We start from the raw sequence: 144,179 nt of genomic DNA, 5'->3' as shown, positions 1-144,179 counted from the left end.
GTGTCTTGTTCTGAACCTCACAATTCAAGAAAAATGTAAGCAGACTGGGGAGGGTACAGAGGAGCCATGAAGATTATCAGAGAGCTGCAGAACCTGCTCTGTGAGGGAAGATTGAATGAGTTAGGGTTTTTTTTCCTGGAGAAGGCTTAGGGAGAGCTCATCACTGTGTTTAAAGGGTGGCTCTTCACAAAGAGCCATGTAGAGGGCAGTTTCCTCAGAAAGAAAAAGAGAACCCTGGAGAAATGCCTCGGGAAACGCTGTTCTCAGTGCCATAAGCAAAAGGCTTATTCACATGCTCTCTATGCAAATTATCACCAGAAAGTTCTTGGTTCTCTCTGTTATCATAGGTTGATTTTTAGTGCAGGAATTTTAATATTCTTAATTGTTGTCCCCCATTGGACCCTTCCCTCAGACCACACCTTAACTCCCCCACCCACACCGGGGTGTGTAAGTACCTCTGTCTGACCCTAGACCCTGCCTCTGGCATTCTGCCTTTTGCCCCTTGTACTGCCTTGATTCAGTTCACTCCAATAGAGTGGACACCTTATTGTTTATTATTTTGGTATTATTAAATTTACTTTTTGGACAACGGGATCGAAGCTGTCTCTCTCTCCATCAAGTTGCCATTCAGGCTGGGTCCCAAGGAAACTCGAAGGAGTCTGATTGTCTGGGCTCAGACTCCAGGGAGTTTCAGAGCCACATGGAGAACACGAGGGGCAACACGAACAAGTGGCACTGGCAGAGGTTTCACATCAACATAAAAAAGACATCTTTTACACAAAGAGCAATCATTCAGTGAAACAGCCTCCCCAGGGGTGGAATGGGGTGGAATCCCCATTACTGGAGGTTTTTCAGACATCATTGACTGGACAGCAGGGTGCTGTACATCAGGGTGCTAGACATCAGGGTGCTAGATAATCTCATTTAGGCTCCCTATTGTGTGAAAGGTTGTACAAAATGATCTTTCAAGGTCCCTTCCAACCTGGCCTGTACTATGATTTTACTTTATTCAAATTATCATTTACATCTTAATTTTAGGGTAGAGGGATACAATCCTAAGCCTGTGTGCAGCTCAGTTATATTTAGGCTTTATTGTGTATTGGGTGAATACTGGGCTCTTAGAACAGGATAAGCACAGTAGCCAGTGAAGCTGTGAATGCTTGTGATGCCAGTCTCTGGAGAGCTTGGGAGCTCAGAGAAGCACATACACTGTCACTCCACAGGCAAGAAGCCCAGACATGTTCAAGGAAAGGGGCATTCAGCTCAGGCTCCCATGGAGTCTGTGACAGACAGAATGCAAGAGTTCCTGTCCTGCACCTTTTCTCACAAGACTCTTCCTGTCCACACTCTTCCTTGAAGAACACCCATCAGAAGGCAGAGACTGTGGTTTTCTCAAGTGTGCCTAAGCTGAAATATGCTTTCCTTTTCAGTACTGCTGTTTGTGATGCAGAAGACACTTCATCTTGGAAAAGAGGTGAATGAGGGGAAATATCACAGATGTCTATTCAGTCACAAGTGGCATGGGAGGGATCACTAAGGAATGATTGCCTAAACCCGTTATAAAGGGCAGCTGGTAAGAAGTAGATTCCCACTGACACATGAAAGTATTTTTCATAAGATGTGTTCAAGTTATGCAGTGCCTTGCCACAGAAAATTAGAGGCTTAAAGTTTGCATGGTTTCAAGGAGAGATTGAAAAAATTAGTGAAATTAGAAATTCATTGTCTGTATGCTGTTAAAAACAAAATATTTTTCTTGGGGCAGGAACTCCCTAATAAATTGTCAGAGCGTTGGAATGTCATTTGGGGAAGCACCAAGAAGATGTTTTGTCAGTTTTTATTCTACGCCAGAGAACAACATTCAGCCACTGTTGGAGGCATCATGCTGGCTGAGACAGACTTTTAGACCATCCCAAAACAGCCCTACTTGTGTTCTTCAGAGCTGAAAGAGAGGTCAGGGTGGAAAGGGGGAGCCAGGAATTCTAGAAGTGTTCTCTTCATCTTTTCTGAAAACCTGCCTGTCGAAGTGGGTGCCAGTTCACAAAGTGAAAAATTTCCTGTGCTTCTCCAAGACAGCCTGAAAGTATCTACCCTGAAGAGTCAAATCAGTAGCATCTTCGGCCCCAGAGGAATTAACATAGCAACAAGATCATTCTGTATCAACCAGAAGTCAAAACTGCAACAAGAAACTTTTGCAATCCCTTACTGAGTTCTTGGAAGGAGATTAGACTTTAAAAAGAACCCATACCATGCCAGAACTGCTGCCTGGCTATCCCAGAGTATTGCTGTGAATACCCTCAGGAGCAATTAACCCTATCAGTAATGGCATGAGTAGGGTTGCTCCTGGTTGTAATATCTGCATGCTGGGCAGTGAGCCATGTGCAAGGTCAGGCAAACTCTACAGCAGAATGATTTGGCTGCAAACCTGCAGTGCTGCAAAGTAAGTGATATTGAAAAACCATGAAAACACAAAGTGTTTGGTGGCATGAGACTGACATTCTGCAGGACTTCTTGGGCTATCAGCACAGGATCTGTGAGCAGTTTAGTCAGTTCAGCTCACTGTTTTGAAAAGGCAGAAAATGAGCCACAAAGGGTAATAAGGTTTTCTTAAGGTAATGAGAAAGATTTTTTAAAAAACTTGTTGATGGTTTATTTTTCTTCCCTACTATCCCTGACTGCTGAGCCATTTCTGGTTCACCTTTCACTGCTGACCAATTCTTTCCTCCAGTTAACACTGTGAAACCCTCATGTATTTTTTTTTCTCGTCCTTGCTTTCTTTAAATCTCAGTGACTAATATATTGTCTTTTTCCTTCCTTCCAGCTCTCAGCTCTGGGTTGTTTTTAATTGGACCCTTGTTAACAACTTCGTTGTTTCCTTGTATCCATACACAAAGCACAGCTGCATTGCTCTCCCTCTCAACCACAGGAGAAGAAATCAGCAAACAAAGTCCCCCCGAGGGAGCCCAGCCAGTCTCTTCTATAACAAGCTATAGCAACTTTTACAAAATGACTGCCTCTGTGTGCAGACAGTTGAGCTCTCTGAGACAAATCTGGGGCTTGGAGTGCATAGACATAATAATTACCAGAAATATATCACAAGCCCCTTTCCTGGCATTAGTTAGGCTGTTCCTAAATCACAAGGTGCAGTCTCTCTCTCACTCCTGACTCTCTGGGTACAAAAACTTTTGCTTTCTGTCATTCTCTCTCAGAACACTGCAATTTTTCTCCCTTAAATTGTAAATGATAACACCTGCTGGGGCTCTTATTTGTTCATTCCCGTATCTCTGGCTGCTCCCTGTGTGAGATATTACGCCCACACAGAGGTATGAAATATACAGTAGCTGTTTGTGAAACTTCTATATGAAAGATGCAGTGAATATAAATAATGGTATTGTTCCAACGTTCTTCATCTTGTATCTGACAGAACATGTTCAAGAAACTCTAGGAACACTATAAAGCTGATGGAGAAGTCATTCACGTTGTATCAGTGTAGCTGAAATCAAATGAGCAGGACTGATCTGGACATCCTATTTTCCTTTCACCACCAGAATGTATTTATTCTTCAAGTCATACCATATTCATATTTACTTTAATGATTCATAAACATCCCAGGATCCAGAAGCTTCTAATTAACTCATCTATTTAGTGTCATTAACAGATGCCCAGGGAGTGATTTATTGTACAGTACAGGATCACACTAACATATAAATCCAGCCAATTGAACCGGCAGGCAGTCTAGGTAAATATCTTCTGCTGCTTAGATGAGACTCCATCCTAAATTCAGCATTAATGCCTGGCAGACTGTGGCTGATGTATTATTGTTTTCTTCCTCTATTACTCTGCACATACATACTCTGTAGCATACATTGCATTGTACAACATTGGTTATTTCCCTGTCTTAAAAAAAAAATTAAAAATCAAAAAAATAAAAGGTAGTGAGCTGCTGCATTGGATTTAGGGTATATTTTTATACTGTCTGAGAAAAGAGGAAATCAATAGCCCCAAAGAAGTTTTTGAGCAAGCTCCTTTTAATTTACCTCTGGCTTCTGAAACCAGTCCATCTAACACCCTAGAGTAAAACAATCTTAAACTTTATGAGAAAAGTTATGTTGGAAACTGTCTATAGCAGAGTTATGGCCACAGCTCCAGACTTTTTATTGATAAATAAGGCAGTGGCTTTTTGGGCAGTACATGGAGTGAACACCTGCGACAGCAAAACTGGCTCTGTGGGTACTCCCACAGTGGTGTTTCTCACAGGCCTAGGGATGCTTCTAGAGATTCACACTGCTGAATTCCCAGAGGGACTTGCCAAGGTTCACAGCCTGGGCCAGCTACACCTCACCGAGGCTGGCCGGCAGCCGAGCGGGGTGAGCTGCGCTCGGTGTCACCGGCTGCTCCCAGCTTACTGATTCAGCGCTGTGAACACAGCCAGTCAGCTTTGGCCTGCAGGACTTGCTTCACTTGGGAACTGGGTGTGCTTCTCTTTCAAGTCTCAAAGCGGTAAAACACACGGTCTGATTGCCTCTTGCTTGTTGCCTGGGCGGGAGCTCTCTCCCAAAGCTCACAAATTACCTACCACGCAGGAGGAGAGCTGGAGCTATGCGGCAGATAAATTTTACGGTTTTTCCTCACTCCCTTCGTATTCCACTTCTTCCCAATGGCAGCACCACGAGTCAGTTCGTCTTCAAATGCTAAGCGAACATAGATAAATGCTGTTTTAAATTCCTGAAGGTGGGAGTCATTAGAAGACTGTTAAAATACTTTTTTTTTACAGAAATTATGTTTGTGTCTGTTCAGTCTTTAAAAAAAGGTGTATTTAAACTCTGTTTCAATGACACTGAAAGCGACTACTGTATATAATTAGGATGTTTTCTGCTCTATTTTTAAAAACAGTATTTTTAGTAAAGTTACTAGGGTTTAATGTTCTTTTGACTCAGAATAAGATTTTCATGGCCAACCAACTCTGCCTGCTCCAAGCTTTACTTACAGCAGTGATGTCTGTGGGTGGGTTTCTGGAAGGGGAAGAAATATAAGCAATATTTATGGAGGAATGAGAAGCAAAACTATATTAATATGGGACTGTGCCCAAAGAAGTGAAGGTATAGGGACTATGACAGCTTGAGAAAGTTAATATACATCAAACAAATATGCTGCATTAAAGTATTTCTAGGAGTTACTAAATTTCTCCTCAGGACTCACTTCAGCAATGAGTGGGGGAATAACACCACGATAAGCATGACTGTTTTAAATTTCAATTAAGTCTTTCATCTTGACTATAGCACCCTTCTTCCCTGCTTCTGTCTCTCAGAGTCTGTTGCAAACATACTTATGGTCTCTCATACAGAACAATGCAGGCACAATCTGCTCCTAACAGCTGTGCGGTGAGGAAGGCCTGGGCTGGGGCTGCAGCAGCAGCGTCCCGTGCTGCGAGCAGAGCACAACATGCACCTCCCTGTGCTGGCCAGAGGGAACACTGCAGACGTGATCCCGCAGAGTCTGCTAAGACTGGCCAACTCCCATCACTAGAGCTGGTTTCTCAAACTCTGTGAAACAACTGTCTATGTAATTTAAAAGGACAACAGAAAATGTCATTCATTATAGCTATATACTCCAGACATTCAAGAACCTGTACAGACAATGCACGAGAAATACTTTACACAGGCTGAAGAATTGTTTAAAACACACAGCTTAAACCCATGTAGGTCAAGAAGCAGAAAGCTTTCCTTTTAACATCTCAGTTAATAAGAAATGCATTGAGAAAAGCAAAAAATTTGGCAAGAGATGACTGGGAACACTCTGACAGCACACTGATGCCACAGCATGTGCTACGCCACACATCTCTCTATTTGTCATTTTGGTCACTCACTTCAGACTAATGCCACCAAACATTTAAGGAGGCATAGGAAGCAATAGGTACTATAGAAAATTAGGTACTTGAAACCATTTTGGAAACTCTCCTTGTGCTGCTTTAGGCTGGGATAATTAGTTTTCTTCACAGTAGCTGTGTTTTTGGATTTGTGCCTAAGTGTCAGGATGTTTTCATTATTGCTGAGCAGTGCTTACACAGGGTCAAGGCATTTTCTGCTTCTCACCCCACCAGCAAGTAGGCAGGAGGGACATAAGACGTTGGGAGGGGACACAGCCAGGGCAGCTGATCCCAACTGACCCAAGATATTCCATAGCATATTGGCATCACACTCAGCATATAAAGCTGGGAAAGTGTTTGTCTTCTCAAGTCACCATTACAGCTGATGGAGCTCTGCTTTCCTAGGAGTGGCTGAACACCTGGCTGTCCATGGGAAGCTGTGAATGAATTCCTTTTTCTGCACTGCTTGTGTTTTGCATGTTTTGCATGGCTTTTACTTGCCTTATTAAACTGTCTTTATCTTAACCCACGAGTTCTCTCACTTCACCCTTCTGATTCACTCCATCCCAGTGCAGGGGAAGTCGAGTGAAGGGCTGCATGGGGCTGAGTTGCTGGCTGGAGTTAAACCACAACTCTCCTCCAATCCAGTTCTGTTCCTGACCTTAACAGAACAGAACAGTCATCAAGGCCCAAGTCCCATCACCCTCAACTATTTGCATTCCAGGAGTCCTGCACAGCTCTGCTATACTGAGACAGTATTAGGTGCTACCACTGTGTCCTGGGTTGTAGTATAGGATATGCACAAAGTATTCTATTACCATCTTCATGAACTGATGAATCTAGTTGTTGGAGCAGTGCTCTTCCCAGGCCCCCCGCCCTCTGGGGTGCCTTCTGTCAATGGCCCATCAATGCCTTGCCCATGACTCATAGATAGCTCCCTCTGGGAGCTATCTCTCTTTAACAGGCCATCAAGGACCTCCTGTCCAAACGTTCTCACCTGGATATAATCTGGGATTTGGGACAGTCCAAGCAGTCCTTACCCACTGGATTCCCAGAGGACCAGAGCTACCAGACCTTTCTATGAGATCACTGCTTCAGGAAGACCACCTCACCTGGACTGCTTCTATCACCCTGCTCAGGTTGTATTCTGACTCTGTCAGTTGTCTTTTGTATTACTGCATTTATTTTATTTTACCTCTTTTCCCTTTTCTTCTCATTAATTGTATTTCTGACTTGGAGCCTCTCACTTGTTTTGCTTTCAAACCACTACACACTGTTAAGCTGCATTTTTCCTATTAAAAATCAAGAATAAACTACAGGTGAAATGGGCAAGACTAGAAATGCCCTTGTAAATGTCAGGAATATCAACACAACTGCACACTCACTGGGATTTTCTTAATAAATAAAGATCAACACCAAGAAACATACTGGTTTCACATGGTACTTACAGCGAAATGTAGGCTGGACAGGGCTTTTGAGGGCATGCGGTCTCTTTGCAAGGGTTAAATTTTGTATTCAAACAGAGATCAATAAGCTATTGTGTTATTTTAGGTAAATTTCCTAATCTCTAACAGGTCAGTTGTGAAAACTAGTTTTATTAAGATTAGCAACCTTGATTTAGAAAGAAGTCTAATATCCCGCCAAAATCCACATGGAAGCCAAGAAGCATTTCTAAAAAACTGCTATATAGCATGTGAATTCTAACACAAATCATGATGCTGAAGGAGAATAATGAAATATGAGGGTTCCTAAATATTTTCTACCAAACCCAATACTAAATAACAGAATAATTTACTAGGACAATAACCAGCAAATACTGAGATACGGCAAGAAACAATACCACCTCATAAAAATAAATTTTAATATTAACAACTTAATTTCATATGATTGCATATTAATTTATCTTTTTTTTTTCAAAGTTCAAACAATGTTCAAGGTCTGTGCTGTCTAACAATGGGTTTATTCTCCTTCATTCTTCTGCACTGACTGCATGGCTTCTGCTTTAACTCTATTTCGTTTTCTTTTTCTTCTTTTCTTCTTTTCAGTGGAAGCCTCCTGACCCTCCTGTGTTTTCTTTTTCTTCTTCAGACAGCTGAGAGGATTTGGGCCACCTGCCCTTTTGCGTTTTCTTCTCTTTTCACCTTCTTGCTTTACTAGTCCTTCTTTTTCTTTAAGCTCCACAATACTTTGTTTTTGGTACTCTGGAACAAGCTGATTTGTCTGCAACTTTTGAACAAATCCTAAAGATTTAGGAGAAGGTTTGTCTAGCACCATAGTGTTCTGAATAATAAAGAGGAGAGGAATGCCAGGCTTCCTTTTCACTTTGTTTGATAAGTCTTGGTCCTGCAAAATTAAATACTTTAGTCAATATTTTCAGATTAAATGGTATTTGCAATTCAAATGCACCTACTCTTAACACAAAACTATGAAGATAAATTACATTTTGAAAAAGATAAGAAACTTAATCTAGCAGATATACTTGGCAGTGCCTTTCAGAGCAACTAAATTTCAAGTTCTCTCCTGATTAGCTGTACTTGTGATGCAAAATTTACCAACATTTTCTCTTTTCCTGCATGTATATGCATACATACATTTTTTGAGGAAAAAGTCCCAATTCACTTGTATGCAGACCACAACACCAGAAGTACCATAATTTTTTCTGTAATAAATCATTTTTACTCCTATAACTTACTTAACTATGAGGAATTCTACTATAAACTATTTTATGTATAGTCTATCATTAATACATGTAGTCTTAATAACAAACCCAAGAAAAAACTGTCCTTTTTTATTTGTATAGTTATTTATTCTTTAGTTCAAGATTTCTTAAATTTGAGGTTATATGGATGTTAATATTTAATTTCCTTTTTCAGACTAGTGTGCAAAGCAGTTCAGGGAAGAGGATGCACACAAGCAATATGCAAATTAACATTCACGAGTTGTTTTTTACATGTCAATAGGTAGTCAGTATGTTTTGTACACTCTCAGCTAAACTAAGCGATATCACTACAAAGTAAAAAAAAATAAAAATCTAGTTGTTCAAATAAGAGAAAAGATTCCCTGCTTCATAATTAGGAAATACATTAAAGAGCAAGTAAAGCTTCACATGATTAATTCCCACAAACTATTTAAAAACCTCATAATCGAGGTTACTGTAGGTTTCTTTATCCTTAGGTATCAAAGCATCACTTCAAAAGAAATTGAGCTACATTTCCCATGAGCTTTTACCTGTGTAGCAATAAAGAAGTGATGAGGGTTGCCATCTTCAATCATGGAAAGTAAACAGGCTGAACCACTCACAGGATTCTTATGGTGAGAACAGTTTCGAACTTGAAATCTCTGGGCAATTAATTTTGCTCCATACAGTGCTTTCCCCAGTGATTCTAGTTCTTTTATAACACATCTGAAAACCAAAAGAGACAATAATTTTTGAAAAAAAAAAAAAAAAAAGGCAGCTCAGTTTTTACAATAGCAAAACACTGATGTGAGTTACTCAGGAATGAGCAACACCCAGCTGTTCAGGCTTTATGGTTTGTAAATGGCACCCAGAACTCTGAAAGCAGTAGCCCATCTGAAGACATCAGCAAGGTTTCCTTGGTTGTAAACATGATTAACCAGTAATAAAATTGAGATACATTAAATGATTTAAAAATAAATCACATCAGTGACAATACTGAGTCCTTAAATTTATGTTCGGATACCACTGAGCTTACGAACCACTACTTAACAAAATAATTTTAAAAATTTAATTTATTTTATAATTAACTTATTATAAAACTTGAAAATTTGCTTTGTTTTTAAAAATGGAAATAAAAGATCCGGGGAACAACAGGCCAGTTGGTCTCACCTCTGTGCATGGCAAGATTATGGAGCAGCTCCTCCTGTAAAGTATATAAGGCCTGAGGAAAACAAGGAGTTGACTGGTGACAGCAAACATGGCTTCACTAAGGGGAAATAATGAAAAATATGGTGGTATTCCATGACAGAGTTACAGTGCTGATGGATAAGGAAGGGCAACAGATGTCACCCAATTGTATTTAGGCAAAGCTTTTCACACTGTTCCACACAACATCCTTGTCTTTACATTGGAGGCATGGATTTGGCATTGGAGGCATGGATCACTTGGTGGTTATGGATTATCTGGAGAGTTGCACTTGAAGAGTTGCAGTAAGCAAGTCACTGTCCAAGTGTCATTCCTCAGGGGTTGGTATTGGGACCTGTTTAACATCTTTGTCAGTGACATGGACAGTGGGATCCAGTGCATCCTCAGGAAGTTGGCCACTGACACCAAGCTGTGTGGTCCTGTTGACACTCTGGAGGGAACAGTTGCCATCCAGAGGGGCCTGGATTATGTAATCCTTATGAAGCTCAACAATGCCAAGTTCAAGGTCTTGTATATGGGTCAGTGCAACTCAAGCACAAACACTGGGAAAAGAACGGATTGAGAGCAGCCCTGACAAGAGTGACCTGGGAAGTCTGTTGGAGGACAAGAAGCTCAACATGATCTGGCAATGTGAAAGCCGACTGTGTCCTGGGATTCATCAAAAGCAGCAGAGGCAGCAAGGCGAGAGAGGGGATTCTCCCCCACTGGCGGTCACAGCAAGCCAGATCATTTACCCTGGGAGGCTCTTTTCATAACACTGAGGTGCTGTCTCTGCAACTCAAGTGTTCTGACAGCAGAGAAAACATGTCCATTCAGCTGGCCTAAGTGGAAGCTGGTCAAAATGACCAACAGATATTACAGAAAAAAAAGCAAGGACTGGCATTTCAACATGACAGGAACAGTTTGGATCAAAGCAACTCCCAAACCTTTCACAGCTAAGGACATGACTCAATACTTTATATTGTGCAGAAGTACAGGACAGTTCCATACGCTGTGCAAGAAGGCTCAGTGTGTTTTTTGAGCCTAGGGTATACATCTTCCTGGTATTTTCACTATTTGCCTCCACAGTGGGCAGGTGGCTATTCTGTTATTGCAAACATACAATGTAAATACATTTCTATATTTTAATATATACAATATACATAATCAAGTAATAACAAAGGCAACTTAGAGACAACTTCAGTATGGACTATGCATGTTTTACTTCCATGTCTTTGTCCAGCCCATCCTTGTCCTCCCTTGCGAACAGCTGCCTTGGAAACAACCCGGCAGCGGCAGGCTGAGCTCCAGCCAGGCAGGAACTCCTCCAGGCCCAGGAGATCGATCTCAGCTTGCCCCTGCTGTAACCACTTCGCCAAACAGAAACTGCGGGTGGCAAGAGACCCACCCGGCCCTCCCTCACACAGGGGGTTACCGCTGGCCCCGCAGGTCGTGCCACTTTCGGAAAGGGTTTGAGGGCCGCTCCCAACCTCCGGCAAGTTCCCCTCAGCCCCCAGCGCCACCTCCCCCGGCCCCGGCAGCGGAGGCGCTCCCCGCCGTACCGCGTGGTGCAGAGCTGCGTGGCGCCGTCCAGGTACCCGGGCAGCTGCTCCCGGATCTGGATCTTGTTGCGAAGCGCGGCCTGGCAGAAGGTGCCGTCCAGCAGCACCTGGAAGGGCTCGCGGAACTGGAAGTTGTTCTTGTAGAAGCCCATGATCTTCTTAGCGTGTTTCTGTCTCGTCACCCCCATGGCGCCCGGAACGGCCGCGGCTGCTCCGGAAGCTGCGCCAGGCGCGGGCGGGGCCTCCCCCGGGAGCCGGGACCGACCGGGCCGTGCCGAGACCTTCCCCCGAGAGCCGGGACCGGCCGGGCCGAGCCCTTCCCCCGGGAGCCGGGACCGGCCGGGCCGAGGCCTTCCCCCGGGAGCCGGGACCGGCCGGGCCGGGGCCTTCCCCCGGGAGCCGGGACCGGCCGGGCCGGGGCCTTCCCCCGGGAGCCGGGACCGGCCGGGCCGGGGCCTTCCCCCGGGAGCCGGGACCGGCCGGGCCGGGGCCTTCCCCGGGAGCCGGGACCGGCCGGGCCGAGGCCTTCCCCCGGGAGCCGGGACCGGCCGGGCCGAGGCCTTCCCCCGGGAGCCGGGACCGGCCGGGCCGAGGCCTTCCCCCGGGAGCCGGGACCGGCCGGGCCGGGGCCTTCCGAGGCCTTCCCCCGGGAGCCGGGACCGGCCGGGCCGGGGCCTTCACCCGGGAGCCGGGACCGGCGGAGACAGCTGCCCCGTCCCAGAGGGTCCCGCCTGCTCGTCCAGCCCTGCGCCTGTGGGTGACCTCAGGGCTGGTTCATTGCCCCTTGTTCTGCGGTGCTGTGCTGGCTCCTGCCGTTTGCTAAGATCAGAAAGGCAGAATTTTCTCTTTTTTTTTGCTTGTACACTGTACTGATAAAATTACAGTTCTTGTCGCCAAGACAAGTTTAATCGCACATCAGCATACAGAATCAGTTCGGTTTGGAAAAGCCCTGTAACATCATCGAGACCAACTTAAGACGCAACACTACTTTGTCAGCCAGACCATGGCACTGAGTGCCATGTTCAGTCTTAAGCATCTCCGGAGGTGGTGATTCCACATCCTTTCTGGTTAATTCATTTCAATGGTTTTTTGCCCTTTCTGTTATGAAATTTCACCTAATGTCCAGTCTAAACCTCTCCTGGCATAGTTCAGTACTACATCCTCTCATCCTGACACTTGTTACCTGGAAGGCTTAGGGATACTTAGGAAAACTTAGTCAGTGCCCATTTATATTGTTTGCCTGTATTAGCTTCATCAATCTAAGTTCAGTGTGCACAAAACCGAAGTTGAAAAGTACATAGTCTACATTTTTTTCCCCATGACAATTTAATTGCACTGCAATTTGGGGACACAGCTGTCATTGAAAAAAAGCACAAACTCCTCCCTGTCCAACACAAAACATGAACACACCAGACACCTGGCATTAAGAAATCAAACTTAATGCTCATGTTTTAGGCACGCAAGAGGATGTAATACCTTAACATCATCAAAATGATAATTGGAGACATCTGTCTTGCTATACAGGTTCCACAGGAGATCTCTTTCTGCCTGGGACAACTGTACTGCAGGGAAAACCATTGCAAGCACCTACCAGTTTGTAGTAATCAGGCTGCTCTAAGGTCATTTAAGCAAATACCCAGCTGTCATACTGGCCTTCTTGCTAGCAATTAGACACGGAAAATAAGTGGTTCCAAGCAAGTTAGTTAGTGTCAAGAGAAAGTGAAAAATAAAGGATTTGATTACTATTCTAGAAATTCAAATGTTTGCATGGGAAAATATTTAAAAGCACTTAGGATAAAAAGTGCAAAGGACAGGTGATTGAGAATATTTTCCATGGATACAACTGTGCTGTTGACAGTATTTTTCTGCCATTAAATCCTTCTTTCCAGCTATCTTCAGGGGACAGTTGTGCAGGGGACTCAGTATCATATACTCAGGGGACTGAGTGTCATGGACATACATGGATATATGCCTTATTATGAGCCAAGTGACATGCTGAATTCATTATTAGACATAGTGTAGTGGTTTGAAAGCAAAACCAGTGAGAGTCTCCAAGTCAGAAATACAATTCAATAGCAAGAAAAAAAAAGTAAAATAAATGCAATAATACAAAAGACCACTGACAGAGTGAGAATACAACCTGAGCAGGGTGGTGGAAGCAGTACAGATGAGGTGGTCTTCCTGAAGCAGTGATCCCTTAGAAAGGTCTGGTAGCTCTGGTCCTCTGGGAATCCAGTGGATAAGGACTGGTTGTACTGTCTCAAATCCCGGATTATATCCAAGTGTGAACGCTTGGCTCCTCCCCCTGGGTGGAGCATCTCACAATGGGATGATGAGCCATTCAGTGGGTCCTTGATGGCCCATTAAAGAGAGATAGCTCCCAGAGGGACTTACCTACGAGTTATGGTACGGCATCAATGGGCCATTAACAGAAGGCAGCCTGGAGGGAGGGGGCCTGGGAAGACACTGTCCCACCTGGTTCCTACAGCTCATGAAGATGGTGATAGAATAAATACTTTGTGCACATCCTACACTGAAACCCAGGACAGATAGTCATATATAAAAGTCTTCATTGAATTTCAGTCCTGTAGCTGATGTGTTTCCATAATGCCATGATCCAGTTCACCTATCTAACTGCACAGTTCCATTACTGAAGATGTTAGACAAAAACATTCAGCAAAACTCCAGAGTAAAACCTCACTTGCCCTCTTGTTGTCTTTTAAACTGAGCAAACCCAATGAACAAGGTGGTTTTTTGCATTCTGTATATCTTACAAACACTGTCAGTAGCACAGCAAAGCTGGTCAAAAGCTCGGGGGAAGGTTATGTTTCAAAAAATTCTAGCCAATGTATTTTTAATTAAGACGTTTCATCAATTATCTGGCTGCACTCAAAATACTTTGAGTTTGGGGTTTTGAGTGTCCTAGTGTTTTTGGGGGAGTCTTCCTTCCTTACTTGGCATTTTATTGAAGAACTGATAAATGACTTGCATCTTCAGTAGCCTGCCTACCAGCAGTGTCATAGCAGAAGCGAGCCTGAGGAGGAATGTGCAGGTTGTTTTAACATTACCTTATTAATGTGACTTGCTTTGGCCAAAGACAGGAAAGAGAATTTGAAATAGGGAAATTCTTTTTCTGAAATACAAGTCCTTGTTTGCTGCTGAACAGGATATAGGTTTCTGCGTACAGTTCTGATCTGACGAAACAGTTCCTGCATCTTATCAACAATATTTATACCTTGTAGGTAAACAGACAGTATTTATGAAAAACGGTGTCATTGAAGAAGGAGACCTTTCTCTGTATCCAAAGTGGGAGGAGATCTTCACAATCAACTTCCCAATCCTGTCTAGCAGTGAACCAGGCATCAGAGGAAGCTGGGCTTCGCTAGGCAGACTGCACACAGAATGTGTTCCAGCAGAAAATTAGCACTCTGCAGAGCAGACTATCTCCTTGGCATAAATGAGTGCAGCTCTGGTTTTGAGTGCTAGGTAATGCAGTAGTACAATTAAATAACAAAATTGCTGTGACATGGATTACTTGAAGTGAAAGTTATTCTTTATTTAAGGAGCTTTGATGTAGGCCTAGTAACAAGGACTTCCCTTAATAGCTGGCACTTGTCAAATGCTTGTAGCTTGTTGAGAAAATAGCTTCTGACTCTCCAAAAGTTGTCCTGTGTCAGACCTTTTAAATCTGAATTTGTTGCTTTGGGCAAATGGGCTGAGTGGTTATCTCCAGTAAGTCTTAGCACCATGCTTGAATATGAGAAATGAACTGATTTACAAAAACAAACAAACAAACCCAAAAACCAAAACCAAACAAACAAAACAAAACCAAAAACAAACAAACAAAACTGTAATGAACACAGACCATATAACATTGTTGGAGTGTATCTGAAAATATTTTCCTAGGTGTATTTTTTATTAATTTTTCTGAGGTATGTATGGGCCATAGAAGAAGACTCAGATGCATTTACTGCTAAATTATATTTGTCAGAATGTATATTATTCGTTGCTGGCCCCTACTTTCATTGCCTTGGGACTGGTATTGAGCTTTGAATTTTAGTCTCCATCATGTGCATTCTTCTTTTACAGTGCCTGTTTTTCTGATACTTCATGGGAATGCAGTCTCTGAATTTATAATCACCATGGCTGTGACTAGTTTTGTTTTTCCTTCATGGATTGGTATGATTTCACCAATTTTGTGTTTGACAAAGCTTTCTGCTTTCTTGGTTCTACCGTTACTATAGCTAGAGAATAATTTGTGGCTTAAATATCATAATGATTCATCACTGTATGTCCCACATTAACTATCTTTTAAATTGTGTGTCATAGGAAGCACACATTTAATGTGGAGATCAGCATACTTAGTTTCACAAGGTTAAGAAATACAATGCAGAGAATATCAATGCAGGTTTTAAGTGACTGCTTGTAGCAGCATGTATTTTGAGAATGCTGTGGAGAACAAAGATTTTTGCAGGCAACCTTACCTTTCTTACTAGAGCTGAAAGAAATTATAGGGATGAAAATAACCAGTGGGATTCTTGACAGTTTCTCAAATGATAAACCAGCATTGTTGTCTTTTTGACCTTGAGCTAAATTCACATGAAAGATTAACAGAATCAGATCTTATCCAGTGTAACTAAACTTTCTGAATAGATACACATCTCTGATACACATCATTTAGTTTATGCAGCATTTTTGGTTGATGCAGCCCTTTAAGATGTACATGTTAAACAACTGGTTTCCTGCTCTTGTAAGGACACACAAGGACATTGTTTTGGAGCAGCCTTCCCTCCCTGCACTGTTCCTCAAGGTCTGCACCAGTTAGCTGCCATTCTGCACCACGTGTGACATACTGCAGTATTGCTCCCTCTGTATTCACTTGTAGAAGGCCTTGAAGGATATAGAAACATGGGAAGTCTTAATGGAGTACGCAGGACTGGAATTGTAACTTCAGGTTATGAATTGTGAAGAAGACAGGAGAGAGGAAGATAGATACCTCACCAAACCCTGACTATCCTATACCTGATGTGCAAGGCAGTAGAGGGGAAAAAGAGTGATGCTTTACTCCTCATCTCCTGTTGTGCCTATTGCTTCATTTTAAACAGAACATCCCTCTCTCTCTTTAACTATTTCTGATACAAAGTAAATATAAGTGCATTTTAGTTTTCTTAAACGTCTTCATTGTCTTACCTTTAAGATGACAGGAAGCTCAGAAGATGTAAAATATTTTGGATTTTTTGTATACTTACTTCCATTTCCTCACTCCTTGTTCTCCTTAGAGAAGGTTGTTATATTCCTCATAGGATAGCTTGTGTGTCATCAAGAATCAGAAAAGTCAATTAATTGATTAATTAATTATGAAGAGAAGGCTGAACAAATTGACATCAAAAGATAAGTTATGTGGGAAGCCTACCTCCAACAAGAAATGAATTTATGGCCAGAATTCTGATTTATACCAGAGAACTCAATTCAGTTGCCTGTATCTTTTCATTTTTTCATTGATTTCAGGGAGGGATCAGTTTAATGGGAACAGAGAAGTTGAATTTTTACAGTGTGGTAATAAATCATAATGCTCCCTACACTTACCTAATTTTCTAACTTGATACTCTAGAAAAAGTCTAGCTCTGCTTAGAAACATATGGTAACTTTGTGAAATAACTTGTCTTTGTTTTACAAGCCAAAATTAGCACTTAAAATGTCGGAGTTTGTTTTATTGAATGCATTTTCAATTAGGCAATTTTATCGCTAATTCTGTCTTTTTTTTTTTTTTTTTTTTTTTTTTTTTTTTTTTTGTTTTTTTTTTTTTTTGTTCCAGTTAGCTGTATGCAAATGGGTGTGAGGTGCTGTACATTAATAATAATAAATAGCTATAAACACCGAAACATAAAGTTAGTAAGAATAGGAGGTGACTATTCCACTTATTGGAATACATCTATTGAAAAAAAAGCAAAGAAAAAATGTTGAGTTTTAAAAAAACCCCAAACTTTCCTAAAGAAAGGGCTTATATTTTTAAATATTTTCTTCATGTGCAGAAATACCTTATTATGTTACTGTCCATTTTTTAAAATATAATGCTTATACTTTTAGTCTGGTAAGTGCTAAAAGGTTGCCTTTGTAACAGCATGGCTGAAACCTTCCATGGCCCCTGAAACCTCTTACGAAAAAGAAATTGCATTTTCCAGGTTTATATTTTGGTTCCGTAGTTCCTTATTGCATTTGATGTTTGTCCCTGGGGGCTTCTTTGCTGTTGCAGCTGCCATTTTTACAATTTTTCTATCACTCCTGCACCTTATTACTTTCCATTTCCTACTTCAAATTAAAAAAAAAAACAACAAAAGTCAACAACAATGAAACCAATTCCTTCCACTTTGATTGTCTTGAAAAAAATTAGGAAAAAAATGTGGACTAGACCTCAGCACTGGTATCATTAACTTCTAAAATCACAACTAACCTCATGAGAAATAATAGTAATTAAAAATCCACCTGCACAAAATGCCCATCCATTTATGCAGCCTGATCTTACATTTACCCATTGAGCTCCTCTGTGGAAAGTAGTAAACATTAGATGAATACCTGACACTTCAGAAGGTGATTATTTATCAGTGAAACAGAACATTGTAAATGCTGTAGAAATAAGTATGCAAAAGTCCTGACTTCAGTGAGTTGCAGCTGGTGATCAGTGATAATCTGAACACATTCGGAATGGAGTGCTGCCTCATTTATCAAGGAGAACCTACCTAAACATCGGTTGGTATGCCTGGGGGTATCTTATTTCTTTGAGTCTTAAATTGCTGTGGTCAGCAGGACACAAATAGCTGCAACTCCTGAATTACACAAGGCTTATACACAAGGCTGCTTCCTGAGGCTGGAGTTGGAATTTGGAATTTCCCTGCATGTGGCAGACAGTATGCTGAGTGTAACCGCAGTTATGGGTTCTATACTGTTACAGTGGCCTGCACCTGGCAAAACAGCATCTGCTGGTGAGACATAAGGGTCCCTGTTACATCTTTTGTGGAGGGAAACAAAGCAAAGAAAAGAATGAGCATTTAAGAGATCATGTCTGTTCCATGGCTTTGGAACATGAAAACGCTATTCACGGGTCTTCTTACTATCCTGCTGTTTTCCCCCCATGCTGCAGGATGAGAGTAGAGTAGGTGTTTGGCTGTTGGTCAGGGTTAACCCACCACAGATACCTTCACAGATACACAGAGGGACCTCTTGTCATTAGGATTTTCACTCTCCCAAAGGGATATAAGGTGGCATGTAAAGGAGAGGTTCCAGTCAAAGGGTGTCCTGTGAATAAGAAAGGGATTTCAAAAGGAGGAGAGGCCATGCCAAGCATAAAATTATGCAGAATAGCTTTATACTTGAACGTGAGGATTAAGTACAGCCTTAAAATCACTACACTCCTCCCAAGTACAAGCCTTACTTTACACAGAAAAGAAGTTAAATTCTTCATTTGTAAGGAGTGCACTGCCTGCTGAGGCAGCCTAGGTAGGTTCCCTTTGTGGCACGCTGGAAAAGGTCACCAATGTATTCATATAGAGATGCACCACAAGCCTGTGTTTTCCCGTGTTTGAAAGCTTGAGCCTGAATCACCTCTTTCAGAAGAGATTTCATACTGACATTTTCTGACCTTGAAACTTCGGTAAACTGTAAGATTTTAAAAGGCAATTTTGTGTTAGGAAAATCTTTTGCCACTGAGTCTTGGAGATTATTTTACTGGAAACAATTACTTATTTTTTAAACATAATTAATACTGGTTTAGGCAACTCTAGTTTAATTTGTGGAAGTTTGTATTTGGGTGTTGTTATATTCTCAGTGCAAGTACAGACTACTGTGTGTATCCTAAATGATTCTTCCCTATTCCTCTACACTTCATGATAATGAAATTAAAGTATTCATTATGCTTAGAAATACTTGGAATTGCTGAGAGGGAAGGGAAGAAAACCACAGAATTCAGACATGACCTATTTACCAAGTGGTAACAAGTCATTGCAGGCTAGCTAGCCCATCTCTGGTGCATGGTCTTAGCCTGCAGCATACACAAATGAAACTCAAGTTGGTTTAGCCCTTAAGGTAAAGTCAGTCTGACAATTTGGAAGGGATTATATCTTTGAACCCTAATCAGATAATTTCTATTTAGCAACTCTAGTTCTGCTCATAGCCCTGATATGATGCAGAGGTGCTTTGGGGGATATGACACATCTCAGTTACACCAAGGTTTTAACTTAAACAGGACTGGGGAATTAAACAGTTTTGTTTGTTTCCAGCTGTCTTTTGATTTAGAGTATAATTTAAAAATGATAAATGGAGATTGTGCACTACTTGAATTTTCTAAAGTATCTTGTGATGAAAGTCTTCTGTTTTGTGGTTATCCTGAGTAGTTTGGGCAACGTTTCTAAATTCTTCACACTGATATCCTTTTGGTTGGCCTCCTTTTCAAGAATTCAGAATTTTCAATGGTGAAATTTTTTATTGTCTCTTGCCTCCAGTGATTTGGTGAGTTTTGTAAAGTAGAAAGTTGGTATTTGTTTTTCATTTTTCATGTTAATCTAATTAACAAAATTGACTAAATTATTCTGGCAGTGCATTAAGTAGTGAGTCCCATGCCAGTCCCTTGAAAAGGGATATTTTGGATGCCCATAGCAATATCTCTGAACATGGTAATGTTCTGTGCTGTAGCTACTTGTTGGGGTTTATTTGGTGATTTTTGGGGGGGTTGTGAGTTTTTTTAGTTTTGTCTTTGTTGAGTTTTTTGATTTTTTTTGTTTGTTTTTGTTTTGTTTGTTGTTTGGTTGGTTTTGTTTGTGTTGTTGGCATTTTTTAAAATCACATTGACTTTCCATTCAAAAACTTCATAGGCCAGGATAATATTTCACATTTGTATTATCCTAAGAGTTTTTGTTCTTTTTCAGATCCCTAAGAATTTGCCAGTGGTAAAGCACTGTGCATTTACTGTCAGAAGGTATGTTTTTCTATTTAAATACCCTTCAACAAGTAGTATTCCATAGATGTCTAGCAGTCCATGGATGGGAGTTGAAAATCACCATATCACTATTTATTACCATAGTACTGCTTCCTACTCTTTGTTTTCTTTAATTAAAACTATTTGATCAGATTTAGTTTAACAGGGCAAGTGCCAGATTCTGCACCTGGGACAGGGCAACCCTGGCTGTGTATAGACTGGGGAATGAGAGGCTGGAGAACAATGGAAAGGGACTTGGGGGTTGATGTCAGGGTGACCATGAGCCAGCAGTGCCCTGGCAGCCAGGAGGCCAACCCTGTGCTGGGGGACATCAGGCCCAACATTGCCAGCCAGGCAAGGGAGGGGACTGTCCTGCTCTGCTCTGCCCCGGGGCGGCCTCACCTCGAGTGCTGGCGGCAGTTTTGGCCACCATAATATAAAAACGATATTAAACCATTTAAGAGCATCCAAAGGAGAACAACCAAGGTGATGAAGGGCCTTGAGGAGATGCTGTACGAGGAGCAGGACTGTTCAGCCTGGAGGAGACTGAGGAGAGACCTCATCACAGTTTACAACTTTCTCAGGAGGGGAGGCGGAGGGGCAGGTACAGATCTCTTCACCCTCATGACCAGTGACAGCACTCGGCATGAAGCTGAGTCAGGGGAGGCTTAAGTTGGATATCAGGAAAAAGTTCTTCACCCAGAGGGTGGTTAGGTACTGGAACACCCCCACAGGGAAGTGGTCATGGTATGAAACCTTACAGAGCTCAAGAGGCATTGAGACTACACTCCCATGCACATGGTGTGAGTCTTGGGGATGTCCTGTGCAGAGTCAGGAGCTGGACTCAGTGATCCTGATGTATTCTTCCAACTCAGCATATTCTACGATTCTATTATATTGTAAATTAAAACTGGATATTCATGTTAATATAACAGCTAAGTGAAATAACAATATTGAATTAAACAACTTCCTTCTCTAGAAAAAAATTCAAAAGGCAATGCCAGTGGGGAGTGCAGTCTTCACTCATGGAAACCTAAGGGCAGGACTCAAAATTTCAACACCTGCATGATGGCTGAGCTCGCTGGCCACAGCACACTGCCCTGAAGCTCAAGGTTATTACTGCATCAGCCTCTCTACAAACTGTAGGAAAAGCCCCTACTCTCACTGCACATGCACTTCAGTCTCTTTGGGGCAAAAGGCACATTTGACCTCAGTGATGCTGACATTCTGAACTTCCCCTTCAATCTCCATTTAAGAATTATTTTCTCAATGGAAAACGTGGGATTAATCATACCCTGCTTTAGACATCTATCACAAGATGTCCTTAGCAGAGCTGGGTGTCCAGATTTCTTGTTAGAGTCAATGCAGTTCTAGTCAGTGATATCAGTAGCATTTAGGATACGTTTTGCCTTGGTGGGATGATTATTATACTAGATTCTTTGCTTGATTTTTTTCCAGCACCAATGCAAGCAACTGATAGAGACTATTCTAAGTGATGTTAGAGTCATTTTATAGGAACAGGCAAATGTTGGGTCTGTGTCTGCAGGCAAATAGAGATGTGTTTTGGTGTTGAGAAATATGTTCCTCACCCTTAATTAGAAATTATTTCTAACTACATTGTTGAAAAGATAAATTTTTATGAAGTAATATATTTGGCATAGTATCTGAACAGATTTGGGGGGTTTGGTAGGGCTGCCTTTCACAGCCTGTTGCATTTTTCAGAAGGAATTTGAAGAGTAGAGATTGAAATTAAATTTAAAAAAACACACGAAAAAGCCCCTACCTCAAACAAACTGGAGAAGCAAAGCAAAACCAAATGTTTTAATGCAACACAAAATCGTTCCTGAGAATTGCAAGAGAAGCTGATAGTTGAGGGAGTTGTGTAATGTTTTGATTCTGTACTGATGCCTCGTTATTCAAACTCAGGACAGATATTCACATCACTCCACAGCAATTTGCTTTTTGTAAAGATAATACACAAAGCTTTCAAACTTATTAGAAGTACATCTCCCTCAACACATGCAGGTTTATTAGTGTAAATCCTCCTTCAAGACCAGAGTCTCCTCAACCATGCTGGGGACCCCTCGCTGCAGCCCAGGGCTGGCCCAGCAGCAGGGCTGGGAATTCGTGTCACTGTGGCATCAGAACTGCCCAGCGTGGCCACAGAAATGCACAGATGGAGGTTCCTGGGCTGTCAGAAATGGTTTGCAAGGGGCCAACTGCCTGAACCAAGGCAGTGACCCTTCCCCTCCACTGGGCAGTGGTGAGTCCACACCTCAAATCCTATGCTCAGTTTTAGGCCACCCACTACAAGAGGAACATTGGGGGCCTGGAGCGAGTCCAGAGATGGCAATGGATCTGGTGAAGGGTCTGGAGCACAGGTCTGATGAAGAGTAGCTGAGGGAGCTGGGGGTGTTTGGCCTGGGGAAAAGGAGGCTCAGGGGGGAACTTACTGCTCTCTACATCTCCCTCAAAGTGTTGCCTTAACTAACAAGGTAGCAAGTATTCTTTCTCTCTAATGCCTGGACATCACTTAGACCTTGTTAGCTGCTGTCTAATTCACAGATTAAGTCTCCTTTCTTGTTGATTAGGATTGAAAGTATACAAAAATTAAATGTCAAAGAACATCCTTTCTTAATTTTTTTTTTTTACATATTCCAAAATATGTTCCATTTTGGAACCAAAGAAGGTTGCAGCCAGATGGAGGCTGGCCTCATCTCCTGGACAAATAGCGATGGGATGACAGGAACAGAGGACATGGGCTCAAGCTGTACCAGGGGAGGTTTAGGTTGGACATCAGGAAGAATTTCTTCACAGAAAGGGCGATTAAACACTGGAATGGACTGTGCAGGGAGTGGAGTCAACATCCATGGAAGTGTTCAAGAAACGCCTGAATGTGGCACTTAGTGCCATCGTGTAGGTGACAAAGTGACATTAGTTTTGACTTGATGATCTTGGAAGTTTTTTTCAAGGTAAATGATCCTGTGATTCTGTGGAGAGGAAAGCTGGCAGGGAAGGGTGTCTGGGTGTTATAATGTATATTAAAAAGTTGGCTTTTCGCAAGATGTGTGCTATATGATTAATAATGTTGTGGTAAGGATATAAGTTTTTATTTCTGCTATTAGTAAAGAAAATTAGGCATAGTGGTGGTAGTGATATAGTATGCTTAAACTGTCTGTTTGGCTGGGATAACATCCAGTGAACATGTAAAGAAGATTCTGCTATTGATACACCAACTATCAGCATCTCCCATCTGAAGAAAGCATGGACCAAGGCCCAATCTGGAGGTGATAATGAAGACACAGCCAAGAAACACAGATGCTCTAAAAAGACGGACCCAAGGAGGGGCCATGCAAAACAGTTCCAAGAATATAGAAACCAGTTTATGGAAAAAATATGAATATTCAACACAGTGATGCAATAGAAAGGTTATTTAAAGAAGGCCTCTGAAATAGCAGGTTGTGGACTTGGCTAAATGCCAAGTCACCTGGTTGGCCGTACTTCCTTTTGCTTAATCTGTTTCCTAATTGTCCTATTTTTTTATTATTACACCTGTTTCTTAAAATTTACCAGGAAAAGTGAACTCTGTTTTTTACGCTGGGCCTGTCCCATGAGGGATGAGCTGGGACAAGGCACAGAGCACACAGCGCGGGGCACAGGGCACACAGCACAGGGCACAGAGCAGAGGACACAGGGCACAGGGAACATGGCACAGGGCTCAGGGCACAGAGCACAAGGTACAGGGCACAGGGCATAGGGAACATGGCACAGGGCTCAGGGCACAGAGCACAAGGTACAGGGCACAGAGCAGAGGGCACAGGGCACAAGGCACAGGGCTCAGGGCCCAGAGCATAAGGCACAGGGCACACGGCACAGGGCACAGAGCAGAGGACACAGGGCACAGGGAACATGGCACAGGGCACAAGGCACAGAGCACAAGGTAGAGGGCACAGAGCAGAGGGCACACGGCACAGGGCCCAGTATACAAAGCAAAGGGCACGGGGCACAATCTCTGCGGGCACACCCGGGCCCGCGGGGCCGAGCCGGGCCGCTGAGGCGGCACTGCGGCAATGCCGGACCTCGCGTGCGCGCCGCCGCTTTCCGCCCGGAGCCGTTTGCCGGCGCACCGCCCCGGCCGCGCCGCCGCTTCCGGTGTGGCGCGTTTCCCTTTCCGGCCGTGCGGGGGCAGCGATGGCGTCGCGCAAGGAAGGCTCAGGCTCTGCCGGCGGCGGCTTCGGCGCCGCCAAGGGTAAAGGCAAAGCCGCAGCCGCGGGAGACTCGGCCGTCAAGCAAGTGCAGATCGACGGGCTGGTGAGCACAGGGCCCGGAGCCTCTGTGGGACAGGGGTGGGCGGGGTGGCCGCGTGGAGCCGCCGGCGGGGTCCGTCCGTGGGGCGGCGCCGCGGCGGAGTCTCGTGTCCTACCGGGACCGGCGCTTCCCGAGGGGCAAGAACCCCTACCCAGCGTCCTGGCTGTGGCTAGGATCCACGTGCTCGTTCCTGATGAGGGGAGCGGCTCCCGCCCGGTGTAAGCAAAGGACGGGCCAGGGCAGAGCGCATTGGTTTTAAATGTGCCGTTTCATTTCTCAGTTCTGCCGCCCCTGTGCCCGGAGCTGCTATTTTCAGCTTTCATTCCTTATAGTCCTACGATATACCCAGAAAATTCCACAGGTGTAAGAGCTGAGGAGCACGGTGGGTTTTTCCTTGACCCGTTGTGCTTTTTGCCTTCTCTGCCAGGGTTGCTAGGACCTGCTGCGTTTGCTTAATGAGAAGTAAAATAAACTGATGGGTTGAAGGGACTAAGCAGAGAACAAGCCATTCTAATACAGACAGTCCATGCAGGCCTGAAGTGGAAGAGCATCTACTAAAGTTGGTTCTTGGCTTTGCTGCTGGATCTTTTTGTGTTGGTTCACGTCTTAGAAAGTTGGTAATACTATTAATTACACAGGGAGAAAAGTAACTTCTTAGGGATAGAAACACTGTTTGATACTTCCATATCTTTGCCCAGTGTCAGGAGAACACTGTACAGCTGAAGTATGAAGGAGAGCTGGTACCCTGGTTAGGAGAAAGAAGATCATAGTTTTGAGACAAACTTTGAAGCCTGCTTGGTATTATTAGTGCTCTTATCCTGGAAATATACAGTATAGTAAACATTTGGGAAGAGAAAAAATAATCTATTTGTGTGTAGTAGATGTTGTGAAAAGGAAAATTTGAGTAACATTTTTTCAGCCCTGTTCTGTCCAACTATCTGTGCCTATGGCTTTGATGCATTTTCAAGGAGTGGTGAAAACTGACCAGTTGTGAAATGTTCCTAAAAACCCAGCAGGGGATAGCAGACTGCTCCTGCTGCAGGCTGCTGCCATACACTTTCATAACAACTGGTAAATTTGATTTATTTGGCTCCTGATTTTTCTCTATCAGGTATATAATCTATGTGAGCTGCTGTGGATTCAGATCAACTATGAGTGGCTGCTGACACTCCAGCAAGTCCTTATGATTTTTTTGGTTTTGTTTTTCCCATACTTTTTTCTTTCTTTTCCTTGTGTTTTCTTCTGGTACAGCACAGTGCTGCCTCTCACATGTCCATACAGAGGGAAGTGATTTACTGAAAACTATGAAAGCTTTCAACTTTGCACCTCCTGCAGATGTCTTCTAGACAAAGTGTTCTCAGGACATTTGCATTTGTTCATAAACTTCTGTGACATATGTGATGGACAGAAATGTTGGCATAAATTTGCTTGCTTTACAAACAAAGTGGCTTTTGTTATAAGTCCTTCAGATGTCTTACTGAAATTCTTTTTAAGTGTTTCTAATACCTCACTGATTTAAATGTATTGTCTGCTCTCACAAAGTAGCAAGACTTCATTAGTCATCTTGATGATGACCAGGATAATTGCATGCCAAGAATTCTGAATTCTGGTGGGCATCAGAGAAGTTGGTCTCATCTTTTCGCAGTGTCACAATTAATCCTTCAAATGGGGCTGGTTTGGAAGCAAAGGCGTGTTTAGGTAGGTTGCTTTTGAGTCTGTGATTGCAAAATAGAAAATACGTCAGTCATCTCTCTGTGTGAGAATGTGAAAGCATGTTTGGAAAGTTTGGTATTTTCAGAAGAATAGTAAAGTAAACCCCCCCCCAGTATTTGTAACAAAAAGATGTTCTAAATATCAGAATGTTACCTTAAAGCAGAATGTGTAATGATGCAGCAATATCTACTTTTCAGGCCTCTTTTTAAAATCTGGTACAGATAGAGCATCTTGGAGTTAACTTCTTTTTTATTTTAATCTGTTCAATTTCTTAGTAAAGAAACTTAGATGGGAAATGGGTTCTAGTGTAGGTGGTCTAGTTTTTCTAAGAGATTAGGAAGTGCAGGATAAAGAATAACCCTCCAGAAGCACATTATAAAATGTGCTTTTTCCTTCAGGTAAGGTGTAAGAACCCATGAATTTGTGTTTTGCCATCCTGACAAAAAGATCACATTAAGTGCCATTTATTGCATCCTGTTGGCTTTGCTTCCTGTTGTCAAAATCTGAATAGAGATCCTATTGTGTTTTTTCCAGTCAAGTAGCCCAAAGAAAGCTTTGTTTAGAGTAGTGAACAGGCTTGGTGGGAGAGAACCTAAGGGTGCTGGTTGACAGCAACCAAACATGAGCCAGTGTCCAAACCAAACACGTGCCCAGGTGTCCAAAAAAACCGGTGGTATCCTGGCCTGGATCAGAGTGTGGCCAGCAGGAGCAGGGCAGGGATTTTCCCCCTTGGGCACAATGCTAGTGAGGCTGCACCTCAAATCCCATGTTCAGTTTTGGGCTCTTTGCTACAAGAAAGTCATTGAGAGGCCAGAGCATGTCCAGAAAAGGGCAGCAGAGCTGAGGAAGGGTCTGGAGCACAAGTCAGAGGAGGAGCAGCTGAGGGAACTGGCGGTGTTTATCCTGGAGAAAAGGAGAGTCAGGGGAGACAGCCCTCTCTACAGCTCCCTGAAAGGAGGTTGTAGCCAGGTGGGATTGGTCTCTTCCTTCAGGTAACAAGTGACAGGGCAAGAGGAAATCACCTCAGGTTGGTACAGAGGAGTTTTAGATTGGATATTAGGAAAAATTTCTTTACTGAAAGGGTGGTTGTTGGAGTCCAGGACATCCCCTTGGATGACCTGGGACCTGAGGAAAGGAATTTGAGCCCTGGACAGGGGTGTGTGGACCCAGTCCAGGGGGCTCAGAGACCTTGGCACAGAGCCCAGGAAAACACTAGGTTTGATTTGAGTCCATGGGAGAGGCCTCCGACACAGAGAGAGGAATTACAAACCTCCAGGATGTGAAAATTGTAATTTAGCACAGTAGAAGATGCAAAATTCAGTAGTTTTAGGATTCACAGAATAGAGGTAAATGGGGGACAAAATGGTGGAATTTGGGTGGTACCTCGTGTACTTCTCCTTCTTCCTCATCCTCCATTTTTTGGGGTGGTGATGGCACAAAGTAGTTAAGAGTGGATTGGATCGAAGTGGAATGTCACTTCTGGTGTGGGCACTGGGCATTGGCACAAAATAGTAAATAACCAGTATGTAGTTATCTGTATAAATGTTAGGGGACATCCCCTGAGGCGGGCAGTCGCCTCGTGTCCCAGCTGCTGTCCAGACCTCGGCTGGGAGCAGAGAAAATTCTGAGATCTCGAATAATAAACAACACGAGAAACCTGAAAACAGACCTTGAGGACTCTGCTTATTTACACAGACGTGACTTGTGGCTTTTTAGAGGGCCAAGGACTTTAAACCACCTAAAGCTCGGGTGAGGAAACCCCCCCGACAGGTGGTTAAACATTGGAACAGGCAGCCCAGGGTGGTGCAATCACCATTCCTCAAGTGTTTGATAAAACGTGCAGTCGTGGCACTTAAAGGCGTAGTTTCATGGTGCGTGCTGTGGTGGGGTTGGATTGTTGGTGGGACTTGATGATCTCAGAGATCTTTTCCAACGTAAACAATTCTCTAATTATCACAAGTTGTCAGAAAGAATTGTACAGCAATGCATGCTTGGCTTACCCGTTTTCTTTTTTTGCAAGAGGTGTTGATGGACTCAGGTTTGTTGTATTCTACAAATTTTTCAGTGGGAACCAAATATTTTTGTAATTCAGCTGCTGAAATTAATCAGATTTGGTTCACTGATATTACAGTCTTTTCCTTTGGTAAGGTGCAATAAATTTCAAACTATAAGCTGATGGATTTTAGAACATAAGAAATAATTACTCTCTTGAATGATTTTTAGGTTAATGGAAGACTCTAGATTTCCATCAAATCTTGCAGACTTCTCTAAAGTGCTGCCCTAGTGAAACTTCTAACAACTACGCTGTCTAAAATTGCGCTTATGGAGGACCTCCTTGGCATATTTATGCATTTCTCCTGATTTTAGTAGTGAAATCAGGCAGCAGAGTAAACTCTGAAGGCAGAAGTGAACTGGTGTATCATTTAAAGATGTAAGATCTGGTGGAGTAAGTAGCATTTTTACAAGATGAGCATCAAAGTCTGTGTCATTCAGAAATTGTCCAAAACCAGATACTCCATGTGGTGGATTGTGTGTTGTGTCAGACCACTGATATGTAGGTGATGGATATATGGAAACTTTCATTTGGAAAACAGCAGCTGTGAGACGGGAAATGGGGAACTCTTAGTAACACAAGTGTGCTCCTAGGCCAGATAAGTGATTTTTTCAATCACATTTGCCTTCAGAGCAGTTACAAGGCACTATGCTTTTACTGGGAAGGTTTTTCATTCTCTGCACATCTTCTGCATGAGGTTATTCTAGGAAGGAAGGTAGAAGTAACTAAATTATCTAACTAAATTATTAAGCTCCAAAATTACTTTTTCTTTTCAAATCTTAGCCTTGCATTTATTTACAAATTCAAAAAATACACACCTGGAAATGGTTCTAAAGAACAGTGTTCGCTGACTGAAAAGGGTTTGCTTGTACATGGCTCTTGCATAATATAACTAAATCCTTAACTCATGCTAAAGCATTAATATGTGCATTGCTTTTATCATTTCATTAATGGGAATGATGATTCCTTTTTTACTCAGCCGCTGCATATGGTTTCTTTTTACACTTCTGTTCATTGCACAAAATTTTTACTTACTGTAGGAAATGGCAAAAGTTATGTGGGCTGCTCAAAATGCCTATAGGTTTCTATTCTTATATTTTCATAACTGCTGATGTGCAGAAGCCTTAATACTAGTAGCAAATTGCCACTAAACCTTAAGATGCCTTTGTAAGTTTGTTTATAGTAAATACAGACATGCATTGGCCAAAACATAAATATGTTAAGGAGATGGTTAGTAGTTACAGATCTTGCCTCATTTGTGCACCACCATCACCATTGTGGCTACACTGCCACATTCTCTTGTGTCACATAGGACTGATCTACTCAGATTGTTGCTTTAAGCTTCATTACATCATCCCTCATTTGGTGATGGTGTGGTGTGCCTAGTGCTTTGTATTCTTATCTATGTTAAGTATACCTTGTGTCATCACCACCCCAAAAGATGGAAGATGAGGAAGAAGGAGAAGGACACGAGGTACCACCCAAATTCCACCATTTTGTCCCCCATTTACCTCTATTCTGTGAATCCTAAAACTACTGAATTTTGCATCTTCTACTGTGCTAAACTACTCTTTTCACATCCCGGTGGTTTGTAATTCCTCTCTCTGTGTTGGAGGCCTCTCCCATGGACTCAAATCAAACCCAGTGTTTTCCTGGGCTCTGTGCCAAGGTCTCTGAGCCGGCTCCACACACCGGACCGGCTCCACACACCCCTGTCCAGGGCTCAAATTCCCTTCCTCAGGTCCCAGGCCATCCAAGGGGATGTCCTGGACTCCAAAAAGTATGTATGGAGGATTTATTTATTTATTTACAAAACCATAGATAAGAATACGTGAGACTGCATTTAAAAAAAAATCCTTCACATCATTATTGAATTATTTTTCAGTACTTACTCAACTCATAATTGTGATATTTAAGTTACTTGTCCCTTGTTTTTTTTTTTATCACCATCCATTTTTGCCATAAGGAGGTTGGATACATTGGAGTATATCCTCAGCTATTCATAGAAGGAGCCCCTCAGGATTATGTTTGATCACAGTAAAGTACCATAGTTACTAAAAATCAGTTTCTAAGGCTTTTCTTGCAAATGTTTTTGTAAGCACTTTTTAAAATGTCAACTGTTGACAATTTGAAAGAAAGCAGTCAATTTCCATAGTGTAGCGGTGAAGCCTATATTGAGTTGGCTGAAATCTCTGACATTTCTTAAGTTGTGAATATTGTACTTTTCCTAGCATTTCTTGTGTGGTTTTTTTTTTTTTTCCTTCTTTACCCTTTCTGACAACTTTGGAAGAATGTACCGTGGTGGGTTTTCCCTGCTGTTATTTGTAGAGTCTCTTGATGTTGAAGAGCTGTAGAGTGGTATTTTATGATAGAACGTCCTTCAGGCTGTATTGTATTTTGTGTGTCTTCCAAAGGAGCTAAAAGGGAATTTTAGGTTGAAGTTTAATCTTGTTGACTTTTCCTTGACCTGTTTCCCTAAAAAAATAGATCACATTATGCTGGCCCTGAGAGTTGGTGTGTGAACTGAATACTGGCTTGATGTATTCATGGATACCTCGAACTATGGAGAAGACAGGAGAGCTTTGTTCTATATTCCATTAATCTTCATGTGTTAACAATGAGTTGCATGAATCTAACCCAGAAGGGAACTTCTGACATATAATCTGTGCTTAAATTCAGCAGAGAAAGCATTAATGTCTTCTGGTAAGTTGAAAGGGCAAGAGCCTCCTTGGAATATAACAATTTTCAGGCTTAGTGAAATTTCTTGAACTGCAGTGGGTAAAGTACCCATGTCACAATGGTCTGAGAATGCAAATAGCAGAGTGTTGTCTCAGTGGATAGAAGTGGGTATGTGCTGACAAAACACAAACTTTAAATGATTTGTAAGAGTGCAGTGGTGCACTCAGCATCTCCTAAGTGTCATGGTAAGTGTACCCTGGTGAGACATTTAGAACTGCAACATCTGGTATCGCTTCATACCATGAAACTAGTGTGCTGACAAAAGGAGTTAATCTGGATGTGGAAGTGGCTTAAATGTGTTGAGCAGTGTCACACTTCAAGACTTTAAGGGGAAAATCTTACTTCAAATAGGGCTTTTCTTTCTTTTGCCGAGTGCAAAGAGAAATAATGTGTTGCCCTCTACATTGCTGTCATTAGCAGTTAAAGTTCTAGGGATTTTGTCCCTCTTAGGTGCATATCGAACTGGCCTCTTGTAGTAATTGTATATTGATAGCTCCTGTGAAAAGCAGTAGATCTTGTGATTACTATTTGGTTGTGTTGATACTGAAGACAAGAGTGTTTCCACCAGATATCTTTGAAATAACTTCCTACCTTTTAGTGATGAAAATGTTACATTTAAAAATGTAGCAGATAATAATCACTACGTTTTGTCCTGGTTGGTGTTAACTTTGACTCCATGGTTGGGAGATGACCAGTGGTGACTTTGTTGCTGAGGCAGTGCATTGTCTACTTGCGCACTGAACATTGTTAAATGTTCTCCTTTGGTTTTCAGTTTATTTTAAGAGAATTAGAGCTTTGCAGCTGACATTCAGTGTGGTGTAGGTCAGGGAAGTGTACACAGAACTGCGGACCCCAGGGGGAAACCAGCAGGTACAGATCCTGAAAGGCCCTTGGTGGTGTATATGAAATGCACAAAACAACTCTTACACCCTATTCAATCTTACGACTCTTTCTTCTTCTGCCTTTTAAATAAATTTTACAGACCATATGAAAGGCTTTAAAAGAAGAGGAGCAACCTTTTTTTTTTGACCCCTAGTCTTTGAAAAAGGATCATGTATCTTCAACTATTTGTATAGTATTTTATCATTACTCTTTCTTTGCCAGAGATATTTTTTGGATATGGTTACTTTGGGTTTTTTTTTTCATATTTACACACAAGCTTAAAACACCTTTTAGTGATGGTACAGTTTTGAGCATACTTTTCTTTCATATTATTTTTAATTTCATATTATTTTTAATCCAGCAGCATTAAGATTGCAGAGATGTGATACTGGCTTTACCAACAGTGTGTAGCAGTTTAATTAGATTACCACATAACAGAATCACATCAGCTTAATGGAAAGTAAATAAATTGTTAACGTACCAAATGGAAAAAATTCAGACTCGTATAATAAATATTCTTGTTAACATTTTGTATGATTATTCCATAATCTAAAACCAAGACAGTAGAGCTTAACTTTGATAATGTCTTTTGTAATGTGCATACACAAAGTTACTTCAGCATAAGTGTGAGAATGTTTTTGAATGACTTGTATATGGATATTTATTTCAGATAAGCATTCTGTTAATTTCTTTTGGCTTAATCAAATTCTAAAGTTAATTGAGAGGCTTATTTACTCACTGGAGTTTGAAGATATGCCTGACTTTTGCTTTATGCATGCAGTAACAGGCTAATTCTCTTTCATAAATATTTGTGTTTTTTCTGGAAAGTGAGTGTTAGGATGTTGTTTTGAGCATGTTAGACTTGTTGGTCTTTGCCTTTGTTCTGTTCACACGTTGTATCCTGCTCTCCAGTGTGTTTGCTGCACATCCTTCCTGCTCCGTGGAGCCCATATCTGTGCAAGAAGCAATGTGCAAACCCCTTCCTGTTCAGCAGGTTCTTCGCTGTTCAGGAACTTGGAGGTGTAAATCACCTGCTGATATTTGGGGATTTTTCTTGGGTACCTGAGAAAAGTATACAGTCTGACAAAATGCTTCATCAATGTAGGGATGAGTTTTGAGCACTTAGGTCTCTGGCTTTTTTACTATTACACTATTACCAATGCAAAAAAAAATAAAAATTAACTGTTTTAAAGCTTTTTAAACTTTAGATGAGATGTAGGATATTTACTGCAGCTGTCATCACTCCTTGGAAGCAATTTGAAAGCCATACTGCCTTCTCCATTGACATTCTCAGTGATAAAATTAGAATGGTTGTTTTTAATCTCATTGTCACAGTAGCTGTTATTAGAAATGAAACTCTTCTGGAAGTGATTTTCATGTGGCAGTGTTCAGATGATGATACAAAGGCAAATCTCTGTTCAAAAGATGGGAAAGCTGAAGCAATAACTGATGTTCATGGTTTGGGCTTTTTTTTCCCCTCAATTTTGTACTTTAAAGTCAGCCAGAAAACTTGAGACTCCATGCAGGCTTGGTTCTCTGGATTGCACTAGCTGTTACTAGGAGGATCTGTCTCTGTTGCAGGCCCTTAGCACATAACCAAGTGTTTGCCAGAAAGGCTGAGTGTTTCAATGTGGAAAAAATAGTTGTGAAAAAGTTATAAATTATTAAAATGATATGGAAGTCATGTCCGGTAGGGATTTTACTTGTTACTTGGAAGCCTCTGTTGAATGCATATGGAAGTCATGCTTTAATGACACACCCTTAAATAGCATATTCCAGTTCCATTGTGCAGGGTATGTTTTTGGAAAAGATCAGTAGTCTCAGATGAGTCCCCACTCCCTCCTCCCATCTAGGTCTGCCTTGCTTTGCTAATTTTGGAAAGTCAAATAAATAGATAAGGATAACTGTCTTGCATTTTTTCTTCAGCTTCAAAATGGTAGCAGTCTGGCACAATCTGATAAAAGAATAGGCTATTAAATAACATTGCTGCTGCTGCTTTTGGCTGTCATCTTTAAATCTTTTTATAGGAAGCTGCTAGAAGTTGATGCTAAAGAAAACCTTGTACTTGCAATGCACTCCTTGCTTGGTGAGCGCCATGAATTTTGAACAATGGTGATTCATTGATACACAGAACATGTGTGTTGACTGTATGTTGAAATTTAAATGTAAAGTGCTGGTGTTTTGAGCAGAAAATGTTGAAACTGTGCCTGTCTCTACTGCTTCTATATAATTTCCATATGTTGTGGCTTTGAAGGAGTTTATTCATCAGTTTTCATTCTTGAAATGATGGCTAGATATTGAATTCTTTAAAAATAATAAATATGAATTGTCTTGGCAATTTGTAAAAACTGCCTGAAATACTGAATGTTTTCAAAAGTTTCTTGTTCAGTGCAATTTGGGGAGTAGAAGACATAATATACTAAGTAGTCCTGGGGAAATGCTCCATCCTGCTTGCAACTAGCAGAATTTTGGACGTTAATCTCATTACATTCCTATCACTGCCTCCTGACAGTGGGTTAATAACATCTAATGCCCTGCCACTCACACAACTGAGGTCCTGGGGCTGTCTTACAGAAGTGTTTCTATAAGGAGGTGATTCTGCAGTGCCCATGGCCCTGAGGGTTTCCATGGGAATGTGCGTGAATCCATGTACTGTGAAATGTGTTATTGAACTTTGTAATTGCAGAGAACTGCGTTTTAGCAGCATGTGAAACACACCAATGGGAAATTTCAATACACATGTGTAATGATAGTATTGAAGTATTGAGGCAGTATTGAAGGGTGCTGATGGCTTGTGAGTAACCCTGGAGGTGGTTGTTAACCTAAACTGCTGTAAAACTCAAATGTAGTGGGACAAAAATGAAGAAGAGATTGGTGTATTTGGTAACACACACCTTAATTAACATTCAGTATTTTTTGGTGTTTTAATAACCTTTGCTTTTCTCCACTGTTTAATTAGCTTTTCCTTTGATGTACTGCAGTTTATGTTTAATTGCTTCCTTTTGCAAGAACAAGCAGCTCACTTGGACATGAGTAAATAAATGACTTAAACAGATATTTCATGGTACCTACAAGACATTAGCCGACGAATGTAAATTCCTGGCAGAGTCAAGGAAAACCACAGCCTGTGAAAACCCAACATGCCTCAAGCCAAAATCCAGTAATCTTCCCTTCTAACGTTGTACTTGTGCAGAAACAGGTTTGGTGTCTGTACTATTTCAGTTCTTCAGTCTGAACTCCACCTACCTGTGGAGTCTTGTCTCAATTTCTCTTTTCCATTTTATATTTTGGATATTAACCAGTTTTAGTTCTGGATATTGAGAAATGGTCTCTTTCACGCTCTGTGTCTGGTTTTACATGAAATCAGTGATTTTTGTTATTTAAAGTAACTTTTTATATAGGCTATGGTTTTAAAAAAAATAAATCTTTATGACTTTGAAAGTATCCCAGTAATAGAATGAGTGAGCAGCTAACCCATGTTTGCAGCAGCTGAGCTTGCTGCCAGTGAGTGAATAGTGTGTGTCAGTCACTTGGTAGTGTCTGTAGGAATCTGGGCTCCACTGTGGGAACAATTACCTTGGCTGGAAGTGGGAGCTGTTGGAAGGTGTGGCCAGGATGTGTTCCTGTAGGGAGGCCCACTTCTTGTTAGGATGGTTTTCCCTTTTGCTTTTAGGGAAATTCTAGAGCTCTTGAATCACAGCAGTTTGGAAGTAGTTCTTGAAAGGAGAAATAAAGCGACTGAAAGCACAGATACTTTAGGAGTATTTTCTGTGGGGGATTTTCAGTGGTGGTTGAAGCTTTGCTTGTTTGTGTTGTGCTGCTGAGCTGCGCACAATCTGTGCAAGAGTGTTCAGAAAGTGAAAAATGAATGGAATGTCTACTTTTTCTAGACTAAGCTTTAGGGTAAGCAAGGTACAGCTTTTTCAGCCATGCTCCAAACAGTGCATATAAGCAGTTAATGTTCCAGAAGAAGTAATAAAATGCTTCTTGGCCTGTCACTGACTTAAAATTGTGCTTTGAGTCAGCCACTTACTGAGACAAAGTGACAAGGGATGTTATATCTGGCTTGTTGCTGTGTATGGATGTTATTGCATTTGTTCTGTCAGAAAAAAACCCCAGCCAAATGCTGAAGGAAAGTGAGATGGCTATAAGCAACAGGTAATCTGGAAAACCATCTAGATTCCTGTAATTACAGGGAGAAATGGTTCCTAAACCAAGCAGAAGTGACAGAAAAAGACTTGTTAAATCAATAATCTGTTATGATTTGGGCAGTTTTCTTTAGCCTCATGTACATACTGTGGAGCAGAAAGATTAGTGATGTCCCTTTAGCAGTTAAGTTATCTGAAGTCTTGATACTTACAAACTAAGCAAGTGTTATGGTACCAAGGGATGTAATAAAGACACCTAGGGAACAGAATGCTTGGGATGCTTCTCATGTGCTTCCTAATACTCAAAAATCCTAATATAGTACTGAAGCTTGTAAGATCATTCTCCCCCACAGTTCAAGGTGGATTGCCTTCAATTTAACATGGATTTCCGGAATGGTTCGGTGCTGAGGACCTACATGAGACAAAATTGACACACTCCTATAATTTATAATTTCCCTGTGAAAATATATGTAGCATCCTCTGCTTGAGGACCACCTCAGATCAATACACATTGTTCATTGTTGGTGAATTTAGGCTCAGCTCCAAGAAACCTCTGCTTGTGTCAAAAAGGTATTTTGATATACAATTGAGATGAAATGGCATGCATCATTCCGTTACGCTTCCTATATAATTATTGGTTTTAAGCCCCAAATTTCTGTCAAGTTCAGAAATAAGATTTTAACATCTGGTGTTGAATTAGCTGTTGAGTGACATAAAATGTAAGCTTACTATTCCAAGAACTGTATTTACAAAGACTTTATAAATGATGGTATTTAGGCTCTGTTAAGTCAAGATAAGGGTAAATAATTGTGGGGCGTTTGAGGTCTTCTGTCCAAAGGATGACTGCTACACTTAGTAGATAAAACAGTGAGGGCCAAGGCTTGTTATTTCTGAAGTCACTGTTCAAAACAACATTTTTCTGAAGTTACCTTGCCTTTAAAGTCTACTCAGACTTGGCCTTAGGTTTTTCAACAGAATGTTTAGATTAAGTATCTTTTTGATTACTTCTCAGGGAATTAAAATACTTTTTTTTGGCCATCAAACATAATTACAACTGAAGATATCTGCCAGAACAATTACTTTGAAGATGTTGAAGTCTTAATGGAAAACTTTTTTAAAATATTTTTCCTTTACTACTCCTGAGATAAAATTGGTCTAACAGCTTTAAGAGCTTTTATTCTAAAGTTAAGTATGAAGAAGAAAAGGAAAAGTATCTAGACATCCATCATGTCAGGAATGGTCAAAAATGCAGTCCTGCTCAGTAAGAGAATCTAGAATAATTTGAAGATCTCTTCAAAGGAACTGGTGTAGGGGTATGCATTGAAGTGAGTTCTGTGTTTATCAGTCATATTTCTTGAGATTAGTATAACGTGTAAAAATTCAGTATCATCTCTAATTTTCAGTTTCATAGAATGGTTTGAATTGGAAGGGACCTTATGAATAATTTAGTTCTAGCCCCCCTGTCATGTGCAGGGACACCTTTCACAAAGCCAGGTTGCTCAGATTCCATCCAACCTGGCCTTGAATACATTCAGAGATGGGGTATCCATAGCGTCTCTGGGCAATCTGTGCCAGTGCCTCACCACCCTCACATTTAGGGATTTTTTCCTAATATCTGATCTAGAACCATTCTCTTTGAGTTTGAAGCCATTCCCCCTTGTCCTGTCACTACATGCTGTTGTAAATCCTCTCCATTATCATTGTAGGCTCCCTTCAGGTACTGGAAGGCCACAGTCGGGTCACCCCAAAGCCTTCTCTTCCAGGCTGAACAAGCGAATCTCTTGAGTTTTTCCTCGCAGGAGCAGTGTTCCATCCCTCTTATCAACTTGGTGGCATCCTCTGGATTCACTCCAACAGATCTGTGGCCTTTCTGCATTGAGGGCTCCAGGACTGGACACAGCACTGCAGGTGGGGGTCTCATGAGAGCAAAGCAGAGGGGCAGAATCACCTGCTTGACCTGCTGCCCACACTGCTTTGGATGTGGCCCAAGGTACAGTTGGCTTTCTGGCCTGGGAGTGCACATTGCCAGCTCATGTCCAGCCTCCCATCCACCAGCACCCCCAAGTCCTTCTGGGCAGGGCTGCTCTCCATCTGCTCATCCCCCAGCCTCTGGTACCAGGGCTGCCCTGACCCCGGTGCAGCACCTTGCCCTTGCCCTTACTAAACCTCATGTGGTTCCTGTGGCCTACCTCTCGAGTTTGTCCAGGTCCCTCTGGATGGCATCCTGTCCTTCAGGAGTGTCAGCTCATAACTCAGCTTGGTGCTGAACTCATGCCATGACTTAATGTGGTGGCAAGTCTTCTGCCATAAAGGGTCATAGCCAACAGCTATGAGACCACGGTATCAACTTGTTGATTTTGTGCTTCTGACATGTTATCTTTTACAGTGCTTTCAAGAACCCTCTTCTGTGGACTGCACTGATTAAGGTGGAATTTTTTATGTGTGTCTGTAAACATCTGTCTCCTTATTCATCTGGAGGAGCATGTCATGTGTATCAGACATGTTTCCTTACTCTTAATCGTTGCAATGATATCTTTAATTTACTTCAGAGTTCTTGTTTTCTTGGCAGGAAAGTTGAGAGTCTCTGTTATTGTCTTATCAAGTGGTGCTATAGCCAGGAGACAAATCAGCTCAAGGCAAATTTTTGCTTGGTCAGCTTCCAGAACTTGTCTTTTGTAAGTTTAGGCTAAGCACTTATTTGCAGTGTGTAAAAACCTCATCTGGAACTATTAAAATGTTAACATTGCTCATGTTTCATGATACCTAGGTTTTTGTAGTTTTTTTTCCAAGTCTTTGTTTAAAAACAAAGCCATTCCATGCTTACTTGAGGATTTCAAAACTGTTTAATTAAATTTCATTTTTGCATAGCTAATTGGTTGTTCCAGCACGGCACCAGTTGTAGATTTGGTGTAGGGTTACCTGGGCAAGGAGATATGACCACTAAATTAGAGTAAAATGTGGTATGTCTTCATGTGGATATTAATTGCTAAACAGTTCAGCTCTTTATTCAGAGGTGGCATATATGTGTTATATGTGTATCAAGAAGATGTTGATTCTAGGCGTCTTTGAGGTTAACAGTTTCCCGAGTCATTGTTGGTAATGACTAACATTGTGATCTATACATTTACAAAGCTGCATTATCAGTTCTCTCTTGCATTTGGTTTATGCTAGGAGTTTAATTAAAATTGCTCATGCTGAAACACTCAAATATAAAAGTTCATGGTTTGAGTTTTAAGAATTTGTATGGAGAAGGCTACATATGTGATATGGATCTATTCAAAATGTATCACACATTATTAGCAGTCCTGGCTTTTTCCAAGGTAAATATTGATCACTGTTGCAGTAGTGTTAAGTACTGAGAGGATGTGAGTGTTGTGAGACCTTCCACGTTAATGCTGAAACCAGCTACAGAACACAGAGTTATTTAGATTCGCTGCATCCTCTTCCCCAGATGCTGGCAATTGATGCTAGTGGTTCTGACCACAAAGCTTTCTTGGGTGGCAAAAAATGTTAAGCATTTAAAAAGATATAAATACTTAATTCAAGACTCTACATCAGTGTGCTACATCATGTATCCAGTGGGCTAACAGAAGCTCTCTCTTGTTTGATTTCACATGTGTAAGACATGGCACAGGTACAGGAAATCTGGTTTCAGTGTGGAGACATTCAGCTCTCTGGAACACTGCCATAAATGAATCCTCAGTGCTTTGATTTGCTGTTGTTTCTCTTTAGATAAATGCAGAAATGTGCATCTTGGTATATTCTTGTCCCCACAGCGGGATCTTCACAGAACGCCCCTAAAGGCTCTGTGAGTTTATGTTACACGTAGTTCTGTAGTGAGGTACAAACTTTGAAATTAACAACTGTGATGTCGGGGTGTAGCCAAATTTAAAATTTGGCAGTATGCAGTTAAAATATGTATCTTTGATGTTCTTAATAGTTTCAGAATGGTTTTTAATTTTTTTTTTAATTTTTTATATGACTTCATTCCTAATGTTTGAGCAGTGCTTTGAAGATTTGGAGATTAGGGGCATTGCAGAACTGCAAGATTCTTGATTGAGGATTAATGGTCATTAATATCTGACAAGTGGCTACTCCAAGTGATTAAATTACTTGGTGTTTTGAACACTAAATTTACAAGGCTGGGGGGCTCTTGAGTTTTATTTAGGAGTTACTTGTATATCCTTTTCTAAAGAGTCATTATATATCTGATATAATGATGATTTACTAAGTCATGCTGTCTATGATTATTGACTTGTGTTCAGGGCATTAGAGTTTAGAAATTGGAGGGGGGGGGTTGTTATTTGATACATTTTCTCTATAAAAACATAACCTTTCCTGGCTGGCCAGCTGCATTATTTTAATAACAGCAGCAGTTGAAATATGGTTTGGTTTGGGTACTGTTAATTTTGTGTAGCTGTGCCATAGCAGTGAAGGGTCTATGGGTATTTAAAAACAATCATAGCTTGTACAAAGGGGCAAGAGTCTCCTATTAGGGGAATAATTGAATGGAAATTATAAATGGTGTTTGGAAAGTGAATCAGCATTGGCTGAAAGATGCTGGTATTCATTTAGATTATTTAGATTTCTTTGAGATTTTTTAAAGTATAATTTGGAAAAACTGATATTTTTCTGTGTGCTGTGTTACTTGCATTATTAACACTTACTACATTTATTTTCAGACCTATGTAACTGTTTCTGTTCCAATACTTCACAAACATAACATCTTTTTCTTTTAGGAAATGTCTAGATACAAGGTAGTGCTCATTTTTCTTGGGTATATGTGGTTTATTCAGTATGGAGTATTGGTTTGTACATTCAGTCAGAAATGCCGTGGTGTTGGTGCTTGCATAGTGGTCATCTCTTCCTGCTGTATCTACACCAGCAAACAAATGGAAATGACATTTTTAGTGTTGTGGCTGATACTATTACTTGAGAAATAGTTCTGCTTTACACCTGAAGGTCTGTTTTTTAGTACTGAAACACAAGTTTCAGAACACATTTCCTGCTTGGTCATATGGCAGTATTTTGGTGGCAGGTTTTTCAATCTGAGTTGAAGAGTCTGCTGTGTAGAAGACTGATGTCTCATGTGCTAAATAAAGCTGTCCAGAACAAAGAACAAAATAAAAACAAGTATCCTGTGTCATTGGATGCATCTTTTTATAAGTGATTTCAGTAGCTGATGTATTTTCCAGTGCAGTCATAAACACAAATTTCTGCAGTGTCTTAATGGTTGTGAAATGTGGAGGAGTATTGAACTCCTCATGAACTCCTCTGCTCCCTTTCTCAGACTCTGTTGGAAACAAGGTTGCAGGTAGGCTTAAATCGCTGGGGACTTTATCTCTCTGGATAATGTCTGCTCTGGTCTTCGGGCTGAAGATCAAAAAGTCCTGGCTTGTGTAATAACTTCATTGTGTATTGGGGTATTTGGTTAACATTTAAGAGCTTTGAACTCCTAGTTTTCTTTCTCTGAAAAATCATTGATACTCTGTGACAGCCCATGCTTGTTTCATTTGTGGCTGCTTTCTGTGAGCAATTATCATCAGAAACGCTGCAGCAAATTGGCATCGTATCACAAATGCTCCTGGAATGAAATCAAACAGGCAAACAATACTCACATTAACAGGGACAGTCAGTGTGCACAGAGAACTCAAGAGAAAATGAGAAAAATACTGGAAAAGGTGAAGCTTACAAGACTTTAATGATGCTCAGAAGTTCTACAGTAGACAGAGAGCTCTCTGTGCTGTAATCTGACAGGCTAGTTATGGATTCAATGACTGTGGAAGACAGGGCTTATGGCAAAGATACGATAAACCTTAGCTTTACACTAAATGTGAGTTGAATATTATTTATGTGCTGACTCTGTGGTACATTGATCTTCTATGTCCAGGCAATCTCAAACTGGGGGTTGCTGTATTGCTTCCATCAGTGTTAAATACCGCGTCACTGCCCACTGATCTTAATTTCCTTATTGTTTTCCCGTGAAATGAGAGGTATATAGCTGAAGTAAATCCAATTATGCCTCTGCTCTATAGACCTGTTTTAGCAAATTGGATAAAGGTGTGGCTGCAAAGGACTTGAGTGACAGATGTGAATATGGATTGGAGTGTTTTCTGGCTATGATTGAGAAGCTTCAATGCAAGTATATTGAGATGCAAGAGGAAGCACAAGTGAGTGATACTCTAAAAAAACAAAGGTGTTAGTCCAGTTTAATACTCAAATCCAACTTAGTTGGAGATAGGTATTTCTTAGCAGTTTTACCCTCTCTGCTCTGCCTCCAAGTAGGTTGTGTATGAAGCTCGTTTTCCCATTTTAGCCCAAGAAGGCAGTGTATGTGTAAATAATTTCTATTCTGGTCTCCTTTTTCTTTCATTTAACCTGTATTGTGGTACTTCAGATATTAATAGTATTTTACAAAAAGTGACATCTGCTAATCAATGAAAGAGAAGGCTAGGGACAAATATACGTTCCTGATGTGTAAGTATGAGCTTAACTTCCTTTTCCCCCCCCTCTCCTCTGTGGAATGTTTACTGAAACCAGTACTTGTACAAAGTCTGTTTTAAGGGCAGTTGAGCTGAAATCTACTAAACTAGTCTGTTTGCAATCAGATGTTAATGTGGTATTGCTTTAATGAAAACATAATCATCAGACATTTTCTGTTGAATTTTGAATGGATGGATTAGGGTTTAATAAAATAAACCTCTCTTATGCTGGACAAAGCATAAGTTTTTCAAGTCAATATTTGTGATTAGTGTCTTACCTTATTGTAGTTCTTGTTGTTGAGTATAAAATGTTATTTAAGTATGAAGTGTTGCTAGCAAACGGACTGATTATTTTTGAGTGGTTTTGTTCATACTGTTCCAATTTACAGTATCATCTCATGACAATTATTCATCGTAAAGTTCAGATTTAAGGAAGTTGGAATTATGTTGTTAAAAATATTACAAGTAATTTGTGGTTTTTTTTTTCTTTTATCATTGATTTTTCTTAAATACCCTATGACATGCCATTCACATTATATAACTTGAACTATCATCTAAAGTAAAATTGCAGTGAGATGTACTTTGGAAGATTAATGCAATTGAAATTTGATGTGATCTGCACCTTTAAAAAATTCCCACATGTTTCTGCATATTTTTTAAGATGTGTTGTTAGTTTCTTGAGCAATGTTTTCCTCAAGATGGGGGCTCATTGGGCATACAAGATACTGTTAAAAGATCACAGTTAAAGCAACAGGCTAAAGTAAAAAAGATCAATATTTCATTTTAGAATGGTGTTTCAGAAAATTGGTTTAGAATTGCATTTTGATGGTTCATTTAATGGTCTTGTTTTTTCCCTGTAATATTAGGATAGCTGCCTGTTCCTCAACCTGTATTAAAAATGCAGGTGCTTCAGCCAATAGTTCACTTGGTTTGCAGCTCTAATCCATGCAACAAATTAAAAATCAGTTAGGGAAATTTTGAGGACAAAAATAATGCATTGCATATTATGATTTTACTGTTTTGTGTTCTAGGTTGTGTTAAAGATCATTAAACATTACCAAGAAGAAGGACAGGGGAATGAAGTGGTCCAAGGAGTGCTGCTGGGTCTTGTGGTGGATGACAGGCTTGAAATCACAAATTGCTTCCCTTTCCCTCAGCATACAGAAGATGATGCAGACTTTGATGAAGGTAATAGTTACAGTTTTGCAAAACTTAGGCTAAAAAGAAAATCTGTATGGCCTAAAAAAAGCCTTTTTTCCCCTCAAAGGGAGCAGAAGCTTGTATGTACACAGATTTTTTTAGTGTGGCTTGAGGTGTCAATGGATTAATTGGAATGCCATCCTGAATATTCAACTTAAAGCTTGTCTGTATAAGGGAAGTTATAGGGGATGAATACTGTATTATGTGGACATTTATTTTAGGATGAGACTGTCCACACAGGAAGATGCATTAGTTTCCTGTCTGTAATTCATAATCACTTTAAAGCTTTTTATGGAAATGGCTGTGTATATGTGTGTGCACACATACACATCTGGATGCAGCTCGGCACACAGATTGCCTCTCTGTGGATTTACTTGTATGTGTTAAGTACTCATTGAATGTCTGGAGAGCAGAGCTTTGTAAGTTTTAAGAGGCTTTGGATAACTTGAAGTCTGGGTGATCATTTTACTTTCCAAGTGAGCTAGACCATAGCATGGGGTGGTTTTCTATGTGTCTCAGTGTTTTTTGTGCTAGTGATGTTTTGTTACTGACGTCGTTAATATGATTGGCTTGGCACAGTATGGCATCAAATTTATAAAGCAAACTTAAAAGGCTTAAGGCTTATTACAGTTCTAATCTTGATATTATAAGAATGCATGTGTGTATTTAATGATGCTAGTAGAAAAACTTTATTAGGGCATAAAGAGAGTTTTGCCTTCAAGAGTAACTAAAGAAGCAATATAGTCAAAGCAGTTGCAGTTCATTCTGTTTTGATAATTCAGTTTGAGCAAGATCACTTTATCTGTAAGTATAAACTGCTTTTTCTTACTTATAATGAGATTAGGTATTATTAAATTAATATTTTATCTTACAACGAAAGAATCTTGGACCCTGCTTTTATAGCAGAGATAATTTTAAGAATTCTTTGCAACTTGGTAAGGTTTCGTAGCTGTTTATTTCTTCCTTTGTGGGATTATACAGTTAGCTCAAAGAAAAAAAGAGTGCAAAGCAAAAAGGAATCTTAATTGTCCAAGAATAACGTGGTGCTTGAGTCAGAACTATATTTTACTAAAGCCTTAAAGTGTTTTAAAGATTCCTTCTCTTGTGGAACTCTTCAAAAGATTGAAATAGTCTAAATTCTTAATTGGACCTCATGCTTCATTTTTTCCTGTAGAGAATACCTGAGTTATTTCCATGTAGCTGATAGGAGAGCAAGTATTGAAACTAATTTCTCAGTGTCAGAGATGATTCGTCTCGCTGTAGGATGGCTCCCATGCTTGGCTGTAAGCCTGTGATCTGGTAGGCAGGGTTCAACTGTTCATGTTTGGGAGGAACTTCATTCCAGGAAAGTAATTTTTGGTACAAGTCTTTCTTTTTATCTCTTTTAGCAAGTAGGCAATAATCCTGGCATTAAGTAAGGTCCAAAGGCAAATCTTCCCTCACCTGGACCCCTTAGCTTTCTGTTCCCATGCTGTGGGCAGAGAAAACAGAGTAAAATCGAGCCAGAGTGCGAAGTGAGCCTGTTGCTGCCTCTGGCAGTGGTGGGGAATCCACAGCCAGGTCAGGGGAGCTTGCCTAAACCTTGTAAGCCAGTTCAGGAGAATTTCCCATTGGTTTCCATCTTCCCTAGCCTGTACTACGTGGATCACAGAGATGTTGCTTCGCAGTGTAACACAGTTAAATAGACTGAACCATTTAGGAAATGCAAGTGCTCATGTTCATTCTGCTTTCCTTTAGTAGGGGGTCTGTTGAGCTCTTTAACATGTGTGGTAGAGCCTAGGGAAGGTGAAAACCTAAACAAAATGGCTGTTGAGGTTGCTAGCTTGAGCCTTTGGTATCTTTTTAGGCTCTTGAGAGTTGTCTTCTGTCTTGCCAATGTGAAAAACAATAATATTTTATAAATGCCCTGTTTGTTTTCCCTGGAGCTGTGTTTCCCTATGCAAGCATCCTGCCAGGTTTTCAAAAGATTCTTTTTTCTTCTGGATGCAGATAACTGAAGTAGAGAAATCTCTTGTTATGTGCCAGAATGTTAAAATTCATGATCCTAAAAACCAAAGAAAACAAGGCACCTCCTTCCCCCTAAGACTTGTGCGTTACTTCAGTACCCTATCTGGCTTTATATACTCACACAAATTCAGGCCCATAGATACAGAGGGGAAAATGTAACGGCCTTGGCACTTCAGAGCTGCTATCACACAGAATAATACTTAACATTGTGCTCTTTTGTCAGGATGATGTTGCATCATCCTCTGCCTTCGCGTAGGTATTAGTGGTCTTGAGGTGATTGTTGTTAAGAGAATTTGAGTTTTTGTGCAGGAGGGTGATATTTGAGCAAATAAACTGTTGGGTAATTGGCAAGACACATTTACTTGAATGTTTTCCTCTTTTAAGCTGTGCAAATCTAATATAAAACACGTTTTTGAGGGTGCTAAGGAAATATCCTTGAATTGAACTTGAAATAGGTATGCGTGACATTTAAGAATCAGTTTGATAAAGATGTATTCAAGCTTGCTTACAACAACCAGATATGCTTAGTTATGCTTTTATTATGGTGCCATTTTGTCTCTTGCTGCTAGTGCCCAAGATAATATCAAATTTTGACTGTTTGCTGTTACAGAATTCCTTCAAAAATTAATTTTTTTTAAAAAACATATCTGAACTTGTTCTTTTAGTGCAAGGACATTTTTTAATGCAACTTGAATTGGACTATTTCTGAAACTACAGAAAACATGAGACCTTTTTTTAGCTTCAATAATTCCTACTGCAAATTTGGGTGGCCTGTCCACCACGTATGAATCCACAGGTGTTTTTCATCTTAGAAAGTTTCTCCTGCAGTGTTGTCTTCCTATGATTCTTTTTACAAAGCGCAATTTTTTTGGTAAGATTTCCTGTCAGGGAAGTCTTAAACACTTAGGTTGGCCTGCTGCAGCATGAGATTTTTAGTGGGGGTGAGAAGGTTCAACCCAGCTCTCTGTTAGGAATCTGTAGGCGAAGTTTAGTTGATGATGTGTGAGCTAATGGAGGAAAATGGCAGACTTGTTTTTGAGTCCTCAGCAAAAGATGCTTCAATGTGAATGTTCAACGTTTTAGGGCTGCACTTTGGGCTTTTGGTTAGGCATTTACTTTTCGCATAATTGTGTTTCCATATTGCTGGTGCACTTAAATCCTCATAGGCATTGACTTTATTTTCAGAGCACTGATCTTTAAGTTCATGAAGATACTTTCAGTGATTTACACATACAACTCCTGTTGGCCTGTTCCTGGGAGGCTCCCTGCCTCCCTTTCCTCACATCCTTCACCCCATAGATTCAACTCTTGCTTAGGGAAATTCAGATTTCTGCTCTAAGGCTTTTTGGCTTAGGTACTTCTATGAAATGATGCAGTGTTCCAGCTTGTCTTACTGAGGGTAGTTTTCTGAGAAGTCCTTTTACTTTAGGGCACTTCCAAGCCTTTGTCTGAGCATAGTTTTGCCGTCTTTCAGTTAAGATTTACTAAAAACCTTATGTTCTGTATGTTCTTCCTGATAAAAGAAATGTATTTTTCATGTCTATAAATTTTATATCTAAGCAAGATGTTAAATTCAATCCTTTGCACTTGATTGATTTTATCTTTGGTCCTTTTCACTGAGAAGTTTTTTCCCCATTTAAAGAAAATTTATATTCCCATCTTGGAAATCCAGCAGTTAAAAATGGAATATACCTCTTGTCACTCATTATAGATATTGTGACATATTTGCTACAAGTGGTATATTATTTTGAAAAAGATTTATTTCAGTCTTATGTATTTTAGTAGTTTAGTTACAAAGCTAAGATAATAAAATAAGTCCTGTGGTAAATATACCAATTGGAACTTAGAGATAGTTATATAATTATACATCAAAATAAGTTCTATATGGTTGTAACTTTTTCTTCTTTTATTGGATTCTCTGTGAAATGCTCCAGAAGGAAAGCTCATGCCTTCTCCCCCTATCCCCCAAGATTATTTTTACTTTGTTATTTGAGAAGATTGATTTTGGTTTTCAGGTTAGAAGTTATATAGAAAATGAAAGATTCTGTTACCTTTGGTTTTTTGTGCTTTAGGTTGCATTTAGTTGTGTAATCATTCAGTAACAAGTAAAAATAACATAGTGCAGCACTTCAGAAACCCAGCAGGTTTTTTTGCCTCAAATGGATGCAGTTGCATGTGGACAAAGGTGTCATATAGCTCATGAATAGTGCTTATTCAGGGTTTTATTTGGCCAGGGCAGCAGCAGTTGGAGCTGCTGAGCCTTACCTGCAGTGCTGCCTATTCACTCACCTGCAAGATGTGGTCCCAGCAGAAGCAGAGGGCTTCAGGTAGAATCACAGAATCATCAAGGTTGGAAGAAAACTACAAGAGCATTGAGTCCAATCACTGCCCAGTTCTACTAGTGTAACCCCTGAACCACATCACCCAGGAGCAGATCCAGATACCTCTTAAACATCTCCAGGGCTGGTGAGACTGTCACCTCCCTGGGCAACCTGTTCCAGTGCATGACTACCTTAACACTGAAAAAAAATTTCTTATACCTAATCTGCAGTTGACGGCCATTTCCTCTGGTCCTCTCACTGCGGGCGCAGCAGAATGGACTGGCCTCCAGCTCACTATGCTCCCCTTTCAGATGGTTGTAGAGGGCAATGAGGTCCCTCCTGAGCCTCCTCTACTCGAGACTGAGCAAACACAGCTCCATCAACTGTTCCCTTAAGACATACTTTCTAGACCTTTCGTAAACCTTGTTGCAGTAGGGTCCAGATGGACTCCGTGAGAGTTGATTTCTTTTACTAGTATTGCTATAGAAGTCATGGTGTCATTAAATCACAGCTCCCCAGCGGTGTTGGTTCATCTCCTTTCTGTAAAGGCTTCTGTCCAGGCTAGATTTGGTCAGCTTTCCATGTTTTATACCCATTTTAAATCAAAGGTTTTATCATGGTATTTATCATCTTGTATTTCTCTTGTATTGTTGCATGACAGACCTTGAACGTGCAGTGACTGTAACTTTGTTCTGAATAGGCAGATGCAATTTCACCTGACTTTTTTTCTTCTTCTTCTTTTTTTTTTTTCTTTTTTTTTTTTTTTTTTTTTTTTTTTTTGTATTGTTTTGTTTTGTTTATTCTCTTTAGGTATAACAGTTGTAGCTCATGTCTATTGTCTTTTACTGTAAAAAATTACATGTTCTTGAAGTGAAGAAATCAAACCAGGTTACATGGCATTTGAGTTTTATTTCACTAAGGAAAGGAACAGATGACCCAAAATCTCCTAAATCACAGTCTTGATTCTGGTTCCAGTTGTAGTCCGTTTATCTAAATTCTTCATCTGTGTTTTTTGTAAGGCTTGTTGTAATTTAGGAAGAAAGCCATACTGTGTAAATGTTGACTTTTCATTTACTGAGTGCTGGTGAAAGCCTGTCAGGTTTGTCCATGCATTTATGAACTTACACTTTGCTCTCTGTGTGAAAAAGGATATAGAATTTTAAGGTGGGTTTTTTTTTTTTTTAATTATTGTTTGAGTGTAATGAATGTGTGAAATAGTCCATAGGCACCATAAGGTTTAATTTATGTAATTAATTCAGATGATTATGACAGAAGGTGGATGGTCAGTTTGTTGAGCATTCAAAATAATCCAATCTGATCTTCATGTTTGGGTGTTCTTTTTTTTTTTTTTTTTTTTTTTTTTTTTTTTTTTTTTTTTTTTTTGTGGATTGCCAGAACTGATATTGCAATATACTGATGGACAAAGAGGCTATTTATTATGTGCTTAATTGTCTTCTAATATGATATATGACATATTCAAGGTTCTTTAATAAAACTGCTAATTACACCTGAATTATTTTGTACTTTACCTGTCCCTAGTGCAAGCCCTTGATTTGTTTCCTGAAAAGAAGCTAATATTGACATGGTTTGTGTAGTTGTGATGGTTCAGTGGAGTAGCAGGCATGCAAGCCTGTTAAATGTTTTGCCGAAGTTTTTATACTGTGGAGACTTACCTGTAATGACTGGAGGTTTTTCTCTTTAATGGGTAAGAAAGAAGAAATCCCAATAAAAGGCTGCTTCAGCGGGTGCGGGCTGACGTGTGCCTTGGGTGTGTTGGATGTGTGTACTTGTCTCTTGCGGCCGCGTATGCCAAAGGATGCTTTTGTAGTCACAAGTGCTCAGAAACAGTGCTTTTAATTCTCTTGCCCGAGGCAGGTGAATTGTCCGGGTGTCCCCCCCCTCCATTCCCGTGTCCCCCCCCCTCCATTCCCGTGTCCCCCCCCCTCCATTCCCGTGTCCCCCCCCCTCCATTCCCGTGTCCCCCCCCCTCCATTCCCGTGTCCCCCCCCCTCCATTCCCGTGTCCCCCCCCCGTTCCCGTGTCCCCCCCCGTTCCCGTGTCCCCCCATGGCCGTGTCCCCCCCCATGGCCGTGTCCCCCCCCATTCCCGTGTCCCCCCCCATTCCCGTGTCCCCCCCATTCCCGTGTCCCCCCATGGCCGTGTCCCCCCGTTCCCGTGTCCCCCCATGGCCGTGTCCCCCCATGGCCGTGTCCCCCCGTTCCCGTGTCCCCCCCCGTTCCCGTGTCCCCCCATGGCCGTGTCCCCCCATGGCCGTGTCCCCCCCCCCCCGTTCCCGTGTCCCCCCCCATTCCCGTGTCCCCCCGTTCCCGTGTCCCCCCATGGCCGTGCGTGGGCGCGGAGCCGCCGTCAGAGGGCGCCCGTGTCCAGCGCACGGCCCGCGCCGCAATCCCGGGCCTGCGGCAGCGCGGGGCTGCGCGGTACCTTCATCTGACAGAGTGCGTGTAATCTTTTACACAAATGAATTCAGAAAATATGTTGCGAAGTGCAGTGACTATCCTGACTCAGTGTTTTTTCGGTTCTTAAATCGGCCTAAATGTGCTGTGTGCTCTAAGGCTCGGTGTAGATGGGGAGAATTTGATCCAGACTTGTGTGTGTATCCTAAAAGCGGGACAGGAGCTTGCTTGTTCGGCGGGTTTGCTTCTTCGCTTCCCTGTTCTACCACACGTAACTAAGAAAGTGGAGGCTGCACTTGTGATGGAACTCCTTGGATTTCCTAAGGGAATTTATACTACTGGACTGTGCAGACTTAAAAATTGCATATCAACTATTCCTCTTCTGACAGTATTGAACAAACTGCCTGAAATGCTTTGTTTACTGCATTTCTGGATTTTCAAGTTGATTTTTACTGTAGGAGCAATGCTTTTAAGTGGTAGTCTAATCCTTTTGTTCAACATCTGATTTTGTATCAAAAAAGGGAAATAATTTTGTTCTTGAAAGAACCATGCATATTAAAGTTTTATTTAAATCAGGTTCCATTGAAATTTTGCTGCAAAAGGAGTTAGTGTAATTTGATTTAAAATGCAAAATGTTCTACTAGCTCTTAGCCTTTTTTTAAAGAAAGCTTATTTAATGACATTTTTCTTTGAGCAGTTTTAAGCAGGAAACTCTAGCCTAAAATCTGTCATGAGTTGTTTGATTTTTTTTCCACAAGTCACAATTACAGGGATATTATTATCATACTTAATAAACTTCCATGCTGTATTTACTGAAAATTGTGTTTAAGAATATTCACTTACTTAGCCTGAAAATGAAGTTAGAGAAGCATCTGTTTTAAGAGATAGGTAGTTAGATCTATATAACCATTTTTTAGCAGCATTAGAATGAGCTGGGAGATTGTATTGAACTCAGCTATGCATTTAAACATTTCATTATATGGAAGATTTCATCTGGAAGCCAGGAGTTTTTACTTCATAGCTTGTGTTCTATCTTAGCTATATTCTTTATTTAAAATCACGATATACAATAATTTAGTTTGTTATATGGATATTTTATATAATTTTGTAAGACTTGCAGAAACTCATTAATTTTTATATGGTCAGCAGTATGAAAGCCCAGTTTATTTTACCTTCAATTTTGGTAAAATATTACAAATGAGTCATTCTAAATTTAATTTTTTGATGCTAATATAATCAGCTCAACTTTGACTAAAGACATAAAAGAGCACAGAAGCAGATAACCAATTAAATAATGAAACTGTATGTGTATGTGTGTATATATATGTATATACTTAATGTCTGCTCTTGTGTCTACCTCTCTGTCTGGAGGAACTAAGAAGGAAGCCCAAACCTTGTGAAGACAGCATTGTCAGTTCTGCTAAAATCTTTCAACTTCTTCATCCTTGATTTATCATTCCTTGGTCTTGGACAGTGTGGTACAGGAGTGGCTGTTTCAGTTGGACTGCCTGGATCACACTCGGGCCTTTTTGCATGTGTTGCTTCGGTCTGTAGCGTGTCCTTTCTTAAGGGACCAACTGTTTGTGGACTTGTGGTTCCCCTCGGTTTTGGCCATACATTTGGACTCTGCGCTCATCTGTTCTTTTCCCAGAGGGGCTGGACCAAGAGGAAGAGAGAGTTCTTTTAACACCTTCTTATTACCTCTTTCCATTCCCCCTCCTTTCCTTTTTTGCTAATGCAAGTATTTAGCCATTTCCTTTCCCAGAGAATGCTGTAATAAACTTGAGGGAGCTGAAGGAAAGTGCAGCAAAATGAGCAAATCCCCTGGTTTTTTTTTCTGAGAGGTAAAATTAAGGAAATGCCTATAGTTCTATTGAAAAGCAGTTCAAATCAGTACATCTGTGTGAAAGGTAATAGAAACTGAAATAAATTGTAGCAGTAAATTCTGAAAAATAATTTCGTTTTTATTTCTTGTTCGATAATGTTTTATGGATTTATCAACTGCATAATGTGGAAAAATGATGTTGCATTATTCTCTAAGAAAATGCCCGTACTCAGGTTGTAGTATACACGAAACCTAAGTTGCACCTCTTTTGTTCATAGTGTTCACATTTATTTTATTGATGAAAAGACAGAGACAAGAAGCTGGCCCGAGGTTCAGGACTGAATTTGGAATTAAGTACTTGAGGAACAGACGCAAAATCCGTTTTGCTGGCGGGAAACCCACTGCAGCAGTGGAGCTAAAGAGATAAAAGAATTTTTTTTCATAAAAATTACAGAACTTTAAAGATGCTCTAGAAAAGTACTAGTCTTTGATAGAAAAGAGAAAAATCCTTAGTAGATTTTATGTTTGTATCTTTATTTTAGCATTAGTTGTTTATGATTAATATGTATTTTGAAATTCAGTGGCGCAGTCAAAAATATGTGGAGAAACTGAGAAAGCTCAAACTGAGCAAATCTTGCTTATCTCTGTAGTTTGAAGGTAAGCCAGTGTATAGAATCTTAATATCAGCAAAATTTAAGAAAGTAAACTTCTTTAAAGCTCTAGTGAAGAGGAGCAGGCTGTGCACAGTTGCACATGTAATAGTGTATAGTAGCTTAAATATATATAATTCCTTATTGACTGCATCAACAAAATGTATTTATTGCAGATAAGGCTCTTACCCATCTAACTGAAGAAATTTACTCTGTTTTGGTTTGTGGTGTGTCGGTCGATGTTGCTGTTGTATGCAGCTTGTCTTTTGTTTCACTGTGCTGAATACACAGTTTGATTTCTTTTATTGGATTACATGCTTCAGTACAGCGTAAACATGCAGTAGAAAAATATACATGAAAATAGGTTATTTGCAGTAAAATACTTATATGTTTTTGTAAGATTAGTGTGATAACTCCTCTGTGCATATTTGTAGCTAACATGCAAATGTGTTGTGTTCTAGTCAATAATAAAAATGGAAAAAATTCTTAAAACTTTTTTAGAAAACAAGACAGGCATGTTCTTTGTGTGATATATTTAGGTCATAAGGGACATCTGCTAAGGATAATTTTTTAACACTTGCTAACAATCCTAATATAATATGGCCTATTCATCAGTCATATTGTTCCTGACTTGAGTAGCGTGGGTTTTAGTGATTCCCCGATGTGCATTTAGACTCTTTTAATTGCTAGTTTCTTGCTGTTCTATCTTATTGTTTTGTAGGACAATGCATAAGCAGGCACAGAATAATCAAAATGGTTTCCCTGGCCATATTAGGCACCTAACACAAGATATATTTGCTGTGCAATGTGTGCGTGTTTTTGCAAGTAGAAGTCTCGTTGAAACAAAAATAAATCGTACCAGGGAACTAATTCAAGGATTTTAACATGCTATTCAGTGTCTGTGTGTGTGTATATATATATATATATAAACCTGATCCGTGTGGTGTGTATTGCAGATTTTATGGTGTTCCTTTATGCAGCAAAGAAATCAGAAGGGTAAGGGAGGAAGTACAGACACTGAACATCAGGATTTTGAAGTTCTCGATAAACTGTTAAATTGTGCCAATTTTGTGTCTTTGGTTGAGAAAAAAAAACTTCTTTAGAGATATTTGCAATAGAGCTGAGATCTAATCTTTTAGGTTTTAATGAACTCCCAATTTCACTTAGCTGCAAGGCATTTGACTCCTGAATAAGTGCATGTAATGTTCTTGCAACTTGCACATGTGAGGCAGATAGTGCTCTGCTTCATTGTTTGAGGGGAGAGATGTTATGGTGGGAGTTAGGTTTTTATACTAGTGAAACAGGAAAACTGATCAGGTGAAGTCTGGCAAAACTACTGAAAGCGGTGTTTGCAATTTGATTTCCACATGTAGGTGGAAATAGTTATATTTTTTCCTTTCCCTAACTTTTTTTTTTTTCCTTATTTCTTCTTTTTTTTTTCTTTTTTCTTTTTGTAAAACCAATTTGTATTGCACCATTGCTTCATACTGTGCTCTTACCGATGGATAGAATAATAGCTGTTTAATGCTTTAGAGGATAACTGTTATAATAATTGTTTTATCTTGCTCTGTTTTCTGCCACTATGATAAGTGATAGTGAAGAAAAAAAAAAAGCTAGAAATTGTAGCTTTTGCAGCAATTTTAGGGAAGCTTTCTTTATAACTTACTCCAGGTGTTGAATCTTGTTTCAAAGTAAGTGTTATCCTTTGATCAGTTTTACGAAGAACAATAAATAATTTTATTTTCTAGATTTGTTACTCTCATTTTTACTCAGTTGTTTTAGCCAAGCACAGTAGATGATCTTTAAAATCCCGCATAGCTGGCAAAACATGAAAATTGTTTGTTGTTGCTTTGTTGTTTTGGGTTTTTTTTTCCCCAATTCTTTCAGTGTTTTTTACTTCTGTTCTAACAAAACATGTTTAGGAAGACTGGTTTGGACTATTAAAGCAGTGCCAGTGATGGGAGAATAAATCAGCCTTGGATTGTGAAGTCAGTTGTTGAGTATAGTTGAAAGACCATACTCTGTACAAATGTTGATTTCATTCAGAGTTTTAATCTGTATCTGTGTGGCATCATTGAAGTATTTTACTGGACTTAATAGTTGTTCTCCACATTGGATAGTAGAAAATTTCCATCCATGTATGTGCAGTTGATTTAAACAGTTTGGCAAAAAGTGTGAGTAAACTACTGTACTTACAGTATGTGTACAGTTTAAGCGGAGAACTGCTGATTTTCTGTAGCCACAGCCTGGGAGAAAGGAGCAAGGAAGGACTGAGAAGGGAACTGAAGACGCTGTTGTAAGGATGTAGTTTGGACACTGGGTGCCACTCCTGGTACACACTGAGGTTGGAAAGCCTTCTCACACAGTGAAGCAGCAGGCATTGTAAAAATGGAGGTCTTTGTTGCTCAGGAATTTCTGAAGGTCTTCGTCCCAAGCCTAGTGGTTCTTGTAGCTGAGAAACAGTGCCTTAGTCCCTGCAAGGAGTAACTAAAGATACAGGGGCAGGATATTTTTTGTTGTTGTCGTTATTTCAGTTCTACTGAGAATGATTTTCTAGACTTGATATATTGCTGTCTAGTTACATACCTCCCATCATGTATAAGACAGACAAGGGTGCACACCAGCTGTTCAGGAACTAGACCAAATATGACAATTCTCCTCAGAAACAGAAAAACAATTGCAAAACCAAAAAATTTAATGAACTGTCTGCCTGCAAGCCTATACATATATATGTATAGACATACACATATGCATTTTTTTGTATCTATAGTTTCATTCTGCCATGTGCTTTCTTTTTTGATTATTTCAGTGTCGAATTCATTTGGTGATGGGTTACTGATGAAAGACTAGAGGAAAGGACAGTTGAAGATGGGTTCGGGATTGGTCAATTTGCTAGACTTGGAGGTAGTGATGGTTTCCAATAGGCACCAAGTGTTGAAGATATGAGGAATGCTGAGGAGATGGAATAAGGAGTGGGAGTAAGAAATGTTTAGATGTAAATTGGAATGAGGTTAGTGCTTCCACCCTGAAAGCTGTGTAGCTCTCAAACTAGGAAGCGTGACCTGATTTATGCTTTACTGTGCTCATGCCCAGAGGCGTCAGCTGGCTCTGGGTGTCCTGAACATTATACAAACACATACTTGCTCAAACATTTTAAAAACAGCACAGGAGTTAGGTGTCCAGTTCTTAATGACTTTCAGTGGAATATTGTTGGCATCGCTACCTGGCTAATTTGGAAACTAAAATTTCAGTTGTAACCGAAAGGCAAGTGGGGGTTTGGAAGGTGAAATGCCATAGCATTTTAGAAATGTTAGACCTCTCAACCTGATCTCTGTGCAAAAATTTTGCCTCTTTGTACAAAAAGAAAATAAATAATGGGTCAGAAAATAACGTGCTTGGAGGGGAAGCAAGACACTACTTGAAATGATGAATGACAGGGTGAGGGATGAGAAGTGCCTTGTAAAATTCTACTTTGATGGAGTGGTGTAGAATTAAAAACAAAACATCCCTCTATCCTCAAATGTAGAAATTTGAGCTCTTGGTTTTACTTTTTAAAATTACATTTGAAAGGTTCCTGCTATTCACAGTGCTCCATTGTATGATACTCGACCAAATCTTCCAAGGCATTTTTCTTGTAATGATGTTTCAAGTGAAAAATTAATTGATGTATTTGGATGCATAAAGCACAAAGTTAAATGAAGAATAAATGTCAAATCAGCTTTTTTTTCTCTTTGCCTGCTTGCTGTCAGAGTTTATAGTAATTTTAAAGGTAATGACTTCCATAGGTAGTTAAAAATTTTGACTGTTTATACATGAAACTTGCAGATTAAGTCTCTTAAGTTCATGTTAATTTTTAATTTTTTTTTTTTTTTTTTTTACTTTTTGGATAACATATTGGCCCACAAAAAACTGTGGCAAACATGAGTCATTTGGTATTCCTCTGTAATTAGCTAAGCTTTATGTAGATGGTGAATAATACAAAGACACACTGGTTTCTGTGGTTTTGCCAACTGTGGCGAAATGCCTGATTTTAAAATGAGTATTTTTTTAACTTTTTGGTTCTTTATTGATATTAGACCTTCTTATCAAAAGGCACCAGATATATAAACAGAGCCAGAAATTAAACAACTGGCACAAACCTTTTGTTGACACCTGGAAATCTATTAAATGGGACACTTGAAATAATGAGTAGGGCATACGATAAGCTAGAGCCACCTGGGTTTATTGGGCTACTCGATGCTTGATCACAACTTTATTTAAAGAGGTGTCTGTTTACAACATCAGTGTTCCTTGTCATCACTGTGATTTAGATTTTAATCTGACACAATACAAAGAGGAATTGCAAAAATCAAGCCAGTACTTAGGTGGGAAGCTGGTATGGGAGAGATGCTAGTTCAGTGTGTCAACCTGAAAACAAAAGCACCTGTTAAACAAGTCCTGTAATCTGAAAGAGCAGTAGATGACTTTCAGCAGATGTGGGACACATCATGCCATGGAGAGAGTGGTAATAACTCAGGCTTGCTGGCAGCAGACACAGGAGTTTACATGGAATGGGGTGCTGTCATCTTGGACGGAGGGATCAGGATAGGTGTCAGTAAGGCTGTGTGTATGTTCATGTGGTGCAGCTGTGTCCCTTAGGAGCTGGTGTCATAAGGAGGCATGGCTGTAGGCCTGGTGCACAGTTCTGCAATGCACTTCTTGTCCAGCCTTGCGTTCCTAGCACAGCCCTTTGTACAATGCAGACATGCTACTTAAAATCTCTCTTTGCTTTCTCTTCTTGCGCTTAAATGGCACTTTAGCATGAAAGAATGAGCACTTGGGTCCAGCCCCTCATCCTGCTCATTCTTGCTAATAAATTGATAAATCTGATCCATCTGAATAACTTGAATAGGGGAAAGATCTGTTTTTATTTTTTCTATTGTTTAAAATTTTGGTATTGTTTTGCAGATATGAAATAAAGCCATCACTATATACAACTCCGATAGGTTATAAGTCTTTGAGGGTCTGCGGATTGGCAGAGGTAGGAGAGCTGCTTGTTTGGTGGCATATCTGTATTAGTTTGGTCATGGATACTTGAGCATATTATTGAGCCTTGAACGACACTGTTTTTCTTGTTACCTGCTGCTGAAAATTCCCTCTCCCCCACCTTCCTCTTTTGGCATTACAGCATGTAACAGCTAGTGTTTTATAAGTAATGGTGATGGTAGGTCTTAATTGGGATTGTTTCCTTTGTGTGCCTTTAGTTTCTTCAGTGTAGAGAGGGTGAAGGGACATTTGATTAAGTCTCTGTAAAGAAAAATGGTTTTGCCCAAGATTTTTTTCTATGTCCTGGATGATTGCAAGAAGAAGCAGTGTGTTTAACTTCTATTAAGGGCAAGTCATGAGGAGAAACACTGCAGGAGTAGTAGTGCAGTAGGGCAGGTTGAGTGGAAGTCTGGGGAGGTCGTGAAGGATAGGTTAGCCAGATGTTTGCTACAAACAGTGTGTGATGGGAGGAAATGGCTATCAGATGACATTGAGCTCTGTCCCTATATTTTGATATCCTATTTATCCTGAATCTGAAAGAGACTTTTAAATTACTGAAACTGATGCATTTCAACTACTGTAATTTGATCAACTAGTTTAGTAATATTTTCCATACACTCTCCTGTATGTGGAAGTCTTCATTTGTGCAGGGGCTGATGTGAAGGTGATTTGATTTAATTGGAAATATGTACAGTTATGAAATGGAAACCCAACATTTGCATGAAAACGTCTCAACTGTTCCAGTTAAAGTATGTCAGAATAGTGCAAAGAAGAAATAATATTTACTTTTAATTATTTTGCATTTTAGTCAGTTGTTTGTGTTGCAGATTTTCCTTTTTAACGTAAAGGAAAGTAGTTGATGTGGACATGGTAAATGTGGAGTAATGCCCAAATGTCTTTTAAGATTGCTACTTTGTAAAATAAGAACAGGTAGTTTTAGTAGGAAATAGGGCAGATTTGGGGGAAATAGGGGAAATCCTTCTAATTTTAAATATCTGATTTTGGTGGGGTGGTTTTTTTGTTTTTTGTTTTTTGGGGTTTTTTTGTTTTTTTTTTTTCTTTTTCTTCTGTTTCCAAATTGTGTACAAAAGTTAAAGCTTCCATATATATAGCATTAGAAAAACTGGGTTTTTTTCTTGGTATTTTTTAGCAATTGTAGTCTTAATACTAATATTCATTAATATATGAAAGTAACTGTTTAATTAGTCCACATTTTCTCTTTCAGAACAAATAATGTTTAAGCTAAATGTTTAAACATGTTTTATCACTGAGTTTTTACATTCAAGGAAGTGCTACAATCCTCGTTGAAATGGCACTAGATGTGTATTTTCAGATCACGCACATGCACTGTGTGTGGTTTTCCTTCCTTCAGAAATTCTCATTGTGTCACTGTGCTTTCACTCACTTTCAAAGCTTAAGTGAACCTCTTTAAGTGTGTTCACAGGAGATGCTGGACTGACTTGATGGACTGAAGTCTTGTCACATGTCGTGGTGCCAGCTGCTGTGTACCTGGTGCCATTGGACGCTCCAGCCTGGGGTCCTGCTTGTGCACTTCACGCCAGCAGCAATTCCAACCAGATCTGTAGCCAAGCTCTCACTTGTGCAGGTGTGAACTGGGAAGTGCCATATAAATGGGGACAGATGGTCACTGCCTGGGGTAATCTGGACCTAGCCTGTGTGTTTAAGAGACTTTCAGCTCTCTCTCATCAATGGGTTATTTCTGTCTGGACCAGGTCTCAAATGTGGCACTTTATTTAATGTTAAAAAGGTATTGATGAAAAGAAGCAAATGTAGGGTCAATTTTTTTATTCAAGTGTCAACATATAATACTAACATACACTCCCAATCCTCATTAAGTCATTAAGTTATTTCTACCATACTTCTAGTCTTTCAGCCAAATATGTGTGTTTTAAGTATGGAAGTACATTGATAAAGTGTTTATGGTAAATTTAGATAAAAATAGTGGTTGTTGCTTCTAAGAGCACATTTTTAGATAGGCCTTTTTAGGAAAGGTGTTGCCAATGTTCTGGGCCTTCAGCTCAAGCAGACTTGTTTGATTTTATTCCCTAGTAAGGTACAGGAGAGCCTTGGCTCAGGTAAAGGCCTATTCCTGTGTTTTTGAAAATTACAGCTAACAGTTACAGTTACTGTTACTGCAACTCTCCAGGTCACAGGTTGCCAAGAGTGTCTGATACCTCTCCTGGAGGCTGGGGCCAACAGTTCTTTTGCAGAAGGTGTGCTGTGGTTTAAGAGCTGTGTCAGCAGGTGAAGGAGCTACAGGAGGAAGTGAATAGGCTACATGGTATTTCAGCAAAGGAGCAAGAGATTAACCAGTTCTTTTCAGAGACACTACAGTCTCAAGACTCTTGGGAGTCTTAAACCTCCATTGTAGAGGAAAAGCAGGTGGATTCAGAACCCTGCAGGGTAATTAGTCAAGGACTGTTAGTCAAGGGTCTGTTCACAATGAAGACTGGAAGCAGTCACTGCGCATAGCAGGAGGAAGGTTGCTCCTTGGAATTTGACAAGTAGGACTGGAACTTTCTGCAAAGGTGTGAGGGTTCTGGAGCTAGAAAGCCAGACAGATGATGAGGTGAGTGAGGATCTTTCTGGGATAGTGGGACCTCCTAAAGCAGCGCCACCTCTACCCTGTATCTCGACCTCCTGCATTAACAGAAGCAGTGGGGGAGTTGCAATAGGAGAGACTCTCTTCTAATGGGAACAAAGGGCCCAATATACAGAGTGGACCCCACTCACAGTCTGCTGTCACCCAGGGCCTCGGGTAATGGACATTACTGGAAAACTCTCCAGTCTCGTAAAGCCCTCTGCTTACTGTCCACTTTGGTTGTTCAAGATGGTGGTGACAAGGTAACAGAGAATTTTGAGGGCAGTCAAAAGAGACTTTTGGGCCTTGGGGTGATTGGTAGAAGGATCAGGAGCACGGGTAGCGATTTCCTTGATCCTTCTAATGAGAAGGAATAATATTGATAGGAATACGGAGATCTATCACTTAATGCATGACTCTGAGGTTAGTGTCAGTGAAAAAATGTTGGGATTTTTGACTGTGGGATGATCTACTCAATACCCAGTCTAACACCTGACAGGATGCATCTGTCTCAAAGAGAAAAAAAAGCTCTGGCACAGGAGCTAACGGGGCTCATGGTTAGAGCTTTAAACTAGCTTGGAAGGGAGAAAGGAACAAGCGAGGCTCGCCAGTGATGGGTGATGGGACTATGTGCCAAAACCTGAGGAAAGGAGTACTAGTGGATCCCACAATCTGCTTTACCAGCCCTTGGCTGTGGCCACACCCAAAATATTTCTACACTAATATATGCAATGTGAGGAACAAATAAGAGGAACTTCAGGAGTTGTCCCAGTCCCAGAGATTTGACATTACTGAGATAAGTGAAACCTGATGCGATATGTGTGGAGTGCCCTGTTGGATGATTACAGGCTCTTCAGGAGGGACAGGCAGGGCAGAAGAGGCTGAGGGTTATCATTGTATGTAATGGAAGTGTTCAAATGTATGGAGCTCACAGTTGGCAATGGCACAGTTGAGAGTCTCTGTGAGAATCAAGGGGCAAACAAATAAAGCAGATGTCATTGTAGGAGTCTGCTGTAGACCTCTCAACCAAGATGATGATGCTGATAGATTTATTCTTTGTGGAACTAAGGGACACTTCCAAGTCAACTGCCCTTGTCCTTATGGCGGGCTTTAGCTTGCTAGAAATTAACCAGGAGCATCACACATCTCGTACAACCTGTGCCAGAAGATTCCTAAAAAACCTGGATGACAGCTGTATGGAAGAGGTCCTAAAGGAGCTGACTGGGAAAGATTCTTTCCTTGATTTGCTGCTTGTCGACAGAGTGGATCTCATGAGCAAAGTGGAGATTGGTGTCTGTCTTGGCCACATTGACCACAAAGTGATAAAGTTCAAAATATCTGTTGACAGGAAGAAAAGTGCTAGCAAATTCCTAGCTCTGGACATGAGGAGAGCAGACTTCAGGCTGCTTGGGGAATTAGTGAGTAAAGTCACTTGGGAAAATGTTTTTGCAGGTGCTGGGGTCTATCACTGTTTTAAACATTGCCTCCTAAGGGCACAGGAGCAGGCAGTTCTTGAATGTTGAAGTCAAGCAGGGGAAGCAAATGGCCAGCTTAGCTGAGCAGGGATCTTCTCTTGGAAATAAGGTAGAAAAGGAAGCACATGGGAAGAATACAGAGATGCTACTTGCTTCTGTAAGGAGTGAATTTGTGTGGCCAAAACTCAGTTGGAATTGAAGCTGGGCAGAACTGTGGGGCACAATAAAAAGAGGGTTTTTTCTAATCTGTTAATGGCAAAAGGCAGTGTAGAAATAAAATTGTCCTGTTACAGGATGAGGATGGTCACGTCAGAAACAGGGATAGATACAAGGCAGAGGTGTTTAGTGCATTTTCTGCTTCTGTCTTCAACATGGAGAAGGCTCTAAGGGGTGCCCTGAGCTGGAGGACCATGACTGAAATAATGATCAACTCCTAGTTGACCCTGAAACTCTGCAGGATTTGGTGCTCCAGCTGTATCCCTGCAAATCTGTGGGGCCTGGTGAGATTCATTCAAGGATGCCCAAGGAACTGGCTGATGTCTTTGCAGAACCTGTCTGGATTTTTGAGCTGTCTTGGGAATCCATAGAGGTCCCAGCTAACTGGAAGCTGGCAAACATTATCCAAATTTTCGAGAAGGGCAGGAAGGACGGGCCCAGAAACAGGCTTGTCAGTCTCACTTCAGTGCCCAGCAAAGTTAAGGAAAATATTTTTCTGGTAGGTATTGAAAAACCCCTGAAAGACAATGCAGTTGTAAGTCACATCCAGCATGGCTCCATGAGAGGAAAGATCTGATATCAAACCTAATTGCCTTTCATGTCAAGGTAACCCACCTAGTTGATCAAGGGAAGCCAGTTGATGTAATCTTTTTGGATTCCAGTAAATCTTTTGATATGGTCTCTCAGAGGATCCTTCTGGACAGCACACAGCTGGATGAACACATCATGGGATGGGTAAGCAGCTGGCTGATGGGTCAGGCACACAGGGTTATAGTGAATGAGGTGACATCAGGCTGGCAACCTGTCACTCATGGGGCTCTGCAGGGCTTCATCTTGGGCTCTGTGCTGTTCAACATCTTGATAAATGACTTGGGTGCAGGTCTGCAAGGGAACTGAGCAAGTTTGCAGATGATACAAAACTGGGAAGAGCTGTTGAGTTCCTCAGAGGCAGGGAGGCCCTACAGAGAGACCTTGACAAATCAGGACTGGGCAATCCTAAACAATATGGAGTTCAGTAAGGAAAGATGTCAGATTCTGCACCTGGAATGGGGCATCCATGAATGTATGGAAAGACTGGGGAATGAGAGGCTGGAGAGCAGTGCCATGGAAAGGGAACTAGGGGTTCTGGTCAATGGAAAGATGAGTCAGCAGTGCCTTGGCAGCCAGGAGGGCCAACCCTGTCCTGGGGAACATCAGGCTCAGCATTGCCAACCAGGCAAGGGAGGGGATTGTCCTGCTCTACTCTGCACTGGGGCAGCCTCACCTCAAGTGCTGGGGGCAGTTCTGGGTGCCACAATATGAGAAAGATATTAAACCATTAAGAAATAGTTCCCAAAGGAGGGCAAAGAAGGTGTTGAAGGGTCTTGAAAGGGAGCCGTATGAGGAGTGGATGAGGTCACTTGCTCTGGAGGAGACTGAAGAGACCTCATTGGGGCCACAAGTTCCCCATGAGGGGAGGAGGAGGGCCGGACCCTGATCTTGTCTATGGTGACCAGTGACAGAACCTAAGGAAACAGCCTGAAGTTGTGTCTGGGGAGGCTTAGGTTGGATATTAGGAAAAAAGTTGTTCACCCAGAGGGTATTTGGGCACTGGAACAGGCTCCCCAAGGAAGTGGTGACAGCACTGACAGAGTTTGAGAAGCGTTTGGACAATACTCTGAGGCACGTGGTGGGGCTCTTGGTGATATGTTGTGCAGGGCCAAGAGTTGGACTGGATGTGGGTCCCTTCCAACTCAGCTTATCCTGTAATTCTGTAAAGTGGTAAAATAATACACCTTCCAGTCTCATCAGAGATCACTGCCATATCTTGATTAACACAAGGGCACCATTCTCATTTTATCAAGTTGTCGTTGAAAGTGATAAAAGAATTGTAGACATGGATGAATAACTAGAAGTTTCACAGAATTTATTTACTGCTGCTATATATGTTTTGTCTGCATATACATTCAAACTCTTACAATTTAAGACCACCCTGCCCCTCTGCTTTTTGTAATGTAAGTAAAGAATTAATAGAGCATGACATGAAGAACATACTTGATCAGGTGTATTTAAATACATCACTAGTCTTTTAATGTAAAAAATATTAACTGTTTAGAAGTCCTGTTAATATTTTTCTTCCCAGAATGCTCTTCTCCTGTCAGAACTTGTGTAAGTGTATATGTGTGTTTCTTTTTGTCTCTGTGTAGAAGAGAGGTGTATAACGCACTGAACATCTATAAAATGCTATTGCTGTTGGCTCTGTGAAAAGGGAAAATTACTCAAAAGAGACTTGGAAAAGAATGGAAAGGGATGTTGGTTTCAGGCTTGGGGAACTGCAAAGCACTTCTGAGCTGTGGAAGGAAAAAAAAAAAGACTTTGTTTATACTAGTAAATCATAACTTGAAGCTATAGTGGATGCAGGACTAAAGTGGATTTAGCCAGTGCTGTGTAACTTTGATCATCATTATGGTTTGTTTTGCATTTCCTTCGTAGTGTCCCAGGCAATCTTTGAAATGGGCTTTGTTGTCATCATGTCATCCACACGTGCAGACTCCGAAGCTGCTCTTCTGTCCTATCTGAAACCTTGCAAATGCTGTATTTTCTTTAGCTTTCTAAAGTGTTTGACGTTTTATTCTATCTTTTTGTATGGAATATCACTCTATGGTAAATCAATTTTTACTGTCACCTCTTTTTTAAAGTCTCTCCCATTCCCTGCCCAGATTATGGCATTAGGGTTACATTCGATTTATAGTTCTCTTGTCTCTTGCCTTGATCTTTTTCTTTCCTTCCCCCAACTTGTCCTGTTAACATAGAACAGATCTGCCCTTGCTTGCACTGCTGCTCTCGTTCCCCTGCACTTCCTGCTTGTAAGCCTTTTTTCTACTTGATCTTCTGACCTACAGACCAGGCTGATAAAAGCACTATCTCTTTGCTGCACTGTCCTTTTTGCTACCTCTGCTGGATCTGTATCACCAGTGATCCTGAGTGTGAATTTTCCAGTGTTTACTGCTTGTTCCAAACTTAAAATTGTTTTATTAATTTAGAAAGAAGTTTCCATCTAATATATTATTCAAATAACATTATGATGAATGAAGTGTAACCATTCTAACTGGTAATAGAACCAATGCAATTAAAACTTAAATTTGCAGGGCTGGCCAGTGGTTCGTTTTCTGTTTCTACATTAGAGCTTCTATGCTTATTAGATGGTATCTAACAACATATGTTACATGCAGCTGACAGAAGTTTCATGGATCTTGTAGTACTGCAGTCAAAAACACAGCCTGTATCCAGCTTGCAGGCTGGGTGTTTGGGCAGTCTACCTGGAGCTGCAGATGTCTTGAACCAAATGCCCTGTTTTATGTAGGAAAGTGTAGGTAGCTGAACCACAAAAGTGCACTGTGTCTGAGATGTCTGCTGCAGGGAATCGAGCCAACCTATGTAGCAGAGAGTTTTAATGGTTGTAAAGCTGCCAACACTAGGTAAAAGGTGGGATAAGAGAATGATTTGTACCTGGAGTGTGAGATTAATACCCTACACTTGCATAGCACCTTTCACTTGACGATCTTGGTGTGCTTTATGATCAGTTAATTGCCTCATAACCTCTCTGTGAGGTAAAAACTATCACTAGTTTACAGTTAAAGAAGCTGATGCGTAGAAGAATTGAAATAACTTCCTTGAGATGCCTGTGTAGTTGTCACAGAAATGTTTGAAGTTAGTCTCATTCTAATTTTGGAATGTCTAGCATCACAACACTTTATTTCCCCATACAAAAGGCAATAATTGATTCTCACTCTTTTTGTTCCCCTAGCTTTTCAGTTGTGCGAGTTCCTTTCCTGTGCTTTTTTTCCCTATGGTCCTTTGAACTGTGGTCTTACAGGTGGCAGCTGTTGAAAAGGGAAGGTGAAATTCTTTTAAGTGAGTTATAAGCACTGCAAATTGTCTGTCTCTTTTAAATGCTGAAGAGCTAAGTTTTACCATGGAAGTAGCTGAAGTCTTGACTTTCTTCCCATTCTTCTCAAAATACAGGTGTCAAAATACATTCTTCGTATGTTCCCTTTTGTTCTTGTCGCTTGGAGAAATAAGACAGTAATCCTGTAGTGCCTGAATTGCTATGCTAGAGTATGTATAATAAGTATGTATTTTGCTGGTGGTGGTTGGGCAATTCTGTGTGAATTAAAAAGTAGCTAACAATGCTCCCATGAAGCTTTGGCTTTATCTGTTAGAATTTACGAGCATTAAATAAAATTGCATTTCTCTTTTAGTGTATGGACGCATCTCTCTGTTACCCAAGGTAAATTCCAGTTAGTTTTTTCCTATTGGTCTTTTTTTCCATGTTATGAATAAAATAACCTGAGCTATTTTTTTAAATATTTTAACCATTTCTGTGTAAAATTCGTGCTTGTCCATACTGGTTAGGAAAACAGGAGTACATAGAAGTTAAGCATGTCCTGGGAAAGGATACCTCATGTAATTGAATTAAAGAGGCCTATGGAAATGAAATTTGTGTTTTAGGGGAAACAGTGCTACATCATTTGTAGTATATGTGAAAAGCTATCTTCAGAAAGATGACTCAAAATAGTAATTCTTAAGGTAGAGAAGTACTTTAGAATTTTTTTGAACTATGACAATGTATATTCTGATTTTAGGTATGCAAAGATTAAAATGGACACTACATACATACCTGCCCATATGATTTCCATATTAAGTGTACCAATTATTAGTAGTGGCTGTCTTTTGGTTTTAAGACACTGAACAGTAAAAGGTAGTGAGAAAAAGATAATAGTCGTGTGCTCAGTAAGCAGAACACATTTTTTGACTTTAGCTTTGTAGAAGAAAAAGTAAACAGGATTTTCTTTTAAGGTACTGTGGACTTGACAGAACTGGTAATTTGTTTTAATCTTTCATTTCAACTGCTTTGCCTCACAAGATGAAGTAGTTTGTTGTTTTGTTTGTTTTTGTTTTTGTTTTGTTTTGTTGTTTTTTTTTTTTTCCTACTGCTTAATAGTCCACAGTGTATCTCATACTGCAAAGGAAAATCAAAAGGTGAAGTATTCAAGATAGATGAATTTTTTTTACTTACTTTTTTTTTACCCCAAACCTCCTGTTTGTCTTTTATTTCTGATCTGCATCTCATTTAGGAAGGCCAGTATTTCTTCCTTAAAATAAGACTGACTGGGGCTGAACATAGTTAAACTAGTTTCTTAAAGAGAAATATTTTGAAACAGATATACAAAGCTGGTCTTTGTTAGAGAAGACAGTCTTAGAAACATTTTAGGTGGCACAGGGTGATTGCTGTGGTGAGAAGGGTAATGGATTGTTCCCAGGGAGAAAACTTAGAATCATAAAGGTTGGAAAAGACCTTCAAGATTGTTGAGTCCAGCCTTTTACTAAACACCATAGCCTGTAGTGCTACATCCAGGCAATCCTTGAATGCTTCCAGGGCTTTCCCAAGAAGCCTATTCCGATGCCTGATTACCCTTTCCGGGCAGAAATTGATCCTGATGTCAGACCTGAACCTTCTGTGACACAGCTTGAGGCTGTTTCCTCTTGTCCTGTTGCTTGTTGCCTGTGAAAAGAATTCAGCAGTTTTAAGTTCAGATGACAAGTTGAGAGGTTTTGAACCAAGTGCAGCTGCTGATGCTGCTTTTAAACAGTGTAGAATCACAGAATGGCCTGGGTAGGAAAGGACCTTAAAGATCACTTAATTCCAGTCCTCTGCTGTGGAATATGATTCTTTGAAACTGCTATAATATATGCATACATGTAGCATTAACCAACTCAGTCTAATTCATCATCCAACTGCAGGAAAGTTAATTAGTGTCACAATTTGTTACAAATTTCAGTTTTGCACTTGTAAGTGTTCAAACTGGTAGAGAGTGGAGCAGAATTTTCTCTTGTAAGAATACCTGCAAACCTTTCGACAGCGGCTTTTCTAGTGTTTGGTACTTGTTCTGCGTTCGGCATGTAATTGAAGAGCAGACATTACTGGAGTACCTTCTGCTCCAGCCTAGGTAATGTTATAATTGTCCTGAAGAAACGCAAACCCCTTTGGTTGTGTTTCTCTTCTGTATAGTACAAAAGGCATGGTGTTCTGAGTGTTTTACTCACTTCTGTGCTCTTCCTGCGTGGAGTTTCTCTCCTGCCAGACTTAAATGCGTTTTTCCTTGTTGAAATGATACTGATGCATCACCCATTTTCAGTGCTCAGTTCATTTGTCACACAGAAAAGAACTGACTCTGCTGCTGTAAAATTTGTTTTATTGCCAATACATTTAAACACTTTTGATTAACTTTTATTGGGGCCATTTTATTAAATTTGATGCCTGCAAATATCATGCTGAGGTAAAGATTGCTACTTCGGATGTCACAAATTTTATTAAATTGTTATCTTAGAGCATGGTGGTTCTTTGTTTCTGGCCTGGACTTCAGGTTGATTTGGAATCTGGCAAAAGAACATGTTGTTTCCTTCTTTCAAATTGGCATCCTGCTAAGTAGTAGGGCCTCCTGGTTGCCTTACACAATTATTTTTAAGATATGCAGAAAACCCCAGAAATATGAAGAGACTTCTTTTAAAAGCTTGGTGTTTCATGTTAAGATACATTTCTTTTGGTTTGGTATTTTATTTTGTTTGCCTCTTCTACAAAACAGTTTTCAAAATAATAATGCCCAAGGAAATGTAGCTCATAGATGCAGTGTTATTGTCTTTACAGAAAATAATCCAGCTGACCTGTTTGAAACACCTATTTACTGTTTCCCTTCACAGTGGGCTGGAAATGGAGTTTTTAGCATTTAATGATTCAGCCCTGAAGGAAGAGATTTTATTTTTTAAATTGAATTGACTACTTTTATTGCAAGTTAATTAGACTTTACTCCCAAGAAGAGTAAAACACTAGTAATCTCACTGCAGCTCAGAATTGATTTGAGGATTACATTTTATTAATTTCTATTCTAAAAATTCATATATTTTCATTATTTCAGAAACTTTGCTGTGTAAAAGTAGGTGTCCTTATATTTGTTGATAATAAGTAATTTTTACAAATGTAATGGATGTCATAAGATTCTGTATAATGGAAACTGTGTAGTAATTAATTGATATCATAACAGTGAAATAGTATTGTAGGTCCATTCTGCTGAGGAGTAGAGATGTGCCAGGTATATCTTGCGACTTGAACAAGCCAAGTGGGTTACTAATTTTAAGTAGTAAATGGACTACAAGGTAATGTTTACTTACAGTTTTAACTGGGACAAGAATGCCTTTATCATGGTTTTTGAGAAAAAAATTAGATTAATTAGCTCTAGTCCGCAGTGGTAAATAGGCAAAGAAGGATTGGCAAAAAACATATCAGTGAGAAATGCAGAAGATGGTAGTGTACCACTTCTATGTTTATAAGATGGTAATTTACTAGTTTTGTATTTACTCAGGGAAAGTTGCATAAGTAAACAGGCAAAGCTTAAGCAGCAGGGACAGTGGAAAGAAATATGGGCATTAAATTGGCTAAGAGTGGAGGCAGAGAGAAGAGAATTTATATATGAAGAAACAGTGTATTTACTGTAGTGAGAGTTGTAATTCCGTGTTTCTGGGAGTGAAGTGGTGATGGGAAGTAGAAGTTAAAAGGCAGGGTGTTGTTTTTTTTAGTATAGTCTCTTTCTGTAAAGATAAGGCTAAAATGGGTAAATTTATTTTCTACATTGTAAAAATCAAAGGATTTGATTCAATGCATAAAACCCAGCATTTGAGAAATTTGATGAACTGTGTGCTAAGTGCTTATTTTACCTCCACAAGAGACCTTGAGGCCTGCAGGTTTTTGACACTGAGGGAAATGTGTAATTTTTTAAAATAACTCCTGCTGTTAACCTAAGAGAGAACTTCCATATGGAAACCTAATATATGTTCCCTTAGTCATGCCAGAAATGCAGATATGGCATTTCATGTAGGCTTTTCTGTGGCTCCCAGACACACAATTGCTGAACATTTGACAGCAAAGAATGTATTTCACCATAAATTGTTAATAAGCTTTGTTTTGTTTGAAAAGAGGATAGTAATCTTTGCCTTTTTGCCATCTAATCTGATATCACTACAAAACAGTACAAAATTAAATCTGAGCATCTGTTCTAGAACATGTGGTGGTTTCTTTTTTAATAGTAATTTCTATTTCAGTTTGTGTCTTCTCTTCAAAAAAGATTTTTAAGCTTTTTCTTTCCTCAGGCTTTCATGGACTAATCCTCTACATATGAAACCATGGCCTGCCTTTTCTACAAATGAAGGAACTGGATATGAAATGTATGATTACTTGAGCTTTAGGTAGATCTTCATGTGAAGGGCCAAACCATATCAGACTGCTCCCTTTTTGTCAGAGGAATATGCTTTGTATGCTTTTTAAAAATGACTAGAAGTACTTTATCATTGTGTATTCTATCATGGTAGACAGTATTTCAGAAAAACCACATATGAAGTATGTATTACAAAAACTTAGTGTATGCTGTAGATATTCTGGCAGATGATCTGTCTGCATACCAGGAAAGATGTTTGCTTCAAACATACTTAAGAAAACAAGATTATTTTCTTAAGCAAGTGAGGTGTTTATACAAAATATTGTCACTTCAGGACACGTATGAAGTTAATGACTAGAATCTGTTTGAGGTGCTGTCAGATGGTAGTATATGTTTTTGGCACGCCATACTTACTAGTATTCTGATGTTTCAGGCTAGATTTTATTTTAAACATAATTTATCTGAAAACTGGGCATGTAAATAGTGCTCTGCCTCTTCCCCAGCAGAAACATGCCTTCTAAAAAATTTCTTTCAGATTTTTTAAATGTGTCATTGTAAAACCAACTGGAGAACAAGACCTGAACAGTTACAAGAGTCATAGTATTTGAAGTCTCCTCTGTCTGCTGCTTATCGTAGGTATATTGTTTTCCTAAGAAGTAAAAAGAAAATACAGTTCAGCAAATTACTGTAGCTGGATGGTCTTCATGGTAGTTGAAAAAGAAATAGAAATAGCTGACTTGCTAATAGATTGTGTAATTTGTTATTGAAAAAAGGGTACTTCACATCTATTAGAAGACTGGACAATATTATAACCAGCTAGAGAAAAATGGATTGTAAGTCATTCCAAAATAAATAAAGCTTGTGGTTCTTACTGTGATACTGAAAAGGGAAAAAGTAAAAACTTTAGAAATATTTTAACATGTTGTTTTTCTAAGTGTAATTAATTAATGGCTCCTAATTTTTTCCCATGTAATTTGTATAACTCAATTATTACCAATGGGAAAAAATCCAAACAAACCGAACAGATTTTCAGTTACTTCTTTTTACAATTCCACAAAAGATGAAGTCTGGTAACTTCACTATTCCATGCAATGGGCAAATTAAAGCAGGATTTTTGAGCATTTCTTTAGAATAAGCCAGCTACTTACCCAGTTCTGAAAATTCCACTAGTCTCAGCTAATTGAGGAAAAGGACAATGACAAATTGAATTGACTGTCACCTAGTCTCACTTAACACCTGGCACTACAGGCACAAGGAATCCTGCTGTTTTTCAGATGCCTTTTTGGCTTTTTAAATAACATGAAGGTAACATGCCAATTCTTCTGGTTCTTCTAATTTTTTGAGTTTCTTGGTAGCTGCTGTGGAAGTGTGGGCTATTGCAGACAAAGGTAGCTTTTTACAGAGGTGGAGGAAGGGTGGGGTAGAAGCTTGGGAATGTCCCTTAACAATATCTCAAAGGCCAAATTTATTCTATTGAAACAAATCTCCCTAGACTTACTTAGCATTTATAAAATTGTAGATTTACTCTCTCTTAGAGAGTAGCTAATTTGGTGGCAGGGGAAATCTCAATTGACATATCACCCTAGGACAAGAAGGTACCTGTAATCTGGCCATTAAAAAAACACAACAGTGATGAACATTAGGCAGTAAATGGTAAAACCCAAATATGTTAAATGTTTCAACCTGTTAAATGTTGAAGGCATTTACTGAAGGAGATGATAGTTTTTCATTCCTAGTTTATAAGGCAGTACTATGTTACACCCTCACAGAAATATGCAAGTAAAGAGATGATAAGGTAAGATATCTTCCATTTTACTAGACACAGGAACTATTTTCAATGTATAACTTTAAAGGTAACACATTTGTTTTACAATAAGGTACATGCTTTTAATCAAGTTACTTTTTACTGTGCTTTAGCTGATACAGTCTGATTTTTTGCAAAACCTTACAAGTTCTTTGTTTAAGCACATTTTAAACTGTAATTGCACTCAGTGTTCTGGTGAGATGGAGGGGCCTGTATCCCTGAGTGTTTGGTTTGGTTTTCCTTTTAAGTATATACTGAAACGGTTTTTAAAAATCATTCTGGTGTTTGGATTCTTACAGTACCTCAGCCTTTCAAGTATTCAGTTTAATGAACTGTCTCTGTTACAAACACAAGCATGTTTTCTCTGCTGGTTTTTTACGTGCCTAGAAGTTGGGTATCTCAGAGGATTTTTAGAGTAATTTGTAAGCTGGTTACTAATTTTTCGTAGAACTCAGTCTTTTCCCATAAGTTGTATTTAAGTGACTCAGAAGTTGTAAATGGGTTCTTCAGTTGCTAGCAGAGTGTCCTCCTTGCTGCAGCATCCATTTGATGGTGTAGCAGGTAAAACCAGCACTGGAATAGTGGCCCGAGAGGGGTTGCTGTGCAATTGCTTATTTCTGTCAAGGACCTGTAAACCAAAATGTGGTCATGTTGATTTGTGTAATGCACCAACTGCTGTGTTCCCTTGCTTGGAAGTGTTAGCAATTTGAGTGTTCGGATTAAAACAGACCCGGTAAATTAAAAGATTTTTATCAAGCTTTCTCGAGAATCCTGACAGAGGAGTAGTTCCTCAAAGAAAAGAGAGAATGATTTGCAGCTGGTTCATAAGCGAAGTCGGCAGTGTTTGTGCTTTTTGTAAAAAAATGTAGCTGAAATAATGCCAAGAGGTGATGGGAAGTGTGAGAATAGCAACATGGAAATGAACTTTTAGTATTGAAGGAGTATTTACCGGCAGAAAATGGGAAGGTAGACAAAAGCTTAAAAGTAGAGAGATACATTTATATTTGTTGTAACAATCACAGATTTTCCCCTCTCGCCTGCTTTGCTAATGTACTAAAACAGTTGAATAGGAGAACTATATGTATTAGCTTTGTGAATTGATATGAAGAATTATCAATATGCTGGACAAAGCTAAAGGAAGCCAATTATAATGATTTTTAAAGGAGAAGATATCAAGAGACTGGATTGTCTATTTGTCGCTTTGTGGATCCTGTATGTAGGAATGACTGTTTTAAGTCGCAATTGACTTCTTTTAAGAATGTGTCTAGGAAACAACTTGAGAGGATCCCCACATTTTGACTGTAGGCAGTATATTTAATGAGCTTTATGTATCAAAAAGAGCAGATGTGTTTCAAGGTGGAATTTTCTATGTAAAGTAAAGCTTGCTTGGATTGGAAAGAAAACAAGCTATAGGGAATGTCAAACTAAGGAAGAAAGGCATCTGGGAATAATAAGAAGAAAACACACTGTTTAGTTTTTATCAGCTGTCCTACTCAAAGGGGAGTTGAGGAGTATTGCAAAATGGGTAAAAGATGATTCAGTGGGTTGTATAAAGCCTGAGCTGCTGAAGTGGCATTCATTGAAGAGGAAGATACCCAAGCGTGTCAGTTGCCTAGAAAGGGTGTGAGAGTGTTTACTGGTGCTAGGGGAACATTCTGTTGTGATCCAGTCTGAAGGATCAAACTCAGTTTGGGGGCTTAATCCTGCATTTGCTGTAAAATTAAACATATGCTTCAAGCCTTTTAGTTCTGCTATTCTGCTATTTTGCCAGTCTAACAAGAATAGAAATGTCCTTTCCTCTCTCCCTCTCTCCCTCTCTCCCAATTCACTGTTGGAATTCAGATAATATGTTTTGTGATTCATCTTGTCTACGTAGTATTATGCGAAGAGGAAGACACCTTCTTTGGTGATTCCTTGTCTTGACTTATTTCGTGTAGTTGTTAACCTATTTCAGCCTATGACCAATTATCTACCTTTATTTCCTCTGCATACTTGATCTTACTCCTGCTTGTCAAGAGCACTACAGATCTGTGTGTATGAATAGGGGATAGTGATTTGCATGCAGTGCAGGATAGAGAGAAGACTGCAGAATGACTTAAAGCAAGATATGTCAATGTTTTTAACTCCTGCAACTCTGCTTGGTGATAGAACTTTTCAGAAACTATTTCCTAATTTAATTTTATGTAAAAAAATCAGTAATTCCAACACCAGCAGCCTGAAGACCTTGACTATTAATGCACTCTTCTGTTGCATGTTTTCCTGTTTCAGACTGGTTTGGATCTTTAATCATTAGAATACTTTCTGTTTTGATACATGGTACCCCCTCAAATGTCTGTTTTAGATAACAAAGTAAATGCTTACTCTTTAGACAGTTTTCCACACAGAAGTGAGGGGTTTTATGGTTACTTTTGTTTGTTTGCTTGGGTCTTTTTTGTTAAGAGAAGATTTGTGTTTTGGAATTCTGACGCTTCTTTTTAATCATTTTCTGGATGAATCTTGTCTTGGTATGTAAGGCACTCTTGACTATGTATTTATCCTTCACACTGTAAATTCAGTGAATTAAAGTTTCCAGTTAATGGCACAGGGCCCTTGCTTTTAGTTTTACAATATTTTTTCAGTTTCTCAACATAAGAAACAAAGTAAGGCTGTACAAATGTATTATTTGATCAATTCTGTAAGTTCTGGGTGACTTTAAATTACTTAAATGTTATTTAAGTATCTTGCTGACATTTTTCCTCATCAGTTATAGCTTTTGCTAGGGCACTCATTGCTGGGAGCAGACCATTGCATCGCAGTGCCGTTTCTGAAGCAAATGATCATTGCTACAGGAAGACCTTTGTAGTTAGAGTTTGATTTAAATATGTTCTTGGCTGTTAAAATTCGTAATTTAAGCAATCCTAGCAAAGCAAATCTTAGCTAACCAAAGCATTTATATTGTGGCCTGAAAGCAATAGTGTATTGATTAAGTTGGATGGCTTCAAGAATGGTAAATTAACTGTAACATGTAATTTATCTCTTCTTTGATATTTTTAGGACAGGTTTTTTAAATGATGAATAGAAAAAAAAATAAATGATTGGTTATTTCTAGTATCAGCGCTGTTCATTCTAGGAGTGATTTGTTCTCTGCAGTTGAACTGTTACAATACATGTGATTTAATCTCTCAGCCCAGGGATGGAAGTGGTCCCAAATGTACCTCTGTGCATTTCCCGCCTCCTGCCTTGTACAGAATCTAGGGTTTGCATGGCCACAGAGCAAGTCAAATCAGGTTGTTGATCTGCTGGATCTACCAACAACTTGAATCCAACAACTTGATGAAGCTCATGTAGCTGGAGGAAGAGGAGGATTGGCTATGGATCACCCATTTCAGCACCAGTTGAGGATAAAGGATTGAGTGTGACATGAAACAGTCTAATTTTTGTTCCCAGCTTATTTACTTTGTTGTCTGTTAACACAGCAGAGAGTTTATTTTATCATAAAATTATTTTGAGCTCTAAACATTATTGTGGTGACTAGTTTACTCTTAGCTAAATATGCAGATAATGTCAGATACAGTAATTCCAAAATAAGCCTGGACAAAATACTACTTGTGTCACAGCTTTAGACTTGTCAAATTCTGTAAAAAAGCTAAGCAGCTGCCATGACTGTCATTAGGGGAAGAACTAAATTTGAGCTCACAAAGACACGTTACTTGACCGTTTAGATGATACTTGAAATTCATCCGAACAGCTTTACTATGTACAAAGCAGTGTAAATAGATAATGATTTCTAGACCCTAGCATGAAAGCTTCAGAGGGCTTTCTGCATCAGATTAACATTTTGTTTGTTTGTGTTGGTTTGTTTTTTTCTTGCCGGGGATGTGGGGTGGGATTTTTTCACTACAACTGCTTTGAGTTCTGAAAACCTTTTGCATCACACTTGTCTTCAGAGTATTCCAGAGTTATGTTGCATGGTGAATTGTGTGTGACTGTTATTTGGAACAGAAGCTGGGTCTTTCTTGTTTTTTCTTAAACCTGAACAAATGCAAGTGCCCCCTCCACACCTTGGTTCTCCTTGTCTCTGAAGTGGTTGGTCCTTCTTTGTCCATTCTTCTCCTGCAACCTTTCATCTCTTTTCTGCAGACTGTCAAGGAGCAGGACACAACTAACACCTAATAATTTGGTATTCTTCATATTGCAATTCTGTTTCTGCATGATAGATTCTTGGTATTGTGCATGATTTATAACATGACACTACTGGCCTGATCACATTTTCTGTGGCCAGTCCTTAATTTCTATCCCTAGGTGATCACATTACATTTATCTTTTCCTTGTTTTTCTCCCATGTGTTGCATTAAATATATATAAAACTTTTTTGATTATTGTAATAAATACACTTTTGCAAATTTAAGTGGGAGAAAAGTGCTCTGTACTGAGGGAGTTTTCTGCGGCACAGTTTGTGTTACCATGTAATCTATTTTTTGAAAAAGTTTCCATGTTCCACTGATTAAACATCTTAATCACTTTCAGTTCTACTATGAAATTTTTATCCAAGAAAAATAAGTTTGGATGTAGATATCACTTCTTCATCTTCTGACTAACCAACTAACCAGGTGTAACCAGATGCTCCCTTTTTTGCCTTTTTTTTTTTTTTTTTTTTTTTTGTTTGGTTTGGTTTGGTTTGGTTTGGTTTGGTTTTTTTTTGTTTTTTTGGGATTTTTTTGGGTTTTGTTTTGTTTTGTTTTGTTTTTGTATTTATGCTTTTTTTGTCCCAGGTTTGATGTTAGAATTGTTTGTTAACCAATTTTGTTGGTCACCAAACCTTGTTTAATGATCAGTTCTGTTTCCACTGCCTGTAATGTTCCTACCATTTATAACACTGTATAAAATCCAGTCTCTCTTTCGTCAGTACTAATGGAAGTGAATGATAGTATGAGGTGATGGAAACATTTTATTTCCTAAACACTTCCCAGTTTGCCGTTGATTTCAGTTTCTCTGGAGAACTGATCTTTCACAGCTGTTGCAAAATGTAAGTGCGTTTTTTCCCTGCTGTGCAGATATCTGCCTTTTTCTAAACTCTCCATGGCACAAAAGGGTCTTTTTAAAATGTCACAAATACAAAGCAATTTATGGTGGCATTAAATAAACATTTTGCTGTCATTGTTTATGGAAGAAATTGAAAGTTTAGGAGTGAATGGGTAAAAAAAAAGATAAATATTGAGCAATCTCCTTATAGAAACAGAAATGTGAGTTACACATAGTTTGTTCCTTAGGAAATATCTTTCAATAAATTTCACTGCTTGAAAATACTTAGGGCTTCATTTCTATATAATTGCAGTAACTATGCCTTCTACTGTCTACTCTTCGTTATTTTGCCAATAAGTTTTGTCAAATGTAATGACATATGGATGAATTAATTGTTGTAAGTTTGCTTGCATTCTAAGACTAGTGGAACTATATATATATATATATATATATGCACATAGCCAGTTTTATCTATATATATTTATGTATACATATATGCCTAGATAAATGGTTGCATATGTTTAAAACTGCCTAAAACCCCTTATGATATAAAATAATAGGATAGGTTTTAAATGAGAGAACTTTACTTTCAGAAATTATTTTCCAGTGAGGGTTAGCACTGGGCATTAATGCATACATATGGAAGCATAATGTTGATTCAGATGGAAGAGGAAATATCAATTTAGATTAAGGAATGTGTTCCCTATAATCCTCCCTGTTCTCAGTTATTCTTGTAGAGCTTTGCATAGAGCTTGTAGCTATGGTGCGGGAATACTAACTTCAGTAGCAGATGTGAGCCTGAAGCTTATTACATGTTTCACCAGATGTTTCATTTATCTTTAGGGCAACCTTCTGGTTTGTTTTTTTATATCAAACACTATGAGAAATAAAATTCAGATTATATTTTAAACATGTTATGAATATTTGGAGATAAAGGAAACCTTTTATAACTTGAGGGAGCATTGTAATGTCTCATATTAAATATATTTTTCGATTGTATTTCAGCAAGATATTGTATAACTTCATATACTGATCCAATCTGATTTAGACTAAACTTGCTTGTAAAGATAATGTAACCCTAAACATAGCAGATTTTGTATGTTTATGTAAGCTTGTTGTCTACCTCTGTATTTATTAATAGTTCATGTGGTTTGATATCCTACATATTTACTGCTAGACTTTGTTCACAGCATAAAGTAGTCTTTTGAATGAAGAAGCCTCAGCAATTTCAGTAATAATTGTGCATCTTAAGAAGAGATCCCTTAGGGTGATGCAGTTGATATTTCTTGAATTAAATTAGTCTTTGGGCCACTCGTGTGGCTCACTGGTTTTGTCTTTACATGGTGGCCTTTGCCTCTGTGCAGAATAGGGCATCAGAATTTCGGCTTTTGTGCACCCACAGCTGCTCCTGCACTCAAACCACATGCTGCCCTTGCCATATTTGAGTTACAGCATTGTCCAAAAGCTGATGTGTGTCTGCTTCTGTGAACAAAAAATAAGTGTAGCAAATGTTTTGGAAAGTTTTACTAGGGAAAATTGTAGAGGACAGCAAGTGAAATGTTTATGTGTGTTTAGTGAGTTTTGTTCATCAAGCACGTTTAATAGTGTGAGGACGTGTCAGGGACTGTCTCTGCCTCCTATGTTTCTTTTCATCACTGTATCAGTTCTATGAAAAAGAAATACCTCATTTACACACTTAGCAAAGAACAGAGTGAATTGTTAGCTTCAACTAGAAGGTAAGTAGGAGCCAAGTATGCTCTTAAACCTTACTGTTCAATAGGTCTGAATATTACAGTGAAGTCCTGGAGCAAAAACATTAGAGGTCAAGAAATGAAACAAGGATCAAGTGCAATTCTTGCATTTCAAATGCAGCATTGGAAATCAAGTTCTTTATTGCTCTTGTCCTTGAAAGGACTAAAAGAGAGAGTAATTTTAAAAACACTTGGATCAAGAGTTTGTGAACTCCTGTAATATGGAGCAGGTCTTAACAAAGACAGTTCTGTGTACATATTCTTTGTTTGTGGATGTCTCCTTTGTGGCTGTGCAAATGTCTTTTCCCTTTGGGACTTAATTACATAGCCTTGTTTTAACAGCTACAAGTGCTTACACAGAAAAATTGTATTGGGAGGGTATTGTGTGTGTTTATAATCTTTTAAAACAGCAGTTAGCTACCAGGGCCACTGTGTTGTGACCAACAATTGCTCTCCAAAATAGAATTTGGAGGTCTGTTTTAAAAGCTATTTAGCATGTCTAACTCCAGGATAGTATTCCTGATCCTCCTTATGCTTCCAAAGTAATGCCTAAGAAAGGAGGCTGTGAGAGCAGATTTCAATTGCCACATGTCTTTTTGGTGAGGGAGGAGGAGAGGAGGAGACCCTGCCTTCATTCTTTAATGGGCAGCAATGGAATGGGCAGAGTTTCAGTTGTACTGGGATGACCATATGGCTCACTTAGCCAGTTGCCTGGAAATCTCTCTGGAGGAGTGGTTGTCCATTGCAGAAATGGGGTAGTTTACCATGGACTGGATTATGCTGAGTCCCTGGTGGAGAACTGGATTTATGAAACCATTATGAATTCAGCTCTCCCATAGAGAAGTTTCAGTAGTGAAATGGTCAGTTTGTCGAGTGTTTCTCTCACGACTTTGGCAAGGACATTTTTTTGAGTGAAGTCTCTTCCACTTGCTGAAGGAGTGGGACATGGTTTCAAGACTCCTCAACTCCTACTGTAAGAATTGAAGAAAGATTATTTGTAAAAAAAATGTATTAGACGCTTATCTAATCAGTAACTGAATGTACTGGGCAGTAAAAACCCTGTTGTATTATGCTACCAATCAACATGATTTGGTTGGTCTTTTATGGCTTCGTGCATAGACACCACAAGTGTCTGTGTGGATACATTAAGGCTCTCTAATAAGCCTTGGTTGACTCAATCTTCCCACAGAAAGAAGGATTTCTTTTCTAGTCCCCTTGAGTATATTCTGATGATAAAACATGGAGGAGGCGTTTAAAACACAAATTGCAGGTTTTTAAGTAGTTGTTTAGAGACTCTTGAGAATGATATAAACATCTTTCTTCTAAGGCAGAGTAAACTTCTTACAAAGTTTGCAGATTTCCTGCTGGGACCTGATACTGTGATTGTTAGACGTAAAAATAAAATATATTGGGAAATTTAAAATAATTAAGTAAGCATAAATTCTTACTGAATTGGCACCTTAACAGATACCTCAAAGTTGCCACTGTTTCAGTCACTAAACTTGTATTATTATGAACTGTTTTCTAGTATAAATGTATAACTGTGGCAAATGGAAGTTTTTATTTTTTTCAGTTAAATACTTCAGGAAATAACGTTCTTTGTAATATCTTGCAGAGAAGAAGTCATCAGCAGTCCATCTAGATGTAATTCTGGTTGTATTGATATTAAAGAGAATTCACTGAGTTTGCTCTTGACTGCAACACTTTTTTTGTTTTTAATTTAAATGCAACTTTAAAAATAGGACATAATCATCAATGTACTAAGATGCTTTTTAATTTCCATTTCTTTCTGCCACATTTCTCTGTTAAAAAAAATAAATTCTCTAGGCCTCTATTTTCAAGTCCTCTTGACATTGCAGTTCAGTGTTATTCAGTCCTTGGCTTTGTTTTTTTTGTCCTTTGACAGTTCTGTATTTTTGTATTTGCCTACCATATTGAACTGCAGATGCAAATCTAAGCATAGTTTCTGTAACAAAATATTTTCAGACTGGCTTACCCATGTTAATTTTTTTGAAACAATTTGTTACATTTTTGACATTCAGTGAGAGTGTCTAAAATAAATATAGTCTGTGGCTGTCAACCAAAGATTTTGCACCTATTGTGACTCGTGTCTTGTTTGCATTTGAAAAAGTATTTAGGCTGAATCCTTTGAGAATTATATAGTGCTCTGTATAATTGCTTTTAACATTTTCAATAACTAACAAAAAGATGAATGCAGAATGAAAATAAATGCTTTTGAAACACAGAAAATCTCCTTCAATGAGATTCCACACTATGGCTGTTTTTTCCTAGAAAAATATTTTATTCAAGCCAAATTTGGTTTACTTAGATTGTCGTATTTTTATTTTAGTGATTAACAGAATTTTGTGATCTTGGCCCTTAAAAAAAAAAAAGAAAAGAAAAGAGTGTTTTATGTGACTGAAATTAACGTTTGGCATTTCTTCTTGTAATTTTTCTTTACTGTATTCTAACTTAAGCCATCTTTTTCAGCCATAGAATCATTGAATTGCTGAGCTAGGAAGGAATGTCTGGAGGTCTCTGGTTCAATCCTCCTGCTCAAAGCAGCGCAGCTAGAACAGGTTGTACAGATGTGTTTTAATTGTATCCAGGGTGAAGGTTCTCCAGGTTCTCTTGACAGCCTATTGTGAAGTTTGCCCTTCCTCAGGTTTTGCAAGCAAACAAACAAATAAGCTATTTTGTAATATATTTAAGTTGAATTTCCAAAGTCTTCATGCACATTGATAAGATCCCTCTGAGTCTTCTACAGCTCTCTTAGCCTCTCCTTGAATGACAGATGCCCCAGTCCCCAGTCATCTTTGTAGTCTGCCCCTGAACTCTCTGCAGCAGGTCCGTGTCTCACACTGAGAGGGCCAGAACTGGGCACAACACCCCAGACGTGTCTTGCCAAGGCTGAGCAGAGGGGAAGGATCACTTCCCTCAATCTGCTGGGAATGGTTTGCCTGATGCCCAAGAACTACTGCTGCAAGGGTCCATTGATGGCTCAACTGAACATCCATGCAGGATCCCCAATACCTTTTCTGCTGAGTTTCTTTCCAGCCAGTCTGCCCCAGAATGTGCTGGGGTTCTTCTTCCCCTGGAGCAGGATGTTGCATTTGCCTTTGCTGAACTTTTTTTTCAGCCTGTTCAAATCACTCTGGAAAAACCTCCTCGTTTTTATCATGGCAAACTCAGTTGAGGGTGTGCTCTGTCCCATCATCCAGGTCATTAATAAAGATGACAGAAGAGTATTGGATGCAGTATTGGTCTCTTGGGCACCCAAATTGTGACTGGCATCCAGATGGACTTTGTGCTGCTGATCACAGCCCTGCATGGCTCATCATCTTTGTGGCTTTTTTCTGAAGTCTGTTTGGATAATATTAATCTTGTTCTATTCCTTTTTTCCCCCTCCAACTATAATTTGAGTTTGTAAACATAATGTTGTTACAAAAGCATTTTGGCAGTCAGTGAAAAATAGGTACCACCAAGTGATTCGATGATTCATCTCTTCCTCAAATGAAACTGTTTTGCCTTGAGGCTTTGTTCAGAATAAATGGCAAGTGCTGTCCCAAGGGTTTGCAGTCTCCAGAGAGCAAGCGGGAGTGGAAAGAATTGACTTGTCCAGCCCCCATCAGGGAGTCCTTCAGCTGAGCAAGCAGTGGAACCGCAGCCTACTGCCTCCAGCTCTGATGTACTGTGTTTTTTCTCTTACTCATTAAAGAATTGATTGCAGTGAATCTGCTCCTCTGCTTCCCAACTTGTTTCCCATGTAAAAAACCTTTAAGTTTATAACTTCCTTCTTGGCACAGAGCAGTTTTTCTGCCTGTTCAAACAGGGTGTGAGTTCTTGGCTATTTAAAAGAACAGGCCACACTTAAATATAAAAGTTGCAAGTGCTATGTTGCTGAAATATTAGCTTTGGCTTGCAAAATTATGCCATATGATGTTACAAGCCCTAGAAAGAGGAGGAATTCATCCTGACTGTGTGTTGCGCAGCTTGATCTAAAAGCCATGAGCTTTATTTTCTAAATTAAATATTCTTGAATTGTTGTGGGTTTTAGTTTTGTTTAAATTATTTGATATCTTTGTATTTGAACATGGTGCATAATCTCAAGTTGTTATGTGCCAAAGGCTGCTCCTGCGAAGGCATGACTGTCTTTTATCTCAGATATCTAACCACTCCTGTTTTTATTTTTCCTCTTGCTGGGTTCTGGAATAGACTTCTGAATCTGGCCTAAATTGATTGTTTCTTTGAGGACACATTGAAGAAGTGATACTGATGCAGGCATTACTAGTGTTAGCTTGGACTTTAGAAACACAAATGAGTAATACCAATGATGATGCCATTCCGTAGATGCTGTGCGGTGTTGTAGTTCCTAACTGCAGCACTAATACTCAGTAAGATGGGGATTTCTCTTCTGAGTTACCTTGGCCTGATTTTCCCTAACCATCATGATATTACCTGGGCAATAGTGAGAAATCATAAGCTGAAAATTTTGGAGCAGGGGGAGGGAGTGGAGTTAAGGATTGAGATGAACTTTGGAATACTGGAAACAAACACTGTCAGTCTTCTGTGTCTAGTTTGTTGTTGAGAAGTTGCCTTTACTTTAATTTTTCTCTCTATATAAAAAAGCGTGGTTATGTGCATTAACATTTACCATGGGAAATCCACCTTGATTCATGGTTGCATATGTGTTTGTGTGTATGTATGTATTCTTTCTCTCTCTGTCTTCTTCCACCCCTCCCTCAAATCTGTATATGTGTACATATATACACACACACGTAACTGAAAATAAAGGAGGCAGTATGTGATGATGATGTTTCTGATTTCCTTGGGAAAAAAATGCAACATGTCGTAGCTAACTACGCTGGTTGTCCAAGACAAGATTGGAAGTCTGGTATAGAAATAGTTTGGGGATTTGGAAAATGTTAATGCACAGTTAGTCTGGATCTGTCTTGACCAATTGAAGTGCCATTCAGGTGTAGCAGGTTTTGCTTTATTTACATCCATGTAGAAAGCCTCTGAAAACTGAACCCTTGTTGTTTAGGTACTGCAGGAGATTCCTGTGTGTTAAAACAAGGTCTGGTGTGTGTGTCACCCTAACTTTGATGGTTCTCATGTCAAAGAGGCACGGTAGCTGCCACTGAGCCTTTCAAAACTGCCTGCTGGCTTTCCATGGCACTTGTGTTGGAAGTTGCTAACCCTGTGTTAACTCCATTGTAGTGGAGTTATTTTGAGGTCTGTGCTGTTATGCCTGAAACTGTACACTTTTAAGACCTTAAGTACTTTAACTAATTAACTGCTCTTTAACTAATTAAATGTTGCACATGTTAATTAGTTGATAGCTCCTGTGGTAGCAGTCATGTAAAGAAACAGTACAATGATGTATTAGTGATGTTCTTGAATGTTTCCATTTTGGAATTGGCATAAAAACAAGGTTTCACCTAATGAAGCATAACATACTTCCTCAATTCATTAACTCCCAAATTCTTAACACACTGGCTTTTTTCTAACATTGTTGCTTAGCTCTATGGGATGAAGTGTGTTGAAAATTTGGATGCCATCAGTTCTGAATGCTGAGTTTTTGATCAGAATGTCATGTCTCTCACTGTAAGCTCTTGCTGCCTGCTAGCATATGTGGCCACTCTGTAACTTCTTGCATCTTCAATACCCTGCTAATGCTATCACTTGTCATGTTGAAATGCTCATAATATTATATGTAATATTTAGGGAGCAAAGGAGGCTGATTTTCACATGCAGGAAGGGAATACCTCTATCAGAATTTGATTTAATCTGTTGTTTCTTGGTGCAGCCAACAGCTTCCAAAATAATTATGCTATGACTGTTGGTTGGTAGGGAAGACTTAATAAAAAAAGCTGAAAATGTCTTGTGATCTAATTGCAGTAATTTAAGAGTCTTTTGGGCAAATGCTTTCACAAGATTTGAACTGCTAGTCCTTCTCTTCATCCAAAATTGAGTATTTTTGCTCAAGCTGCCTAGAAAATGTTGGTCAGTGTCTTCTACTTTTGAGCTCAACTAAAATCAGTTTCCTTCATATTATTTCACAATCTTGAAACTATACTGAAGAGAATTGCAAACAGCTCTTGGTAGCCAATATGCTACAATAAAATACTAGTGTAATGTGTACCCCTCAAAAAATAGAGTTGTTTGATATACTCGGTTCTGGCTCTGATTAGGCATCATCTTTGTGTAGATACGTGGTCTCCACATGTTTTGCATTGCATGCAGTGCAAACCTTTCACTTCATCGAGAGAAATCTTGAGATGGAGGGTTGTTTACCTTTTGTAAGCCTTCATGTTGAGCATCTTCGGCGTTATAAAAGGTGAGTTTATGATCTTCGGATAATAAAAGGTGAGTTTTCCCTCTAGTTTTCCCTCTCTTTTGAAGAGTTGCCTAGTGATATATGTGTGTCTGCTGTGAAGTGGCAATCATTAGCTCAAGAACTAAACCAGAAGGGAACCTGTCACTCTAATCTGCCTGCAAGCTAAAGAAGGGCAAAGATGTCTGTTGTGGCAGGGGTTGCAAGCAACAGGACTTGGCTCATTTTATTTGAAAGTCAGTGCTTGGCAAAGCAAATACCTGACCCTGGGTCTTGTAGTGAAGAGATAACTTCTTCATCTGTCTGCTGGGTAGGGCTTGGCTTAAATTCTGACTTACTAGTACCTCATGTAAATTAGTGTTGCTCATGGCTTGAAGAGCTGGCTGACAGCTGTGAGGAGCACTTGTAGATGGTCCTACAGCAGAGATCCAAGTGAAGCTGCCCTTAGTTAGAGCATTCAGCCTAGTCACTGCTCTCTGAGCTGGTCAGATGGGATGTCTCAGTCTGTGTTGTGGACTGCTCAATGGAATGTGTTACTTGGAGATGTAAGTGGGATTTTAAGAGTGGTTTAAGAGATGTGCTGAAATATCTGATCAGAAACATCCTTGTGACATTGTGTTCATCTAGGTATTAGACAAAGCTCCTAGTTGCTCTGTTAAATGAGGGGTGGTAGTTAAATGCTATTCTTACTGAAAAGAAAGAAGTTAATGTGGCATTTCATAGCTGTTTGCTCAGCAAGTAACAGCACCTGGGCTAGGCAAAACTGGTAGACTTTGTGTGAAAACTAGTGTGAATTTTGGGGGCTGTGTGGGGTCTTTCTGCCTTCCTGAAAGGAGCAATAGATGCTGACTGCTTCTGGCCTTCCTGGCGCATGGAGAGGTCTTGCCCTGCACAGTAGACCCTCAGTGCAAGAAGCAGTAGGGGCAATGCTAATGATACAGTCATCTTTTTATTTGTTAGTAACATACTTCTGTATTTTCGATTCAAAAGATGAGTTTATGGAGGTGGCAACCATGTTCTCCTGTTTTGCCAAAAATTAAAACTTCACTGATTCTCTCTGCTAAATGTTTAGTAGTGTTATCCCTACATGATGGGCTGATGGAGGTAACAGAAAAATAGCTGGTGTAACTTTGAACTGAAAGTTGAAGAAATGGGCAGTAGCAATGAACTGCTATAAAGACAATTCAGGAAAATTGCTGTATGAGGGCTGTGTGTGCTTCAGTGTTCAGGCCGTGTTTTGTGAGCTTGAAACTTTAGAAGAGTGTGAGAAAATCTTGAAAACAGACTTGTGGATATTTAATACCAAGCCATCAGAAAATCACTTGCTTCACTGTATCTGGTAACACAAGATGGGTGTTTTGACTTTAAATAAGCTGTGGAAGATGCCCCTCCACTTCCCACTGCCCTTTGAATTTCAGCAACGTAAACAGTGATTAGTAGAAAATACCCAAACTTTGAAGCTTTACAAAGAAGAGAAATGTTTTTCTGTGTTTCCAGGGGAGATGAGGAATTTAAAAGCCCCCCCTTATGTGAACTCATAGTTTTTCTTCATTTACTGAAAAATTATTAACAAAATGAGACTTCCATGTGATGCGTGGTGTCTGAAATTACTGATTTTCAAAATGCAGGGATTTTTGTGTTGCTTCCATTCCAGTCTGTTCCTGTTCTGCTTTCAAATTGTTGAATATGAAAATCTGTATTATATTAAAAAAGTAATAGTGACTGTGTAATTCATTAATCTTTAAACATTTCCCAATTTTTCCGGGTAATTGAATAACCTTTCTGAGTATTTATGTAATATAAAATTTCATAAAAAATACATTAATCTGATTGACATTTATGTAGGAAAGGAATTAGTTTCACCACACATTTTTGTGTTATTTTGTGCTTAATTGCTTTGTAACTCGGAGCGTTAAGGTAGATATGTTGTAAAGAAAGAGCTTTTACCTGTGAATGTAGCCTCACTGGAGTAAGCAAGCAAAAATCAATGGTGTTAAACAAAGTTAAAGATATCTTAGGAAACTTTAAAAAAGCTTTTTAAAAAAAAAGAAAAAAAAAGAATATGTCTTGTTGGATATGATGTTACTGTAACACAGAATTGTTTTTTGACCATGCTGATTCCTTTTCATGCCTTTAATCCTACTTTGCATGTTAGCAGCTAGAATGATACTGGACAAAATTGGTGTAAGTGAAGGCTTCAAGGTGCTGAAGTTTGTGGGAATGCACTCCTAATGGAAAACAGTTTATGCTTTCATTAGGCATGTGATGTTTATTAGGAAAAGAGATATCATCTTCCTGCTTTCTTACAAGGAAGGCAAGATTTAGGCTGCACAGATGGCATTTTTAGTAGTACAATTTACCGCTGTCATGACAATGTAGGCTGACTGAAACTTTTTCTCTTGATAAAGATTTTGATCTCATATCAAATTTGTCTTCAATCAATGTAGGAATAGCAGTGTAGTAAGCCAAATGGATGCTTAGACAAGAATAATATTTTCCTGCCATATAGGAGGAGATGGAGGATTAATTGGATAGTGTTTGTAAGATACTGTGAAGATGCATCTTTCTAGATAAATGTGAAAAAAATTACTCCAAAGATATGGCAGAAAGCCATCAAATATGTTGCCTTTTCTTCTGACCATTTCTTCTTGATCATTGCCAACAAAATGGTTGAATTATATTGCTTGATTTTGACTTTATTTCAAAGTGGGTTTCTGAATTTAAAATGCTTTTTGAAAACTCAGTATTTTAGTATTTCTGAAAGATAGTATTATAATGCTTTTATCCTTTGGAATAATGTTGCATACATTAGAAGACAATTTTGCAAATTACCTTGGCAGTCCTACCCATCTTATTTAGAGTTGTCTTGAGGCTTTGATGTATTTATTTAAAAACAGGACAAGTTTTCATTATCTTGAGTTGTGTAGAGAATTGTGTGGTTAGTGAGATTTAGCCTGTCCAAAGGCTTATCTGAGTGTTTGCTCATGTGTTGATAAAATGCTGTAATAGGTTGATGGCTTTGATTGCTTCCTAATTCAGTGGTTGTGTGCTTAGACCAGAGCCCCAAACTCTCTGTCAGAAAACCCTGGGTGAGTGCCAGCACATGTGCAGGAAGTGGTGTGCTTCCCTTTGCTACTTTCCCGTTGTCCTGTCACGCACGTCCCTGTGCTCTCCATTCCCTTGTTTTACTCATTTGCTCTCAAAACTTCTCCTCATCCTTTATTCCCACCAATGATAGGGCTACCCTTTCTTACCTTGCCCTGCTTTGTCGGGAGCTTTGTCCTTGTGCTGCCCATGGCTTGGAGCCACCTCTGTATAGCAAGGTAATCATGGGCAGTCACTGCTGGCTGTGCTGAGGTGTCCTGGATCCCAGAACAGTTGTCCCTGTCCCTCATACCAGGGCTGTGGTCATCAGCTGTGGTGGGAACTGTGCTCTGCCAACTGCTGGCTAAACTGGTAATAAATAGCAGTCTGGCCATACATACTTAAGTTGGGTAAGTATCTTCTGACAGAAGCACTCCAAATGTTGTTTTTTATTTTTATTATGTTCTGTTACTTTTCACTGTTCACCTGCTGATTGTGATGTCTCCTCTGGGTGTCCTGTACTTTTTTCTGTTGAGCACAATTAATATCACACAGTGCTGTCATAAAACTAACACTGAGTTGTGATCAAGGTTAAAAATGAATGAGTTTACTGAGTGCACATAATTAATTGTTACTTAGGAGTTTTTCCTCTTCTGTTTCTCTCTTTCTCATAAAATGAAGGACTTTTTTTTTTTTTAGAAAAACATGAAGGCACTAGCAAAGCCTCAGTTGCTGTAATAAGCATTCACTCAGAAGAGGTTTGGCTTGCTTGTACTAGAGCAGTAGTGTTGGTGGCATAGATAGAGGGGATTCCTAAAGATTTGTAGTCAATTTATCTCATACTCTATACAAAAAATGCAGATTTGTGAATGTTCAAATTTTCTAATGCAGTTGCTAACTCCTTAGAACACAAAATTCCTTAAAAAAATTTGGCCAGATATGTTCTGCCACTTTTTTTATCCTTCAGTTTTGCAATTAAAATGGGGTTGAATTAAGTCTTTTGACTTGCTTTTGGTTTTTTGCTCTTACGACTATGACTCTTGGACTTTTGCCTATTTTCACGTGATTTTTTTTCCCCATCCAGCTACCTACAGACCCTGGTCTGCTTAACTTCCAAGTTTAGAGGAGGTCAGGTGCTTTCTGCCCAGTATAGCAAAAGTGCATAAAATAGAGCACTGTTTTGTAACCCTGACTTGATATTTCAGAGGAGGAAATTAATATTATTGAGGAAGGCAATATTTACTTTCAATTTTTTTTCTCCATGAATAGGAGAATTGTTGCGTTACTGAGCTTGTGCGTTTGTCTTGGGAGTAGTGTGTATGTGTGAGGTGGTTGGAAATAGATAAAAATCTGTAAATATTTGTATGCATATGTGGTGCACATTTTAGACAGAGAAATATATTTCAACTGTATCTGAAGGCTTTTTCAAATGAAACATTGCCTTTGCTGGAATTAATTCTGAATTCTTGTTTCTCTTTGCTCATTCTTTTTAGTTGTATTTTTAACCATAACAAGTTGGTTGTGGTATTCCTTTTATTTGTATCTTCACAATTGAAATAGTTATCAATAGATGCAGTTATTGTGATTCATAGTTTTTTAGACAATTAATTGAGATTGTGTGTGTAGAGGGAAACAAATTAATCTGTTGTCTCAATAATTCTCTATGCTAAATTAAATTAAATAAATCAGTTTTTCTTCTTTTCAAATGCATATGCTGATTCCTTGAACTAGCATCTGCTAACTTGGTTTAGTCATTGAAGATACTGTCTGAAGCATACATGTGGTTTGGCAAAGTTAATGTGTATAGAAAAACCCAATTTTTTTTGTGCTGTGAAGTGTATAGCACTTGTTCAATACGCATGCTACCACATGGTAGCACTTCAAAACAGATAAATTATTGCATTAAAAATACTATCCACATTAATAGCAATGCTATAAAAGGAATATTTTGTCTGTTTTTCAGTATATTTTGACCAGATTAACCAAAATTTACCACGTTCAAGTCATTAGTTAAATTCAGGGAAGTGTTAGCACAGAAAGTGGATGCTGTCTCTTCTGCTGGACTTTTGTGTCTCTTGGACAGTGTGCCTAGTCTTGAATAAATTTTAGATAGTTTTAGTTCATCTGTCTTCTGGGTGCTCAGCATTCTTTGAGGAAACAATATTCATCTTCAGATTCATTCTCCTTGAGAGAGTCTTTGTGAGGAGGCTGTAGAAGGTGAGGGAGCAGTAAAGGTCCACTTCGTTCTTGAACCGGTGACCTGCCCTCCGAAAGCACGTGCAACTTCTGCTCTTCGAGCACAGGTAAAGCACAAATTTGGGAAACACAAGTTGAGGCAAACAGTTGTGAAGGAAGGGCAGACTGAAGGCTACACAGATGTTAGTGGTTTGTAGCTTCAAGTTGGTTACCTCCTTTGCACAGAGTCCACTGCAGTAAGATGGGTGAGGAGCAGCATAAAACCAGTCTATGGCACCTAACACTGGTATGAAGTTCTTCCACTTCAATGGGGCATGGCGTTTTAGAAGGCACATGGATTGCTGCTCTTCAAGTCAAATTTCTTAAGGTATATCAACTAAAACTATCTTTTAGAATTAAGTCTTTTAGCAAGTGAGGTGTCATCAAATATATTGCCTCCAGGCCACCATTGATCAGGGTTTGACATGTCACAATAGTTACTGACAGTCTGAATGTGGCCAGGCTGAAATGCATCTCTTCTGATGGAATGATAACTATTTAAGGACTGAATTTCAGCAACATGGCACGTGCGTATGTGATCCTGTGAGAGGAATTCTAATGAGCTTTTCTTGGTAAAGAAACAATTCAGTAATAAGTAAACTTGTATCATTCACCAGTTGTTTCTGAACTCCAGGGGTTTAGATTTGTTTGCAGTTTTAGGCTTGTTTGCATTTTAGAATGATGATGGACTTTTTTTTCAGTGCTTCAGCTGATTTGACCTATTCTGATTTCAAATAGTGATATTATTGATCAGATATTTTAAGATATAGAAAACATGACTGAATTTTCACAGTGTTGAATGGGCCATTACATTCAGGATTTAATTCTTGGTCTTGTGTCTGATATATTATGTTTGTTTGTGTTTTTGGTTGGTTGGGTTTTTTCTTTTTTGTTGTTGTTGTTGTTTTGTTTTTTGTTGGTGAGGAAGGGTATATATCTCCTATATGTTAAAGCCCAGATAAAGTTTCTAATATTGGCAGTACTTTCTAAAAAGGAAAATGTCTTTATATTGTTCTATTTTTTTAAAATTCTATTACAGTAGTTATTAAAACAAACTACTGTAATAGGATTTACTGTCAAGATTTTTCAGTCAAGGCAATTTAGTACTACAAATTCACACAAGTCATTCGTTTTCAAACAGAACACCCATATTGTATAGTTTTGCGCTTTGTTTGCTTTAGATAAATTACACTAATGCTTTCTAGCTTCCTTAATTCCCCCTGCCCCCACATTTGTTTGCAAACTATCAAAAAAAATCACCATTTTAGAGGAAGGAGGGTGTGGTTTTTTTAATAATAGCAAGAGAGAGAATCTTTTGTTAAAAAAGCTCCCTCAGAAAGGTGCTCAGGAGAGGGGCAATGGCTCAGGAGACAGAGGTTGCATGTTCTCAGTGCAAGCATGGCTGCTGGCTTTCCTCATCATAAGGACATCCCTGAACAAGTAGTTTGTTTTAAAATGTGGGTACACTGTCTAAATGTGAGGGGCAAGGAGGCAACATCCAGGTGTGGCTGTTCCCTTGCCCTTTTCTTTGCTCACCTCAGTTCTGGGCACTCTTAGACTAAGTGGCTCTTTCAGTATCAGCTTCACAGAGTGACTTGGGAGGGACTGTGACACAAAACAGTAAATTTGTTAGAAAAAGTGCACAACTGCCCCAAATGCTAGCAGACTGAGTAATGAATAGAAGGAGAGAGGGAGCTCCTGTCCAGTCTGTGCTAAGCTTCTAGGTAAAAAGATGATGTTCTGTAGATTGGGCAAACGATGTAAAGAAACAGTGGTAACAGTATCAACAAAAGCAGCTTGGGGGCTGTTAGCCATTTGTGCAAGTTGGCAGCTTGTTGGAGCTATCTAGCTACTAATACATGTTATAAAATATATATGTTTGGTTAAAAGAGTTTCCATTTCTCCCTGGTGAGGACTGCATCATGTTTTAATTTCTGCAGTTGTTTTCCCAAGGCAAAGATGTTAGCTATTGATGCTTTATTGGTTCTTTGACATTTTTTCCACTATTGCCTTCATTATCATCTAACTGCTAACAGTCATGAGAGGAGGAATTGCTGACATGAAATCTGGATGGTTTTCAGTGAGTCCTTTTTCTTCTGGACAGTGTCTCTTACATTGTGTTACATCTCTTACATGTTGCTGGGTGTACTGTGTTTAAGAAAAGAACTTATCCTGGAACTTAGTTACTAGTTAGCTCTCAGAAAAGCACTTTTGAGAACATGATATGCCTTTATTCAAGTTTGTAAAAGATCTGGATGTTTTCCTGCTCTTGAATATTATACCTCTCAAGGGGGAAATTATCTGGATGTATCAGCCACATGATTTCATAGGAATCTATGTCTAAGTATCATTTTCCAATCATTACATGACCACCTCTACTTTGAGACTGTCCACCATTACAAGAGAATTGCCACTCCAAGGAGCAGTCTAGCTCAGCTGTCTAAAAATCCATGTTTCATTTAATTTTGTTAAATTATCACAAAATCCTTTATCTGTTTCAGCTGCTTTTGAAAATTCTTTCTAGTTTTTCTTCTTAATGACTTCATTTGGCTACAAAGGATCTAACTATAATTTCATTTTTTAGCATGTTGTAGCAAGTCATGTGAAAACCAAGTCATTCTTGCCTTCCACACAGATATACCTTTGAAAAGCTCATTTTAACCAAAAGAGGTTATTCTAGCTACATTTAATAGCTAGTTCATACACTTTTTCAATTCAAAATCATGGTTACAGCAGGAGTAGTTTTTTTTTTTTTTTTGGAGGAGATCTGTGTTCTTGTTTTAATTATAAAATTTAGAAACTTACCATCTTCACCTCCAAAAAATCCACAGAAACTTTTAAAGTGTAGGGGCTGAGACTCCTTGACAAACTAGATCTTTGCTTTTGCGCGAGCCACTGGGCTGCAAAAGCACTGGGCTCTGGGTAAGGAGCTTCAGCCTGGCCTCTGTTTCTGGAAGTGGTACAATGAGCTTGCTTAGGTCTGGCAAGGGGGGAAGGTTTTCATTCTGGCTTGGAAATAGCTGTTTGATCAATTGTGCAGGCTGCCCCTGGAGAGTGCTGAGGCATCTCAAGATTTGCCTTTGTTTAGAGACAGGCACATCGAACAGGCCTCTCCTTTACTGGTTGTGTTAGGGCATTTCGGAACAAAGCCTGGGTGGTTTTGCTGGATTAGTTTTTGGATGCTTTATTATCATGGTGCCCTGGATGAAACACAAATTGCAAGTAATTTCTGTTACAATACTGTGGTATTATATAATGCAATCACCAGCATAGACTGGTTGAAGAAGTCTGTAAGGGTTTCTGTAAGTGTATGTAGGTTACTTCAAAAATACAGTCAGTCAGATATGGCAATTTAATGAGAAGGGCCAGAAGACTGCAGAATGTAGTCTGCACTGCAAGGGTGAGTGATAAGTTGGAAAAATATTTGTCCAGTCTTGAAGAATGATTCCTCATATCTTTAAATAATATGTGTGGAATTTTTTTTCCCCCTTTTGAAAGGATATGAAGTGGGGCCTGAAAATGTAGCACATTCTGCAGCTAATTTGTATTTCTTTCTTTTATAATGAATATCGTATTTGCTTCTATACAAGGAGAAGCCTTGAAAAAAATTAACAAAAATGGATGCATAGGGGGTGTGTGTGTTACCTTTGTAACTTGCAGCTGCAGACAAAACTTAAGGACTGTGTAGTTTCGTTGCATTGACAAAACTTAATGATTGTGTAGTGTTGCTGCATATGGCTTGGCTCAAAATGTTGGTTCATCTCGTAATCACATTGATTTTTCTTTCCTTAAATTTAACCAGCAGGCACAGTGTCTGTTTAAAAGGTCTGATACGTGGTAAAGTGTGTTGTTCTGTTTGATGGGATTATATGAAATATTCCTGAATAGAACTCTGTTCCATGAAGGTGATCTGTTTGAATGAAGCATTTAATAGAAATAGAATTTTTGTGTTGGTACAATGAAGCATTACAGCTGTTGGTGTAAAGAAAAATGTTCCCTACTGTTACAAGTAACTTGCAGAATTTAGATGTATGTGTATTGTAAACAATAATATGTACATGCATGCATCCTTTCCATTTACATACAACTAAAAAGAAGAAACAGTGTTGAAAATTGGAAATAAAACGTAATCAAAACTATCTAACAGCTATAGCTGGTTTCCCAAGCTCTGATACTGAAAATGTAGTTTTATGTTGATTAAAAGACACAGTTTATAATATATTTCATATATTCATTAAATAATTCTCCTTTTGATTCCAAAAGTTACATAATTCCAGACAGTATTGCAGCTTAAATCACAATAAGTCTTTGTTACTAAATGGTTAGATGTTACTATTTAATGAAACCCAGTATCTTTTTTTTTTATGAATGAGGAAGGTAATGCACACTATAAATGACGTGTAACAGTTTGTTGATCACTTTAGCAATTAGCTGCAGCTGAAAAAAGTCTGCTTACTCAGGCTGGTCTTACTCTCATTCTGTGAGGAAACTCTGGATTTTAATGAAAACAGTCCAGAGAGTAAAGAAATTCCTAGGCAGTTGCAAAAATGAAAATAAAATACGGTTTACTCATTTAATATCAAGCTTTCTCTTTAAATAGTACTGATTGTGTAAGTTTACTTTTTGAACATACTTTTTATTTAATCCAGTTCAATACCAGATGGAAATGATGCGAAGCCTGCGCCATGTAAACATTGATCATCTTCACGTTGGCTGGTACCAGTCCACATACTATGGCTCTTTTGTCACCCGTGCCCTCCTGGACTCCCAGTTCAGTTACCAGCATGCAATTGAGGAGTCTGTAGTTCTCATTTACGGTTAGTATGAGGTTTCCTTTATTACTCTTTTCCCCTCTTAATATTATTACTACTATTTTTGTATTCTGTCTTTTGCCTGTAAGAGTAGCCTGGCAGGCCTTTTCGAGTAAATACCAACCCTGTGTCTACGGCAGCCTCAGCAGCAGCTAAGTCTAGACAGGGTTTCCTTCTTTCTGTTTATTTTTCTTGCTATCAGAGCCCTGATGTGTACGTTTTGGAATGCTGGAGTAGCTGCTTCATTTTTATTCCTTCATCTCCCCTCCCTCGTGGAAGGGGCTGGTGGAACCCGACCAGATGTCTAACAAACCCCGCTTGCTAGCGTGTCTGGCTCTGTACGTGACTGACCAATCATCACACGAATTGCCAAGTTTTTTTAATACCTCTGACAGAAGCATACAAAACCTGGACTGTTTCTTAGCACAAAGATTTTTTTCTTTTCTGCCTATTTAATGGTGTTTCCTCAAGCTCTCCAGACCAGATGTTCTGTGCTGTATCAGAACCGTAGGCAATTTAACAGCTTTATAGCCTCCCCCTCCCCAAACACTCACAGTTTGCCATATCTGGCAGACTTGCATATAGTTTCCAGCTGAGAAGTAAATGTAACGTCCTGAGTATCTGTCAGAAAAAATACTAATGAATACGATCAATCTTATGAGCTGCCCCAAAATTGTTTCAGTATGTTAACAATTGGATTACAGTAAAGAACAAGTTGTTAAAGTATACTTATATTGGCTGGAAACATTGCATCATCAGACCTTGATGAATTTTCCACTTGTTTCAGTCTATTTTGGTTTTCATTTTATCACCGATTGCTAAAAGTTTTACTGTGTTAAGTTTCAGACAACATGAATGTTAACACAGCTTTTATTCTCGTGTTGGCATGATTCAGCTGTTATCATGCTGCAAGTGTTAAGCTTCTTTGTCCAAGGAATGTAACAGTTTGTTTAGAAAATGTCCCCCTAAATTCAGCAGAGTATGTCAAAGCAAAAGGAATCTTTGTATATACTAGTTATATTGTCATGCATGAAGCAGCACTGCAGCTTGATCTGAATTAGCTCATTGCTACTCTAAAAGTACTTTTTTTTATATGAAATGTTGTTTAATGAAGATTTTAATTTACTGCAGAATGACTGGAAGGAAGAATCTTTATTCAAATGAGGTCACTCTTACATAAGTTCTGTGGATAATTCATACAAAAAAAGGAAATGTGAATTGGACCTTTAACAGGGAAATAATATTAGTAGAATGGATCAAGATTCCCCACAACTTCTCCAAGTTTAGTTCACTAATTGGCATCAATGTATATTGTTGGTTGTATTTTACATAGCAGTGCAATAGGACTGCCTCTGCTATAGTGTCTTTTCTGTTTGTGCTTTAAATTTTTTTTCACTAGGACTACTTAGTAGTCATTTTTCTCCTGTTTATGTCATTCAGATATTTAAAAATAAAAATGCAGTTGGGTTTGGTAATAATAGACTTCCTTCCATTTTAATAATAGATCCCATTAAGACTGCCCAAGGGTCTTTGTCACTGAAGGCATATAGACTGACTCCCAAACTGATGGAAGTTTGCAAAGAAAAAGACTTCTCTCCAGAAGCGTAAGTAACTTCAAAGAATGTTTTCTCCTAGGGTTTGCTGAATTATTGGGATGCAGAATGTGTTTTAAAGTCTCATGTAACTTTGTGTGTTGGGAAAAATGGACCTATATGAGCAGTGATAGTTGTTCAGTGGCACAGTGAGCTGAAAGGGTGTGAAAAGTTGTCTGGGCATTTCTGTAAGTGGGGGATCCTGAACTGGGTTTGGGGCGAAGGACCATGGGAACAGAGCCAAAAACAAAACAAAACAAACCAACCAACCAAAAAAAAAAAAAAAAAAAAAAAAAAAAAAAAAAAAAAAAAAAAAAAAAAAAAAGGAGGAAGGGAAATAGTTGATCTGTCTTTAAGCTCTTTTTCCTCCCCCCCGAATTAAAATAGAACAGGTATTCCGGAATAACAGTCCCAGTGTATTTATTCCAAATTAACTCCCCCATGTGGACACCATGTTCTGGAGTAAAGTAGGATAATTACTCTGTTTCAAAAGATTAACTGCTTGTTACAGATGTAGGCCTTAGCATCCTTTGCCTCCAACTGCTTGGTGTTCAACAGCAAAAGCACAAACACTTGTTAAAATCACTTCATTGAGGAGGAATGTATTCATTTCATTGCTTGGTGTCTAAAACTCTAATGATGAGCAAACAAATCTGTGATCAGTCAAAAAATGGGGTGGAGGCAAAAAGCAAAAGTTTTAGTTCCAAAATCCAGTATGAATATAAAGAAGTTAAAGCTGTATTTCCTTAGAAACTTCTAAATCATGCTTTTATATCCAGATTTTATGAAAGGTATTACTGTCTAATTTATTTACTTTATTATAAAGCAACAGCAATAGTTTTTTATGTGTCTATTGTAAAAAAATACACACTGAAATTTTATGTTTTAATATTCACTACAGAATTTAATTATTCCAAATTGTGATTCTAATTTTTTGTTCAGTAAAAATTTTAATTATTCAGGTATTGGGAAAATTGTTTTTCATTGTAGTAGTTACAGTATTTTAACATCATGTGGTAGCTAACTGTTCAATTCTGTGTAAGAAATGCTGATGGCAGGAAAATCAGTAAAATATTTTGGAAGGGGCAGAGTTAATCCTGTCAGTACAGTCTCTTGCTGGAGGCTTTTTCACGTAGGTAATCTATTAACAAGCAAGGCAGTTGCTTGTCTTCAAGAGTTTTTCCTAGAGCAGCTTTTCCTAGTCTTTGTAAATGTGAGGTTTTGCCATGCAAATGCTTTCTAAGCTAAACTTGACTCAGTTTAATTGTGAAACTATGAAAATCAGGACTTTTTACTGAATTGTTTGTTGGAGCAACAATTCAACAAAGAGAATAAGAGAGCTACTGTTTATATTAGTAAATATTCCATAACTTTTTTTCACAGCTTGAAAAAAGCAAATATTGCATATGAAAACATGTTTGAAGAAGTGCCTATTGTAATTAAGAATTCATACCTGATCAATGTGATGTTATGGGAACTGGAAAAGAAATCTGCAGTAGCCGATAGACATGAGTTGCTCAGTCTGGCTAGCAGGTAAGTACTTGTTACAATAATGGATGTACTTTTATTCGCTTTCCCAAACCACAGTTTAACACCTTGGGTGAAATCCCAGTCTCATTACAGTCCATGCAAGCTTTGCCTTGACTTTTAATGGGGTTAACACTTTACCCTTCATGTTCTTTTGCTGAAGGAAAAACTGCTTGGTTAAACTGTAGCATTAGATTGAAGGACTAAATTCGGTCTGTAATCCTCATAATGCTTGCAGTGCTTGAAATGTATAAATTTTTCAGAAGAGTGTGTTTCTTCAAGAAAATATGGGCACTCAGAAATTCAGGCAAATAGATCTATAAAAAATTTGTTTTGTTAAATATTCCTTAAGTAATTACATAAATTATTTTAATAAAAAAGAAATTACATTTCTTTTACTTTGGTAGCAGGATGAATTTGAAAATAAAATAATAAAGGCTCTGAGAAACTGGCAGAAATGCCACTGATTGTCACAACAGCCAGCATTCATGATGTCAGAAATTGTTTTAAGAGTTTCTAAAATGATCTTCTCGTAACTCTGTGTAAGAATAACTTTATATCCTTGTAGCCCTGAAAACACACTTTTGGTAACAAAGTAGGTATGACTTCTAGCAGTATGATAAAAAATTTGGTGGTATTTAAATCTTAAGCATAAGAATAGAGTTGGATTATTGTTGGTCTGGACAAAATAACAAGATACACAAAACAATGCAGTTGCATTTATCTTGTTGCATATAGAAGCTAGGTTGTATTGATTAATAGATTTTTGGGGTAAAACACTTCACTTTGGCATCAAGGTCTTGTCTGCCAAGATTCTGATCCTAGTGGCCTTTTTTCTTTTTTCTCCTGCTCCCCCTCCCTCCCCCATCATGTAAGGCTGAATTTAAAGGATCTGTATTTCTAGTGGTCCCTGTGTGCCTAAGTTAGCAGAAAATTTCCACTTTCTCTATTTGAGCTTATGTGGATATTCTGAGAGATCTGATAGCTTTTAGAGGAAGTGATCAACAGAGGACAGGTTTAGGGATTGAACTCTACTGGGGTATTTACAAATGTCACAAGTAATACTTAGTCAGGAATTCTTAGTCCAGTGAAGTTGTTACTTTGCACGTTGGAATTAATGAAGTGAAGAATTCTTGCCGAGATACTCAGTCTGCTTGGCTCTGCAGTTCTGTAAGTAATTTTCTTTCCATGGTCAAAGACCATTGGGAAAGATGGGACAGGAAGGGCTTAGGAATATGATTGTCTGGTAAAAAATACTGAAGATGTAAAACCTGTGAGTGAAATAGAAATGAAGGGCAGCTTTGAAATGTAGGCATGGCAGGCAGGAAGACGGTGATTAGCTGAAGATAATTTGAAGGACAGAAAATAAAAGGACCCAGGAATGCAGCCCCTCTCCACCCTGCCAAAGCATCAAGGAAAAAGCAGATAAGAAAAGTAGTCTTCAGAGTTTAGAATATAGGATGATATGGTAATTTAGTAGTTCTCATAGGTTGCATACAAAGTTTATAGGTTTTGTATCTTGCGTCGGTTGGTCACTGTAAATTAGAATATTCAACACAAAAGGAGATATAATGTATTGTAACATGGTCCTCGCTATCTTCTTCCTCCTCTCCTCCTTCCTCTCCTCCTTCCTCTCCTCCTTCCTCTCCTCCTTCCTCTCCTCCTTCCTCTCCTCCTTCCTCTCCTCCTTCCTCTCCTCCTTCCTCTCCTCCTTCCTCTCCTCCTTCCTCTCCTCCTTCCTCTCCTCCTTCCTCTCCTCCTTCCTCTCCTCCTTCCTCTCCTCCTTCCTCTCCTCCTTCCTCTCCTCCTTCCTCTCCTCCTTCCTCTCCTCCTTCCTCTCCTCCTTCCTCTCCTCCTTCCTCTCCTCCTTCCTCTCCTCCTTCCTCTCCCTCACCGCTCTGACCCTGGCACTCTTTTTACCTCCCTTACCTCATACCGCCCACCCCCCCCCCCCCCCCCTTTGGGGCTTCCCTTCAGCCGAGGCTGGTGGCTGAAGCAGGCTCTCTTTACCCACGACTCTTGCAATAAAACCACGTGTTTCTAAAATATCTCAGGTCTGTCTGCAGAGTTCCTTCTCCCTGCCATCCCACACATGTCCCTACAAAAGATCACACAGCCTTTCCCGTTTGAGGAGAGGATGAGTACTGGATGTAGGAGATGACAGTGATTTGATTCCTTGTGAGTTCTATCAATTCATGGTGAAAAGAAGGACCATGCTGAGGATACAGAAGGTTTCCAGGGGAGCTGACAGCGTTGCCCTCAGTTGAGTCTCCTCCTGTATAAAGGGCTGGGACTACCTGGCAGCCTGGGTCTAGTAAGGCCTGCTGCTAATGACACAATACACTTCAGGAAATGGAAAGTAATTTGAACAGATCACAAATCATAGCTTTATGTCTTACGTAGTAACTGTGCTGTGCCACTGTCCTGACTGAAGATAAAAGATAAGAAGTGTACAAATCACTTTCTGTTCCGTTATTAAATGTCTGGTGAAGACAGGCATTTTTGTTGGTCTTTGTATCAGTAAAGAGAATGAGAGGTGAACAAGAGAAGTACCAGCCCAAAGCTAAAAACAGGCTTTCCCAGCAGATTTTTCAAGCTCACCTGGTCTCTTTGAGGAACTTAAGGTGCTTAGTTTGGTTTGAAGGAGAGAAACTTTTGGAAATTACTCCAGTGGGTTGTTTGGAGGTTTTTTTATGTGTCTTTTTTTTAACATTTGATAGCTGCTTTTAGTTACGAGGCAGGTTACATTCAATGATATCTTATATTGGTCTAACTGGCAAAGCAGGTGGCAAATTAAGCATTTTAATGCTTGTTTATTCAAGGTTAGGTGACTTCTACTGCCTGCCGAAATACTTAAATAGTTTTTACTTGAATTCAGCTACAAAGGCTACTCTGTCAAAGCATAAATTACCTGAAGTAGGGAGTTCAAACGTCCACTATTCTGGAGTTTTATTTTCAGGTTTCCCTATTTTTGTCTTTCAGCAGTTTAGGGTGAAACATTTCAGATAACTTTTAATTTTGGTGCATATCTTCCTTATTTAACTTTGCTGTTGTTGACAGTAACTTCAAAGCTACTTTTTGGGTTTGGCCTTTTTTTTTTGTTTTTCTCTTAGTTTATTTTGTTTAATTTTGTGGGGTTTTTTTTGTTGGTTGGTTGGTTGTTTCTTTTTTCGTTTTGGGGCTTTGGGGGGTTTTTTGCTTTGTTGTTGTTTGGGTTTTTGTTGTTTTATTTCTTTGGAGTCTCAGATTTTTTGGGCTTTTAGGGGGCTTTTTTTGCTATTTGGGAGCATCCCTAAACTTTTATACTCTCTGAAGCAATGATTTTGGCAATGAAATTATTTACCCATAGTTCTCTTCTGGAGCGTTTGCTTCATCAAGATTTTCATGTTTAGCCACCCACTTTGTCTGAGTTTAAAGCTCTACCTATTTGAGGCACTTTGCTTGTACCTTAGTATCTTTCTCCATTTGAAATGTATTTATGGTAATTGTATATAGTAATTTACTTTTTTGGACATAAAGTTGTGTTTCACTTGTGAAATATGAATTGACTTAAGTACTCTAGGCAAAGAAGTTGAAGGCAGACTAGCACAAGGCTAGCAAGTAATAGCAAGTAAAGGTCTTTTGCTCAAACAGTTATCCTGCTACCCTTAAGGACCAAAATGTCTTTAAGACCTTGGAGTACTGCCAGTCTTTTGATAGAGACTCGAGAATTAAAATCCTGTCAGATAATGTTCCAGATCTTCAGAGAAATAATTACAACCAACTTTCTCATTCTCCTCCATCTCTTCCTTATTCTATTGATGATCTAGTTTAAATTAAAAAAAGCTTTTTTGTGGTCTAGCTTCATAATAGGGTTGTTCTATAATATCTCAATTTGTCTCAAGCAATTTTTCTAATAGTGTGCGTCAGTAAAAGCAGACATGTGCTGAACATTTACTGCACTAACATCTACTTGGCAGTTATATTTTTCAAACATCAGATGCAGTATTTTTGCAGAAGTAACGTAAGAAGGGTTGCTTTGGCTTTTAAAAACAATGTTAACCTTTATACATTGCACTGCTTATTCAAAACTCAATGTGCTTAACGGATTATTAAGATAATTATGAAAATCTCTAATTTGCAGATGGAGGAACCTGACACAGAGAGAGTAAATGCATTGCCCAAAGGCACACATCAAAGTCAGAATAGAAAACGGAGTGGAACTCAAGACTCTTGACTTAGATATCTCATTCAAACAAAATCCTCTTAAACAGCACAGGTTGAACTCAGGCTGAAATGCTGAGATGTAAACATGTTCTGCTAAGTGGTGGGAACATACCTTACAAGTTTTTAATCAAAAAGATGTGCTTTGCCCAGCAGTACTTCTCTAATCCACTCAAAGCTGTTCCCACCAGGAGGAAAATTCTGTAGAGGATGGCACCTCTCCCAAAAAGCAGTGGCTGAGAGGGGCCTCAGTGGAGCTGATGGAAAGTGGAAAAAATGAGCAGCAGATAGAGTATTTTCTAATGCTTCCTCTTGCTGTTCCTTGTTCTCACCCTCCTTAGCCATGGTACATGCAAACTAAAATTAAATGAGTGAGGGGGTCCAATTATGGCAGCTGTAGGCAGGTTTGGGGGCTGTCTTTTTTTGCATATCTACAGTTTTAGAATGTTATAGCCCAAAATTTGGTGCCTGGGTGCAGCACTGTGACTCGGGTCTCAGAGAGGTGCAGCCTCTAGGGCTCACGGGCTGTGCCAGCTGGAGCCCAGGAGCTGTGCCTAGAGGCAGGCAAAACTAGTGAGCAGGACATGGCCAGTGGGAGCCACAGGAATTGCTGCTTCTCTTTGAAGCTTGGGTGTCTGACTTGAAGCTTCATTTTAGGTGTTCCAGACCTTTAGCAAGTGTGCCTGGAGTCCTTTTCTGGTTAAAGATGCTTAAGTAATATGGGCTTCATATGTAGTTCCCCATTATGAATGCTACAGAAGCAGAGCCAGTTTGAGGTTCCAGTCCCAGCTGCTTGCCTTGTTTCTCCCCACTACCCCCATTTCATCTCTACATCACTCCCACCCTCAAAGATTTTTATTTCCTCATCTGTTTCAGAATATGGCTGTACAAATAGCTTTTGTGGAATAGTCTGATGGAAAAAATCAGACTCCCACTCCCCCCTTCCAGCCTTTCCCTCTGCCTCCCATTAAAAAAAAAAAAAAAAAAAAAAAAAAGAGGAAATCCCAACAGGGGGTGTTTTTGCATTTGTAGACTGTTTCACTGAAAGAGTTTGAAGCATGCCCACACAAACAGCTGAATCCATACAGCTCAGAGTGCTGTAACCTTTGGGCAAAGACAGAGAGGCTGGGAGATGCTGATGCTGGAACCTCTTCAGCTGCCTTTCCTGGCAACAGTGAACTGAACCTTTGCTCTCCTTAAAATATATCTGCAAAGGGAGCTTCTGGTGGTATGAGCACTCCCTTGGGAAGAGGAAGGATTGCATTCAAGTCTCTTAGCCAGATCTAAGTGGATGCCCTTGTGCAGTGAGTGATCAGTGAGTTCAGTTAATGTATAGTTGTTGCTTTCTCCTTCTGTTGGATGCTGGACTGCATCACTGCCGAACGCAGGGCTCGCCAGCAGGAAGAACAAGACAGGAAAGACCATCAGTGTTATCTGCAGATTAGGCTACTCTGCTCACAGGTTTCTACTTCTCACCCTCAGAATTAATTGACCCTAGTATTTGATAATTGTTAAACAAGGAATGAGAAGTAAACCACGTGTCAATGACCTGATCTTATATTTGCCCTTGTGGGCAAACAGTTATACCCCACATCACAATAAGGCTGTTACCGCAAAAATGCACAGCTCAAAAAACTGCTTTCCAGACTATAGTTTCTAATGTGTTTTATGATGTAAAGAGGCTTTGACAGTTTCCCTTTGGCAGTTTGTATGTATTTGTCATTTTGGGGCATTTTTGATTATGCTATCTACGCTACACAAATAAGTCTCAAATAATAAATTTCCAGGTTTATGGGTCACTCCTTACACAGGTCTGTGATTCTGGCAGCAGTTGTGGTGAAGGAGTGCTCTCACATCAGATTATTCTCCATTACATGTATAAGAATCCACATGGCAGGTACTTTTTCTTACTTTAATTCTCCCCCCTCTTTTACTATCTATATTTCTTCACAAAAAAGAACACAATCCTCATGTGAGAGGGGGGACTTTGTGATGCTTAGTATGAAAGCTGATAGTTTTCTTCCATGAAGATTCACTGTACCAGAGGAGTGGTGGTCTCCTGGTGCTATCTTAAGGTGGAGCTGTCTTCTAGTTCAATTCAAGAGTGCTCTCAGATCATCACCACTGTGTGATCTCAGACCTGATTTGTTTCAGATGAAACTAAACTGAAAAGAGGTTTTGGGAGAATAATTACTCTGCCTCAGCCACTTTCAGATCACTGGACCATGTTGGAAGTAGTGATAAGAACCCCCCCAAACACATGTAGCATGGCCATTGGTTTCTCAGCACCAGCTGTTTTGCTTTATAGATCTGTTCCTGTTGGTCTGCACTACTTGCTAATTTAAATGTAAACTCAATTTAATTGACTCTTTTGCTGAATCTGCTGACTGAAATGCAGCCATTGAAATTGCAGTTTCTTTATTACTGATCCCCCCAGAACAACTACAAATGCAAGTGCTGAGCTCCACATTGTCTACACTTGACAGTCACAGAGCCCTGTAGGAAAGTGAGTCTAGATAAGGATGCAAGCCAAACTTATGGCACCTCTTTTTAAAATATTTTTTTAAACTCTTTTTTTGAAGTTATATTGATGCATAGGGGGCATTTAGGTACCTGGCAGTGTGATCTTTGAGATCTGCTGTAGAGAATGCACGACATGTGGAGGTGTCTAAAGTACCCTTTGGGCAAATTAAGTGTATGATGAGTGTTATGGGCTAGAGCAATGTGGTCTAACTTTCTAAGTGTCAGCAGAATAAACTTCAGCTGAATAGAACTTGCTTAGAGATTGTACATATACATTTTTACAGACTGCTTTCTGTTTGTCTTTCTGTTTTTTTAAGAGATGGAGCAAAAAAGGGTATCAGCCACATGAGAACTGAGGAAAAAGCTGGTCCTGTATTTGCAGCATACTTATCACTTCATGTCTCAGTTCACATCTGTTTAAGTTATCTGTTTTTTGTTGCCCTGGTAATGAGAGCAAACAGTGTGTTACTGCAACTTCTGACAATAACCCTCTGTTTCTGTACTCTGTTGTACTAAGCTGGTCCCAAAGAGATTCACGTAAAATCATTCTTTGTAACCAGCTATATTTCACATGGACACTATCTGTAAAATAATTATGTATTTCTGTTGTGCACATACCTTACAAGGCTCTTAGTGTGTACCTATACAAGCATTTCTGATAATATCCAGTTCTAACACTAACTCCATACAATATAAACTCTATAAAAAACTGAAAACATGCACAGCCCTGACCATGGCAATATTCCACAGTTTTAAATGACATGTGCTTGAAATGTTCATCCAAAAAAAACCCCAAAAAGTTTAAAAATAATTATTATAGTGGCGCCTTTCTTGCTGCTGTGGAGCTGAAATCTTCACCATCTGCCTCTCTATGCAAGTGAGATTTAACACTCTGGCTTGTAAATAAATTGTGGTCTGAAGTTCCTGATGCAGACCTTTGTTCAGTGAGCAGCTCAGTGAGTGAAACAGCTGTCCTTGCACTCAGAGATAAGGGTGTCTCCAGCTCTGTTCTCTGCAGGGATTCTTAAGTGGATGACCAGCTTCTGTCTCCAGCTATGAGTTCTGTGGATTTGGGGAATAATTTACACTTAGAGAGAGATGTGCATAGTGTTACATGTGTGGTTCTCTTTTGACTTTATGCCTGTATTCCCGTTAGTTTCTCCAGTCCATAGGCTGTAGGATGAAAGGAAAGCATTGTGAAAGAAGAGAGAATCTCAGATAACACGGTGAAACAGTGATTGAAGGATGTAATTCTGACATTGAAGTGCACCAAACTTTTAATTGGAAAGAAACTCTCATGATTATTAGTCGATTTCAGTTGAGGAAGAGAAAGATGGAGTTTAGCTTTTGAGTTGTTGGTCTTCAGCCAAGTAGGACAGCTGAGTCAAGAAACCAGCTTCTGATCAAATGGATCAATAGAGAGCAGAAAGTGTCCCTTTTTCACTGCTCTACCCTGTAAACACAATTCAGGAGGATGTTTCCATGGGCACAAAACTAAAAACTTCCAAAACTTTGACTTGGTATACCTTAAGTTGAACATTCCTGCAAAATACTGAGTCCATTGCTAAAAATGGTAACAATAAAAGTTGTTTAACAGACTGCATTTGTCTGGCCAAGGCAGTAGATCACATAACTGGAACTGGACGCGCCCAGCCTGCTGCTTCCATGGTGCCTATGGTATGGAATGTGGAGCTGGCTGGACACAACACAACACTCCCTCTCAACAGCCAGGATCAGACCATGGCTGCTGAACTTCCAGGCATGTTTTGATAGAGTAGTTAATGAGATGGAGGTTTGAAGAATATTTAATTATTCTTATTCAGAATAGTTGTCAGGGGGATAATTAAAAATTCGTGAAAAAACAAATCCAGGTAGTAAATTTTTAAAAGTAATTTGAAACCAAACACTTTAAGTACATCTCCTGGAATGTTGCTTGGGTTGCATGTGACAAAAACATCAGACTTTTTCTTTTAGATGGACGACCTGCATCTCAAATAACTGTAAATTCCTGCAAAGCATTATTTTTCATTACTGGCAAGTTTCCGGAAAGACCGAAACACTTGAACTTGGTATTTGCAGTGAGGAAAACGTGCTAGAGGAGGAGGTGCCGTATAAAGTATCAAAATAAAATTATAAATAAATAAACTATCAAATAAATATATGAACAAAAATTAACAGGAGCTTAAAAATTAGCAAAGGATGCCATTAGTGCAGAAATACTGGTCAAGAGACAGAATGAATTTTTAATTTTAAATCTTTATTTTTAGTAATAAATTTAATCTTTCATGAATGTTTCTCCTATTTCAGTAATCACCTTGGGAAGAGTCTGCAGCTGCTGATGGACAGAGTGGATGAGATGAGCCAAGACATTGTTAAATACAATACCTACCTGAGGAATGTAAGCAAGCAGCAGCAGCAGAAACATCAGGTTGGTAACATGGAGAAACCTAAACGAGAGGGTTTTTTTTCCACAAAATACAGTTTGGGTTGTGTTATCCAAGACAGATGAATGGAGATTTAATCAAGATCGTTCAAAAATACACCTGTTAAGCAGTGTGGTGGCTTGACCCTGGGGGTGCCAAATGCCCCAGAAAGCCAGTTTATCACTCCTCTCCTCAGCTGGGCATGGGAGAAAAAATGCAGAAGTCTCATAGGTTGACCTAAGGTCAGGGAGAGATCACTCACCAACTACATTCTTGAGCAAAACAGGCTTGACTTAGGGCAATTAGTTAATTTTTTACCAATCAAATCAGAGTAGGGTGATGAGAAATAAAATCTTAAAACATCTTCCCTTCACCCATCCCTACTTTTTGAGTTCAACTTCAGTCCCGATGTTCTCTCCTTCTCCTTAGTAGTGCAGGGGGACAGGGCTTAAGGGCTGTGGTCAGCTCATCATACATCTCTGCTCCTCCTTCTTCCTCAGGGATAGTGGATAGGCCCCTCACATTCCTTCCCTGCTCTGTGGGCTGCAGGGGCACAGCTGCCTCACCATGTTCTGCACCACAGGCTGAAGGAAATCTCCTTCCTCATTGACCTTGGTGTATGCAGGACTGTTTCTCTCACATGCTCTCATTCCTCTTTTGGCTGGCATTTTTTCCCTTTTTTTTCCCCATCTGAAACGTTTCACCCCGGAGGTGCTGTCACTGTCACTGTTGGGTTTGGCCTTGGCCAGTGGTGGGTTGGTCTCAGAGCCAGCTGCTGCTGTCCATATTGGACATGGGGGCAGCTTCTGGCAGCTTCTTACAGAATCCGCCCCTGTAGCCCCCCTGCCACACAAACCCAATATAAGTTTTATAAAATGAGTTAGTCAGTGGGCACTTACCAAATTAATTCACTTCTAGTAACATGTGGTATGGATTTAGCTTTGCTATTTTATTAGTGATTTATGATAAACCAAAATAATTTATAAATACACCATGGACACAGGAACGAGAGATTCAGTAAATGAAAGAGGTGAAACTACAAGTTTTGCTCCAAGCCAAACTGTGTCTTAGTACCATCACATGTAGTCATGCATCTAGAAACAAAGAAACATAGTCCAGTGGACTGTGAAGAAGTTGGACTGTTCTCTGATTGGAAAGGACATTTTAGTCATGTTTAGTATCAATAAATAGTGATGCTGATTGAGTGATGCTGACCTTAATTCCTGGTGCCAAAGGACCTCTTTAAAATCTAAAGCATTAGAGAATTAGAATTAATACCCATTGATTAGACAATCTTGAGTATGAAAAGCAGCACTAGGTGACCCTGCTTGAGCAGAGGGATGACCTCCAGAGGACCCTTCCAGCTGTAACTATTCTGGTATTTGGAGACAGTATTACTTCCTTTGCTCTTGCTGCACAGGTAAAGCAATGCTCTGTCTGACTGTAGGAGGATGGTGGTAAATTGGAAAAAAACACTATGAGAATTGTTTGAAAGCCTGGAGAGAAGATTTTGGTGGACAGAATTCACGTAATGTGATAAGTTTACAGATTACTTGCTTACTCAGGAGATTCCTGCATGAGGAATAAATTTGCACTCTTATCTAGCAGACAGAGATATGATGAGATTCAATGTTGGCCAACTGAAAATGGGCCAGATCACTTTTGAGATAAAATGTTGCAGTAATTGTCACACAAAGTGATTATTAAAAAAAAGCACCTGTTGTTCATGTAAAAGGCTTCATCACTGAATGTTTTAAAATCAAAATTGCTTTTTTTCCACATAAGTAAAGTGTAGCTTGGACAGGGAACATTTTAGGGAAGCAGCACATGCTCAGTGGTCTGTCCTGGCCATAAAATTCCCAGGGACACAGAAGCTTCATGTGTGTTATCTTCCGAATTTTTTTTTTCCTTTATTGTCTAATTTGAATGGAAAGATGGCATCTACTTCAAAGGTTTTTGTCAACAACAAAAGGATCTATTTATTTTGAAAAGCACAGCAAAGTAGGTTCCATGGTGTCTCACTTAATTTCTTTACTAACTATAGCTGCTTTAGTAGTGGCTCATTGCAGCATGCTTAGTGGTTGTAACTTCATTTCTAAAATGGAGCAATTGTGATTAAGAGCAAGCCATTTCAATAAAGAATAATAGGCAGACTGCTGAGAAGTCAATGGGGTAATGCAAAGAAAGAAGAAGCTACATGCAATTCACATACAAATATGGGCATTTCAGATTTTATTTTTAACGTTGTCCAAAAACATGTATTTGTCACTACTACTGGAAAAAAATTACTTCATTTGATTGTGCCACCAAGTAAGAACTGTTTTCAAACTCATTGGATCACAGATACATTTAAGTAAGTGAGAGAAAACACTCTGTACTTTTTGTCTCCTTATTTTAAAGACTTTTTTGTTGTGTTGAATATGAGGACTTTGAAGACAAACTTTATAACTAAATCCTCACTGCCACATACAGTATGAAAGCTCACATAATTTTTGAATTTATGAGATTTGCAAGAACACGTGTTTATCTGGTAGCTGCAGAAATGTTTTTTTGTCTCAATTTTTATAAACTTTGAGTAATCTCTGTGGCAAAGAGAAGTATAGAAAACTATTTTTTTAAATATATAGCAGAAGAACTTTTACAAGCTGCATATTAATGGGGAAATGAACCGTTGTGCTTGGTTTCAGCCACCACTTTGTTTGCAGTTCAGAGTTAATATTTTTTGGCTTAAAATACCTTATTTAATCAAGTTCTCTTCCCCTTTCACATTAATATTGTTTTGACCTTTAACTTGCATAAAATGGAGAATTTCTGGTTTGTGCAACTATCTGAGGTGGTGGCTTCTCATAACTGCATATTCCAACCTTGCTTTTCTCTATTGTGTGGGGCAATGGAGGCCTTTATTAACCATGCTCTGTTCTTTCCATCAGATACAGTATTTATCTCTGAAAAATTTTAGAACCCCTCTACCCCACTATATGATTCTCTGTTACCTCACTTAATTTAAGATGCCAGTGTGTGGGATGGGGAATGCCTTGTTGCCAGTGAATTGAAATAAACTCTGAATTAATTGTATTATATTGTTTGTAGTAACCTGAATTGCATTAAATAATGTAATTTTCAAAACATACATTGCTGGTTTGTTGAAAACATCTGAAAAGAAATTTTTTTTTTGCAGCTTTTAAGTCCTGCTGCATTTTGATGCTGTTGTTTTATTTTCAGTATCAGCAGAGACGTCAGCAAGAAAATATACAGCGTCAAAGCCGAGGAGAGCCCCCTCTTCCCGAGGAGGACATCAATAAGCTTTTTAAACCACCACAACCACCTCCAAGAATGGAGTCACTCCTTATTGCAGGTAATGTTTAGCAGTGTTTTAAACTTACCTTTTAACATAAGAATGTCTGCTTGGGAAAAAGAGCAGTTGTATCTTTGAAAGCATTTGAAGTTTTCATTACCTTTGCCATTATGGTGTGATATTTTGGCTTGGTAGCATTCCAAATCCTCTCCTAGATATTTTAAATTTGAGATTTTAAAGGAGAGGTGGAGAAATGCTCCACGGGAGAGGCTTTCTGCATGAATTGGTGTAATTGCTCCCTTCACTCATGCCCCAGCCCCTCCCTCAGCTCCAGAAGTTCAGGAGCTGTACAGACAAGACTCAGGAATAAGCTGTTTGGGCTGGAGCTTCTGAATCAGAGCAGTTGACAGCAGCCCCAAGTTACTGATAACATTTCTAGGTTTGAACTGGTTGTTACAGCAGCTGAGAAGGTTTTGCATTTAATTTCAAACAGAGTGGGGATAATTTCTTTGTTTTATATATGGCCAGAGATTTAGGGAAACTATCCCCATATTCTTGCACTGCCCGGCAAGTGAAAATACAAATGGGAGCAAAGCATAGATAGGTAGAGGTACTACCCCCCAATTTCTTCAGTTCACTGGTGGGCTGTAGACATAGCCACTGTCAGTGCCTGTCCTGTGGCTCCTGGAAGGGTAAAAATACCTGGGACCTCGCAGTGTCAACAGAGAGCAGACAACCTAGGTCTTCTGCTAAGTAAAATGAGTTTGGAAAATGTCATAAGAAAGCAAATTGTTTAAATGTAGCAGGCTTTTTTTTATCAGATATTTATCACTGTGTTTTGTACTGAGAGAAAACTCAAAATCCTGGTAATGTGCTGTGCATCAAAGAGTGCTTTGACATTAAAAAAAAGTGGATGTGAATTACCTGGATTTTGAAGTGACCAGAAGATTACTATTGTAATATTTAATAGTTTTACCCCTATAATAAGTGCTATTTTTAGAAGAAATAATGTTCTTGATTTATTACTCCTTACAGAGTCTTTTAGAAAACTCTATTGGTTTTTATAGTTTTTAGCAGTTACTGAATCCTAGCAGCATTAAAGTATTTAAATATTCAGCTCTAGCAGAGCTTATAAATGCAACGGAAGAGTGTATGTGTGTAGACGTGTGTTTTATGAAAGTGGAAGCTTAGGATGAATCATCTCTTACGAGAGAAGGAATTGAAAACTGTTACACTTAAAGGAAAAGACAGTTTTCAGCCAAAGCACTTTCTTTGTTTGTTCTTTTACCATAGTCAGGGGAAGAATTGAAAGCCTCCACTTCAACTTAGATGAAGTAAAGTTTGTGGATGAAGAATAAAACTTAGCTCTTTGTCTCTGAGGCATTTAAAAACTTTTCAAATAGAGCATTAAAATGAGAGTTTATTTGCCTTCTAAAAAGCCTTAATTTTGATTAAACTGGCTTCATGTTTTGCTATTCCTAGCTAACAAGGGAAATAACTTGTAGCTGTAAGAGTATAAAAATGTTTTGATGGGCACGTTTGATTTGTAAATTACTGACAAATCTTCATACCCTGATGATTTTTGAAACAGCAAATGAAGTGACATGTTAGGTAGAAAAAATGGCTAGCAGAATGTCAGAGAGGAATGGCATAGTTTTCAATGTGCTGCTGAAAAATATTTCTTACAAATATTTTAATAAAGAAAGCATATGTGTAAGAACAAAACTGAAATTCGGTCTTGTAGAATTATTAGATCAGCTGAATTGAAGAAGTAATGTGACTGAGCTTTCAGTTCGGCAGCAAGAATTGCTGCTTCTTTTTGTTGTCATATGTAATGTCAGAAATTGTATATAGTATTCCTGGAAAATTAAGGGGTTTTTTGAGCATAGCAGCTTACCTGTTCTCCTAATTTAGTTTCTTTTTCCCAAACATATTTGAGCATCCTGAAAATGTAAAATTGCTAAGTGTGGAGTAGTTCAGCAGAGATAGTGGCTTCTCTATAAATTCTCAGTGGTTCACATACATTTGGCTTTTGAAAAATTATGTTTTGGGGTGTCTTTCTGAATTTCAAAACTGACAAGAGTTTACTCTTTCCTTTTGACAGGTCAAATCAATACTTACTGCCAGAATATCAAGGAGTTCAATGCACAGAACCTGGGCAAGCTTTTCATGGCTCAGGCTCTCCAGGATTACAACAACTGAAGAAACTTTGCTGTAGCCCTCAACAAGAACGAAGAGTTATTTACAGCTTTACACTGTTTATGATCATCTTGAAAATTTATTATATTGGGAAAAAAGTCTTGTAAAACAGAGTGAGCTTGGTTTATGTAGAATTCTCTTACAATAGAAAAATAAAGGCACATTTTAATGATACCTTAGTATTTTCTTACTTGTTGGCCCTATTGAACTGGAATTTACTGTGGTCACTCAGGTTTTATAAATGTTTGGCAGTTATTCATGTTTAGTCATAGCAAATAATACAGGTCTTATTTAACTTGGAGTTGGAAATAAAAACAAATACTACAAATGTTCAGTATAACTGACTTAGAGAAGAAATTTAAGATTTCCAGTTTTGGTTGAGAAGGTACAACTGCAATGTGCTAGGTATTTGGGGCAGTTGCTCATTTTTTTAAAATCTGTTTGGACGGTCTGGTGCAGTGGTTCTTCTGTATCACAAATGTTTCTTAGACTTCACATTCAGAACATACAAAACCCATGGGACATGCAGACTGGTCCCCACCATATTTTGCTGTGTTCCCATTTCATCTTGCTACCACCAACTGGGTTGAAATCAGAATCTGCAATAAGAACTGGAATGAAAATCAGTTAATGTTTGGACTTGGGTTGAAAAAGACTCTTAAGATGTCTATGTGATTATGTGCAATCCAGTGATGCTACTCAGTTGTTCATGATAGAAAGTCCAGAAGTAGCTGGAGCAGCCAGTGTGGTGTAGAGATCAGTGTCCCTTTCTGCAGGAACTTTGTCATTATTCCTAAACTTGATTTACTTATCTTTTTAACAAGAAAGTTAAAGATTCAGTACATGGCGACTCACACGTTACTGTTGTGATTTCGTCTTTTTTTCCTCTTGAATTCTTGCATGTCATTGTGTCTTGAATTCCAAGAGCCTAAAATGGCTGAAGGAGTGTGGTTTGGTCTTCTAAAGTGGGATCCTCTAAATACAAACCTAGCATGGAATGTTCCAGCCTCTAAGGTGAATATTTTGGAAAGTCATAAGTGTGCGAAACCTGGAGTTTAGACTAAATACTTATTCTTTTCCAATCTAAACTATGGTGGTTGCAATATTTATATAGATATGTGTGTAAATTTTGTTCAACCCCAAAGATAACTGAAGAATCCTGCTACAGTACCAGATGATTGAGTTTCATTTCCTATACAAAAAATATTCAAACTGTGTTAATTTGTCTAGTTTTCTGTAGCACCAAAATAACAGCCAGGGAACAGAAGTAGGAGCAGATCACTAGGCTGAGACATTTGAGAGAGAAAAAAATGATCTTCTGCATAACTGGGAATAGAAAACTGACTCTGTAGCTTCCTGTGTATGGAAGGAAGCAGCGGTAACATTATACTTAGTAGGAGGTCTGCAAAGTTGGCAAAACAAATACTTGGAACAGGTTAAAAACAATCTGTGTATTTTGAATTAGTTCTTTAAGATTGAGGATGTAAATGGAGGAAGGCAGTAATATTCTGTGCTGAAGTTTACAAGCTCATTGGATTTTATTTAGCCAGATTGAATGTGCTAAATGTCAAAGTGCATTAAGAAATAAGAAAGACTTCAGTAGAGATTTGTGGCTTCTAAAGACATAGACCTCTGTCAGGGAAATGAGATACAAAAGTAGGTGAGGTGTAAGTAGATAGTGGAGGTGAATTAACTGTTCTGTTCTTGAATACACTTTGGTCTTCTGTCATGCTGGAGGTAATCAGAGGAAGCTTCTCTGGGAAGCAAGAGAGGTAGAGTCACTTGAAGGTGATGATCACTAAAAGAGAATTGACATCTGTGGACATTAGAGATTAATAGGGATGAGGCTGTGTCTTCCTACTGGATTCAGTGTGGACTTTCCCTACCATCTCTGTGTATATAGAACTTACGTTTGTTCTTTACCTAATGTAAGTGAGCTGGCAGCTCACTCACCATGAGGTACGTCCTTTCTATTTCTGATTATTGCAGCACTGCCTGTTTTTTTTCCTTTCTTGTCTCTGAAAGGTTTTTTTGTATACTAGTGAATATGTAGTGACAGCATGTCTTTGAGAAATGCATATAAAGAACTTCTTTTTGGTCAGCAAGCCATTGCAGAGGCAGGCATGGCTCTTCCCCGTGGTTCCCTCTCCGTTACATGTCCACAGGTAACACATACACGTGAGAGACCAAATGTGCACACAAGGGAAAAACTGCCCTGTGGTTACTAGTTACACAGTCTGCATCAAGCTGTCGGGCTCTTAACTGTGCAGATTTGCGTTGGGATAACTGGCTTGTAATAGGTTTTTTATTTCTGCAGAACTGTAATCCTTGTAAGAGAAAGTGTTACTATGGTATCCATCTCTAATTGGTGTGAATCTTACAGGCTCCCCAAGGTAGATGTGCAAGTCTTTCAAAAGTGACATCTGAAAGGAGAAAAAAGGGGACAATTATCTTAGTTTTGATGTTGGAGAAGAACTTAGGATCTTCACCAGTATAACTGGTGAGATTTTGCTGTAAGATTTACTCCCTCTGTTCCACTGCTACTTGTGAAATGTTTAATTGCATTGATAATTTGAGCCAGCATAGATGTGAAGCACCATCTCCCTTAACCACAGCACTAGCTCAGGTCCCAGTGCCATGACTGGCACTTACAGGGGCTGTGTCCCTCTCCCAAAAAATCCTTGTTATATGTAGACAAAAAGGCTTTGCAGGTGAAGGGGAGGGGGCTGGATGGGACTTGGTATTGCATAAAGGATCAGAAAGGGTCTGTGCTCTGGTCATAGGAGATAGTCACAGCAATGGATGGTGCATGCTCCCACTCAGTCTCAAGGCAAAGTGGAACAGGTTAATCTCAGCATTTCTAAAAGCCTGAAATGTGTCTGGTTAGGCCAGCACCCCAGTTGTCCTCAGGACAGGCCAAAGGAAAATCTATGGACCATCTATTCATAAACTAAAGAAATAAATAATTAGTTAGGTACGGTTAACTGCCACAGCTGTTGTCAGAATCTAGTCCTTAACATTAACATTTAAGGAAAACAAAACTAAATAAATGGGAAAGCTTTTCTGCAGTCCAAATGTACTTGGTGTGACCTTGACCTGACATCAGGGTGATGCGCGGTTTACATTCTGTTTGATGTTCTCAAAGTTAGACCAGACTCTCTTCTAAACTGTAAAGCATTCTGCTGCTGACCACCCACATGGGGGAAACACAAGGTGCTCCCCCACTTCTACATAGGTTATCATGTCTTTTTTCCTTTCAGCTCCACATGATATTCTCCGAAATACTTGAACATTTAAGAGGCGTAATTTCTACTCCTGTGTGTTCTGTCAGAGTCTGGACATGGGTGCAGAGCTGACCAGTGTGGGTGTAAGGAACTGCAGTGTAAGGATGGGAGTGTTTGTGCAAATGTAAACACATGCACAGCGGGGCAGAGTAGAGAAGGCCTGAGTAAGGTTGCAGATAGCCTTTTTGGTGCTAACAAGGGTACTCAATGGGATTGGCATTGGAAGCAATAATGCTTATAAAGAACATTTGACATACTTGTGTTTATGCTCTTTATACTTTGCAAATTTCTGAGCCCAAGCATTCATCTTGTTGGTCTGTATTTCTCAATTCCTTGCCCTCTCACAAATCTGTGATATGACGAATCACTGGTGACAATCTGAGGCATCTTTAAGAAGCAAGCACTATTTAATGGTTCTCACTTGGCAGCCAAAGGACTCTGTTAAGTCGTTGTTAGGAGCTGGTGATGCAAATAATATCTCAGTCAAAATACGTGCAGTGTGTGCAGGGAGAGGAATTGAATTTCTCTTTGTAGAACTGCTTCTCATCTGGTTTGACAACCCTGGGGTGAGAGATATGTCCCTCATGATTTTCCATGCCTTTGCATTTCTTCCCTTGAATTTTTTGCTGCCTTTTCATTTTCTTCAGATTTTGCCCACAGCTTGTTGATTTTAAAGTAAAACCAGCAGACTGCTCCAAAACCCATGCCTTCTGTCATTATATTTACTTTTCCATTAATTCTTCTGGAAAGCTTTGTCTGCAGTTGGAATGATGCTTTAAATTTTGTGATCTGTACATTCCTTTATGGTGGAAGTTTGAGTTGCTCAGGTGTCAGGTATGGTCTTGAAATTAATTTTCTCATGCCCCTGCCCTTCAGCTGCAGGGGCCTTAAAGCCTTGGCCCTGCTCAGGAGATGGTGGTGCTGCTCGTTGGACTAGTTCAGAGGGACTTGTTCAGAAGCTTTTCATGTCAATTTTACTACTGGAAGGAGGTTTATACAAAGCTGGGCTTGTGTTTTATTTTTGATCTTTTATTGACAGAACAGATTGTTGTTGACGCAACTCATCATATGCTGAGCAGTAGTGAACTGTGCAGAACTGTGGAGGATGTCCTTAAAAACAACAGCTTTGCAAAATGCTCCTTACTGAGAGAAAACCAAAAGGCTCCTTAATAAAAGAAAAGTTAATGTCTTACTCAATTAAAGCAAACATTTATATGTGAGGATAAATGGCCAGATCCATTTTACAATTATATTAAAAGGCATTCGAGTGTCAGTAAAACAGGGAAGAGTAGCAATATATTCAGCCATCAGAAACAGCTGAAGCCTTCCAAACTTTATAAGATGAAACGAGTGTGATCAGCAAGGATTGCCATTCTGCTTTGAGTGATCAATTTATTCAGTGTCTCTCCATTACTGAGGATGATGTTGTTTAAATGTTATACAATACATCAATCTTCTGATTTTTTTCCCCTTCTGGATTTGACCAATACAAATGTAGTTTTATATGAAAAAAATGTGTCATGTTTTCATTATTCAGTGTGTGATTTCATCCCTTACCTCTCAGTAAAACTGACAGAGAGTCACATCCCTCAGGTTAGAAAGTTGAAATCTGGTTGAAAGATTCAGAGGTCTCATAACACATGCAGTGTTTGATTGCTTGTGTATCCTGAGGTTTGAAAACAAAGCACTTAGATAGGTTTTCTCTGTCACAGAACTGATTAAGGGTTTTTTCTGTTGTTCCCAAATCTTTCACTTTACTTCTTTAACATTAGCAAATTTAATTATTAGCTTGCAGATTGCATCTAAGGCAGGAAAACATAAATAACTAGAACTCACCAGTTGCAATAGACTTGCCTTTTTCAAGATACGGTAATAAATATGCTTGAAAGGGAAGTCTTGACTAAAATGACTAATAATATATAATAATTTATGTATTTTAGAAGTAAGTAGATGAAGGCTAGTCTGTCTTGTAAGAATTTTAATACATGAGCAGTTCCTGTTTCGGACCAAATGTGTGATTTCCACATAGATATTTATCTTTTCACTGGGAAAAAAAAAAAGCAAACCCAAAACAAAAAGCAAAAAAGCATTATCGTATTAAGTGCTGTACAGAAGTCTTGCAAATCCATTGTTACTGGCTATGAAGAAAATAGTTTCCAAAATGATTTGCAATTACAAAATTCAGTGATGTTAACAGCTTCTTTGCATGGACTTCAAGGTTATATTGAAGTTAATAATTTTTAATGTGACTCCTGAAGTCATGCTCTAAGACATCTAAGTTTCTAGGGGGGAAAAATCCTTTCAGTTCATAGAAGAGCACTTTCTGCAGTTATATATGTGTAAGCACAAGCAATCATGGGCTTGGTTTCTTGTGGCTTTTTGGTCTTCTTAGTTCAACCACAAATAGCTGTTCACAATGACTCCCACGCACAGCTGCCACAGTGGATGTTCAGTTCTGTCTCCAGGAGTTTCTCACTTGTGAGCGGGTGCTGGTCCAGCCTGCGCTGCCGCCGCCCAGCTCCCGGCCCTGCCTCTCCTGCAGCTCAGCCCGCTGCTCCCTTCTCACCGCACTTGGCCCCTGAGTGCTGAAGGTATCAGATGAGCTAAGGGACTGCATGACCGCGTTAGCTCTGCCTGGTTAGAGCAGCTCAACGTCACCCTTCATTAATGCTGACACCAGCAGCTGTGCATAGTACAGAGTGTGTGAGGCTCTGCAGGTCTGCGTTCACAGGGACCACCAGCATCTGTCCTGGGCTGGCGAACATGCGCTGCAGTCAAACATGCTGTTTGCAAGTGAAGAGCTTCCATTTACAAATTGATTTTTTGTTAAGACTTCCATGAGTATTTAATTAATCTCCACTCTCCAAGGAAAAATTCTTTTTAGGGGGGATACTCAGACATTTTAATTTTACGTATTTGTAGAAGGGAAATCAGGTAATTTATGAGAGGCTTCTGAATCAAACACCAAACCACTTCCATGGTCGTAAAGTAGCTTGTGTTTGTCTACAAATTACACATGCTGCCAGAAAAATCAGAATTTGTGGGTGTGCATATTTCTTAAATCATAAGAATTTTCATTAGATCATAGCATTATTAGAAGGGACTCCCTCTTGTGTATCTGTGGTATTTTTCATCTATCTTAAATAAGTGGTGCAAGTCAGACATCTATCTGAAATTTCTTACCCCTTCATAGGTGGCTGCTACTTCTTCCTCTCTTGGGACAACCAAACTTTGCTTTTTTCCTACAAAAAATAGAAGGGCATTTCACACTGAAGGAGGTGAAAGAGGATCTGGGCTATGGGCTTAGCAGCCCCAGAGGAGGAAACCCCCATTCCTGGAGAGAAGATGTCCATGTCTTGTGGCTCACCAGCCACCAGGCCATAGCTGTGAATGTGCCACTCTCGGCACTAGAGTGTCAGTAGTGCTGTTGATAGACATGGGTGAATAATTTCTTTATGTAGAGGGCAGCTCTTCTTGATTTGAAACATATGAGCTGCTTCTTCATCCACAACTGCCTGGCAATACAGATGTGAGCCCAACAGGAATCCTATCTAAACCCGGATATGGGAGATCCAGATAACCACCCTGAGAAGGCCCTTGAATCCCAGTGCTTCATTCCTCCAGTACAATAAGTAGCAATTCTCTCTTTTGTATTTTCTGAGTGTAAGCTGCTTAAGACAGATGCTGTAGTCTGTCACATGCATTTAAAGTACTTCATGTGCTCAATCCAGCCCATGCTCGGCAGGCCCTTGATATCATTTGGAGAATCTAAATATAATTGCCTGATTATTACATCTTATGGAGAAAATAGTACATGATTAGGCTATTAAAAGGTTGTGTACTGAGTAACAGGATGAAGATTGTACTGACAATTCAGGTTTTTCCTGTCTTTTGAGGGCTCAGATTTCCAAAGTCTTGTAAAGCAGAAATTATTGTATGAATTTGTGTAGACTGCCATGCCAGCTGTATTTGAGGCTGTATTGGAGACACAGTTACTCCCTCTGAGAGCCAAGAGAATGGAAAGCAGCAGCACAATGCAATTACCTGCTATGTGTATGTGACAGCAGAGAGGTGTTAATGAGCTGCTTTGCTACCTGCCAAACAGCAAAGCCGTGTTGAGGCCAAAATGCATGGATGTGAGGAACTCTTCTGGTCTTGTAATGCTACCAGCCAGACAAGGTTGTCCTGCCTCCCCTCTTCTTAGCACCTGATTTAAATTTCTTATGTTTCTTAATTCTGTAATTAGATCATCATGTTACTTATTTTCAGCCATACTCTCTGCTCTTTGTCAGCCTTCATCCTTGGTCATTCTTTGAATTTTAAGATCAAAACTCTTATTTTCCCTTATGGAAGTGCCAGAGCTTTTCATATGAAACTTGAGTTTTTCTTCTCTCTCTCTGTCTCTCTCTCTCTTTTTTTTTTTTTTTTTTTTTTTTTTTTTTTTTCTTTTTTTTTTTTTTCTTTTTTTCCTTTTGTTTTTTTTTCTGTAACCTCAGCCTTGGAAATAGCTGAATCCCTTGAGCTAAAGCTTCCCAAAAAAGATCCTATTAGTCAGACAGCTAACATCAGGAATGTTTAGCCTGAATTGTTCAAAGTTATCCTGAAGCAGAGTATTACAATGGAAAATGTTAAGTAGCTTCCTCCTAAGTGTGGTTACTTGTGCTGCCAGTAATATCCTTGGCCTTGTGAATGTTCTTGTGCTAGCTAAATTAGATTAACCAGGAAATTTGCTCATTCTTTAATATCTATCGGATTTGAGACTTCCAGGCTTAAGCCTGCTGCCACTAAAGCTGATGGTGAAACTGTTGGATTCTGTGTGAACGTGGACTTTTCAGGGGAGATGTCAAAATTTTATACTGTTGAAATCTGTGAGTATTAAGAATGTAAGAATATAGGCATTACAGTGCAAAACCAAAGAGAATAACTTTCAGACCACACTTAAGTGTGAACAGGAATGTGTATGACAATTCAGTCAGGTTGAACGTTAGCTTGTAAAAATCATTGTGTATTAAAAACATAGGACTCCCCATGGCTTCTGGTAAAATTACATTTTTAATATTGTAGAAAAAAAATTGTGTGTTCAATTCAGTTTTTCTGGATGCTTCATAGATCTGAAGAGTTACAGCTCTTGGGAGAGCATAATATAATATCTAAAGTCATATTGGTATTTAATGTTTTGTCATTGGAGCTCTGCTTTCAACCTCTGCACCTTATTCCATTACCCTCAGATATGCAGTGGCATTATTCAGATTTAAAGAACTTTTACCTCTCTCTGGCAAGAAAGCAATTCCAAGTGTATTATCTGCCTTGTTTTTTTAAAGAAACTGATAATATGAACTGCTGCCCTTTTCAGCTGGAGATGGCTGCCTGGTGGCACCATTTAACAGCAGGTAAACAAGTAGGGTCTCAGCTGGCATATTGTCACTTGGGTGTATAATATGTGCTGTGCTCCTGAGAACAGGTGAGACATTTGCAGAGTTAAAATACTGAACTGCTTTGTCCTGTATTTTGTATGTATTAGGCAATTTATTCTGTCCCTGTGAAAATCTAGAGTATCTTGAATGCTGTGTCACATTGATTTTGAGTCTCCAGAGGCTTTTTTTTTTTTCCAGAGCTGAGTACCTGCTGTGCCAGAGCATGGGCCAGCCCAGAGCTGTCTTTGGGAGCAAGTAATTCACAGGGATGAATCATTGCCTTGGATAAGTCACCCCGCTGGACTGTGGTACCCCAGGTACCTGGGGTGCTTTCTGTCTGCTGTGCTGTGCATGGCACAGACAGCCCTCAGGCTGGGAGCCTCAGGGAACACACTGTGTCTGTGACCTTAGCCACTCTGCCCAGCCTGTGTATTCCAGCAACGTGCCAAGGAATCGAGAGGGAGGGAAGTTTCAGGATATCCTCTGTACCAACACCTCCCCAGTTTGAAAGCAAGAGTTGATGGTGACTGAAGCCAACACTTCTACTGACCATTCATGGAAAGCAGAAGTCTATTCCTGGCAGAGGAGATCTAAAATGTCCAGGGGCAGCAGTAGCATCCAACCTATTCATATCCATCATACAGAGAATTCACAGTAAGTGCTCATACTTGACCACCTTGCAAAGTGATCAGTTCAGCTACAAATGAGCTTCTCTCCTTCAGATCACTCTGCTGAGTTAAATGTGAGAACCTCTTTGAAGCTTGTTCATGGCTGATTTTAATACCAGCAGTCTTGTTGTATGGGTCTTTAATTGTGTACATCCCTGCTAATGGAGTTATGCACCTGAAGTCCTGCACATGAAGATGGGACTATAAATCCAGGGTTACAACCTCATTAGAGTTGTTTATTTCACATGTAATAGCCCTTTTGCCACCTTAATTCATTGCTTTATTTGCCCCTTTGAATGAAGTTGCTCATCTCAAGATCATAACTGCCTCTTCTGTGCCATGCCCTGAGATGACCACTCACACTTTTCTCTATCTCTATTGCTCAACATGGAAAAAAAAAAAAAAAAAAAAGGCTAGAACCACCTCCTGTGAGACCCTGATACAGAGAAATTATTTATTTTTAAAAAATCTTTTAGGCCTCACCAGATCTTGTATTGTTTTTCATTGTGAGTGATGGGAGATGCTGCTAGGCTATGCCATTTTTCAGAGCAGTTTCCCATTGCTTTTGGTGATAAAGCTCTATTCAATACTTCCCTGCAGGTGGTGAGGGCAGGGCACAGGGAAAGTAGGGGCAGCAGTGCTGGGCTCATGGTGGAGAAGGTGTGTGTGTGCATCAAGGAATGAGATGTTCTGGCATCTGGGCCTTAGGTAAAGGCAGGGGAAAAAGAGAAAGTGGGAAAGCCAGGAGAGAATTGGGGTTTGCAGAGCTGAAGAGGGCTAACTTTAGTGAAGAACAAGTGTCCACAACTAGTGGGATAAAAAGATGGATTTCCCCAAGTGACAAAAGCATGCTCAGGCGTGACCATTTACAAAGCCATGGTGGTTTATGAACGGCTTCTGGGGGCTGCTTAGGCAGAGGTGTTTGCTCTAGTCCCACAGGAGGAGACACTTCTGGCAAATAGGTACCTTGTCTTCTGCTTTCTTGTCTTTTCACCCTGAATCCTGTTCATCACTGAAGGATGATACATGTAGGAATAACAGGGCCTTTTCTGATTCATCATAAATTGTGTATAGCAAAAAAAGTTGCATTCTAATAGCCTTTGCTTTGGACTTGTAAACTTTTTTGCAAGAATGGTTTTATTCACACTGGTCGTGAAAAGCTTTGTCATCTCCAGGCCAAGACTTTCTCTAACAGTCAACCAGAGAAAGTCTAGTTCATCAGCTGAGTGCAAATCACAGGCTGCCCTGGCACAACTGGTTTTCCAAAGACATGAATTGAAGCCTGAACTCTCCAAAGGGGACATAAAAAGAATAATGGCAATTAAGAATATGTGTCATTTCTGTTATGGAAGGATTGAAAAACCTGTTTTAGGTCTATGCTTCTTGGTTTGGATTTGTATGAGTGTTATGGTTTTGGCAGGAGGACACTGAAGTTACAGGGAGGACTGGGAAAGTGAGTACTCTTTGTCCAGTCTGGCATGTCAGAGGGCAGTGGAGCTGGGGCAAGCTTTAAAACAGGATGTGTTTCAAAAACACAGGTAGGAAGGTGATCATTAAGAGGGTAAGCAAAGGAGGGGGGGGAGGTGTCGTTTTGGGATGTCTTGGGGAAAGAGAGGAAAGAATTAGGAAGACACAGGGGCTATTTACCTGCCTTAACAAAATCTACTGACTTGGGGAAATGCTCATGTGTAAGGGAGACATTAAGGGTACCTGCAAAAGTGGGTTTTTATATTACTGAGTGGGAAGATTTCTGCCTGGAGGCAGCTCAAACCAGGTATAAATACAAATGAGAGCAGACAGAAACCAGTGATGAGTATTCTGCAAGTGGTGGGACTATGCTGGTGACCTGGGAAGACCTGGTGACCTGGTCGGTGTCTGTGTAGGGCAATGCTAAGTGGAAATGTGTTGGGGAAGATGAAACAGGGGAACCTTATAAATAGGATTGCTTGGCAAAATATTCTGAAAATATGAAACCTATAAGCGAAGTAGAAATGAAAGCTAGCTTTGAGTTGTAGGATACTGAGCCTTAGTTACTATACAACCAGAAAACAATGGTCTAGCCAGCTGAAGGAGGATCCCTTTTGATTGAACAATACCCTTCTGCTAGCTGAGGGATCCCAAGGTCAATGCAGCAAGAGAAAAAAGTCTAAAGAGTAGCTTTTAGAGTTTAAAATGTAACACAGTATGATAATGTAGTAGTTCTTATAGGTTGTATGTAAATTCTGTAGGATTTGTGTCTTGTACTGGTTGGTTAGTGTAAATTAGAATATTCAGCAAAGAAAGAGATATAATGTATTGTAACAAGAACTTAGCTCTCTTGGCTTGCTCCCTCTTAGCTCTCGCCCTCTGCCCCTCTCCCCCTCTCCGTCTCTTAGCTTGCTCTCCCTCTCCCTCTTTCTCTCTCTCTGTTTCTCTCTCTCTCCCTCTCTCTTTCTCTCTTCCTCTCTCTCCCTCTCTCGCTCTCACTCTCGGCCTCGCTTTTAGCTGTGGCTGGCAGCTTAAGCAAAGCTGTTGTACCCACAACCTATGCAATAGACAACCTGTTTCAAGAGCTGTCCTGGACTCCAGAGATCTCTCCTGTCACTGGTCCGTCTGCTCCTACAGTCTCCTACAGAAATGGGACTTGGTGGAATAGGAAACTTTTTTCTCATGTATTAGTCCACAGATGACACTTTATTCTGAAGAACTGGAATGTGTCCTCATGACTCTTATATCTGCAAACAAGAGCCCAACTGCTTCACCAAGGCTCCCAAACCTATCACATCCCCCAGCACCATCTTGCTGTTGTCCAGTGACTGCCATTTCTTTTTGTGTGTGTCTCTTTCAGAATAAGCTTTGCTAGCACTGCAGAGCGGCCCCTTCACTGCTGCACACTGTTTGCAATACTCAGCTCATAGAGTCAATTTGCAAGTTTAGTTATCCTGGTTTGAAACATCTCATTTGGAGATGGATCCGGATGAGACAGCAGCAGTATTGAACTCTGTGTTGTGACTCAAAACAGTCACCAAACTGGGACTCCTTTGCACATTCATTTCCATATTATTTTCTTACTTATTTAAGTGAATAATTAGGATAGAAGTTGCTCCCAAGTATGTGCTTCACCCAAGGTTGCATTGTACCCTGGACAACTGAGTTCCCCTTAGAGGTAATTCAAATTAAAACTCTTAGAATTGAGGTGTACTGAATGGTTCTGTCTGCTCCACTGTGATAAAGGCATGCCTGCCCTTGGCACACTTTCAAGCTACAGCATTGCAAATGTGGCCAGTATCCAGGCACAGCTCTCCCTCTCCCCATCCATAACTGAGACCATAATTTTCCAACTGTCTCTTGGTGCCCTGCTGGCAAGGCAAGCAGCTATGCCAGCAGTGCAGTCATTCAATTTGTGCAAGCCTAGGGAGACCATGAGGGCCCTTCAGTCAAGGACTCTTAAGTGAAACTGCTAGCTCTACCCCTTTTGTGATAATCACAGACATTTATCTATTAAAAGAAACAAATTCAGACACTATCAGTTTGTACCAACTTTTTGTTCTTCTGCTTAGATCTGGTTTTTTTTTTTTTGTTCCAGAGGCTGTGCAGTTTTTTGTAATTTTTAAGAGGTTTTATTTTTTACCAAATCAGCACAATGTAGTCATGACAGTAAAAATGAGGCCATTTTATTTTAATGTCTAGCTGTGAATCATGTTTGATATTGGCAGGGAACAAATGAAGGCATTCTGTTTTTTCCCTGTGAAATGATGGGGGCTTTGTTGTTTTTTGGGGGGGAGGGGTGTTTCTTGCTCTTTGGTTAGAGGTTTTTTTGTCGTCTAGGTCTGTAGTGTGCTCTGCAGAAAGTGCATCCCATGGTTCCTCATGAAACTCTCCTGATTGTGGCTTGGTAAGATAAATATTTAGTAATCAGTTTGGCAGGGGAACCACTTCTGGGAGCAACCACCCAGGGAGCATCCCACTACCTACTCCCAGAGCAGATCCAGAAGTACTGGTACTGCTGAGATCCTGGCTGCCATGCTGCCTGGATTGCTGGTTGCTGGCCTGTGCAGGCCCTTTGATGGGACCACACAAGTTGGCTTTGATCTAGTCTACCATCTACCAAGGGCTCTTGTGTGTCACTTGCCCCCAGAGTGGTTAATCTCATCTGTCTTCTGCAGCCTGTGTTGGACCTGGTCCTCTGGTGCCTCTCTGTGAAGTGTGTGATGGTCAGAGGACCAGCTGGAGGCACCCACTTTTGGATGGGTTGTTTGTGCCCTGAGCTCTGCTGACTGTGGAGGAGGCACAGGGTTACCTGCTCAGGTGCATGCAGACTGTCAGTCAAATTCACATTCCCTTGGTACATCCACTGGGATCACACTGGAGTTGAGGGTGCCACCTCGTTTTTCCCAGCTTATCCAATATCTTTTGTACATAGATGATATCTGCCTCTTCATGCTGGGCATGTGATACTCTGAAAACCCTGAATTTGCACCTGGAAATGGGAATAAAGCAAATCTGAATGCAAGTACTGCTCTTGCTGTGCTGTACTACCCTCCCCTGTGTCTGCCAGCAGGTGTGTGTGCTCCCGTGTGCTCTGAAAGTGGAGTGAGTCCCCACTGACGATCAAACTCTGAAATCTAGAATGTGCCCATCCTAGTGAGACAATTGTGTTGGTTACATGAAGCGTATCGTGCTGTTGTCGATATTTTTTAATAGCTACAAATATTTTCTATCAAGTTTTATTAAGTGAGACCCACATGCTTCTCCCAGCTGTGACTGCGGTCTGTTCCTACATAGCTGTTCACCCCGCCCTTTGCTCAGCAACACTTCACAGTCATGCTGTGGTGCAGATGAAGAATTTGGGTTTGAAGTTGGCAATCTGATTCCCATTAAAGCTGTATGGAAATTTGCCACACACCTGCCTAGGAAGCTGGAATAAATAATTCAGTGCTGTACAATGATACTCAATAGCAAGCAGATAACTTTAAAAACCTTGTACGTGGTTCAGCTCCTCTGTGCTCTGTCTTTTAACAGTAAAAGAAGGAGAAAAACCCTAAGACAGACATGGAGAAGCTAGAAAGGGCTGTGGACCTTCTGAGCATGAGGTTTTAGCCCTTCTGAAGGGAAGGGAAGGGACTGACATCTGGTACAGCTGCGGAATGCAGCGAGGAGAGCAAACTGTGAGACCCACTGACGCTCGCTCGGGAGAGAGGCACCAGCATGAACGCGGCTGAGTTAATTGCTACAAGTTAATAACCATACAAGGCAAAAAGAAGAGCATGTAAATCTTTGTGTCTGACTCCCATCTTCAGAAATACCTTCACATTTAGGAGTAAGTGTCATAAGTAGAATTTAGACTCTTCATTGCATGCATTGCTTTTGCAAGGAAGGCCACCTTTGTTCAAATCAGATTCAGAATCACAGAATATTCTGTGTTGGATGGGATCCAAAAGGATCACCACACAAATCTATTAACCATTAACTGTGGCAGACACTCTTGCTGCAAGCACGACTGATTTGCCCTCACTAGGATGCAGGTACATAAAGTTGTGCTGAAAGCTGGCATGCAGGAGCTGTGGGCAGAAACTTCCAGGTGTAGGTCCTGTGCTATTTACAATTTGGTTGAACATACTGGTTTCCTAGTGCTTTCTCACTGTTTTTTGCTATCTTTTCTGCATGCCTATGGACACCTGGTGATTAGTATCTGCAGTTAGAGCAAGTGGCATCAAATCTAACTGTTGTTGTTTCATCGTACATTTTATGACTCTAGCAATCTGAGCATCTCACTTGAGAGATGAATTGTGTTTTCCTTTAGGAGTTCACAAGCTGTATTTGAGAAAATAATCTTAACAAATATTGGTTTGCATTTAAAGAAACCTTGATTTGCATAAAATTGTGTTAGATTTTTTTCCACAATATCTTTTAATTACCATTCTTTCTTATTATTGAAAACAAAGTGATTCATGCCTCCAGGCTGCTGTGATCTGTAAGTTGCATTGGAGACAATATATCTAATTCAGCACGAATGATGCACTGACTCCTAGACACAGTGCAGCCTGTTAAAAAAGACAATCTAATCTAAACGATAAAAGTGAATAGATTCAGGATGTAGTAACTTTCATAATTGCAGTTTGTGACTGGGCTCATGGGCTTCAATGACAACACCCTCTCTGTTGTCAAACCTACATCTGCACCTGAAGCACAGAAGAATTGCATCTGTTATTATCATGAAAACCTAAACCTTATCAACCGCACAGAGACACCTGTTAATCTTCTGCAACCTGTTTACACATAGACTTGCTTTTGCAGGCCTGATCTTGAAAAGGGGGGAGAAAAATTATCTCTTGGATGACACCAGATAAGCCAGCCCAAGCTGAAGAGCTGTATCACTGCAGACCTGCTTTCCCTACTCTGGTGGCTGTGAGCTCTGTCCCTACCATGCTGCCCCAGGTGGGTAGGGACCCAGGGAGAAAGAATAACCTGTCTCTCCAAACAGAGTCTTCCTGTCACAGCAAGCAGGAGGGTAGCTGTGTTGCAGATAGGAAGAAGATCTGCTGCACAAGAAGGTGTCATTTCCTTAGTGTTGCTTCCCAGTGCTGTAAACTCCCTGGGCCAATGCAAACAATACATGTGAATTAAACAGAAGTGGTTTCTACTATTACATAGTTATTGTAGCTATTTCCAAGTTGTATGTCAAAGAGATTTTTCAGGCATGTTTGTGCTCAGAGGGAAACTGTAGGTAGATCTGTGTGCTCAATTTCAGCATTAATCTTGGGACAAGTAGGTAACAAGTAGTCTCTCAATGACATTACAGTATATTGTGTTTACGATGTCAGACTAAGGCCATTTTGATTTCTTGACTTCTATAAAACACCCCATATACTGTACTAGGAAATAGTCACTTTTTTACATATGATGTGCCAGGTTGGTATGGTTAGACAGTTTTGGTACATTTCCAAAGAAACTAGACTTCTGGGATTTTTTATTTCATTCCGCCCAATGCAATCTGATCTACTGCTGGTCCCATGTGAAGCCAGTTTATGTACCTTTGGCCACACAACTCCACATGATTACTAGCTGACTTTCTTGGCTCTTAGAAAAATTGTCAGGCAATTTTTTGATGTTAGCTCCCAACAAGAGAAATAGGGTGCTTGCTGGTAATTCTTTAAATATAGGGTAATTAAAAAAAAAATAAAAAATCCCTGAACTACATTTTTCTTATATCTGGGCAGTTATAAGATCCTGGTTTCTTTATTGGGGAGAAACAATGTTCTTTTACTCCTAGCTGGAGACTGGAACAGAGAACAGAGAAATCTTTACTAATAAAACCTATCGATCAGCTAAACATGCATGCCCAATAATTCCTCCAGGGTCATGCAAATTGCTTACTGGAAAACAGCAGAGTCTGTCATACCTGAAAATATTTCTAGATGTTATTATTTTTCAAGCTTTGTTTTCATTTGGTGATGTCAGGGTGCCAAATTTATGAATAATGCAATCCTTTCACCTTTTATTTAGCTACTGGATGAGCTGCATTTCTCAGTTGTAGCTATGGTTTAACTCCTTTGCCCTGTAGACTTTCCAGGGTCAGGCACTTCTTGTCATGCCCCTGGGCAGGGGATCATGGGTGTGGTGGTTCCACAAGATCAGAGGAAACAACATCACTTCTGGCATGGTAGCACTGCCCACCCAGCACCTCGGCACAGTGGGTCCAGTCCTGCCCCTGTAATGCTGCTAACAGAGGGCTGGGACCGTGGGCTTGGGACTAGGGTAAGAGTATTAATTCTGAGTAAATTTGTTCCCTGGCATGTTACTAGCCAGGGAACATTCTGCTAGTAGTTTCTGTGGGATGGAAGAATAGTGGGGAGGAGGTGGCACATTCTTGATTCAGTGGGTGAAGACTTAGGCTTTGGGAGCCCAAGTCAGAGCTCTGCCCTATTTCACAGAGGCTAAATGAGCGTTTCTCAATCTTTTAATATCAAAGGACCCACAAGGTTTTTTTGATCTGAGCACCAGCAGCCAGGGAGTGAGCGGTGCCTGTAGGCAGGCACTGACATAAGTGCCTGCCAACTGCGTGGGATGCTGTGTGTGTGTTTTGGTTTAGCTTCTTAATTATTTTTCTGCAATCAGTTCCCGGACCACCTTCTGATGCCTTATGGATTGTGGATTGCCCATGGGCCTCACAGAGCAATGCTGAGCTGGATGACTATTAAGAACTTGGCTGCACCAGAGGCACTATGGATGAAGGATTTATGTGCTGTTACATATATTCCCTGAAATAATCACTTCTGTCTGAAGTTCTTTGATATTGATAAGTGGCTGAGGTAGAATTTGTGTTCCTATCTAGTCCTACATGCCTCGTTTTGCAATTATCCACCTTCACTGGTTTTCTCATGTACACTTAAATTTAGCAATTATTTCTTTACAGCGACCTACATAAATTCAGACACTGCAGCCAAGGGTTTAATCCAATGTGTGCATTTCAGGTGAAACGTTAGAAACCTTTCAGCATCTGTAATAATTTTTCTGTATTAAATGTAGGAATTTTTTAATTTAACATTTAAAAAATCCACTTCGGTTGTATGGACCGGCTTCAAAGTGGCTGCAGGCAGGAAATTGAAAGCTGGATGCTATCTTCTAGCCCAGTGGAAGAAAAAGTTTCACAGGAGCTGGACTTCAAGGCAACCTCAGTGTGGTGTCGGTTTGCTGAGCTTGCTGCTTCACGGGGAACCCAATCTCCTTCCTAGGGATGGATGAAACTGTCAGGAGACTGGTCAGCATGACTTTTCCCTGCAGAGCACTGTGTGCTGCTGCCCTGTACCCCAGCAAAGGGGTCTTCCTAGGGATGTTTGTTTTCTCTTGTGTCAAGTCAATGACAGCTCATGGACACTGGGGTTGGTAGTTAAGTTGTTGGTCACAGCTTAAACTGACAATCCCAACCTGCCCTGAGGAGGAGCTGGCAGAGGTACTGGGTGTCTGGCAGGAGAGTGCAGGCCTGGGGCACAGCATGGCAAGTGACTGATTGACATCACTTCATTACCCTCTCTAAATTCCTGTAATCAAGGTCTTGGGCAAATGCTAAGAGAAGGCTGCTTTTGCCTCAGAAAGATGTCATGTTGTGCATTAAATAATGCACAACTCATGGCTTCAGGCTGAGACCTGCTGGTCCTGTAGCAATGACAGGTTCCCACTTCCTGCATCCACCTGCACAGTTCCCAGGGCAACAGAGCTGAAGATACTCACCCAGGAAATGTAAGTGATGATATGATTACAATAAAGAAAAAGTAATCAATCACTTTGTGTTAAAAGGGTAATTAGTGAGCAGGTTACTACTTAGTAGCTGAACATTTCATCTGTTTGGTCAGGCCAGTTTTTTCAGGAGTGGCTGATGGTCTGTAGTACTTGATCTCTCCAGTACATACATCCTGTTCTGTGGGCAACTGGCTGAGTAATAAATCTGGCTATGCTGCACTAGAGCTTAACCCTGCTTGTGAACAGCCACTGTAAAAACATTTGGGGCATGTGCTGCATTTTAAACATTGATGTCATGGCCGTTTTTGTTGCTGTTTCAAAACACTGGAAGAGACAAGGCAACAGGATTATATAGTTTGCTGGCTCTCTTTTGTTTGTTCCTAATCTTAAAGTGATTTTTCTTTTCAGTCATAAATAGCATTCTTTTCATTTTCTTTTAATTTTGCTGCCGCTTTGGATGTCAGATCTGGTTTATATACCAAATGTACATACACATTCCTTAAAAGAGAGGGATCCTGCTGTTTTGCCTCAGGCACTTTGCAGCCCATTCCTCATAACAGCAACAGCAAATCTACGCAAAGAGCAAATCTTTCTGCCCTACCAAGTGCATGACTATCAGCAGCACTGGGGGAGACAGCACTGGACTTCTATACTCTCCTCATACCTTACCTGTCCCATAGCCAAGGAAAACTAAATTGTCCCTCTTGGATGAGCAGCTAGAATTTTTTTTGTCAAAGGAGCAGATGGGAGTGGACCCTTCCTCACCTGCCCTGTAGGAATGCATTCTTTCTTGTAGATGATTGAAAAAATGATGGTGCGGCAATTTTCTTGTGTGGCCCTTGATGCTGATATTTTCTTTAAGTATTATTTTCTGTGAGCAGAGAAGAATCTTGAGTTCCTTTTTATGTTAGAAGAAGGCAATTTTCTAAGTAATGCTCTAACTGTATTGAAGAAACAGAACTTGAGAGTTTTTCAACTTCAAGGCTGAAAACCCTAAAGGCGAACAAGAAGAAACCTATGGGGTATTATTATCAAGACAAACAAGCAAGCCAACCAACTAACCACCCCAACAAATAAAGACCTGGCCCTGTTTCTGATGAGGGATGGCAGTGGCGTAGGTGTCTGTCTGTTGGACTGACTGATGCTGTCAATAACTCCTTCTGTTCCTCCTACTCCCCCTTGTCTTCTAATTTTGTGGATGATATTTTTATAACTGCTTCTTCCTGGATGTGTTTGATGTTGGTGTAGGGGAGACAGAAGGAGAAACACCATCATCTGATTTGCCCTGGGCCTGGCTATGTTCTGTGCATGTTTCTTGTTTACTGGCTGTGCTGCTGCCTCCCTGATTGCCTCTGTTCTGGGTCAGTGGGCTCAGCAGCTTGGGAGGGCATCAGGTCCTTGTAAGGCTGATCTGCTTGGTCAGGGCACTTTTACAAATGTGCATTACATTGATCTAATTGTCCTCTGCCCTGACAGAGCTGACAGCCTGCAGACCTCCTAGGATGTGCCCTTCCCTGCTTTGTGGTTTTCCTTCCATCATTTTCCATACCATGCCTATCCTTTTCACTGCTAGAAGAGCTTAAAATAGAGCTGGGAATGGAGATACTGTGGTTTTATTAAGAGGATCTGATATTGTTATTTACTTTCCCCATGGTTCTTCTATTAATGACCATTGCTGCTCATGCTTTATTTCAATCTGACATTTAACAATTCATTTAAGAGTTATGGATGCTTAATTTCAAGCTTTGCCTGAAAATATCCACAAGATTTAAATTACAAGTTGCCAAGACCAGTAGCCCCATAGAGGGGAAGCTGCTGCAGCTCCACAGCCTCAGGCCCAGCCAGCAGTGACACTGGGCACATGCTCCCAGTAAGCACACATACCTATGTGCACAGCCTGGAAATAACACCAAGCAAAGCAGACAGAAATACACAAACAGAGCATAAATTACCTAATCCTGTCCTCAGTCCTCTGTAGTACCCCAGAGATTTGCCCCAGTGGACTCATGGTCCTGGGTCTTTCCAGCCCCCGGGGCTGATGCTCTCCTGGGACAGCCTTGGAGGAGCTGGGACGGGGTTTCATGTCTCTGACTGAGGCGCCACTGCTGTCTCTGTGCTCTTCTGTGTGGGTGTGAGCCTTTCATCATAGAACTGAACAGGTTATTTCTGGAAATAGAAATGGTACAGAAATGCTAGAGATTACTCAAGACTTAGGCATGTTCAGAAATGTCTGAGTGACTTCGCAGTCTTGTATCCTTCCTTGGTACTTAAAAGCATAAAACTCATCAAAAAATTGTTGCCATTTGTGGTCCCAAGTTACTTTTGAATTTACTCCTGTTTTGACTAGTACTGCACAAGCCATAGATTTTGTACTATGAAAACTACTCCCAACATAACAATTTATGGTGAAACTGCAGCATATATTTTAGAAAGATAGAGACTTTGATTCAGGACTGATGAATTTTTCATTATACAGAAAAAATAATGAAAAATTCATCTCACCATTTAGCAACTTGTACCAACAGCAACTTTGGTCCAACAGACAGTGATTTGTCAAAATCCACTGTCTATAACCTAATTGAAATGTTGTGCTGATTGACAGAGCTGTAGTCAACAACATTAAGTGTAGAAGAGGATATTTTCTTCCCTGTGTGCTTGTTAGATTAAAGAGCTCTCAAGGATCAGAAGAAGTGTCTCTCTCTAAGGAACAGAGGCATCTGTGAATGGTGGGGGTGTAATTTCCTACCCACCTCCAGTTACACTCTCTTGTGATTCATCTGTCTGTGAAGCTATCAGGTATTGTGTTTTATAATTACTGCTTGTTAAAAATATCATCTTCATTGTAAGTTTAAAAAAGGAAATCTCAACAGACCCTCAAAAAATGAAAGCAAAGCTACTTCTAGGAAAAAAAAACCCAACAACTTTTAATGAGAAATAGATTAAAAATGGGAACACCTTACACAACGATTTGATTTAAAAAACCCCAAACAAGCCACATAGGGCATTTCAATGATAAAAGAAATGTATGTGCTTATGAAAATGTTTTATGTCAAGAAAGTGCACTAAAGTGTTTAGGTGAGATGTCTTAGTCTAATTGCAGGATCACATCAAGAAGTGTCCTTTTCCTGTTCAGGTGCAAGACTGAACTCAGAGTTTGACCTTCAAGGTAACAGCTGTGTTCAACTCCCTTCATCTGGGAACAAAGTGGTACATCAAATTGACAGGAAAGATGGATGTACTTGTTAATGGGATCTGGGTCTCCTTAATAAGCCTGATTTCCCTGTAGAGCTGATTTTAGGCAGGAAGAGCAGGTATCTCACAACCCTGGTTTTCCCTTCAGTCAGATGAGAGGGGACACTGCTCGTCCCCTTCCAGCACACCCAGATTTGATTCCCATAGAAAGAAAAGGCTGTGGCTGGGTTACCTGTCTAGATCTAGGACTGGGAAGTTCTTTCTAGGCCCTTGTTAAGGATATAGCCAGGACTGACATTTTTGAAGTCTCTGAAGGCATGTAATTTCCATGATGAATATATAAGAAATTAGAAGAAATGTTGTATTAAACATTAGAGGAGCCTGAATTAAGTGGATTGCTCCTACCTGGAGCAATTATCGCCTCAGTGACACTGAACTGTTAAAGCAAGAAAGAGTATTCTCAGGTAGAGGGACTGAAAACTCATGCATAATCCTAGTTACTGTGATGGCAAGACTCAGTGTGTCTCTGATTTAATAACAGAATTTACGCTCTCTTTATTGATGAATACAGATCCCATTCCTTATGCTTGTTCTGGTATCACCATTTGCTTCTACAGAAAACTAGATGTCCCCAGCAAGCAAGCTCACTCCTCATGTCCAGACACAGACAGACTGAAAGATGTTGGGCAGACCTACAGGATCCTGTATGTATGTCTGGGAGAGAAGAAGGTGAAATGACCAATTGTGGTTTATGGCCATGGCCTCATTATTATTTTGGAACTAAGGCCATAAACTCTTCATATCTTCAGCATGGCACCTTCAGTGAAGCCATACCAATTTCCACAGGCTGATGAGTTACTGTTGTGTCTTAGTAACTGTGTGCCTATTCCTTCCTCTGCAGGTGGTCAACATGAGAGGGAGAAGATGCGGAAGATTTTCACACCAGAGTTCAAATTGACTAGCTGGTATTCGAAGAAATGACTCGAAGCTTGCAGACGCAGGGAAAGAGTTAAAAACTGAAATTCCAGTTTGAACATCAAGGCCAGTCATGACTTTTACTACATCCTTCTGCCCAGCAAGTATAGTAACAAACTGGGTGGATGACAATCTCTCTCTGTTTGTAGAGACTGAAAATTATGGTATTTGCATGGCAATAAACTGTTGTGGGAATAAAAACAGCTCTCAGATGTTTACTGCTGGCAAACAGGGGGATTCTGAAAAGAGGGATCACGTAAGGATTTATGTTTTGTGGTGGAGAAACTGACAGTAAAATATATTTTTGAAAAAGTCAGTATTCTTACCTGGTACCATGAGCACGCTCTGCTTCTTCATGGTTTCACCCTACTGGACTGTATTTCACACTCTGCAGCAGAAGTACACTTTCTCTGCAGAATGAGAGCGTGACAACTTCTCTCTCATCCTCTGCCCTGGAGGCTTGTTAAAAGGAGAAAGAATAACTGCATCTGGAAAGTGACTGGCTAAATTACCCAGGAGCCAAAGAATTGGGATGGTGTGAGGGGGGTTAATGTACAGTTTGTGGGTTACTCTAGCTATTATCTCAAGTGGCTCATGCCATGGAATTATGATGGGGTAACCAGAGGGTTACTCTACTTCTAGTCACAATTCAGGTGTTGCCCCTGGGGATCTCTGTGCACTGAATGGAGTATTTTTCCTGAGGAAAGGCTATAATTAAAATACTCTTTAAGCTCTCCTGTATGTATATTCAGTCCCTGAGGCGCCTCCAGAGGCAAGTGCCCAGATGTAGAACTTCTGGGATTTCATCCACTGGGACACAAACAAATATGTCTCCTAGGGCCATATGTGGGTTTTCCAATAAAAAACTTCTGTGCCAGGGCTGTCAGGAGAATAGAGTGAGGGGGATGGACATACTGCCCTGGGGGGACACTGGGCGTGGCATGGCCCACAGCCACCAAGCCTTTCTGGTGGTCAGGGTCCCTGAGTTGGGGCTGCAAGACCTCCCCATGGCAGTGGCTGGAAGCTGAAGGGGAATTTCTGCATCCAGAAGGGAGCCAGCTTTTCATAAGGAAATAATCTCATACGACAGTGTGATGAATTTGTGTGCATGTATATCCTTGGCTGCTGGAGCCAGTCCAAGCTACGTGTCTGTGTGCCATAGGCCCTCTGTGGCTCAGAGCAAACAGAGGATCCCTTTCAGCCTACGTGGTGGGGAACCATCCTTCTGCCATGAGGCATCCCGTGGTCATGGGTCATTTCCCAGGCTGGGCGTTTTGGCTTAACAATGCTCAGGAAAGGGACTTTGATTTTTGCTGGTTTATACTAGTGAAATCTCTGGAGAAAGAATGGTTGATTTTGTGCAGCTATGCTTAATTAATTAAATTTGCTAATGGCAGAGTTTTATTGGTGAAAGCCCTCTTTCTCTGGTGTAACCCAAAGAACCTGCCAGCAGTGCTCTGCTCTAGCAAGTCACAGGTAAGATCTGATGCAAAGTGGTGCTCTGGCTGATGCCCTGGCTGGTGCCCTTTGCTCTTGCACGGAAGGATCTGGCAAAAGATGTTCATCCACTTCTCCCCAGGAATGCTCCTCAAAGAGAAACAGCCACCGGGTGCGTGGTGACTGTGCCAGCAGCCATTCCGCGGAGTGAAGCCGTCTGCTCCGAGCGGGCAGGAGGAGAAGGGCTCCCTGCCAGCAGAGCTGGCCTGGGCCAGTGGGGTGGACTGAGCCATCTCTGTTCCCCACTCTGCGGCCACCCTGGCCTCCCTCTTTCCCAGTAGTTACGTCAGAGCCTGTGCACTTTGCCAGTAGGTTTGATACGACTGACTAAAAGCACCATTTTCCTGGTAAAACAAACACAGACTCCTTTTTAAAAACACCTTTTGATACTTTATGAGCAGGGCTGGTATATGTAACCTATCAAGCCCAACATATGGCTTATTATGACATTTAGCTGATTAAAATAGTCTAGACATAAACTTGAGATTTCAAAAATGTTTAAGCTAAGTCCGAAATACATTTTAATGTACAGTAGATGTATACTGCAATTTGGGCCACCTGTGTCCCTGTAGGAATTATGGAGCAGGAAGTACTTTTGACTCAAGAAGTGTGTCTGAAAATTGAGGCTGTAAATTAACAACAGCTTGTCTATTAGATTATTTCACCCATAAAGGAGTCTGTATATTTCTAAATGCCTCTTGATTTTCAATACCTTGCTGTTGTTACTTTTATTAAAGAAGGAGGTTGGCAACAGTCTGGACATCTAGGTCGGGCACATTTTTAGAAAATCATGGAATAAATAGCAGCAGCCAGCCAGACGGTGGTGAAGCATACCTGTGGCCACACGAGGAGGAAACGCCAGCTTGGGCTGTTGGTGGGCATGGTGGTGCCGGTGTTCCCAGGCATCCAGGAGATTCAGCCCAGCTTGTTTCAGACACTGGACTGCTGCTTGTTGGCTGTTCCAAAGCCAAAGGCAGGGCACTGTGTACACACCACCATGGACCATCTCTGTAAAAGGCCAGAAAATTTACCTCTTTCTTGGCTTCCTGGTCTCAGTGCATAACTTCACTTCATCATCTTGCCTGACTCTCTCTTTTATTTTTCCTTCCTTCCGAGAGTTTGGTCTATTTATGGTTGTTCAGCTGTCTTTGGAAGGGGTCAGAATAAGAAAATTACAAAAAAAAAAAAAAAAAAAAAAAAAAAAAAAAATCCTGCTCCATGATCTGTCCCAGGCTTCCTTGAAGTGGCTTCCAAAGAGCGGAGCAATGAATCTTAACACTTCAGAGGGAGCCATCTCCACAGACTCCTAGCAAGGAGCATCACATAAGGCTCAATAACCATCAGGGCATCTTCAGCAGGGGGACAGGGCTCGGGGGAAATACCTACAGAGAAATTTCCATGAGGAGGAAGTTATGGCATAGAATATGCATTCTATCCCCCATAAATTGTTATGTAATTCCTATTTTGTTGAGCAGTTCTGCCAAATATGTTGGCCCTAATGATTTGCACAGTGCATGAGAGTGGCCTACATGGGGTGATTATTTTGGCAGAGAGCTGTGTTATGTTCAGTCTGGTCATTATACAGGGGTCTAGATACATTACCCCACTGTGGTTCATCCTCAGGAGAGGTCTGCACCTCCCTCCTGGACACTCCTGTCCTGCTGAACAGAATAACACATTGGCTGGGGTATGGGATATTGTTTCAAGAGCAAGAAAAATGAAACCACCAGGACAACTCATGGAAATTCCTTTCACTTGAAGAACACAGGGCTGTGCTTTTGTAGCTACTACTCTCATAGTCTTGCAACACCCCATCTGCAGGGTGGGTCAGTAGGGAACTGGTAAGTGAAGGTGGTGGAAGATGTTTCCCTGCTCCGGGTCTGGGCTGAGATACAGGTGTCAGTGGTCCAGCCAAGGCTACTTGATGGTGAAAAGCTCTTGTTCTGCCTGCAGAGAGGTCTTCCTGTGACATTAGAGCTTGTGGCAAGTGCCTGCAGCACGGGTGCTCTGTCTAGCAGCCCATCTGATATGCAAGAGCAAAGTTCAGAGCCCAGGTTATCTGAGGCACTTCAGAGGAAACCAGGTGAAGCCAAGTCGAGGCAAACACATAGACACAAAACAAACTCATCTCAATCTCCCTCCTCTTGCCTGGTTTCTCCCTTGTGGTCTCCCCTTGCCTTGTTGGCTTGGCATTGCCCCATCCCTGTTCTTGCAGGCTTGGTCCATCTGATGTGTTGGTTGTTAAATCACGGCTGGGCAGTCCTGCCAGGACACTGGATTCCATCTGACCACCCAAAGGCCTCTCTCTCGCCTTTCAGTCCATGGATAAAAGTGAGCCAGGTGGAGGGGAATATTCTGGCTTTGCTGCAGGGTGCTTGGTGTCACTATGTCAAGCAAGTAACGTGGCTGCTTCTCTGCACATGCAGAGCTGGGTCAAACAGGCCAGTGTGGGCTGCAGCCAGAGCCTGTTTGCACCACAGCTTGGTGGGCAGTGGGCAGTGAGCAGGGGCTGCTGGTGGGAGGATGGACCCCAGTGGGGAGCAGTGGGCAGCAGTCCTGGGGGACAAGGAGCAGTTGTCACTCTGGATCAGCTTCTCCCATCCCAGAATGCAGCATATTAAAGCAATTAAGAAAAGCTCTGCTCAACACAGGGATTTTAAGGGGAAATATGAATGTAAGGATACAGCATTCCTCGATCAGAGGGGAGAAATAGCAGAGGGTAAATTAAGCACAGCTGGAATGAGCATAAGAAATAGATTAATTCCACGAGAATTTTTTTTTCTTTCCGTTCTTTAAAAATTATGGGAGCTAGGAAAACTAGCACATCTTAATTCCACTTGGTATGCAACCCTTTAGTCCCCTAGCCTGTCAGCCAGCATGCACTGAATTCAAGTGCAAGCCATTCACCCTACAAACCCTTGGTGGGGGACCCCTCTCCCACACCCACCCCTGCACATATTCTTCTCTCCTCTCCTTGTGCTGCTGCGAGGACAAATACTGTGGACAAGGGAACTCTGGAAAATATATCAGGAAATGATTTGCTTGTATGTTGCGATGCTGGCTCAGAGAAATGAACAGATCAATGTCCTGCAAGAACAATGTCAGGTTCTCCTTCCAATATGCTTGTCAGAGAGGGGATCATCCCTCAGTTCTGAGGCTGCACAGAACTTGATATGGTGGTGTCTTGTTCTGTGCCTCAGGTGCTTAGATTAATGCAACCTGTACAGTAAATAACAGTGGAGTTTGTGGACTGAGGCTCACCAGCTGCTTCTGCTGTGGCTGATACTCAAGTCTTCTTAGTTCTAGACACCTTATCACAAGGTTGGGCAGGACCTGTGAAATCCTGAGCTTTGCCTGGGCGCTCCTGAATTATGGGGGATGCACTGCTCTCTCTTTTGCTGGATCCTAAGTATGGGCAAGCTCAGGGATCCCTACACGCTGGTGCCTGGAGGGCCTAGAGTATACTCAGAGCAGGTAGATGAGTCCAGAGATCTGAGTCCAGAGAGGCTGGGTGGAACCAGCTCATGTTCCCTTGCCTGTGTGGCCACAGGCTGCTGCAGAGCTCAGGAACTTGAGGCACTCCCTGTACCAGGACATACTGGTGCCTTGGTTCAGCCAGCCCCTCTCCCCTGTCCTACCCCTCCATCCCTCAGGCCTCTAGGATTTTGGCTCTCCCAAGAAGGTCTGTCCTTGGGTTAGGGGCCAGGCTGTCAGGTACTGCCCCACCACCGAAGGGCTTTGGGAGGGTCAAGCCCCACAGTTCTGCAATGGGACCCTCTCAGGGATGGCTGGGCTGCAGCAGTTCTGGCTTAAAAAACAGAATGGAAGATAAAAGAGTCAGGAAGAGGGTAATTCTTGATGCTTATTGTAGGCACTGCAAAGCAGGAAAGGATTTGAAAGAACAGATGAAGCCTGTTGCCATAACATACAAATTGGTACATCAACCAGTGCTGGACAAGAAATGCAAGTTATGGCTGGCACCCGACTCTTACCTCATATAGCTGCTGGGTAAAAGCATAAAGGATAGCCTCGATTTTGAATCTCTTGGCTTCACTTAACTTGTATTGCAGCCATAATACTAAGTAAATACATGTTTTCTGGGAAGATATTTTCTTTTTCTCTTTGGCAATCACAATTTTTGTTGTTTTCTATTTAATAAAATAACATATGGCCATAAATTGAGTATCATTTGCTCAACTATATAGATGTCTTTGTTGGAACTTGTCCAGTCTTCAGTAAAAGATATATTTAACAGGTTTCAAATACCATATGTATTTAAAATGAGGTGAATAATCCTTAAGGCATTTTGAAAATGGTGTTTAAGAAAAGTCTGTTCACAGTATATTTTGCTAACTTCCCTTGTACTGCGCAGCTAAATGTAATGTCTTCAGTGATGCACTCAGGCTATCACAAACATTAAACTCAGCAGGTATGTATGGAGTCCCAACCAAGAGTACAGTACAGATAAAATACCCTCTGTGAGGCCAGGAGGCAGGGCTGCGTTTCTGAGGGTTTCAGGGCACCTCTTGGACTCTGTGTCATGGTTTGACACTGGCCAAATGCCAGACACTCATGAAAGTAATTTGCTCACCCTTTTTTTGCTCTCAGCAGGGCATAAGAGAGGAAAAGAAAAAAAAAAAAAGAGAATCCTCATATGCTGAGATGAGGATTGGGAGAAAACACTCTAAGGGAAAAATAGGTTCAAATTTAAAGGTATACAGTAAATTTATTATTAGCAGAGTCAGAGGAGGATAATGAGAAGTATAATAAGCCTTTAAAACACCTTTTTTTCCCCTCAGGCCGTCCCTCCTTCCTGCTGACAGTGCAGGGAGAGAGAGTGTGGGGGTTTTGGTCAGTTAGTCACTCGAGATCTGTTCACTCAGGGAGAGGAGTCTTTGCTGTGCCACGGGGCCCTTCCCATGGGCAGTTTTCTCAAAACTGTTGTGGCATGGGTCATTTGTCCGTGGGGTTCAGTCCTCAAAGGATAGGCTGCTCCAGTTTGGAAGCAAGGGCTCTCTCTCTCTCTCAGGAAGCAGGGGCCCTCTCTATCGGGTCTCCCGCTGGATCACAGCTCTCTCTGGCATCCACCTGCTCCGGTGTTTCTCCCACAGGCTGTGAGTGGATTTCTGCATCCCCCGGGGACTTCATGCATTACAGGGGGACAGTTTATTTTACCATAGCCCTCACTGCGGCTTGCAGAGCAATTTCAGCTCCAGTGCTTGGAGCACCTCCTCCCCCTCTTTCTATTCCCCTCACCTGGGTGCCGCCATGTTGTTTTTCCTCTCATGCCCTGACTTCCTTTAAACGTTTAAACTCTGACTAGAAGAAATGCTCATGGGTACCACAGCCAACAAGTTCCAGTAATTTAAATATTCCTGTGGGATCCTGCAGCGCCGAGAGGTTGATCTCGTTTGGGTTCCACCCTGGAGAGTGGCTTGCCGTGTTTTCACTGCGGGCCAGGCGGCCCCGCCGCCACCAGGCAGGCAGCAGTGGCACTAATGAAGGCCTCTCTTCATGGGGGCACTGGAGGGGGAGGCAGCGAGCCTGGCTTGGGGTGGCCACGCCGAGATGGTGGCAGCCCTGGTGCATTACCGTGGGCTGCCCCTAGAAAAAACCTTGTGCTCGTGCTCTTTTGATTTTCTTCTTAAATATGTCATCGCAGAGGCATTAGCACGCTCTCTGGCCCAGTAGCATGTCTATCTTCAGAACCATCAATGATTGGCTCTGTTCAACATGATGAAAGATTCTAGCAGCTTCTCACAGAAGCCACTTCTATGGCCCTTCCTTGCTACTAAAAACCAGGCTGTGCCAAATCAACACACTGTGGTGGATGCCCTGGAGCAGCATCCTCTGAGCTGTGTCAGGGCATCCTCATACTCTGCATGCTGCCCTCTCCATGCATGCCTTTCCCCTTCCCTGTCCTTGCTCTGTCATTCCCACTGCTCTCCCTCCTTCCCTCCAGGGTCACTGGCTGAGAGGGCCAGAGTTATTACACCATTCCCAAGCCAATGGGCAAGTTGTTTTATAAGGATGATATTTCCTAGCAGAAGAGCTCTGATGCCTTAAAACATTTCTTTCTGAGCAGCATAAAGAAACCTTAAAGGGGGAGAAGAATTGAAACTACACTTCTGGAGTGAAAGGATATAAACATATTGTAATATATTCCTGACACACTGTTGTTGAATTTTAGGACATTAGACTCTCTCTCTTGCACTTACCTGAAGACACTGCCTTTGGTGGTTCCTGCTCAGTATGGTGGGTCCTTGAGAAACCTTCCGGAGCAATCAGAGAAAGATTTTGCAAGACTGGCAGGAAGTTTAAGGGATGTTCAAAGCAGGCATTGTAGACTTCAAACAAAGCTGTGCAGATAATTTAGACTTCAGGACCGTAATTAGATAGAAGAAAATGTATGCTGTGATAAACCCAGCTGCTGTTCTCATAGCATGGGACTGATATCATGGGCACAAGGCCAGGACCAAAAAAGGTCACAGCCATGGTTAAACTGCCACCTTCTAAAATTTATCAGATTTGATGTGCATGTTCAGAATAATGAAATGCTGGTTCAGATACTCCTCTCACCT

At 40.1% G+C, this 144,179-nt stretch overlaps 2 protein-coding genes across 2 annotated transcripts; one reads left to right on the top strand and one right to left on the bottom strand.

The window, feature by feature from the left end:
* Window positions 1-7,707: 7,707 nt before the first annotated feature.
* Window positions 7,708-11,515, bottom strand: UTP23 (UTP23 small subunit processome component). The gene is made up of 3 exons (XM_066335079.1): window positions 11,288-11,515; window positions 9,092-9,266; window positions 7,708-8,206 (listed from the first exon to the last, which is right to left on the bottom strand). Exons 1-3 carry the CDS (start codon window positions 11,473-11,475, stop codon window positions 7,823-7,825), a joined length of 747 nt encoding a protein of 248 aa, XP_066191176.1. The 5' UTR covers window positions 11,476-11,515; the 3' UTR covers window positions 7,708-7,822.
* Window positions 11,516-24,408: 12,893 nt separating this feature from the next.
* EIF3H (eukaryotic translation initiation factor 3 subunit H) lies at window positions 24,409-113,521 on the top strand. The gene is made up of 8 exons (XM_066335026.1): window positions 24,409-24,566; window positions 43,612-43,768; window positions 95,426-95,593; window positions 97,092-97,191; window positions 98,563-98,712; window positions 107,740-107,860; window positions 111,078-111,210; window positions 113,255-113,521. Exons 1-8 carry the CDS (start codon window positions 24,447-24,449, stop codon window positions 113,350-113,352), a joined length of 1,047 nt encoding a protein of 348 aa, XP_066191123.1. The 5' UTR covers window positions 24,409-24,446; the 3' UTR covers window positions 113,353-113,521.
* The last annotated feature ends 30,658 nt before the right edge of the window (window positions 113,522-144,179 follow it).

This window comes from Sylvia atricapilla, chromosome 1 (assembly GCF_009819655.1).
Source record: "Sylvia atricapilla isolate bSylAtr1 chromosome 1, bSylAtr1.pri, whole genome shotgun sequence".
Taxonomy (NCBI): Eukaryota; Metazoa; Chordata; class Aves; order Passeriformes; family Sylviidae; genus Sylvia; species Sylvia atricapilla.
This window is presented reverse-complemented; position numbering and strand designations above follow the sequence as displayed.

Coding starts and splice junctions, on each gene's coding strand:
- EIF3H (XM_066335026.1), top strand. CDS start 24,447: ATGGCGTCGCGCAAGGAAGGCTCAGGCTCTGCCGGCGGCGGCTTCGGC. Junction 97,192..98,562: donor AAAGACTTCTCTCCAGAAGC/GTAAGTAACTTC, acceptor TTTTTTTCACAG/CTTGAAAAAAGCAAATATTG. Junction 107,861..111,077: donor AGCAGCAGCAGAAACATCAG/GTTGGTAACATG, acceptor TTTTATTTTCAG/TATCAGCAGAGACGTCAGCA.
- UTP23 (XM_066335079.1), bottom strand. CDS start 11,475: ATGGGGGTGACGAGACAGAAACACGCTAAGAAGATCATGGGCTTCTAC. Junction 9,267..11,287: donor ACGCAGCTCTGCACCACGCG/GTACGGCGGGGA, acceptor TTTGGTTTTCAG/ATGTGTTATAAAAGAACTAG. Junction 8,207..9,091: donor ACTTCTTTATTGCTACACAG/GTAAAAGCTCAT, acceptor TTAATTTTGCAG/GACCAAGACTTATCAAACAA.